We start from the raw sequence: 139,625 nt of genomic DNA on the forward strand, positions 1-139,625 counted from the left end.
TCAAGGGGGCAGAATTCCTCGTTGGGCTTAGACCAAAAATGCACCTGCATTCCCCAAGCTTCTCTCGCCCTAGAGCTAAGTATATTTGGGCTCCGTCCAGCAAAGAAAAAGGAGTGGCCGCTGACCAGCCAAGGGACAGGCTGGCCACAGGCAGGATGTGAAATAGTATATGTGACACTAAAAAAGAAGAAAAGAAGGCAGATGAAATTCCTTTGAAAGGTTCAGAGCATTTATCTTTGGATCATAGGTAAATGGATACTTTTGGTCTTTTTTTCATACTTTCTAAGTTTTGTAAAGTTAGTATGTAAAAATATAATAAAATAGTGATTATTATTATTAATAATATTATTAAAATAGAAATTCCTCTTTCTCAATTTAGGGCTAAGCACATACAGGACAAAATCTCATTTAAAAATACAATGAAAACGTTTAAGGATAGAGTCCGTATTTTGCCTGCATCTCCTGGCAGGTCACCAGAAGTGCCAACTTGACAGGAAACACAGAGTCCCCTTCAGCCCTTACTCAAATCATGCAGCAAATTGGAATCTGACCACTGACAGCAGGACTGAATTGTTTCCAGCTTTCAAAATTGCTTTCCAGCTGAAATGTGGCTATAAAAGCCTAAAAGGAGATTTTTAAAAAATTATAATTTTAGCAAGGCCAATTTGGACAGACTCTTCCTATGAACCAGTGTCACCCCCGCTGCACTTTGGTGACAGGAGCAGCACATCAGTGCCTGAGAAACATGCGTGACTCCAGGAGATATTTTCAGAAATGACAGAAGAACAAGATATAGCAATCAGTGTCGTTTTCTTAAGTTTACCAGTATAAATACAATAAACTAAAACTATCATTCTCTGTGGTCTACAAATCATGTCCATATTGTCTTTTTTTATTCTCACAGCAGGTGAGAAACTGAGCTGCAGAGAAATTAAGTGGACTTGCTAAGCTGATTCTCAAGTTTATTAGGCTCAGGGCCAGAAGAGCTAAGCCAGCCTTGAAGCAGACGGAGGCGGCGACTTGCTTTTCCACATGTGGACACTTGGGTGAAGCTGTATGGTCAGGCCTGAGAGTGCTGGCTGGGGAAGCAGACAGACCCAATAGCAGGGAGCATACGCGCATGCGGATACAGAGGTGGCAAGGCCGGCCACGAAGGAAAGGGCTCACTGTTTGATATGTTATTGGGACAATTGTTTATCCAAACGGGGAAAAATGAAATGGACATCAGTTTCACACCTCACAGGAAAATATGTGCAGGTGGATTAGACAAATGTGAAAGGCAGAACTATAAAGCTTTTAGATGTTTGGGTCTGGAAGATGCTTCAGTTGCCCCAAGGCTGTGGTTCAAAACAACCATTTTATTTTGCTGACAGTTTTGTGGGTCTTTCTTCAGCGAGGCTTACCAAACCTCAGCCCCTCTTTCCATCCGTCTATCATCTCATCTCTCTGTCCACACATTATATTTTTCCGAACCATTTGAGATTAAGATGCATACACCATCAGACCCCTTATCTCTGTTTTTCCAGCTTGATTGAGATATAATTGATTGATATACCATTGTGTAAGTTTGAGGTGTACAATGCGATGATTTGACACATGTGTAATGGCAGCCAAAGAACCCTGGGCCATCGATCTGATATTGGTCTTGGGATTCTTAGAGCCTCACTTTGGAAGCTGAGTAGGGGTTGCAAAGGTTTCAGAATCCTGGGAATGGGACCAAGAATTTTGTCTTGGGTATAGCTCTAGGGAGACCTGCTCTCAGAGAATTACTGTGAAACTCTCTGTTTTCCAATGTTAACTTCTGCTCATTCAGGTCCCGTTCACAGGATTTCATCAGGGACCCCACAGGCTGCTTCATACCCTGTTTTGGTGCATGACCACCTTCAGCTACACCCTCTGATGTTGCCAAAGTTTGCTCCTCTGGGGAGTTTCTCACACAGCTGTGTTCTGCCCAAAATAAGCGTGCTGTGTCCCTGTCACCACTGATGGTCCCTGTTAGTGCGCGCCCCACGTGCAAGGCTCCCCGATGATGCAAAGGGTTCAACAACCTTAGGACAGAAAGCACTGATCTCCCCAGTGTATTGTATTCTTTCCCAAATCTATTACCCGGCTGGTGAGAGCAGAATCACACCCACGACATCTGGGCCCAAGGAAAGGTGCGCAAAGCTGTTCTTACAGAAGCGCCCTCCAAGTTAAGGCTTCCACACAGATATCTGTCAAGGGACTTCCCTGGTAGCACAGTGGTTAAGAATCTGCCTGACAATGCACGGGACACGGATTCGAGCCCTGGTCCGGGAACATCCCACATGCCACGGAGCAACTAAGCCCGTGTGCCACACTACTGAAGCCTAGAGCCCGTGCTCCGCAACAAGAGAAGCCACCGCAGTTAGAAGCCTGCGCACCACAATGAAGAGTAGACCCCGCTTGTGGCAACTAGAGAAAGCCTGCGTGCAGCAAAGAAGACCCAACGCAGGCAAAAAAAAGGTATCTATCAAAAGGGAATGGTAGAGACCCATGGTTTCATTCTGACTTCTTTGGATCCTCCCCACTTAAAAATTCATCCAAGGCTGGCTGCCTTTTTGCCCTTTCCATCAAAATAAACGGATAAATAAATCAATCATCACCAATAACATGCTGGCGCCACCTGTTGGCAGGCATGTGGCTCTGCTCTGGCCTGACTTGCGGGTCAGACATCTAAAAGCACAGCTTGAACCCGTTTGTGTAGAGGAATTTGTTTTTCTACCCATCCTTCCAACCCACCCACTGAGTCACCGGTGGTGGTCGTCTCCCCTTTGAAATATCTACAGTCATGTAACTGTCTCGTTAGCCACCCTTTCTGTGGTTAAACTGCCCAGTTTATGATACTTTGTTATAGGAGCCCACACGGACTCAGACACAAAGGCCTCATCTTTTTTCAATTTATCATCATTTAAAATAAATAATTCCCGCTATTCCCTATGCCCAGTCCACCACCTTAATCTCTCTCTGCCGCTTACACTAGATCTCTCCTCTCCTTCCCCAGATTGTCTGTCCCTCAAGTTCAGGGCTGTTCTGGACGCAACTAGCCTTCGTTGATGAGGGCCTCATTGTTCAGGATATGCTCCTGGACTTCCCTTGATGGAGATGTGGCTTCGAGGCCCACGCTGTGTTCTTCCTGTCCACTGGTCCTGAAGCAACTTCAAAGTTAAAGGCAGAATCCATCACTAGGTGGCAGTGTTGGCCAGCTTTAAAGTTTGTCCAAATGGGCACTGGGTACTAGAAATTTGATTGTTTTGTTTTCTATCCCTCATCTTCCCATTCAATCAATCCACAATCAATCAATCAATCCAGATTCATTGGGCCCCTGCTCAATCCACACACAGCTTCTGGGATTCTCAGCTGGTGCCTTCAGGGCTGGGCTCTGTTTAATTTCTTTGGGACCCCCAGGGGCCAGCCCCAGAGGAAGCGGTGTCCACCCCAGGCGGTCAGCACATGTTTGCTGGCTGACCCTTCCCTGTCGTGGCCTTTGTCTCAAGGTCGTGCTCATATCATAAACCCTCACTTTTGGGTTGATTGAGCTGAGAGGCTGGGGAGCCCCAGAGACATTCCTGAGGCCCCAGGTAGGGACGGTGATGTGTTTTCAGCTGCCTCTGCTGTCTCAGGCAGAAAAAGAGACCGATCTCTCAGACCAGCCCAGAAGCGTCTCCCTGGTTTCACTCCGTACCTCTCATCCTCCTCTGATCCTGAGGAGCCCAGCATCCAGGGCGATCACCGCCAAACGAGCGTCTGAGCAGGGATTTCCACTGGCCTGAGACCATGAAGGGGACAGGGCAGCCACCACTGAGCATCGGGACCTCGGGTTCAGAGTGAGGGCACTGCACAGGCCTCTGCCGGACGATGGACCTGCAGGATGAACCGCGAGGACAAGTGGCCACGGGGGCTTTCTGGCGTGTGTGGGAAACCCACAGGCTGTTCAGGATGAGGTCTTGGTGTGGGAGCTGGCTCTTCTAAGCAGTGTTGCCCTTGGCCGTCCTGCCCCCTTGCCCTTGGCAGTAGACGCATCCTCCCCCTCTACCTGCCCGCTGCTCGCGGTTCGGTCTCAAAGGAAACTCCGAGACTCACCCAAGAGCACCTTCCCTAGCTGCCCAGCCCCTCAGTTTTTAATTTTATGCGTGTCAAAATACAAACGTTCCCAGCCAGAACTGCTGCCATTCCCAGAAGCTGTTGGACCAAAATCCGTTTATCCCTGGTTGCACTTGAGTCCAGGATACAGTTGGTTCTAGGGGGACCGGCTTCAACAGGAGACCGCAGGAAGTGAGCTGGGGTTCGGGGGTGAGGGGAGGGAGGCATGACTTCACTGCTGGAGCCCTGAAGTGGGAGGAGAAACAGCAGACTGAGGGGAACAGCAGCCCTCTAGCTGGGAGGGGGCAGTCTACTAGTTGGGAGCCAAAGAAAGACAAGGGAAGGGGCGGGGAGGGCATGAGATTTAAGCTCATTAGCCCTTAAATACGCCTGTGCGACCCCCATGCCTTAGAAGCTATGATTTTACGGAAACAGAAAAAGCCGGATACTCTGTCTGCCATATCCCCATCGGGATGAACACAGCACCTGGCGTTCACGAGCCGAAGGATTCAGGGTCTGACTCCCACTCGTTCATCTTGCACATGACAACACCAAGGCGCTTACTGCACGGTGGGCTGGGGGCAGTGCAAGGGCCTGGTGCACTTGTCCTGGCTCCCTGACAGCGCCCTCTGTCCACCCGGCTTCCTCGAGGTGGATGGAGGAGGAAGGCAGGGCTTGATCCACGGGTGACGGTGGCCACGGCTCACAGTTCCTAGAGCTCCGCCCTCAGAGGGACCTTCTGTGTCTGGTGATTGCCCCTGGCCTGCTGCCACAGCAAGTGTCCATGCAGAGAGGCGGGAGGGGCCGTGGCTGTGAGGTCCCTGTGGACCTGGGCAGCGAGAGAACCGGTTCCTGGAGGTACCAAAGACACATCACAGGAGATGCCACTGTCTTCTCTGATGGCGCTCTTGACCGCTGTGGACTGTGGGAGTGTCTGCTGGGGGCCACGGAGAACTCAAAAGCCAAAGTCCTTCTTGTGGTTTGTGGATGGATGACACCTCAGTCTTTCCTGCTCACAGAGGGCTAGAGGGAGTTAAGGGGTTCCAGGATCTGGTGTTGACAGCATTTAGGGAGCTTGTTGCAAGAGCTGCATGAGAACAGACCCACCCCGAGGTCTGCTGGCTCCACGTGGCCCCATCCTAAGCAGATGGGGGTCTCCAGCTCTGGGAGGACACCACTGCCAGCCCTGTGCCACCTGGAGTCTGTTCTGGTTTTCACATCTGGTCTCTCCCACTCGTTGGTGGTGAACCCTCCTGCCCTGGGGCTGCTGTGTGCATGCTCCCTCCCGGGGATCTGGTGTGCAGGGTTACAGGGTGCTGCGTGGGGGTCCTGGAGACCCAACTGCTGAAGCCACGGATACGAGTGTGCCCACACGTCATCGCTGCCACTGAGGTCATGGGGACATCGAGAAATGCGGGCCTGGGGGCAGGGAGCCTGATACCCCTGTGCAGCCCATCCCAGACCCCCAGCAGCTGCATCCTCTCCTTCCTCCTACCCACTTCAAGGCTCTTAGTGTGGATTTTCTGTATTGGTTTTGCTTTGCATTTCAGTCATTTGATTTGGTGCCTGTCTCCCTGTCTCCCCCTTTCCTTGGTCGTGCCCTTGGGCTCAGGGGCTGTGTCTAGTTCATTGCTGTTGAGCTGACAGCCTCCATGTTGGCCCAGGCACACGGGGTGGGTGGTGGTCCATCACTGAAGGGAGTTGTGGGAGTGAGGAGAACAGGGGCCAAGGAGCAGGGAGCTCTGGTGGCTCAGTGCTGGGTCTGCTGAGGGGGACAGGTGGGTCTCCCGAACCTGTATCTACAAAGCTGCTTCTCAGGAGGGTCCAGTGCTCCGAGCAATGTGGGAGGTAGGGCCTAAGAAGTCAAACACCCTAAAGCTGCTAAAGCTGTGAGCGCTGGGGGCCAAGGCCCCCAACTTGACAGCTGTGCCGCCTTAGGTGGGTGTGTCCCCTCTCTGTGTTTGTTTTTTCATGTGTAAAGTGGGGACCAGGGCAACCTTCTCTTAGGATTGTGAGGGTTGCTGTCTCCGAGTTGAACATCAGGCCTGAGACGTAAAGTGAGCCCAGCTCCCCTGAAAACCCTCCCAGGCCTCCCACATCGCACCTGCCAACTTGCAGCCTTCTGCAGCAGAGGGTCCTGCCTGTGTTAAGGGCAGGGGCTTCTGTGACCCACGCTGCCTAGACGACCGGCTGCTCTCAGAACTGCCGAGGCCCCATGGGAAGCTGCTCTGTGGATGTGGCCAGACGGGCGGTGGGGTATGGCTCTACCTGCCATAGTTCCCAGAGAGCCGCTTCCAGGAGGCAGCTGGTGGCCTTGGCCTCAGTGGCCTCATCCTGGGTAAACTGGGCGGCAGGAAGTGCAATCTGTACCACCCGATTGGCTCAGCAGTGTTTTCTGTACCCACAATCACTTCTCTTTACCCAGCCTGAAGGAAACACCAGCTTTGTACTTCTTTCTTTCTTTCTTTTTTTTTTTAGATGTTGGGGGTAGGAGTTTATTAATTTATTTATTTTTTGCTGTGTTCGGTCTTCGTTTCTGTGCGAGGGCCTTCTCTAGCTGTGGCAAGCGGGGGCCACTCTTCATCACAGTGCGCGGGCCTCTCACTATCGCGGCCTCTCTTGTTGTGGAGCACAGGCTCCAGACGCGCAGGCTCAGTAGTTGTGGCTCACGGGCCTAGTTGCTCCGCGGCATATGGGATCCTCCCAGACGAGGGCTCGAACCCGTGTCCCCTGCATTAGCAGGTAGATTCTCAACCACTGCGCCACCAGGGAAGCGCCTGTACTTCTTTCTTTAGAGTCAATTCCATGTACATTGCCCACTGTTCTTGTAATAGGGGTGGGGCAGTTGAGCCACCTTTATGTGGCTGTTACAGTCAGCTGGCGGGTGTCCTGGTGGCAGAGAGTGAATTGAGAAGTGGATTGCGGCCATCTGCCCTGGGGGGCCTGGGGACAGGCTGGGGGCTGTGTCCCACGGAGCTCCAGAGCCCTGGCCTCGGCTGCCCACTGGCCGGGCCCAGGCCTTGAAGCAGAACGTACCTCTCCCCCATCCCCACCTCCGCAACCTGATGGCGGCGGCGGTCTCCATTGGTCACAGTCTGAGGGACCTGGCCCCACTTTGGGTGACCTGAGGGCCAGCTGGGTCCTGGGCACCTGGCTCCCTCAGTGATGATGGCTGGGCAGGGTCTGGGGACTTGGCCGTGAGGGTGCCGCCAGCTGAGATCTCTCTCTTCAGTCGGGCCTGGGCACTGGCAGGAGGAGCCAGACTGGGTGCTGGACGAATGCTCCCAGGTAAGGTAACCGGCCAGCACATGCACCCCCTCCTTTTAGCCTTGGAGGGTGAAAGTCAAGCCTTGGGACCTTGAACAAGTAAAATGAAGGGTAATGATGTTGCTTTGCTTATGGGATTTGTTAAGTGTTAAAAGCCGCAAGGAGGCATGGAGACAGAACTAAATGCCTCCCCTTCCCTTTCTTGTCAGAACAGAGAATAACATTTGTTTTGGTGGAGGTTTTCTAGGAACATCGTCACCTGGCCATGACCTAACCTCAAGAACAAAGGATCTGACACCAAGAAGTCTGCAACAACTAACCACGCCCCTCCCTCACCTTTCCTATAAAAGGGCTTTGCTGAAATCTTCTGGGGAGTTCAGGGCTTTGAAGGCATGAGCCGCCTGTCTCCTTGCATGGCCCTGCAATGAATGTTTCTCTGCTCCAAACTCCGATGTTTTGATAATGTTTGGCCTTACAGTGCATCAGGCACACGGACTTGCATTTAGTAACATTCTCTCCATGGGGTCTCTTCCTCCAGAAGGCTAGAGCTTACAGTATGGCGCTGGGTTCCAGGACAGCAGGAGCTGCAGCTGTGGCCTTGCAGGGCCTGGACTGGGACAGTCAGAGCAGCACTGCTTGCCCACTTGAGGGGGAGCTTCTCACTTACACAAAGGGGTGAAGTTGATGGCCATCTTTGGGGCCCCCAGCCACAGTTATGGTCTTTCCCTATTTCAATTTTATTTATTCTATTAAAAAGGTGATTCAGGCCAAGTGGTGAAGCAGAAATTGAGGTGGGAGTAGGGTTCTGCCCACCATGTGCCTATTTCTTAGGGCTCAGTGCCCTCATTTGTTCCACTCAGGAGTTGAGAGTGGGCGGGACTTGATAGCATTAGGTAATTTTTAAATTAAGTGAAAAATGCAGGTCAAGCACTTGGCACAGAGCAGGGCCCATGTCTAGTGCTAGTTATCACTGGTTCCCCAGCCTAGAACTCAACCAACCAGTTTTCAAAACTACCCTTTTCCTTCTGTTTACCTTATTTATTATGTATTTAGTTTGTGGGTGCTGTAATATTTAAGAGTCTGGTTGAGACAAGTTTCTGTGGGTTCCCTTCTATCTTTCCTGGCTTGACAACAAGAACACCACCCCCACTACTGGGCTTCCTGGGTACAGCCCAGGGAGGGAGGTATCACTCCTGTTTCCCCCTCCTCAGGGCTGCATAAGAATAAAAGAGTTGGTGCCTGAAACATGCAACCTGGAAGGGGCACTCAGTGAGTTCAGTAGTGGAGGTGGGGTAGGCACAGAGACGTTAAGGAACTCGCCCGAGGTCACAGAGCTAGAAATGCCGGGTTTTGAACCCAGGCCACAGATGCTGGAGCACTGAGCGACAACTCCCCAGGGTTCCAAATCAGCTACGGTTAGGGGAGCGTTTACTTCTCTACCACATGAAAGCACCGGACCCCAGACCACCGCCCCAGGTCCCCACAGCCTCCTGCGCCCAGGGCCAGCCCATAGCCCACAGGGGCTGCTTATGTGTGTGGGCATCTTGGTGGGGGGCGGGGGACGGGTACAGGCCAACCAGGCCGCTAGAGGGTTCACTCGCAAGGGCGCCCAAAAGGATGAATACTTTGCCTTCAGCCTCTGAGATGTTGAATTGACCTAACTGGTGGTCCTCGGACCCACCTAAGCGCCTCGCTCCGTCGGTCTCCTGAGGCCGAGCCGGCTCCCTCCCATGCCAGACAGTTCCGGGCGCCCCGGAGAGCCTGCGTCCGCGGCGCGCGTATCTGCAGGTCCCCGCGCGGCGCAGCCGTCGGGGCTTGAGGACGCACCAACTGAAACCCCGGCAGCCCGCTCTGGGACCACTTCCCCAGCTGCTCCCTCTCGCTTCCCGGCTCCGCTCTAGGGTGGGAGAAGAGAGGCGAGGTGGGACGAGGTGGGACGAGGTGGGGCGGGTAGATTCTTCAGACTGGGACCGGTAGGGCCCGGGGTTGGCCGGAGGGCGGGGTCGGGGGTCGGGGCCTGGCCGGGGCGTTGACCGGAGGGTGGGGCCTGGGCTGGGCGTTGGCCGGAGGGCGGGGCGGGAGCGGGCGGGGCGGGCGGGGCGGGCGGGGCGGGCGGGGCGCGGGCACGCGAGGGCTCGGTTGCCACAGCCGCGCAGGGCTCTGAGGCGCGATGGCGGCGCGCTGCTTGGGCCGCGGTGTCGTACGGCTCCTGGGCGGCCTTCGCGGGGTGGGCGCGCGGGGCCTGGCGGCCCCCCGGCTCTGGGGCAGCGCCTCCGCCCTCGCCGCGCCGGCCGGCTCGTACCAGGAGCGGATCGCGCTGGCCGCCAGCGAGCCGGCAGCCTTCTGGGGGCCGCTGGCGCGGGATGTGCTCGTGTGGGACACCCCCTACCACACTGTGAGCGACTGCGACTTCCGCAGCGGCAGGATCGGCTGGTTCCTGGGAGGCCAGTTGAACGTGTCCGGTGAGTGGGCCTGGGGGCCGGGGCGCCCCAGCTCACGCGGCCCGAGGGGACCCCGAGCCCAGCCGGCGGCGGCCCCACATGCTCCCTCCTCAGCGTTCGGGACTCGACCCCGGCGAGCTGCGCAGTCACCCCGCCCCCAACCACTAGCCCCGGAGACTCCCGGCCCGGCCCGACTCCCCAGTCCCGGCTCGGGCACCCGGCGTCCCCCAAGTTTAACTGGGGCTCCCACCGTCCCGCACGGCGAGCGCGCCGGGCCGCGGTGGAGGCGGCGAGGGGCTCCAGGAGCAGGACTACCTGCTCTCGCCCCGGCGCCAGAGACAGAACCGAAAAGCTTCTGGCCGATGTCACCGCCGGGTGCCGGCCGGCGACCCGCCTGGGGAGCAGCCCTGCTCGTGTAAACAAATCGAGCCGTGGCGGGTGGCGGGGAGGAGGAAGCCCGGCCGGCAGCGGGAGTCAGCCCGCGGGCGGGAAGGAGGCAATGGTGGGGCCTCCCAGTGCTCAGTTTCCCCCTCGCCCCCAAGACCCACGGGGCTGGCTTTAGACCTCGTGCGACTGAGATCCCAGAAACCAGCTCCACCGCCAGTCAGTCCTCTGGTGTCTGCTGAGATTGGATCCACTACTGTTTTTGTCAAGATTGGGGTGGGGTGGGGAAGGGTGCACTGCACCCACCCCCTGCCCAGCAAGCGGAGAAGGCCCAGGAAATGAGGGAGGGCCCAGGCAGGCTAGGCCTCGGGTGGGGCGGCCAGAGGGGCTGCCTGTCAAGGAGGAAGTGGGTAACTGGGGATAGGTGAGATCTAGGGGGTGTTTAAGGAAAGGATCTGTAGGTCTTGGTGGCCAAGGCCTGAACTGGGCAGTGGGGTCTGAATCTCCCAGGCTCCACCATTTACTGGCCCACTTTTTCTGTTCCTCTGAGCCTCAGTCTCCTCCTGTGTAGACCGGAGGCAGTAATGCCCACCTGAGGGACTGGTTGTGAGGCCAAGGCACATAGAGCGATGGAACGGGCCTGGCACTTACTGGTGACCAATAAGTAGTAGTGATTTCAACTTGTGAAATTCAGAAATAGTCATAGAATTATAGGTAGTATCTTGCAGTTATTTTTCAAACAAAGAAACTTAAGGGAACTTCAGACCAGATTTTTTTTCATATGGTATATTGCTTTGCTGGTTTAATAAAAATGACTCAGTAGAGAAGTGTTTTCTCTAAACTTGAGTCAGCAGCGAGTGTCCTTGAACTATTGGGAAAAAACCAAACCCTTAGGTTTGCAGGGTTGGCGGAATGCGCCCTGGATGGGGGAGAGCTGAGTGCAGAGGGACGGCGCAGAAGGATGCAGCTCCTTTGGAAGCTGCCTTGGACTTGGGAGGCCTGAGGCTGCGGGACATTCAAGGTTGACTCTGAACATGTGCCACCTTTCAGTCTCAGATAAGACGGGGGTCGGGGGGTGGGGTGGGGTGGGGTGGGGGGGATGGGTAACGACAGACATAATGGGACAGGCAGCAAGGGCCTCCTGAGCCTCACTTGGTCAGGGTCAAGGTCAGGGTCAGGGTGCAGCAGCAAGCAACTCTTCTGCCCCCTTTTCTTCACTTATTTCTCCTTTATGGTTACCTTAGCCAGAAACTGAACTTCAGAAAACTGCCTTGTAGAAAAACAGCTTTTCAGCCGCATTCTCACCTCAAATGTGTATGCAACCCACTCATCTGTCAGGAATATCTCTGCTGTTCGCCAGTGTCTGCAAATCACAGAGGTGATGGTATGAAAAAGGACCAGGCCAAGCCATGGCTGCCCTGGGAGCCACTAGAAAGTTGTGGGCTGGGTGGGGTGTTTTGGCATGATCTGTCTGTGTGACGATTGTGTGATGATGGCTTGTTCCAAAGGAGCATCGCTTGAAACTCCCTTTACCCCTTCAGGAAGGTCTGTACATACAGTTCTCAAAGTGTGGTCCCTGGACCAGTGGCATCAGCACGACCTGCAAACTTTTTAGAAATACAAGTTCTCAGGTCCCATCCTAGGTGGCCAGAACCAGAAACCCAGGGGTGGGTCCTCCAGGTGCTCCTGATACATACTTGAGGCTGAGAACCACTGACCTATGTCCAACCTGCTAAAGTGGGCAGAATTGGGAATTGTTTAACAGAGAGAACTCTGTTAAACAAACAAAAAGAGTCTGTGGGTGGTTCTGTACTGTTGAGTCATTCCAGGTGTGTCTTTGGAGTCACACCTGGGTTTGAATCCTTGTTTTCCCCGACTGTTCTTTTTTTTTTAAAGTCTTGCCAAGTGCTTTTTTTTTAGTTAATTTTTTTATTGGAGTATAGTTGCTTTACAATGTTGTGTTAGCTTCTGCTGTACAGCAAAGTGAGTCAGTTATACATATACATATGTCCACTCTTTTTTAGATTCTATTCCCATATAGGTCATTACAGAGTGTTGAATAGAGTTCCCTGCACTATACAGTAGCTTCTTATTAGTTATCTATTTTATATATAGTAGCATGTATAAGTCAATCCCAATCTCCCAATTTATCTCTCCCTCTCTCCCCTAACTGTTCTTTCGTGCGTCTCCTCTTCTGTAACATGAGAATAGTGCGTAACTGAATTCTGTTCCAGTTCCTATTGTTGCCATTTTATTAGTCTCACGGATTCCGTGGGTCAGGACTTTGGACAGGGCTGGCAGTGGCTTGCCTCTGCTCTCCGTCATCGACTTGACTCTCTTCATCTACGTGCTGCTGACTCCCAAGTCTGGGGCCTGAACTGCAGGCTGGGCTCAGCTGGAGCTGTGGCCCAAAGCACCTACAAGGGGCTTCTCACAGGGTGGTGACTAGGCCCAGGGTCGTTGGTGGCCAGAGGTCCCAGAGACCAAGGCAGAGGCTGCTAGGCTTCTGACCAGCGCCGGGTGACCTGGGGACACCTGGGGCTGCTGTTACCATTGAATGAGAAAACACTTCGAAAGCACTCTGCGCTGTCTTTAGAACATTCCTTGCACCCAATCACTGGCCTTTGTTAATTATTAATGAATCCCGGAAGGGAGGCTGGGACCTTGAACCTGGTGTTCATCAGTGCTGCTGAGCCTGCTGTGCTTCCTCTGAACGGGACCATGCGGATTTCCACCTGATCAGCCTGTTCCAGGAAGCAGGCTGGGGAGGGCACACAGGTGGCTGACGTGGCTCTGAAAGCCCTTCTTGGATCCTGGGAGAGCCAGGCTGTTGTTGTAGGGGTGGGTAGGTCGTGGTGTCAGAGGCCCTGGGTTGGGGAGGTAAAGCCACACCCCCCTGCAGTGCCACGTTCTGGAAAGGATTCTTTCCAGCTTTTGAAGTTTGGCTCTTTCCCTTGTAGGGCTCAACAGATGTCTTTGCTCCTTGAGTATAAACTCCGAGATGTCAGGCAGTTGCAAGTGCAGAACTGGAGGGTAGTGACGCATTGCTTTCAAAACACAAAACTAAACTCTCCTTTGAGTCTGATTTTAAAAAACAAGTGTGTTTATTCTTACTTTCAAGCTCGGGTATAGAGACACTGTTGTTAACTAAGCATTGAACACAGAGATTCCTTGGACGCTTTTGAGAACGTTCCTTGCAGCAGTGGAAACTATTTCGCTGTAGCTCTCTCCTCTTCATGATGTGCCTCGAATAATTCAGATGGCAGACACACTGAGATGGCAAGAGCCTGCCCCCCGCGTTGCATTTCCTTCCAGCGACTGAAGTAGCTCTCTCAGGTCCTTCAAGGAACTCTAAGTGGACACATGACCTCAGGTCTCAGAAGGAGTGTCCCTCAGAAAAGTCTGAATCCTCCCCAGTTGTTAGAGACGCGACCTACTTTAAATAGCAGATGCTTCTGGAAGGTTGGCAAATACAATTTTTGTGACTGATGTAATACCTCAAATTGTACCAAGGAGGTTTTCTATTTAAAGAAAACCTATTGTGAGTTCTTTTGTGAATATTAACTCCCTTATCTCTTCGGATTAAAATTGAATTTCTGTAAAGTGGGGAGGGGCAGGGATGCATTTAAACAACAAGCAAGAGTTTGTTGAATGAAAATGTCTGCCTTTGTGTGTACATGTTTATGATGGAAATGATGACCCTCTCATCACCTTTTCTTAAAAACAAACCCAAACCCACCACACACACCAGCTTACCTGCTTGCAGAGCTGTGACAGGCCCGGGTGCAGACCTGTCCTTAGGTGAATGAGATGATGCTTCATCTCCCATCATACCTGTGACACCAACATGAAGTGTCTGGTGGCCCCCTTGTACAGATGGGGAAATAAAGGCTCCAACTCATGTTTGGTGGTGAACGGTGCAGAAAATGCACCAGTGCCTCGGAGCCTGCATTCTAATGAGATGGACCACAGATCAGTAAAGGAGCAGATCCACCCTGGGGAATGTTCTCAAGGTTTTTACAGCTGCTAAGGGGAGAATTAGGAAGTGTGTTCCACCATCCCCTGCCCCCCCTCCCGTGTTGAAGGAATCTTAGGGACATGGTCTCTGCCTGCAGGGACGTTCTGACCCGGATGGGGGAGGGTTTAGCGAGCTGGGAAGATGAGTGAGCGCTGAATGGTGTGGTGGGAGGGAGAGATCATTGTGTGCTGGGAAACTTGGAAAAGGCTTGAAATAAGAGGTCTGGTTTGAGCCAAGCCTTAAATTGCACTCTCTTCTTGCCCAGCGCTTCTTGGAAATACTTGGAAAGGAAATTCCCTTGTCCCACTGCCCAGTTCTTTGGGTGGAGACTTTTTTAAAAATGGGGGATGTAAGAGTTTCCTTCCCTTCCTCCTTCCTCTTCTGTTTTCCTCTCTGCTGTTGAGGCAATAGCGGGAGCCATGCATACGTGTTAAGAGCCAACATACACATGGCATCGTAGAGCCACGTCGCCCCACACCCTGCACTGTGCTTTTCTCTGGGCGCTGTGTCATCTGAGTGTTGTCCATGGCAGTTGTGAACTGTGTTTCCCTTGGGGACACAGCCACAACATCTGACCCCATGGCAGGAAAACTCCAGTGGCATCTAATTACTACCGTGACTCCTAGAGTCTGGAATCATTACCACCACCACGGATTAGGAGAGTGAGATTTAGCGGTGCTGTTTAGAGATAAACAAGTGAGTCTGCAGTTAGCGGTTAGCGAGTGGTTGGACAGCGGCCTGGCTCTAGAGCATGGTTTTAACCATTACCCCAGGCTGCCATCCAGTGGAGGCGTGGCCAGATGTCTTACAGAGCTCGCAAGAGTCTTTAATTACTCCTGTCCCCATTGGAAAAAGAAAGCCCCCCTGGAATTGGTAATATTCATACCAGGTAGACGTGAGTGCATGTGTGCGTATGTCCGCCTGTGTGAGCGTGGTCCTGGACCACAGCATCATGTCAGATCTTGGTAGAAGTGAAATGCTTAGGCCCATCCCGACCTGCTCAGTCAGAGACTTAGGGTGGGGCCTCGCTACATGCTCATGAGTCCTCTGGGGATCCTGGGGCATTTAGAAGCCCTAATTTAGACCAAAAAGAAAACTTCTTGAGGGACTAAGCCATGAAGATGAGGTCTCTTCCCTCCCCTGGGCATGGAGCCAACCTGGTGTCATTTGGACCCCACATTGCCCTCCAGCTCAGGGACTTGGGAGGTCCATCCGTCATCCATAGCTTAGGTGCTTCCTCTGCTCTGAGCCCCGGGTCAGGCTGCAGGTGTCCAAACAGGAACAGGGCATCTGGCCCCTGCCCACAGAGGGGCAGCAAGTTGGATACATCGCAGGAAGAGTTAAGAGTCTGGGAGGCATGAGGTCCAAGGGAAGAGAAGTGCTCCATAACAGAGTGAGGACGTGTAGGCTGGGACCTGTGGGAGGGTGGGCACCAGATGAAGGGCAGGAGTGGTGAGGGTGGGACGGTGTACCCCAGACAGGGTGAATCTGTGCAAAGGCCCCGAGGCAGGAAGGCCTTCAGCAGACTCGGCACGGCCAGTGAGGGGAGGGGACGGGATCTACCCCTGCTGAGAGTGGTCACCACCTCAGCTGCCAGGCGAGAGTATGGCCTCATCTGCTGCTTGTTCAAGAGAAGCCAGAAATCTGTGGTTTTAGTGTGAAAACTCTTGATTTCTAAACTTTGGACCAGACTGACACACACATTGATGTTGGGTTTATTGTGTAAATCCAGGTTTTGCCACCAAGCCCCTTCTCAGTTTGCCTTCTTGCTTTCCTCTCTTCTATTTTTTTGGCATTTTTTTCTCTTCTATTTTTCTAGTCATTCAAAGAACTTTCCTGTGTAAGTAGTAATTTTTCCCATGACATCTATCTTTATTTATTAAATTTTTTGAGGTATAATTTATATACTTGTTAGGAGCCAGAAAGTTGAAATGAAACTTTTTAATTTGTAAGAGTAAATGACAGATAAAATAACCTGAGAGGGAAAAATGTGATACACACACACACAGACACACAGACACACAGACACACACACACACACACACACACACACATACACACAAGCTAAAATTTGTAAATGTTTTCATGTGAGTTCACCCTGTTGAGGATTATGGGAATCACGTGGTTTGTTATGGGGAGGGCCTCCCATGACTTTTGTCAGAATGGTTTTCCATCAGGAATATTTGTAGTGACTCGCAGCAGGGTGATTATCAGGTGGTAGTTGACCTTGTGTTCCTGTGGTAGCACCTCAGTGTTGCCTTCCACCTGATTCTGACCCAGCCCTGTGAGTTAGATGCAGCAGTGGGTGCATCTCCCATTTATGTAGGAGGAGATTGATTTGGAGAAGATAGTAACTGCCCCAAAAAGAAAAAAAAAAGAAAAATTTATGTACCTGGACATGAGGGTGACCCTGAAGACCAGGTGAGCAGTGGCTGCTGCCCCCAGAGCTGTTTGTGGTATTTATTCCTCTGCTGATGGGGAAGTGCGTAATGAAAACAGGCCACGAGGGCCGGCTGGAAGGGGCTCTGGCACAAACCGGCCAGAGCCAAGCTCACCCTGCAGTCCAGCCAGTGGTGGTGAATAGGAGGTTAGCAATGAACATGATCCTACTAATCTTCAGGTTGACGGTAAACCAGCACAACTGACCTGTTTTTGCGGGCAGTCATGTGACCTGAGCTTGGGTAATGGAGGGGAAGGGAGCAGAGCCTCCCGGAAAACTAGCAAGGCATTTTGCCATCATTGCATCACTTCTTGGGGGAGGGTGCTGGCTGGACACCTGAGAAGGGATGTGGGCCCTTGTCCTGGATCGCACCTCCACCACACGAGAGCCCACCACACGAGAGCCCACCCCACGCACGCGCACTGATTTGGGGCACCCTGTTTGCATCGAGTCTTCTTTCCCACAGCCCAGCCTGCGGCACTCAGCCCTGGCCGTGCACGTTAGAACCGCCGGGGAGCCTTGAAAACCACGGGGCCAGTCGGGTCAGGGTCCCCTGGGTGGGGGCCGGGGTTGGGACTCCTGGTGTGAAGCACCTGCTTCAGAGCATTCCCAGGGGTCACCTGTACCTGCGAGGTCATCTTTGTGTAGTGACACCTCGTTTCTGCAGGGTCTATCACCATTCTCCTTGCAAGGAAGTAGAAACCCGCCTCTGATGAGGGAAGGGTCCACCCCAGTGAGAGCAGCGCAAACCACTGCAAACCTGACCCTCCCCTTTCCGACTCCAGTGGCACCAAGTGTAACGTCCATGAACCTGTTTTTGTGCAGTCAACTGCTTGGATCAGCATGTTCGGAAGTCCCCGGAGAGCGTCGCTTTGATCTGGGAGCAGGATGAGCCTGGAACTGAAGTGAGGATCACCTACAGGTACCATGTGTCCCCTGAGGGAGGGCACCTCTGTCGTGCTGGACGTCAGCACCAAACGCTGCTGCCGGGCTGTGACAGGAGGAGCCCCGGCCTCCTTGCCTACCTGGGCAATACTTGTTGTCTCTAGATTCCCCTGGAAGGAACTGGGTCCTCAGAAACAAATATGACAAACGTTCAAGGCACAGGGCAGACTCTTGGTGCGGTCCCGTGTGACTGTGACCTCTTCTGGGCGGGGGGTTATATGAGTATCAGGGGCCATGTTTCCTCTTGGGAAATGTTCTCTGGTCTCAGGAAAAGTAAACATGAACATGGACTGAATAAAGTACACACTGGGGTAACTAAAATCAGCCCCTCTTAGTGTGCTTACAACTGTGGCACAACAAATAAAATGGTCTTTAAAAAGGGGCTAAAATAAAACAAACAAAAAGGGGCTACACCTGATATTTGTATCTGTGACTCCTTAAATAAATTCTTCACGTATCGTGTACGCCAAGCCTGTGTGTTGGGGGGTTTGAGCGGACCCGGCGTCTGGGGGCAGGTGCTGGCCTTAAAGCCCTGCCCCCTCCCGGGACTGGCTTGCTCAGAGGTCTCTGGTCTGTCACCGCATCCCTGCGGGAAAAGCCCTTTGCTCAAGCTTCAGCTTACCTTTCCAGCGCTATCTCAGGAGGAGGGTTCAGAGGAGCAGGTCCTGACCGCGGGGACCCCTGGTTTCCTGCTTGTTTTTCAGACGCAGGTTTTATCACAGATCCAGGGCACCAAGCCTGGGGAAGCTGTGTTCAGCTGAACTTCTGGATGGAGCAAAGTGACATTCGTTAATCTGCTGTGGCTCCTAGTGCGTCCTGCCTTGCTTGTCCCTCCCCTGCTCCCAATACCCCTCGGCCGTCACAGTCCCTCCCAGCCTTTACTGCCAGTCACTGCACTGACCTGGGTCCCCTGGACAGACACCCTCCTGACTCCATGGGGTCCACGCATCAGCAGCACTGTGGCCTGGGACCCCCGGGCCCTGCACACTGGAGTTGGGGGCACTGCTCTAATAGACAAGCTGCTCCACTGTTCTTCACCCTTATTGGCCCGACTTGATCTCTCTGTGATTGTCCAGTAGATTAAGTCTCTATGGGTGGGGGTGGAGGAGGTCAGGGGAGTTCAGCTGTGGGCTAATTTTCTCCGGTCCTCCCGTGGACCAGGACCCGGAACTGGGGTTGGGCCGAGTCAGGCCCCTGAGAGCTGCTCGGCTGGACTGCTGAGTGTGTGTTTGTAACTGGGGGGGAGTCTCAGGACTGCAGCCATCTTGTTAAAACAAAGAACAACTTCATTTCCATAGCAGAGCAGCCCCGGGCAAGGTATAAACCTGTAAGTACAGGCAAAGAATTTATTATTCTCTCTCTAAAAATAAACAAGCTCAGCCTGAAGAAATGGTTTTACAAACTTCAGCTGGTCTTAGTGCCAGGTGACTGTTGTTATTTACTGTTTGAGGGAAAAGAGAAGTGTGTGAACGGGTTGTCTGTAATTGCAGCTAGTTTTTCTTTTCTTTTCTTTTTTTTTTTGTGGTACGCAGGCCTCTCACTGTTGTGGCCTCTCCCATTGTGGAGCACAGGCTCCGGATGCGCAGGCTCAGTGGCCGTGGCTCACGGGCCCAGCCGCTCCGCGGAATGTGGGGTCTTCCCGGACCGGGGCACGAACCCGTGTCCCCTGCATCGGCAGGTGGACTCTCAACCACTGCGCCACCAGGGAAGCCCCTGCAGCTAGTTTTTGAGGGACTTGGATTCATAATTTTCCTGGTCATGTTAGGTTTTTGACATGAGATTTTCTTCCTCCTGTCTCAGAGGAGAGCTGACTACACTTGGTGCTTGTCGTCCTGCCAGCATACAAACTGCCACTAAGATAAAGTGCATTCCTGCCAAGTGTCTCACATGGTGGCACCCAAGGTGCCCCAGGATGGTCACAGGCCTTGGCGACCTGAAGACCAAGTTCCAGACCCATGGTCTGAGCCCTTGAAGGAAACTGCGTGGGGATGTGGTTCTCACGGGCTGGGGTGCTGGAGGTGGATTCCTGGGGACCACGCCTGCCTGGTCTGTCCTAAGCTTGGGGGACCCATCTCAGTCCTCAGGTGCACAGAGCCTCTCCCTCCTGCGTCTGCTGAATTCTTCTGAAGAGGTGCACTTCTGAAGAATCATCAGAGAGCTTGTAACGTGAACCCACTCCTGTCCCAAGCCCAGTGATATGTGGGTCCACATGTGTTGCACACGCCCTCGCACACACGCCCTAAACGTGCACGTGTCTACAACCTGCTCTTGGTGTTCAAGGATCCTCCGGAACCGCTCTCCCGGGTTGCAGGCACCACCCTGCTCCTGTTCTGGAAGTTGGGCCATTGCCTGGGGGTGGCCTGTCTGCTGTCTTCAAGGTTCTGAGCACTGGGGTGTATGTGCAGCTGCACCTCCCTAGGGTGGGGGAGGCCTGGCAGGACCAGCTTTGGGAACCCCGGGGCAGCAGAGTGTCCTCAGCCCGGCCCCACCCCGCCTGCAATTGTTGCTTGGCTGGCGGCAATTCCCAGGCGCACCCTGGCAGACGGGCTGAGGCCTCGGCGGCCTGCTAGGCAGCGCGTGGGGCGCCTCATGCTGGCGCCGGCTGCGTGGCTCTGGGAGAAGGACAGCCTCGTGGGCTGGGGTTCTGTCCTTCAGGCGCGGTGCTCCCTCCCTGATGGGAGGCGAAGGGGCAGGACCTCCGCTGTCTGGGATCAGCCTGGGATGGCCTGCACGTGTCTCCCGGGGAAGAGGGCAGCCTGTGACCTGAGGCCGGAGCCAGGGCCAGAGGGCCGCCCATCCGATTTCCAGCCTTCTTCTCCCCAGAGGTGTGTTCAGAACTGACCTGAGGGAGCTGTTCTCCCCAGCGAGCCAGCAGGCCTGCAAACCTGGGCCCCCTGGCACCGCCTGAGGCCTCCGAGGCCAGGGCTGCAGAGGCCAGGCAGGCACATAATCTGGGTGGCTCCCCGAGGCTGTGCAGCCAGATAGCACTGGGAGCAGTTCTTTCCAGCCGTCCACGTGCTTATTTCGCAAGATGGTCCTTCACATTCAGTTTAAGCAGACAGATTCTAGAGGCCCTTGGCGATGGGGATGTGGACAAACACAAATCCCTGTCCTCTAGGCAGGTGGTGCGGGGGCTCAAGACCATTGCCTGCCTGGAGCCCGGGCTCTGGGCCAGGGGTTTCCAAGCTGGGGACGGGCAGAGGGCATGGAGCAGAGCAGACGCTGTGGCTGGTCCTGGTGTTCTGTGCTCAGGACCTCTCAGTGGAGGGTGCCTGCGCTCGGACAGAGACGAGAGCAGCCTGAGAGTATTCACCAGGCTCTGAACCAGGATCTCCCGTGTGAGGCTCTCTGAACAGGGGTCCAGACATGAGTCCTTTTAAAAAAAAAGTTTCTTAAAAATTTATTTTATTGAAGTGTAGTTGATTTACAATGTTGTGTTAATTTCTGCTGTACAGCAGGGTGATTCAGTTATACACATATATATTCTTTTTCATATTCTTTTCCGTTATGGTTTATCCCAGGATATTGAATATAGTTCCCTGAGCTCTACAGTAGGCCCTTGTTATTTATCTAAGATGTGACCTTCTAATTAATCTGTAGCATGTTTTAGCCCTGGCCTGGCCCTCCTCTGTGAACGCGGGTTGCCGTGAGGGCAGCACTGCTGTGGTCATGGCCAGGCTGTGCAGCTGAGCTGGGCGTCTGGGCTGCAGCGGGGAGAGCAGGCCTGGTACCCCCCATGTGCCCACACGTGAGCCGAGTGGAGTTTCCACTGTGGGTCCAGCCCTAGAGGCGATGATTTCTGTAGTTGTTCCAGCTGGGCCTTCTTATGGTGGGGCGTGCACAGTGGGGAGCCCCTGCCCAGAGGCACAGAGCGGACGGAAGGCCCCCTCCCCGCTGCCTGCCTTAGAGCCCCTTGGCCAGCGCGGAGGACGCCTCCTGCCTGGGCCAGCCGACCAGGCACTGGGCGTTACTGGTGCCTAGCGTGGGGGGCCCACTGAGAATACAGAATGGGGCCCAGCCCCTGGGGCGGCCCTCTGTCTGGGGCAGCCACACCAGCACCCCTGGGTAGAGGGTGCCGCGAGCTCTGAAGCCTGGAGGCACCTCCTGAGAAGCTGGCTTGTGCCCCGGGCCCCGGGTGTCTTTACGTGGCCACTTGTTAAGGTCACGGAAGGGCCCTGTGGGCTCTGGTGGGAGGAAGCAGGAAGTTGTTGTAACGCCGTTGGAGAAGACTTTGAGGAAGTGCTGGGGGGTTGGGTTTTGGGAGCCCGAGGAGGGGAGGCCCGAGCATGGAGGCTGAGGGCAGGGCCGGCCAGCGCACTGTGGGGTGAGGTGGCGGGGTGGGTGGAGGCCTGTGTTCCCGCCTGCTTTGTCCCCAGCTGTGTGTGACCTGGAGCAAATCTCCAGCTCTCTGACCCTGTTTTCTCCTCCACTGGGTGCTGGGTGTTGAGCAGCACAGGGGAATGAAAGCCCAGACCTGGGTCTGGGAGGATGTGGGTCTGATTTGGCTGTAGGTCGGGGCAGGTGAAGGGAGGTCAGTAGAGGATTTCAGATTTGACGAGGGGAAGGGCACGGGTGGCCCTGCGGCTGCTGCGGCCGGGAGGGCCGGGTGGGGTTTGCAGGGAGAGGTCCTCACCTCAGGAGAACAGTTTGGAGCCCGCTAAAAGGCAGCCCCCCGACCCTTGCACCTGGTGCTTCTCACCCCCAGATTAACTAGAGTTTGCAGTGAGCAAACTCCTTTATTAAAATATTAGGGCAACTGAAGGGGAAGATCATTAATGGACATAGTGAGGCTGAGGGTGGGGTGCTTTGGGGTGAGCCAGGGCCGGTGACCATGAGGCTCCAGGACAGGGGCCCCTGGCAGGCAGGGTGAGTGGGTTTGTCGGTGGGCTCTCCTCGGTGGAGGCACCGGAAGCTAGTGGCTGCCAGGCTTGTGTGCAGTGTCCCCTGCTGACCTCTGAGTAACTCTGATTGCAAAACTTGGTCAGGAATCCCCGTGCTGGCTCCCAGAATCCGGTAGGAGCTCTGGGTTACGTGGATGGAGCTGGTTTTAAACCAGCATTTAACTTTCCTTTAAGACTTGGCTCCAGATTTTGAAGCTGGCAAGTGCTTTGAATCTTTCTATACGTAACACTTAGTTTTCTTTCCCATTCTTTTGGGCAAGCTGAGGCTCTTGGAATTTCACATTTTACAATGGCCCTGTCTTGGGACTGCAGCAGGAATGACCTCCACAGAGAGTCGAACCTCCTTGATGGGGCCCTTTCTGGGAACCCTCTGGCGGACGTTTAGTTGGAGGACCACACATAACAGACGTCTCCCTTGGAGCTGGATGCCTGCTTTTTGTGAACTCCCCTCTGCTGTGCAGGGGATGCTGGAGGGGGCTGCATTGCGGGAGGTGGAGGGGCAGCAGCCTGCGGAGGGAAGGGGCGCTGGCCCCTTGGGGACCAGTCTTTAAGGAGGTGCTTCTGTTCCAGCTGTGTGGTTCGGCTTCCGGCAGCTGCAGACCTGGTGGTGGGAGGGGGGCCGACAGCCTTGCTGTGGCTGTGCTGGGCCCCCTCCGGGGCAGCACAGAGGCCTGCTCGGGTGCTTGTCACTCCAGGCCCCTCCCCCACCCTCCCCGCCTGCTCCTTGGCCTCTTCCTCTTCCGGCTGAGGTGGCAAATCGAGGCCCCTGGAAGGAGCAGCCCGGCAGGCAGCCCTGAGACCCTGCAGGGCCGCCCTGACGCTCGGCTGACATGTAGCCCCCCGTGCTGGACCCTCTGTCTGCTGCCCAAGACCCGCTTGCAGGAGGGTTCCCTGTAACCAGCCAGGGGCTGGCTGTCCTCCAGGTCCCCAGGCCCTAACCCTGGCCCTGACCCTAAGGCTGGGGCAGCCCCCGCTGTGTGGGCCCCTGGCACTTACGATCTTCGTTTGGATTCCCGGTCACCCTGGGTTGTAAAGTGAGGGACCTGATGCCCAGCGAGCTGAGGGGGCTCTCAGGCTCACCCTGCTGGAAATGCCAGAAACAGGGTTTGGACCCAGCAATGTCTGATCTGCGAGATGTGCTGTGGCATCTTGGAGGCGGTGAAGGTGTAAATGGCGGGCTGCCCTGTGGCGCTAACTTGGTGACAGGCCTGTAGGTCTGTGTGCAGACATCGCACCCCTTCACTGACCAGGGCTATGTGTTCCAGGACCTCCAAGACAAGGAGTCGCATGTTAACCGCGATTCCAGCTGGGGAGGAGAGGTCAGTGCCTGAGGGCTCCAGGTGGCATCTAGGAGGGACAAGGGATGGCTGCGGAACAAGGTGGGCCTAAAGACTGTGGAGTCCTGCTGTGACGGCGGGGCCGTGAGGAGCAGAAAGTGCACGTGCTGGAGGGGCTCTGGGGACCTCGGGGCCCTGGAGGCAGGAGGGGTCACTTTGGGTACGAGAGGAGGGGCAATGGGCCAGGTTAGGGGGCCTGCCTGGCCCTTCATTCTGTCTCCTGACCCCCTGTGTCTGTCTTGGACCTCATCCGAACCTGGGAACAGAGGGGATCTGGATGGGGGAGAGGCCTGGCAATTTTCCATCAACAGATCCAGTTAAACTTCCTCTGGGAAGCTGGAGCGAGGTTTCTGGGCCACTGGGAGGGTGGATTCCTTTGCTCCATCTGGGCCGACAGCCCCATTCTCCCTGCTGGTTGTCCTTGGTAGCTCAGGGCTACCAGCCTGCGGGAGCCTCTGGGGTTCTTCGTGTGTTGGCACTGCCTGCCTCGATGTGAGCAGGGCTCTGAGTCTGGAAAGGAAAGAACTTCTTTTCCGGAGACAAGACTCGGGCTGAAGGCCAGTGCCGAGGTCCAAGGGAGATCAGGCGTGAATCAGGGAAGAGGGCAGACCTTTTCTCAAGTCTGACCCGTCACTTCTGTTCCACCAGGGCTGCGTCAAGAGTGGGAGAGAAAGACTTAGGCTGAGGGGGAGCTGGACCCTGGGGCAGGTGGTTCTGAATGTGGAGCCAAACACTGAAGCGTGAAGAAAAGCACGCCCACCCCGCCCCAGTTCTGCTCTGTCCTGATTAGAGGAAGGCTCGATTCAACCACAGTGAGCAGCTTTGAACACTTCTCTTGCTCATTTCAATCCAAGGAAAAATGTTACATAAATAACGATGGAGTTGGCAGACGGCAAACATCCTCAGGTTTGGGAACCTTTGAAATAGGGTGTCAGCTATTCTGAAGCTGTGGGTTTTGAGAGCTGCCCTTGGAGCCAGGCTTGGGTTTGAATCCTGACCTGACCCTTGACCCTTTCAGCTGAATAGCCTTGAGAAGTCACTTAACTCCTCTGTGCCTCAGTTTCCTCATCTGGAAAATGGGGTCGTGATGGTAGCCCCCAGCCCACGGGCTGTTGTGAGTGCTCCACGGATGTGCCTAGGGTTCAGACCAGCGCTGTTCCTGCTGTCACTGAAGGAACTGTGCATGTGGTGGCAGTGGGCGGGCAGGAGGAGGCTTCCCTGGGCAGTAACACGAGCAGGTTGGGGAAGGCTGAGGAGGCAGGAGCCCGTGGGCCTGCAGGTGGCCGAGGCTGGCCCGGAGAGGAGGCTCCTTGTGGTCACAGTGGGTGGCAAGCGTGGCTGGAGAAGACGGGGCAGCTGGTGGAGGTGGTGGGGTGACACGGCAGGTGGCGGATGGGCGGGGTGCACAGGCATGGCGGTGGGCCTACCTTCCCTCCAGGCTCCCGGAACCCCAGGCCATTGCCAAGTGCCTGGAATCTGTAGCTGGCAGCAGCCCTGACTGTGGATGATGCATCCTCAGACCCACCTCCCACCCCAAACGAGGGCTTCCCATCAACAGCCACGGCAGGGCGCGTGGAGCAGGTGGGCCTTCAGGGGAGGGATTCTCGAACCGCATTCAAATACACTGGTGACTCTCATTCACCCTGAGCCAGTGACACGGCTGCCTAAGATTTACACAAAAGCAAACTGGCATTTTCACTCTCCTTCCTGCTGTTAAGGAACCACTGATTTTCACCAACTTTATTTTTCTGCCATTCTGCAATAATTATAGCTACTGTTTATAGGATCCCTTTATATGTGCCTAGGACTTCATATTTGGTCTTAAGTCTGTTTGGGCTGCTATGACAAAACACCACTGACTGGGCGGAGTGGGGGGGCTTATAAATAACAGAGACTTATTTCTCACAGTTGTGGAGGCTGGAAGTCCAAGATCAAGGTGCCAGCACGGTCACCTGCTGGTCAGGCCCTCCTCCTGGGTCACAGCCAGAGCCTTCCTTTTGTGTCCATACATGGTGGAAGGAAAAAGGGAGCTCTGTGGGGGTCTCACTTATAAGGGCACTAATCCCATCATGGGGCTCCACCCTCGTGCCCTAATTACCCCCCCCCCCCGAGGCCCCATCTCCTAATACTATCATCTTATCATCTTTGGGGGTTAGGATTCTGCAGACATTCAGACCACAGGAGTCCTCGAGACCACCTTAGTAGTGGTCCTATTATTAGGCCATTCTATGGTTGAGACAGTCTAGACCCTGGGTGTATGGGGAGCTGGGTGGGAGCCCCATCTCTGATCAGATGTCGTTCACTGAGGCATTCTCCTGAGAGGCAAATTCTCTGAGTCCAGAACTTTCTGCAGAGTGTAGCAAAACCTCAAGGAGAATACATTTATTTTTTGTAATAAATTTAGAAAACATGCAGCTTTAGTGATTGCAAGTCCACTGGCTGGCCTGGCGTCAGCTGTGGCAGTTCAGCTCTTGTTTCCTGTGAACGCCGAGTGTATGCGGGGCCTTCCTTGGCAACGGCAGCTTGGGCGTTTTTGTGTCGACATGTGGCAGCTGCTTTACAGTTCACTGCAGCTTACCTTCGCTCAAGGTCATGGTCACGTGATCAAATCATGACGTGAGAGGAATTTCATACTTGGGTTATGAGCCTGCCCAGCTGAATTTCCTGGGCTTCTGTTCTCTCGGTGGCAGTAAGTAGCAGAGTAAGCGCATGTCATTACGTTAGATTAGATTTAGTGGCTACAGTAATGTCTGGGCCAGAGGAGTCAGCCAGAGGGAAGGAGTTGGTCCCGAGGCCTGGTGAGCTTCTCCCTGTGAGAAGGGGACCCTCTTGCCGTGCTCCGCTTTCCGAAAGCCAGCCCTTGCTTCTCTCACCACCTCCATCTTCCAGAAATGGCTTGCTGAAGAGAATATCAAAGTCTAGAGAAGTGTACCGAAGAAAGATGTGTCCTGTCCAGTCCTGCATCTGGACCACGGCGTTGACCCCTCCCCTCAGCACCAGGCTTGGAGGAAAGAAGTGACTGTCACAGGCCTTCCACACACACATCGACACAGTTCCCCGGGTTCCTTCCCTTATCGGCAGAAGGAAACGCAGAGGACAGGAGCTGTGTGCTGGCCTATCAGTGGGGCGGCCCTGCCCATCGCCCTCTCTGAGGGGCAGGATGTCTCCTGCCAGGGTACAGGAGGTACAGGAGGCTGGGAGGCATTTGCGGGGTGGACCCGGCGCTCATGGTTAGAGCTCGGGCTCCAGTCGCCCTGCACCCGCCAGGGCTCTCGTCCTTTCTTGCTTACCTGCTCTTCCTTTCCAGTCCACAGATATCTGTTGCATACCTTCTCTGAGCTAGGCCCGGTTCCGGACGCTGGGAGGAAGGCAAAGAACAAATCCCTGCCCAAGTAAAGCTCATACTCAGTGGGGCAGGTGGACAAAGAAGGAGGTAGCCTCTTTTCCAGTGTTTAATGAGCACAAGAGCCAGAGTAATGGTAATGGTAACAAGTAAGCAAGGCATGCATTCCGGATGCGTTTCTTAAATACAACAGCACCACACACACACACACACACACACACACACACGCACACGCACACGCACACAAACACACCCGGCTTATCTTACTTCCCCTGGGGCTGTCCAGCTGTGTCCTGTTTTGGATTGAGCTGGGCCAGAGGTGCCTTTCTTCCGTCTGTGTCTGGGCAGATGTCGTGTTGGTTACGGATTAGCATTGGATGAATGCTCCTCCCACTTGAAGCTTAGAGTTGGCTGTAGAAGGTTTCCTTCCTTCCCCCAAGGCCAGGCAGCATTTTGCTGGTGTTCAGCACCCTGAATATGAGGCCAGTCTGTGTATTTGTGCCTGTCATTTGCATGCGTCCACGTGGAAGGCATGGCCCTGAGGAGTCTACTCACAGACGAACGTAGATATCTTATTCAGAACCTGCATGACGAATGCTATATTTCTCCTGGCACTTGAAAATAGAACTCTAACTCATTTTGTTGAGATCATTTCTCAGAAAGCTGCGTGTCACTGTCCCTTGGAAAGATCTCGCAGGCCAGGAGGAAGCCAGTGCATCCTGCAGTCAGCCCAGAGCACCCATCACTGAGTGGCTGCGTTCTCTGTTTGATAAGAAACAGCATTTCGGTTTGTGAAAGTCTGAGAAGTTATGAGTATCCAAGAACTGCTTTTGAATGATTTTTGAGTACCTCACGTAACAGGATCACTTGAATAGCACTTACTTTTTTGTGATTTGAAGACCTAGGTTTGCTGACCATATATTCCAGTGGTCTAAGTCTGGAGAAGATTGCTAATGAAAAGCAAAAGCTTAAAATGAAAAATCCAAGTTTAAAAATATAATGGATGAACTGGAAAGATGAGGAGAAATTGAGATGGAATTAAATAGGGACAAATGGACAGTCTGGAAAGTCCGATTTTAAAAATTAATTTACTGACTGTGACATGGAGGACCCCTGTTCAGAGTCCTGTTCTGTGTGTGGCGATGGTCAGTGGGTTAGTGACCTCATGTTGAATTTGGGCCACCTTTGTCAGGCATTAGAAAATAAATGTATTCTTCATTTACATGGTTAAATATAGAGTTGGGGTCAAGGGTCTGCGTTCCATATTCTGACCTGGGCAGATACCATGGGAATGCCGGGGTCCGTTTGGTAACCTGGGGGTTTCTAGAGAATGGGAGTGGCGTCACGGAGGGCTGGGCGAGAGAACCTGGGAGAGAAAAGGCTTTGCGAGGTAGTGGTGGGGGGTATTCAGAAATCTGAAGGGCTATCATTGAATGACAGATTTTCTCTGGACATCTTTAAAGGGCTGAACTGGGACCAAGGGTTGGAAGTGGAACAGCTACAAGTCTTGGCCTGATTCTAGGAAGACTGTTTAGTGCTGTGTGGGGTGATTCCCAGCAATGTGATGTTTAAGCAGAGGCTGGACCGCTGTGGCCAGGAACCTCAGGGAGGCTTCAAGGATCTCTTCGACCTTGAGTTTTATGGCCTTGGCAGAGAGGATGGGAAGGGGAGTGAACTCGAGAGATTTACCCCGATCAGATTCTTTACCAGAAACTTCTCTGGATGCAGCGGCAAGGGTGTGGGACCCAGCAGACTCAGTTCCAGGGCCCATGAGAAGGCCCCTCGATCCTCCAGGGAACACCTGGGCTACCTCAGCTTGGTCTCCAGACCTTCCCGGGGCTATAGGTCAGCTGCCCAGCTCTGACCGCCAGGCAACTTCTGCCCCTGAAGGGGAGTCCTTTCCCCTTTGCTGCCTTTCTCCTCCTCCCCACGGCCAACCTTTCCAGAAAGCTCTCCCTGCTGCCTCAGTAATTGTACCAGAAGCTGAGGTGATAAACGCCCATCACACTTTCATGTGCCTTCATTTCCCTAGTGGGAGCTGGATTGCAGGAGGACACTTCCCCTCTCATTTCTTTTGTCTGGTGCCCTACTCGCCCCCATGGTGCCTAGAATGGAATTTTTAACATCTTACAAATTCATCAAAATGAATTAGTTGATTTTAGTACTTCTAGAAAGTAATTTCAAACAAAGACGTCTGATGGTAAAGATAATCTCTACTGAATGTTTGGCCGAGTCCTGAGTGGGTGAAGCTTTTCATTAACACTCGTGACAGTTAAACAAGGTGGAAGGGGCCTGCTGTTTCTCAGGTGATCTTGTGGCAGCTGAGAAAGGTGAGCTCCCATGCCCGTGCAACTCCTACAGAAAGTAACCCAGGCCTCTCTGTCTGGGCGGCTCTGTGCCTTCCTCGACTTCAAAATGCTGCCTTCCGTCTGCAGAAAAAGGACTGGATGTCGTCACCACTGATCTCTGACGCACTTGAGCCTCCATCTCCCCAGCACCGACTCCTTAAGTCCTTAGCGCTGTTGAAAATGGCACCTGCGCTGGGCTGAAGTTATCCTTCTGTGGGACTGACCGTAGCTGCCTCTCGAGTGCTGTCACAGAGTGTCCTAGCCTCCTCCCCGCGCGCAGGAGGCGTGTTTCTGGGCCCTGCTCCGGGGAGTTTGCTGTTGGGGGCTGTCGGGGTGCTCTTTCTTTCATCACAAGCTCAGGTGCGGGGTGGATGGGGTCAGTGAATGGTGCTTTTGTCCTCCTAAAGCCTTAAGGAGAAAGGATAGGGTCCTACCAGAGAGGCAGTGTGCCAGCCTGGGCAGGAGTCGAGGGGGAGCGCAGGCTGCACTCGTGTTACCCGAACCAAACTTGGGTCCGTCCGCTTGCCCGTGCACAGTAAAGCCAATCTACTGACACCGGGTTGGAGTGAAGGAAAGTGCAGCGTTTACTGCAGACACCAAGCAAGGAGTCCAGGGCCGCTGGTGCTCAAAACACCCCACTCCCCGACGGGTTTCAGGAAAGCCTTTTTAGAGGCAAGGTGAGGGAGGGGAGTCCCAGGGTATGTGATCAGCTCACCACAGTTCTCTGGCTGATGGTGACTAACAGGGCTGTTAACATTATCAATCCTCAGGCTCCAGTAGGTCCAGAGGCTACAAGTAGTTAATTTCTTCCGTCTGGTGGGCGTTTTAGCATCTGTAAAACAACTCAGGAATGTGCATCAGATACTATTATCTAGGTACTTTAGAGAGGAGCTAAAGCAGAGGATATGGGGGCGGGGTCTGTCCCTGGAAGGCCCCATAAGGTCCTGCTTGGTTACACTAGTGATCTCTCGTCTGGTCTCCCCCAAGGCCTGTCACTGCCCACCCTTCATTTCCTGCTGGCCCTTGCTGGGCTGCCCCTTTCTGGGCCTCTGAGCACAGGGCAACCACAAACGCTCCTGGGTCTTGGCCAGGAGGGTAGAGCCACGTGGGTGGGGTGGACTTACTCTGCCCTTCCATGCCAGCTTTCTGTTAAATAACGAATACAGCAAGTCATTCACACTGACGTTATGAGCAACATTGGAGCTATGATTTTGAGTGTTTAAAATATTTCTGTTTAAATTGTTTTGATTTTGCTTAAAAATTATTTAAGAAACTAAGTTACAGATGTTGTATGTGCTTTAAAAGTCTACAGTGACCCTTAAATTTGTGTCCTCATATGCTGTATTGAAAAGAAACCATCAATGAATTTCAAATGCAATATAATTTTTTTCTTTGGAAGAAAAATAAAAAATATATATATATAAAAAACAAATACAATAAAACAAGAGCAGTGAAAATGGGAAATGTCCCTTCCTGTGGGAAGTGGGGTTCAGTGGGACCACGTCGGAAGCAGTGCTGAACCCAGCGTCCACCTGCTTCTGCTCTCCTGCACTTTCCTCCATTTCCTGCTCTGGTTTCTGGTAGGCTGTCATCCTCTCGGGGTTGTGTTGGGTCACGTGCTAACCCCAAGCATATCAGCTTGTTCAGCGGGATGCTGCTCTCTGACTGGCTGGCCAAGCCTAAGCCCCTGGAGTGGAGGCAGGGGCCATGTGGGCACAGGAGGCGGGGCACAGTGTCCTGGTCCCTCAACACCCAGCCCTGCCCCGGGCTGCGGGTCGCTTTCCTTCCCAAATCACTGAGGCTTCGCAGAGCTGGGGTCCCCTTCCCGGGGTCCCCTGCCCAGCAAGGCCTGTGCTGACCCAGAGAACAGGGGCCTCTCGGGGAGGATGTGTCAGCAGGCTCCGGGACCGGATGACCCAGGTCTCTGAGAAGCTCTGCTCTCAGTGGATGCAGGGACAGGCGATTTTTCTCAGCAGTGTGGCCGTGAATCTGTGTCAGGACAAGCCTACAAAGTTACAATGCTTTCTGAAAAGAGCCTTCCATGCATCAAGTGTTGGAGTGGCTGCCCTCCCCCTGGCTGGCCGGGGCTCCAGTGCCTGCAGTTTGCAGAATTATTCCAGCCAAATGACTATGCGTTCTGGCCCTCCCCCTTCTCTGACAGCCCTCCCTTCCTTGTGCCATAGGGAACTGCTGGAGACCACGTGCCGCCTGGCCAACACGCTCAAGAGGCATGGAGTCCACCGAGGGGACCGGGTAGCCATCTACATGCCTGTCTCCCCGCTGGCTGTGGCCGCAATGCTGGCTTGCGCCAGGATTGGAGCCATCCACACTGTTGTCTTTGCTGGCTTCAGTGCGGGGTCCTTGGCTGCGAGGATCAATGATGGTGAGTACGTGGGCAGTGGGAGGGAGGGAGGAACCTGGGTCGCCTAGCCTTCAGGGACTTAGCGTGGTGACAGACATCACTGAAAGTCACACATACAGATGATGGACACTACCAGGGACAGCGCATGGCTGAATGAACATTTGCTCTATCAGCTGAGATCTGAGTGCATTGGATTTAACCAGATGAAGGAAGGGAAGATTCCAGGTGGAGGGAGTGGCATATGTACCCACTGGAGGAGGCTGTGTGGCTGCAGTGCAGGAGGGAAGAAACGTAGGGTGAGATGAGGCTGGGGAGATATGGGGAAGATTCCACAGGTCAACAGCTGGAAGCCTTCTGTGATGAGGACTGATGGGGTGGGCCATCTCCTGAGGCTTGGAGTCAGGTGTGGGCCTCGTGGTGTGTCTTTAAGGCCTTCTGTCTGCAGGTAGGTCAGGGCCTCCCAGACAGGTGTGCAGAGCAATATTGTCTCCTTCCTTTTTCTGGTGTCGGAGGGCTGAGTGTCTGAATGGTGGCCTCATGTCTGTGCAGCCTGACCCCTGCTCCCTTGAGATCCTAGAGGGTTCCCTGAGCTGGCTCCCCTGGGGGCTGTTGGGAATTCTTTGTGTCTCATAGAAGACTTCCCTTTGGGTAATGGACAGAGCTGAAGGGCATAGTTCTCAGACCTCTGTTGACCACTCTCTTTAGGAAAGACTGGGGAGCCTTTCTGTTCCCTTTCAACATTTCCCCTCTAATTTCAAGCATTGGTGCTGCTACTCCTTTCTCTCTCTCTCTGAACTCTGTAGCACCTACTGTGTACCAGGTTTTGTTTTCAGCAGTTTGTGAAGGCCATCTCTCTTCATTTTAACTTAGTCTTCATAATATTATATGAGATAATACTCTTGCTATTTCTACCCTCTCTCTTTTTCTATTACCATTGAATCATTTTAAAGTGTACAGTTCAGAGACATTAAGCACATGCACAATGTTGTGCAACCGTCATCACTATTCCAGAACTTTCCCGTCATCCCAAATGGACATCTCATACCCATGAAGCAGGCATTCCTCATTTCCCCTCCATCCAGCCTCTGACAACCACTAATCTGCTTTCTCTCTCTCTATGATTTGCTTGTTCTGGAGGTTTTGTAAAAATGAACTCCTACAGTATGTGGCATTCTGTGTTCTACTTCTTTCACTAAGCATCATGTTTTCAAGGTGCATCTATGTTGTAGTGTGTATCAGTATTTCATTTCTTTTTGTAGATGAATGATATTTGACTGTATGGATAAACCACATTTTGTTTATCCATTTATCTGTTTATGGGTATTTTTACTTGTTTCTACTTTTTAGCTATTGTGAATAGAACTGCTGTGAACGTTTATGTATAAGAATACCTGCTTTCAATTATTTGGGTATATACCTAGGAATGGAATTGCTGGCACATATGGTAAATCTATGTTTAACTTACTGACAAACTGCAAAACTTTTCCAAAGGAGCTATTCTGTTTTACATTTCTACTAGCAATGTATGAGGGTTCCAACTTCTCCAAATCCACATCAACACTTGTTATTTTCCTTTTTAAAAAAATTATAGCCATCCCAATGGGTATGAAGTGGTATTTCATTGTAGTTTTGATTTGCATTTTTCTAATGACTAATATCATTGAATATCTTTTTATGTGCTTGTCCATTTGTGTCTTCTTTGGAGAAATATCTACTTAAGTCCTTTGCCCATTTTTTTAATTGGTCGTTCGTCTTTTTTATATTGTTGAGTTGTGAGTTCTCTAGATATTCTGGATACTGTACCTTTGTCAGATATATGATTTGCAATTATTTTATCCCATTCTGTGGGTTGTCTTTTTGCTTTCTCAGTATTGTCCTTTGAAGTACAAAAATTTTTAATTGTGATAAAGTCCAGTTCATCTGTTTCCTTTTGTTGTTTGTGTTTCTGGTATATTATTTAAGACTCCACTGCCAAGTACAACATTACAAAGATTTGCCTCTGTGTTTTCTTCTAAGAGTTTTTTATAGTTTTAGCTTTCTCATTTAGGTCTTTGATCCATTTTTTATTTTATTTTTATTTTTGTTTTTTTTGCGGTATGTGGGCCTCTCACTGTTGTGGCCTCTCCCGTTGTGGAGCACAGGCTCAGGACGCGCAGGCTCAGCGGCCATGGCTCACGGGCCCAGCCGCTCCGCGGCATGTGGGATCTTCCCAGAACGGGGCACAAACCCGTGTCCCCTGCATTGGCAGGTGGACTCTCAACCACTGTGCCACCAGGGAAGCCCCCTTTGATCCATTTTTAAAAAAAATATTTATTTATTTTGGTTGTGCCAGATCTTAGTAGTGGCAGGCGGGCTCCTTAGTTGCAGTTCCAGGGCTTGCCGGCTCCTTAGTTGTGGGATATGGGCTCCTTAGTTGCAGCAGGCAGGTTCCTTAGTTGTGGCATGCAAAGTCTTAGGACTCCTTAGTTGCAGCTCCAGGGTTCCTTAGTTGCAGCCCATGGGCTCCTTAGTTGTGGCATGCGGGTTTCTTAGTTGTGGCATGCGAACTCTCAGTCGCAGCATGCATATGGGATCTAGTTCCCTGACCAGGGATCAAACCTGGGCCCCCTGCATTGGGAGCGCGGAGTCTTATCCACTGCGCCACCAGGGAAGTCCCAGGTCTTTGATCCATTTTGAGTTAATTTTTGCATATGGTGTGAGGTAAGGACCCAGCTTCATTTTGTTTGGCCTGTGCATATCCAGTGATACCATTTATTGAAGAGACTATTGTTTCCTTTGTTGAATGGTCTTGGAACTCTTGTCAAAAATAACTTGACTGTATATGTGAGTGCTCATTTCTGAGTTCTCTATTCTGTTCCACTGATCTGTATATCTATCTTTGATTTTCGTATGCTGCACCATCCATGCATTCCAGGAATAAATCCCACTTGGTCATGATGTATAATCTTGTTAATATGCTGCTGGATACAGTTTATTAGCATTTGGTTGAGGATTTTTGCATCAGTGTTTATAAGGGATATTGGTCCATAGTTTTCTTTTCTTGTGATCTGTTTGTCTGGTTTTGGTATCAGGGTAAAGCTGGCCACACAGAATGAGTAAGAAAGTGTTTCCTCCTCTGCAATTTTTAGGAAGAGTTTGAGAAAGATTGCTGTTAATTTGTCTTTATCTATTTGGTAGAATTCACCAGTGAAGCCATCTGGTCTTGGAAACTAAGGCACAGAAAGGTTAAGTGACTTGCCTAAGGTCACACTGCTACTTAGTGACAGACCCAGGATTTGAACCCAGGCATTCTACCAATGCTTTTAACATTACATTAGCTGCTCCTTTCCTCTCTTGCTGATGTGGCCACAGTTACCAAGTGTTTCTGTTAAGATTCTTTGAAACAAGCAAAAGCAATTGACTCTGGAGAATTAGTAACTGGATGCCAGGCAACTCCCAGAACTCAGGAATCCTAAACAGCCAGGCCATGGGAAGGCAGGGGCCCAGTCAGCTCTGAGGGACTCAGCAGGGGAAAGTCCTATAACTTTTCTCTAGAACTTTGCCATTAAGTGGCTCTTCCCCAGCACCCTACAGCCTCCATGTCCAGCTATTCAGGTGTCAGTTTCCTGGGGGCAAGACCCTGTTGGGACAAGTGTCTGTGTTCTCTTGGCTCAGTGAGGGTGGTATTTTGGTTTATTGCTGTGTTACAAGCTACTCCAAAAGTAAGTACTTAGAACAGTATATTTTCTTATTATGTTTCATGATTCTGTGGGGCAGGAGTCAGGTGGGCGTAGTGGGAATGGCTTCCCTCTGCTTTGTGATATCTGGGATATTGGCTGGATTGGTTTGAATGTTTGGGGGTGGCCAGGGGTCTCTTTCTGTTCATGTAGCCTCTTCACATGACTAACTTGGGCTTCCCCATAGCAAGGCAGCCTCAGGTGGTCAGACTTGTTACATGGTGGCTTATGGCTCCACGAGGAAGCAAGGAGACTGCCACTCGCCCTACAGGCTGACCCTGGAATCAGTAGAGCATCATTCTGGCTCTACTCCATTGGTCAAACCAGTCTGTAGCCACCCCAAATTTAAGGGGAGGGGGCCTAGACCCTACTTGTCCATGAGAAGTGGCGTGAGACCAGGTCAGAGAATTCACAGCTGTCTTTTGTCCACCACGGGGAAGGAGAGTGTCAGTGTGGCGACCAGGTCTCACCGTGAGTAGGCAGCTTCTCCGGTTAGTATGTCCTATTCTACGGCCCCGGCCCCCTGGCCTGGCCTCTGGTCTCTGGCCACTCCTCTTCCTTTATCTTCCCTCCTGGTCTAGGCTGTGTGAGGAGTGGAGAGAGGGAGGCGTGGGGAGGGTGGAGAATGGCTCTGCGAGATGCTGTGAGGGCAGATTAGTGGCCCAAGCAGTTGTCCACGCCCGAATTCCCCAGTACCTGTGAATATGTACCTTACGTGGCGGAAGGCCTCTGCAGATGTGATGGGACCCCAAAGTGGGGGGATGATGCTGGTCCGCCCGGTGTAACCACCGATCCTTAAAAGCAGAGAACTTTCTCTGGCTGAAGCAGAAAACATGTGGCAGAGAGGGAGGTGAGAGAGATTCCAAGTGACAAGGACTTGACCTGCCTTTGCTGGCTTTGAGGATGAAGGAGGTTGTGTGCATGGGGTGTAGGTGGCTCTAAAAGCTGAGGACGACCCCTGACTGACAGCAAGGAAATGGGGGCCTCAGTCCTACAGCCACACGGACCTGACTTCTGCCAACACCCTGAGCAACCTGAAAGCAGATTCTCCCCAGAGCCTCCGGGTGAGATCTTCCCCCACCCCCACCGGCACCTTGATTTTGGCCGTGAGACTCTAAGCAGAGAACCCAGCTTAGAGTCTCACGGCCGAGCTCACCCAGACTATAGAACCGTGAGCTAAAAAAAAAATGGGGGTTCTGAGCCACTAAATTTGTGGTAATTGGCTATGGGAGCAATTAAAAACAAATACAGAAGCTGAGACCTGATCAAAAGCCAGGGTGAAAGTGAATCCTCCCCAGACCAAAGTGTCTGCTGATCCTGCCTGTGCTGATGCCGTGCACGTGCCACGGCCCCGCTGCCCGCCCTCGGGGACCGCAGAGAGAAGGTGCTCCTCAAGCACCTCCTGGGGACTGGGCGTGTCGGGCCCGGAGGTTCCTGCCCTGGAGAACCACTCGGGCAGGGAGGCCTCGCACAGATGGGCACCGGGAGTGAGGCCTGTGTCTCGGAGGCCGGGATTCCAGCACCCAGGTTGGGCCGGGGCCACTGTTTTCTCCAGAGGGTCCTGAGCTTGCTTTGTCTCTCATCCCCTTGAGCAGGGTCGCTTTCTACCTGCTTGGCCATCTCCCTTCCTGCCCCACAGGGAGCTTCCCTGGACAGCCCCAGCTCAGGGATGTAGGCCTGAGCGTCTCAGGTGGGCTCTGTCCACCTGACTTTGTCTCCCCACGGTGACCGATTGCCAAGGCTCGAGGAGCAAACAGTGTGTGTGGCCGGGGCCTGGCGTGCAGAGCTGATGACACTGTCCTAGGCGCCCCAAGCAGTCCAGAGCATCTCTCTGACCCAGGCAAAGGCCTGTGCTGGAGGGGTCACAGGTGGCCCGCGGGGCTGTGCCGCCTCTAGGGCTCTTGGGAGGAAGAGAGGCTGTGAGCATGTCTCTAGAAAGCACGTTTCAGACTGGAAAGCTGAGGGAGACTGGCGCCTCAGGTAGGGCCCCCAGGAGCCGCCCTGAGGCGAGAGTTCAAGTGCAGGCAGTTCACTGGGGAGGTGGTCCTGGAAGGTGCTGCGGGCTGCAGGGAGTGAGGCCGGGGAGCTCCCACTGTGGGTGCCCAGGGCTCAGACCGCGGGGAAACCCTGGAAGGCGATGGGGCCCGGGCGTCAGCATGAACCCCGAGGGGCTGCTTGAGGACTACTGGGTGGGGTGATTCCTCAACACTTCCGCCTGTGGCTCCAAATCAGGCCTCGGTGCCCACGTCACAGGTCTGAGGGCTGCGCTTGGCCATCAGCATGGCAGCTGGATGGTTGTTCCAGGCTCTTTCTCAGGGGCCAGTTGTACAATAGCCCACCTCAGCCGTGATCCCTCCGGGTCATCCCGGGTTGGGGCGTGGTGGGTGGAGGGTAGCCTGGGAAGGCCCTGGGGCAGGTGGGAGGGAGCGGGAGACTGGCAGAGTTGAGCTTCCAGTGGCTTAGCTCCAGTTACACCTGCTCCTCCCAGAGCTGGGAAGAGGCTGGCGCTTCTGCTCTGAGCACAAAGATCCCAAAGCAGGTGGAACTTCACTTTTTTGTGTTGACTCTCTTGCTCAAGGATGGACTTTATCCATCACACCCTTAGGCCTGGGGTGTGTGGCTGTCTGGGCTGTGAAGGTCGGAGTGGGGAGGAAACTGACCAGAAATACCTGCCTTTGACTCCGATAGCCAAGTGCAAGGTGGTTATCACCTTCAACCAAGGACTCCGGGGAGGGCGTGTGGTGGAGCTGAAGAAGATTGTGGACGAAGCCATAAAGCTCTGCCCAACCGTCCAGCATGTCCTCGTGGCTCACAGGACAGACAACAAGGTCCACATGGGGGATCTGGACATCCCCCTTGAGCAGGTGGGTTTATCTCCTTTTGTATAGTTTGAGGAGAAGAGGTTGTCATTGGATTAACTGAGTCTGAGTCTTGTCAGATTGTGGTTCTCAGTCTGGGTCCCCCAGAGGTGCCCAGAGTTCCCCTTTGCTATTTGATGGGCTTCCATCCGGGTAGGGAACATGGAACTCAAATTCCACAGACAGAGGGAAACATTTAACATAACAGAAATGACTGGATCCATCCTTTTATTTGGAATTAAACTGGGGCAGGCTAGAGAAGGTGAACTCTGAACCCTGTCTGCCGAGTCCTGAGGCCGAGGGGGAGAGGTGTTCTCGGGGATGCCGGGTGCAGGGGCGAGGTCACTGCCCTTGACGGGCTGTCTGGTCTTCTCCCTCACAGGAAATGGCCAAGGAGGAGCCAGTGTGCGCCCCAGAGAGCATGGGGAGTGAGGACACGCTCTTCCTGCTGTACACCTCGGGGAGCACTGGGACACCCAAGGGGCTTGTCCACACCCAGGCGGGCTACCTGCTGTACGCCGCTGTGACGCACCGGGTAGGGCGCTGCCCCGGGGGGCTCCAGGCGGGGGGCCAGAGCTCCTGCTAACGTCTTCTCCTCGCGTGTTCACGAGCAGGGCCGGGAGTCCTGGCATCAGCGTGGTGGAGGGGTGGGCTTGGGGAGCTGAGTTTCTGTCCTTGTCGGAAGGGCCTGGGTCCTTGGACCTGTGTCTTCTGCTGGTCTTTAGCCCGTCACACGTGTGCCAAGCCCTCCCTAGGCCTGACGTGCTGGCTGGCACGGCTGCTTTCAGCTGCTGGGAGTCCAGTGCTCTGGCCTTCCTGTGCCCTTCTCCTATACAACAAGGTTGGTGTAGATATGAGTACATTATTGTTATTTGTTAAGACGCGTTCTTCTACTTAAGATATCTTTTTCATCTGATTTTGAAAGAAAGTAAAACATTTTCATGGGCCCCTAAAAGTGCTGTGGCCTCTAGGCTCTGCTTACTGGGGCCACATTTTAAAAGGAAAATTTTTAAAAAGACTTGATTTTATGAGGAGGCTTAAATTTAGTGTATGGAAATTGTATTACAGGGGACCATCCTTTAAGGATTATAAAGCAAATGATCTGCCACAGTTTTATTATAGTAAATGCATTTAAAAATCAGCACTCATTTAAACATGGGTGGGTGGGGGGATTTTGGTTAACATGCATCCCTGGTTGCCCTGGGGAATAGCTGACGCTTCCCAGGTGGGATGGGGTCTCAGGATATCGTCTGTGGACTAGACTCTCTCTCTGGCTAAAGGCAGAACTCAGCCCCAGGCAATGCCAGCAGCAGGGGAGCCGACTGGCCATGTGACCGGGAAGCCCAGGCGCATCTAGGCAGGGCTTGGACGCTGAGAGCACCTACAGTCTGGCTGGGGACCAGGGCCCTGCCCACTCAGTCACTATGGTGGGGGTGGGAGTGGGGTATGCTGATCGGTCGTATCAGCATATATCCCAGGCCTGGTCATCCGGAGGTGGACCTTACGGATGAGCACGGACGACGAGCGGGTCCTGGGAGGGCAAAGATGAGGCCTGGGAGTGGCAGCCACTTGCGGGCAGCACTGAAGATGCGGAAGTGAGGCAGAAAGATAGACGTGTCACAGAACCAGGCCGGGAAGACGAGGTATTATGCTTGACACAGTCCATGCTAAAGCCGCTGTCTTCTGGCCGCTGGGTGACCGTGAGCATCACAGAGCTGTTCTCGTCTGAAAGCCCCTTGCTCAGCTCTGGGTGGGCATGTTGCAAAGAATGACACGTTGTGTAGGTCAGAACACTTTGGAAAATGTAGCTACTGAGACCGAACACCAAGAAGGTCACAGAATGGGTCAACGTGTTTCCATCAATTTATAACAAAATTAGCATTAGGGGAGCTGTAAATGTGGTGAAAGAGTCTTCATTTTTTGTTTTCAAGCGTTACCAGGACACTGCCTACATGAGCAAAAGAAGTGGGGATGTGAGGACGGGACCATCTTTTGAATTTCTCTTCAATACAGTGAGGGCATTTTAAAGCATTAGGAATAGAAACTTTCAGCCTTCTGTACATAAGCGTGTGTCTATGAGTGTACGTCTGTGTGCGTGTGTGTGTGTGTGTGTGTGTGTGTGTGTGTCCGTCCGCGTACCCGCTGACGGTATTAGGACTGTTGGTTTCTTCAGGGAAAAGGACAGTTGACTCTGCAGGGACGGTGGGGACGTGGGCAGGTTTCAGGGTGAGCAGTGGGGTCAGGGTGCCCTTTGGAGAGTGGCTGGTCCCGGGCACCTGTTCTCCTTCCAAGAACAGCAGGTAGAGAGGTCGCCAGCCCCTTGAAAGATGTGGCACTGTGGGTCCTCATATTAAAAATCCTCTCAGTTCCGGAATGCTGTGGGCCTTGGGGTGTGGGAGTCCTGCTTCACCAGTGCAGTGGGAGTGGTTTCCTTGAAAGACCCCTCTGCCTTGGGTCACGGCTCCACAGGACCCTGGCAGACTCGAGACCACTGTGCTGTCTGGAAACTCCTGGGGGACCTCAGTGTGTGTCTGTGGCAGCAAGAGACTGGGCCTCTCGCCCAAAGGTTAAGAAAACATCTTTATTGCAAAATAGGACACAGATATAGAAAACCACCGAAATCAAATGTGTGGCTTAATGAATTATTGTTGGACAAACTCACTTCAGTCAAAAACTGGAACATCGCCAGCCTCACACAGAAGCCCCTTCATGGCCCATAGTGTCCCTGCCCTTTCTAGTTTTGTCACCCAAATGTGCATCCCTAGGTACTGTAGCTTACTCTTGCCCACTGACTGTTTTGGGTAAGCCTTTTAAGGCAAGTTTAACCAATGGGTTTTCCTCCATCCCTTCATTTCCTTGAATGTTGTCGGTTATAGCGCCCGGCTGTGTGCCTCTCTGTCCTCAGCATCTCCTGCAAAAGGGCAAGTGGACCCGCAGACAGGGTCAGGTTCAGGTTTGACTTTTTGGCAAGAATAAGGAGATGCCCGTGTCTCTCAGACTCTTAGAAGCTGATGATGCTTGGTGCGTTTCTTGGCCTTTTTGGCTTTTGTTTTTTGCAGTTTTAAAAGGATTTAAAAAACGATGGTGTTAAAAAACGATGGTGTAAAAAAACAAAAAAACAAAAAAAACTATGGTGTAACTTAATGCAGAAAGGTGCCCTTATTTTAGACATAGGACTGGATGGAGTTTTACCTGTGGGTACACGTGTGGCCAGCTCCTTCAGGCCCTGACATCCGCCCGCTCCCCCAAAACCCCCATCCCCGCCCGCCTCAGGACTAGTACTAGGTGACCTCCAGCGTATGCATGGGCTTTGTGCTGGGGCTCAAAGAGTGTCCCCTCTAAAGTCTGGCTTCTTTTGCTGTCATCTGCGGGCCTGGCGCTGCTGTCACCAGTGATTCCCCTCTCATCACCGCTGTGGTGCTCTGCCCTCACTCCTGCTCTCGGGGGCCATGGGAGCAGCTGTGCCTCGGTGACAGAACACGCCCTGTGATGTGTGGGAACGGGTGACAGGCTCCTGACAGCCCCTCCTCCTGTTTCTGCAGTTTGTGTTTGACTACCGGCCAGGTGACGTCTTTGGCTGCGTGGCTGACATCGGCTGGATTACGGGACACAGCTATGTGGTGTACGGGCCTCTGTGCAATGGAGCGACCAGCGTCCTTTTTGAGAGCACCCCGGTTTACCCCGACGCTGGTGCGGACTGCAGCAGGGGCAGGAGGAAGGAGGAGAGGTTGGGGGTGCGGGCTGCGGGGTGGAGGCTTTGCTCGGGTCGGGCTCGTGGGTTCTTGTGACAAAGCTGCCGGGCGGCAGGGGCCGGGCCAGGTCTGCAGTGGGATCACACACGCAATGGGAGGGGCTCCAGTCGCTGGAGCCTTCGGGAGACCACCCACGCTAGTGTCCCCCTAACCTCTGCGGCCACCTGCCCGGATCCTGCCCTTCCTCGAGGCCGAGGCCAGTGGCCAGCCTCCCCGGGCGCCCTGCTGCCCGTGCCTTCAGGCCACTCGGGCCGAGCTTGTGGTGTGTGGCCTGGAGCCGCCACCATGGAGAGGGATCCCTTTGAGGACCCACGTCTTGCTCCCCTGGCATCTTCCTCCCTGTGGCACAGCGTCTTCAAGTGTTTGTTCAAACGTGACTGAAGGTTGGCGGCTCTGCGAGGCTCTTGCCCAGGCTCTTGCCCAGGCGGTCCACAGCGCTGACGGTTTGGTGCCTGGAACTTTGGTCCCCCGCTTCCAGGTCCTCTCCAGCCTCCTGCAGGGGCCAGATGTGCTCCTGGAGGGCGTGCAGGGGGCCCGGCTAGGGATGAGAGCCGAGTCTCAGGTGGCCTCAACCTCCTGTGTGCAGAGTGGTGGCGGCGAGCTGGGGGGTTGACGGGGCGCGTGCGTCCTGGGCGCCGCTGCTGCTCCAGGGGAAGCACGGGTCGCCACTAGAGACCATTTAAATGTGCCTGAATGCGGTTCTGCATTGGTGCTACTTCACGGTAATATCCCTTTGACCTGATTCCTCGCTGTGTCCCGTGGGTCAGGACATGGGCTGTCAGCGTGTGGGTCGGCACCCAGGGCCAGGCGGAGGCTGCAGCCTCTGACGCGGGGAGTGCAGGAGGCAGCCCCATGGGGAGCCCCTCCCGTCCCAGAGGTGGATGCAGAGTGCGTTTCGTGGACACCGTGGGTGTCTGCACACGTCCGGCGCCTGGTAACGTGGGCCGCCTCTAAGTAAGGCTCACGGAGGTGACGTGACCCGGGGCCTCTCGTAGGTCGGTACTGGGAGATGGTGCAGAGGTTGAAGATCAATCAGTTCTATGGAGCCCCGACGGCCTTCCGGCTGCTGCTGAAATTCGAGGATTCCTGGGTGAAGAAGTATGACCGCTCCTCCCTGCGGACCCTGGGCTCAGGTAAGCGGCTGCAGGATCCTCCCTGTGGGCCCCGGGCTCAGGTGAGCGGCTGCAGGCGGCATGTGTGTGCCAGAGCCAGAGCAGGTCTCTGGATGGCTTCATCACAAAGGCTGTGTCTGCGCTGAGTTCATATGATGCGGCTGCAGCCAGTAGAAAGCAAATGTCCCACGTGGAAGCCCCTTCTGGGAGCCCACAGCTGTTAAGGGTCTGGGGCTCAGCATTGTGATGTTGTCTGTGCTCCGTCTTCATTATGAAAACTCACCACCGTTGGAAGGTCAGGCCCGAGCCCTTTCCCTAGTGGCTGCCCAGGATCTCACCCCCTGCTGTTCCCAGCGCTGTCATCACTGCCATTCTGCCCTTGGGTGCGTGTTTCCAGGCAGGGAGGGAGTTGTGAGATCAAAGGTTATCTCCACTCGTCATCAGGATAGATGTCGCCAAGTCATGTGAGAACGTTTTGGAAAGGTGACCTGGGTTACCCTGAGTTGAGGTGGTCCTGGGAGGTGGAAGGCGCCAGGCCTGTTCTCCTGCAGGGGATTCGGTTACTAAGGAAGCAGGACGCAGGTGACAAGGCAGGTGCTCAGAGTGCTCTGCTGCGCGTCCCCTAGGCCAGGGGCAGGCTCCTATGGGCCTCACTCCCTAAGGGCTGTGACCAGAGCCACTCTCTGGTTGGACCAGGCAGGAGCGAGCGTGCAGGGACTCCCCCCAGGGAGTCCTCACCAGCTGGCTGGGCTCTGTGTCGCTTGGGGGCACCCCTGCTGCATAACGGGCTCCGACAGCAGAGCCCTGCGGGGGTTTCCTGAGACCAGGGTATTGTCGAGGAAAATAATCAGTAACCAATCTATAATAAGAATAGAAAAGAATTTTATTCAAACCAAGCTGAGGACTGTAAGCTCTAAGGGAAGTGCTCCAGAGAAGCATGGTTTTCAGCACTTTTATGTCTTATCAGGACAAAGAACGTCAAACCAGTCAGGGATAGTTCCTTCAAGGTTTCAAAAAAGCAGATCAGCACGTGCACAGAGAGTCAGTATAGCCTTGGCTCTGGGAAGGGAGTCTTATCATCAAAGGAGTCCCAGCATTGGCGTCCCAGGGAGGCATTTATCTCTATTTTCAGACATTCTTTACTTCTGGACAGCCTGCCCTTTTCTTTAATGATTAACGCAGATGTGCAGTGTATGTCTGACGGGCCACAGACAGGCTGTTCCAGTTAGCATAAGGTCTGAGTTAAAGGGTGTGTGAGCCAGAATGACTTTCCCGCACCTCCATGTGTGGACGTGTTTCTTCCATCAGGATCAGTGAGCCGTGCTGGCAGGTGGGTGAACAGCACGGCGGCTCCTGCACCTGGGCCAATTCATGCCTTGGCCGGTGGTGGTCCCTCACGAATGTGCCATGATTCACTTCGCCATTTTCCTCTCCACGGACAGTTTTTAGCTCTTGGCCATGGGAACATCCCCGTCCGTGTCTGCTTCTGGGGGTGGCTGCCTGGAGCGACCTTCTCCAGTCACAGGACGAGTGTGTCTGGCTTTAGTGGGTTCCGTCACCAGCAGGCATCCAAAGCAGTTGCCACGGGCGTGTGCACTTCTAAACGGGAAGAGAAACACCCGAATCGCTCTGCAAACCGCACTCCAGCAGTGTGTGTGGTGCTGTTTCCTCCACACTCTTGCCAACTTCTTGGCTTTTGACCCTCTAATGGTGAAAATATCTCATTGTCATTTGTGTTCTTCCATAGCCATAAACCTGATGATCTCACTGCTTTTTCAAGTCACCTTTTGTGTCTTTTGGGAAAATTATAGAGCTGTTTTCGTCGTGAAATCAGCTCCTTTTGGTTTCAGCCTTTTGGAGGTCTCTTAACACCTTCTCTCTCTCGTGTGGTTGCAGTGGGAGAGCCGATCAACCACGAGGCCTGGGAGTGGCTGCACAGAGTGGTGGGGGACAGCCGGTGCACGCTGGTGGACACCTGGTGGCAGACAGGTGAGCACGTCCCCGGGGGAGGGGCAGGGAGCACGGAGCGTCAGCTCAACGTGCACCTGGCGTGTGGGGAGAGGCAGCTTGGGGCAGCAGCTGCCGCTCTGCAGCTGTGAGACATGGGTGTGAAGGCTTCCCTGAGCCTTGGTTTCCTCGTCTGAAAGATGGGGCCCGGGAGGGGGCAGAGGGGCGACATAGGGCCCTGCAAAGGTTCCCTTCCTTGGCGGCCCACCTCCTGAACCCGGTACAGCCCAGTGATGGGTCCTGCCGTTTAAGCGACCTTGAGTCTAGATTTGGATCTAGAGGGAAAGGTTCTGCACCACTGTGTTTTGATTTGCCCCCCTCCTCTGGGGTGTCTGACTTATGAGGATTTTGGCGGCAAGAGACCACCACTGACGTAATAAACATGGCTGAGGTCTCGTCCTTCAAGAAGCCAGAAAGTGAGACGTTCCCAGTGGCGTGGGCCTCATGGTTCAGGAAGGCCCCAGGTGTTCCCTACAGCAGAGTCTTGGGGGGGCCCTTCCCATGCAGGCTGATGGAGGCCGGAGCCAGAGAAATGCCTGGGGGCAGGACCCGTGGGCGTTCTTTCCCTTTGCCCTCCTTTCCGACGTCCCCACGTCCCCACAACACGGGATGGGGGCCGTGGCTCCTGGGGCTGAACCTGGCCCCCGGCCCGCTCTCATTTCCACAGTGGAGGGGACCGGCACCCAAGCCTGGTTTCTCCTCAGAGGTCCTTTTGTCACTGGGGGCTGTTTTCTTGCCCCGGATGGGCAGGTCTACCCCCTCCCACTCTGGAGAGCAGCTGTGTGTGTGGACCCTGTGTCCATACGGTCTGGATACACGTGTCAGTAGCCCCAGGCCCACTGGTGTTTCTTTCTGTCCTCCCCGCAGAAACGGGGGGCATCTGCATCTCGCCGCGGCCCTCGGAGGAGGGGGCAGAAATCCTGCCCTGCATGGCAATGAGGCCCTTGTTTGGCATCGTCCCTGTTCTCATGGATGAGAAGGTGAGTCTCCCTGTCCACGTGCCCCGCCACCCCCTGGCCTCGGCTGCCCTCCCCCGTCGCGCGGCACCCACCGCAGGGTCTCCTCTCAGAGGAGAAAGCTCCGGGAGGCTCCCTCTGGGGCACTTGTCCTGTTCCTGTCTCAGGCCCGGCAGTTCGGAGAACGCGAGATGGTCACTCCTTCTGTCTCCCCATCTCCCGGGTCTGCAGGGAAATGTCCTGAAGGGTGGAGATGTGTCCGGGGCTCTGTGCCTGTCCCAGGCCTGGCCAGGCATGGCCCGGACCATCTTCGGAGATCACCAGCGATTCCTGGACGCCTACTTCAAGGCCTACCCGGGTGAGCCTTTCCTGCCGCCGCTGGACTCGGTCTCAGAACCGTTTCCGAGGGGCCAGGGGTTGCGTGAATGCTCCCTCCTTTCCTTACCTCTGAGCCAGGAGCGGTCCAGCTCGGGGTTCTCCCAGGGGCTCAGGCCATGGGCTCCCAGGAGAAGAGCAGGACGCCACCTTGGCGACAATCGTGGTGGCTCCAGGCCTCCCCCCCGGTCTCCATGTGGTTGTCTTCCCGGCTTGTGTCGTGTCGTTTGGTGGGAGTTCACGTACACGTGTGCCCCTGGGAACCGATGCTCTGCAGTTGCAAGCATGTCAGCAACACTTTTGGGGAAGCTCGAGTGGGCTCCTCGTATCTTCTGCTTCCAGACGTTCGCAGCCTCCTGCTGTCTGGCAGCCCCTCTGCCCTTTACTGGCACCAGCTTAGCAGCACCGGAGAGGTGTCTCCATGGGGGGTGGCGCGTCGGCAGGGGGGCTTCGGCGCTTCCTCCTGTCCAGGGAGTGTCCCTCATGGAAGGGTGGGAGCCCTGCTGGGTCCCAGTTCGGAGCTGGTGCTGAATCCCCCACTGTGGTGCAGGCTACTACTTCACAGGAGACGGGGCTTACCGAACTGAGGACGGCTACTACCAGATCACGGGGCGGATGGACGATGTCATCAACATCAGTGGCCACCGGCTGGGGACGGCGGAGATTGAGGATGCCATGGTGAGCTCAGCCGGCCTCTGTGCCCGCACCGCCACCGGCTGCCGCTGCCTGGGGTCTGGGGTGCTCGTCACTGGCTGAGTCGCTGCCTCACCTCTGCGTTCTCTGTCACGCCCAGGCTGACCACCCTGCAGTGCCCGAGACCGCCGTCATCGGCTACCCGCACGACATCAAGGGAGAAGGTGCGTGTCCCCCGAGGACCCTCCTGGCCCTGGGGCCACGGCTCCTGTATGAGAAGCAGACTCGGTGGGCGGGGGCCAGGGCTTTCTCGTGGGTCAGGCTGCTGGTTCACGTCTCTCTCAAGTGGAGATTTTGGGTGAGGAGGCTGAACAGGCACAAGTGTTAGAAAAAAGTCAGGACTCTGAAATGTCCTGGTTCTGCCGTCCTTTAAGGACACTCACCCACAAGCAGTCGTGACCTGTTTGGCCCAGCTGAGCTTGGGGAGCTTCCTCCCCGTCCACAGGGCCCTTGTGGCCCTGTCAGGGACAGCGTGTGCAAATGCCCTGTGCTGCCCACACGTCCCTCACACGTGCTCCGTCACAGCACCCCGTGCCTTGCAGCGGCTCCTTGACTGGCCTGAGACTCTTTGGAGGAGTCTGACCTGTGGTTCCCCCTGCACAGCGATGGGCCAGGGGAGCACAGAGCCAGTGATTGGACCGGTCCTTACTGGGGACACACTTTGTTCCAAAGTCCGTCAGTTCCTAAGGGGTGGGTCTGGGAAGGGGCCGGGTCACCTGAGTGTTGTAATGCCAGGCATGTAGCAGTCACGCTGGCCTGGCCTGGCCGGGCGCGACCCAGACACTCCCTGACCTTATGCTGCACTGCTGGGCACACTGACGTCTACTGCCTGGCTGAGTGGCCGGGGCACTCTCCCTCCTGCTGTCAGGATGCACCATGACCCAGTGTCACCTGCCTCCCAGCCACGTCTGTGTGCTCTTCTTCTGTTACATACTGTCCCTAAGCCAACCTGTTGGAAAATTGAACACTCATTTAAGTGTTTTAAACAAGCGTTTTCAGTTGCCACAGAAGGATGTGCCCGTGAGGATGTCGCCCATGATAACAGGGGCGGGGATGTGGGGGGCTGTTGGGGGTCGAGGGGATGAGACAGGACGGGCCCTCGAGTGTGCGTCTCAGGGGCCTCGGCCCACATCACGCTCCCACCAGCAGCCCTTCCCTGCATCCTAAGCGACTCCGGCGTTGCCTGCCAGGCTTTGGGGGAGAATTTGTGTATTGGGTGTGATGAGGATGTGCGTTTTCCTGATTTCTAACAAATCTGAGCATTTGTCCACTTGTAAAACATGAACAACAGCAAAAGCTGTGGGTGTGTATTTGTCCCCACTCTCTCTGCACTCGATCTGACAGAGGGGAGCCCCCAGGTCTCGTGTGATTAGGACGCAGACCTGGAGAGCGACCTAAGTCCCTGCCCCGGGGGCTCATGTGCTGGAGGGGCTGGGGGAGAGGGGAGAGGCAGACAGACAGGACCAGTGGGGGTTAGGTGGTGCGCAGGGAGTGTAGATCAGGATGGGGTGGGCTCGGTGCAGGGACGGACAGGCCAGTGGGCAAGAAGGAGACTGTGGAGAGAGCTTTGGCTTGGAGGCAGGACAGTGCGGGTCAGGGGGAAAGGACAGACCGTCCTAAGTGGCGCTGGGACAGCGATTGCTCACGTGGAGAGAAATGGAGTTGGAGTTGGGTCCGTGTGCGAGATCATCCCCGGTGGGTTAAGGAGAAACGTGCTGGACACCCGTGGGAGCCATTCTGATCCTCACTGGAGTACTGAAAACAAAACCTGGTGTTTGTGCTAAAATACTGGTTGACCAGCGCAGCCCAACAGAACTTCCTGCCTCGACAGAGCCATTCTTTGTCTGTGCTGTCCACACGGTGGGCCCCGGCTACGCGTGGCTCACGTGACTGGGGAGCTGCATTTTACATTTAACTTACCTTTAAATAGCCACGTGGCTGGTGCCCACAGGCTGGACACGTGCCCAGAGACTAGTGCCTGGGCGGTGTTTCCACACCTGTCACACGGGGTGGAGAGTGAATCTTCTACAGCCCACGTCACGGCTGTGTCACGGGTGTGCAGACAGACGTGAGTCACGGCTCCAGGGTCTCTCCAAACATGCCCGCCACCTGGGGCGCTCAGAGGAGCCAATGGAGTCACTTCCACCTTGAATGAAAATGGAAATGCACCTTTGGGGTTGCAGCTAAAGAGACCAGCTGCCACAGGGTCACCAGCGTATGATTTAAAGCCCCTTCGGATTTATGGCGATTTGTGTGAAACATGCTGCCCCGGGAGGTGGGTCGTGGTCTGATGCGCCTGAACCTCTGGTCTCCTTCCAGCTGCGTTTGCCTTCATCGTGTTGAAAGATGACGCGGGTGACGCAGACGTGGTGGTGAAGGAGCTCCGGTCAGTGGTGGCCTCCAAGATCGCCAAGTATGCGGTGCCCGACCAGGTCCTGGTGAGTGGACGCGCCTCAGGGGCCACAGCACTGCTCCTCCTCGCTTCCCACCATTGACGGGGGACGGTGGCAGGAGGTGGGCAAGGGCGGTGGGCTGCTGCGTCCTCGGACGGAGGGAGACACAGCCACCTGTGCAGGGGCCGGGCTGGGCCGTGGAGCATCGTGGATTGTAAACAGAGGCCTGGAGTGGGACCAGAGGTCCCCGGGACGGTGAGGAGACACCACCAGACCCTGTCTGGGAGCCTATGTTGGGGTCAGTTTTAAGGAGGAACTGGGCCACCTTCTAAGCCCTGCTGGCTTTTCACTCCTTCCTTGGCTGGAAGCTGGGCCTCGGTGGCAGGAGGGCCCAGCTTCACTCAGTGCCGTACAAAGTCAGACTGTCGGTCCGGTGACCAGAGCTTCACCTGAACTCCCCGTAAGCTAACTGGACTCTTTCAAAAGACAGGCCACTGTTACAGGTCCCAAACGCATCCCTTAACATATCGCCTTGACGTTGGATGCCCGTAGTTGGAAAATGTCAAAGGCTAAGTTTCAAACACTAAGCAAGACATTTTCCTCTTGAGCACCCCTTGCTTCTTATGTTAGAAAAAGCCAATTACGGCCCCGGCTGGGGGAGGAGACAAGGCGCCCCGAGAATGCCTGGTTCTGCTGCCACCTGGGAACCCCCCAGTGTAGCGGGCAGGAGAAACGCATGTCGGCAGTGAGGTCCACCTGGGTAGGGGAGAGCCTCCCGGTGGAGGCTCAGCTAAACCCCTGACCACAGCTGATTTCAGCTTTAGGTCCAGATGGAGGAGGATAAAACCAGAGGCCACGGCCCTGCTCTTCTCTGGGATGGGCTGTACATCACCCATTCCTGTTGGGTCCCCAGGGAGGGGCGTCCTCCCTTGAGTAGTACCCTCCTCATCTCAACGCCATCGGACATGGGCTGGGAGTCTGGGCACCACCCGAAGTCTAATGCTGCGCCTTCCCTGCCAGGTAGTGAAGCGTCTTCCAAAAACTCGGTCTGGAAAAGTCATGCGGAGGCTCCTGAGGAAGATCGTCACAGGCGGAGCTCAGGACCTGGGGGACATCACCACAATGGAGGACCCCACTGTCATCACGGAGATACTGAGTGCCTACCAGGAGTACAAAGACAAGTGGGGGGCCGCCCAGTGACGATGGCTCTGCCGAGACCCCAAGCCAGGCCCCAAACTTACGCTCCTAGAACACAGCTCCCGAGTCGGCTTGTTCCTAGACGCCCCAGCGGAACCCACGCTACCCTCCACGCGAAGCCCCAAGTCCCTGCCTTCCCTCTACGTGGGGACCCATGACAGGTCCTCACACAGGGTGAGCTTTCTCCCACTTGCCCTGAATTTGGTTTCCCGGTGAAAAGTCCATCACCTCCATTCCCGTGCCTTCCCGACAGCACAGGAAGGTGGAGCCCCTGTGCCTGCTCAGGTGACTGGCAACTACAAGCAGTCATGTTTTCTCCAGGTGTTTCTAGAAACGCAAGGTGGAAATTTTATTTTTATACTTTTATATTTTAGAAGAAAAATGGTGCAAACACATACGTGCAATGTGTGGTTTACTTGTACACACTCTTCTTAACACTTATGAAAAGCTCCTTCTTTGCTTCCGCTCTTGGGGAAATGTGGAGGGTTGGAGGGTGCACTTTTGGGTACCATTTGGCCTACTTGAAATCCGAATTGGAAATGTTTGTGCCTCTGTCTGAACACAGCCATCTTGAAATCTCTCAAGCCCACAGCATCTGTTTTTGGTGTATGTTTCCACTTCTCTTGGTTTGTGTGTGATGAAACCTAACTGCTAAAAGCACCTGTGGGGATGGGCTCCCTTTTCAGCTCTGAAGGGCTCCGGTCACATGTGGTTTCTGCAGCTTGCGGTCTGGAAACATTCCCCCCCCCCGGCCTTGGACACTCAGCAGCCAGTTGGCGCGCTCCATGCCTAGGGCTGTTCAGGGAAGCCAGGGACTCAGTAATGCAGCCGGAACTGGGTCCCTGAAAACTGCCCTACCTCCCTACTCTGAGCCATGTCTTTCCCTTTTCCAATGTGCCTTCGGTTCTCTGGACTTAGCAAGACAACGTCGACCATTAGGTTGCAAAGTGCCTATTGATAGCCAAGCACGAGAGGGACCACTTGTGGTGTGCTGGGCGGGTGGCCTGCTGAGCTGGGTCCTGGAGGACAGGGAGGGCTGCCTCAACCTGCACCCCACAGAGGGCGGTACCCTGCAGCTGTGCAGGTGTTCACGGGGACCTGGAGTGCTCAACACCCACCATACGTGGCTGTGCTGGCCTCTCGGTGACAAGGTGAGGACGGGTGGTCTCGGCTGTAGCACAGATTGGCAGCTCTCACCACCTGTACCGGCAGCAGTTTGCTGGACTTGGCAGATTATGGTTAGGGCGCTACTTATGAAATGACAGCTATAAGCTGGGACAGCGACCAGTGCTTCAAAATGATCTGCAGGGCTGTTCAAATAAAGCTTTATTTTGTTCATTCTCTTCTTTTTTGTGGTGATGTTTTTTGATCAAATAACACTATTCTTTGTTGTTGAATATAATCCTTGGCACAAAACTGGAAGAGACCTATTCACTCAAAAGAGAACACTTAAAAAATTCACTCTTACGGGGAGGAAATACACAACAAGCGCTCACCTATCTTAAACTGTTATTGGGTAAACTTAACCTGTCTCTAGACCACTGTGCTGGCCAATCACTAATCACAGGTGGCTAGTTAGATATAAGTAAAAAAAAACAATAAAATAAAATACTTAGTCCCTTGGTGGCAGTGGCCATAGTTAAATACTCAGGTGCCACATGGCCAGGAGCTACTACGCTGGACGACACGAGACCCCCCTCGTCACGTGGAGCCCTGACCGTGGGTGCTGGCCTAGAGCACAGAGAACGAGGATGCAAAACCACACCCAGCAAGCACCGCCCATGCAGACCCACAGGTGAGCAGCTCAGCCTGCCTGCGACCCACCCCCTGCCCAGGGGTGGGCAGGGTTTCTGTGTCCTTCAGTGGATGAGATGCAGGCTTTAGAGAAAAACGCACTGAACTGGTGCCCTGAGAGGTGGGACAAGAAATGTTCCTCCAGAGCAGGAGCTGGGCTGTCCCAGGGAGAGCGTCCATGCCGAGCCCCAGGTGTGGGGAGGGAGGCTGTGGAGGATGCTGAGTTTACAAAGGCGGCTCACCGGGGAACAACCCAGATCTGCACCTCTGGATGCCTGGGAAGTCACAGCAGGACTTTCCTCTTATCAGAATAGTCTGGCCCGGGGCAGGGCAGCAGGAGAGGGTTATAGCAGCTTTTAACAAGTCCAGTTGTGCAGCGCCCCCCCCCCCCCCCCCCCCGCCCCCGCCGCCTTCTGGTGAAGCCACCCTGGTTTCGTCTCCTGGCTGCTGGGGGCTTGTGAAGGTCATTCCCAGCATCACAGTCCCTGGCCATGTGATGCATCAGGCCACTGAGAGAGGACAGGACACGGAGGTGAGCCTCGAGCAGGGCCTGCCTGGGGCCCAGCCGGGGGATGCGCAGGGACATTTGAGCTGCCCCTGCCCATCCCGGCCCCAGGCTTCACTTCCTGCTTCGGATCTTCTGTCAAGGCTGAAATGTCCCGACAAAGACCCAACTCGGAGTGGCCAAGATGCAGAATGCAGAGCAGAGACGGATGTCGGATGGTGTGGAAGCAGCGAAGGGACCAGGCAGAACTCAGAGACCGTCGTGATGTGACCGCACATTTATCTAAGGGTAAATCTCGAGGTGATTCAGGCAAATGCCGGTCCCGGCTCACCCACAGCTGCTGAACTTGTAGTGCAGGAAAGGTAGTGTGAATTCTCACCCCACTGCCTCGGCCTGACTCGAGTGAAATTAACTCGAGTCCTCGCAGACTGACCTGCCCCCACCTCCAGCCCTCACAATACCCAATGTCGGAACAGAAATGCTTCTGCTGCTGAGCACAGTGGGCAAGGAGCACTGCCAGGTGCCCCACTCCTCAGCCCACTTCATCCCCATGGCGCCTCCTGAGCAGACACTTGTCCCCACTTGGTAGAGGAGGCGGGAAGGTGGCGGAGCTGGGTTTGGATGGAGCTGACTCCATCTTTGACCCCCATGCTCAGATCCCCTCCTGGAAGAGCTTAGGGGAACATCTACATTTTATTTTATAATTTTTAAGGCATCTTACTGTTGGCCTCTGTATTGGTATCTGGGCCGGGGACAGCAGCACCCAGGTGCAGGCCCAGAGAAAGCCTTCCCAGAGGCAGTGACTCTGGGGGGGTAGGAGGCAAGGTGGTGACCTCCAATCTGAGTTAGAGGCTTTTCCTTCATCATTGGGAACTTCTGCTGTGTAACACGGTGAAACCAAGCAAACAGATCCTTTCTGGTCTGTGAAAACCATTTGTCTTTGGTTCCACAGTATTATTTTTCAATGACTTGTTTTTATTTATCCTGCCTGGGCTCCATAGGGCTTCTTGGGTCTGTGGCTTGATGTCCACCTGAATCAATTTTGGAAATATCTCCATCATTCATTATATCTTTAAATATAGTTTTTGTCATTCTCGCTTCTTTTCTGAGGACGCAGACATCCCACATGTTGGAACTTCTCATGTTCTAGTCTCTCTTCCTGCCTTGGTCTCGACTGCCCTGAAAGCAGAGCCTGAGATAAAGGCTTGTATGCAGCCTTCCCTGTTCTTACTTAGGAATGTGATTCCAGGAACAAGTTTGAGGGATGGGTGTGAAACAGGGAAGGAGGGTAACTAACACCATGGCAACCGCTGCTGACCTGGCAGGACTCACAAGGAATCCTATACATGTGTCTCGGAACTGGCTGGCCTCTCAACTTCCTCCTCCGGACCTGCGAATGCACTCGGGGGGAAAAGTGGCTCCCGACCCTGGGCTCATCTTCCTGGGCCTCTCTCTGTCCTTTCTGTTACCTGATAACCATGCTGGGCTTGCCCGTGTCTTCACGCAGATGTTTCAAATATTTCGTTCATCATTGTCCTCACTGCCAGCGTGAGTCTCAGTTATCTAATCTGCCATCACACGAACAGAAAGTCATGCATAATGTTCCTTAAATGTGAAAGGTTCTGAATTCCAACATCCACTTCACCCAAGCATTTCCCGTAAGTTACTGAGGCCCTTTACATATTACTTTGTACTTGTTTGTTCCCTCCCAATATAATGCAGGTATCTCCTCATCTTATTCCTTGTATTGATTGCACATGGCAAACCACTGAATTTGAGCATTTATTTAACCATTATTAATGGACACCTGAGGTGATTCCAATTTGTCTACATTAGAAACAAGACTGAAATGGACATCCATGCCCATCTTTGCACCATGGGATCAAAAGGAATGCTCGACCCCTGCAATGGCCTGAATGTTGCCCCCCTCCCCTCCTATTCACATGTTGAAATCCTATCCTTCAAGGTGATGGTGTCAGGATGTGGTGTCTTTGGGAGGCTGGGGTCTGGGAATCTGGGCTTTCAACAATTCCCAGGTGTTTTGCACAGTTGGCAAGGCCCTGGTCCAGTTTCGGGGATCACTGATCAAGCCCAACACTAAATGCATTTCCATTTCAATTTAAGAAAGTGATCCGGACAAAGACAGCTTTCAAACTAGGCAACAGCTTGCTTTCAGACATTTTTGGAGATGAAATATAACAAACATATATAGAAAGGTATTCAAAACATAAACGTACAGCTTAACAAATTGACATAAACAAACACCCAGATAACTCCCGTCAAGGTCATGATAGGAAACTGCCTGCGTGTGGGAAGCCACCCAGCCCATTCCTCATCATAATCTGTGTTCCCACTGACAAGTCACAGCCCCTCCGGTCCCAAGCCCTCAGGGTCATGCCTGAGTCCCCCCAGCCCCTCACGGCGCAGAGCTGCCTCTCTCATGTTTCCTGCAGACAGTCTCTGAGGCTTCCAAAGCAAAGTGGTGGTGGGGTGATTCTCTTGGTCTCCAATCTTAGGGACACTGGACTCAGACCCCTGTCCCCCCCAAACTGGAATGCTGTATATGTGTCTCTATTTCTTATTTCTTCTCTAAGCAGTGATGCTCGACTTCGGCTTTTAAAAGTGTCTGGGGAGGGACTTCCCTGGTAGTAAAGAATCCGCCTTCTAATGCAGGGGAAGAAGGTTCAATGCCTGGTCAGGGAACTAAGATCCCACATGCCGCGGGGCAACTAAGCCCGCGCGCCTCAACTAGAGAGCCCATGCGCCTCAACTAGCAAGCCTGCATGCTCTGGAGTCCGTGCACCACAACTAGAGAAGCCCGCGCGCCTCAGTGAAAGATCTCACATGCCGCAATGAAGATCCTGAGTGCTGCAACTAAGACCCAACGCAGCCAAAAAAAAAAAAAGAAAAAAAGAAAAAGTGTCTGGGGACCCTTTAAAACTACCTATGCCCAAGCCACACCCCAGACCGATTACATTGGAATTTCTGGGATGGGACTGAGGCATCAGGATATTTCAAAGCTTCCTGGATGATTCTAATGTGCAGCTAAAGTTGAGAACCCCCGTCTTAAAGAGTGATAGCATCCTGGGGCAACACGGATCACAGTGACCAGCTGGGGCACTTGCCACTGCTGCCTGGCAGACGTGTTTATTTTCACCCTCACGTCATGCCTTTCAGTCCAGGTGCCGACACTGTGAAGGCCTCAAGACTCTGATTATGGCGTCTAACCCCGGGACGGTCCTCCTGGCACAGGTGACTTAAAAACAAGTGACTGGGAAGCAGCACCGCTGGCACAGGCTCAGGGTGAGGGGAATGGGTTCTGGTTGGTCTAACCCATGGGACACTTGGTAAGGTCTGGAGACATTACTGATTATCATGACTGGGTGGAATGCTGCTGGCATCTAGTGGGTGGAGGCCAGGGATGCTGCTAAACATCCTACAGTGCACAGGACAGCTCCCCACTCTCCCTTCCCTCCAAGGAATTATCTGGCCCAAACTGTCAACACCACTGAGGTTGAGGGACCTGATCTAACCAATCAGAGTGGTCCCACCCCCCTGCCAGGAACGGGGTGTTAGCTATGCTGGAGGGTGGGTGGGGGGACTGAGAAGGAAAGAAACCACAGCTAGCAAAGTGGGCCTGACCATGACACCCAAACAGAAAAACAGGACTAAACCATGCCGTGCAACACACGTGACTCAGCTCATGCAGAGTACGTGCTCCAAGACAAAACCACTGACCCCTCCAGTGGCTCTCCCGATTACAAATTCTGACCCATCCTTGCCAAGACCATCTACGGCCAACTACAGCCCCACACCCCTCGAGGACCCTTCCATAACACCCCTGTTTTGAGGAGACTCACGTGTCCTCTGGTTCCTTCCTTTGCTGCAGCAAGTTGAATAAACCTAACCTTTTATTATTTTCTTGTACAGCCATGTTCCTGGCTGTTTTCAGTTGGCATGGAACACAAATAACTACAGTGAAAGTGCCTTAAACACTAGGAAGATATCCTGCTTGCGAAATTAGGGGAGGGATTTTCAGCAAATGAAGTGGGTCCTGAGTGATAAAACCGGTCTGACCAAGTGGAGGTGAAGGAACAATAAGGACCAAGGCAGGGAGGCACAGAATTAGAAATAGCAAGCAATCCTGAGTGTGTGAAACACAGGATTCAGGATAGGGACACTCCAGACAGGCAGGAAAGGGCCGATCATGCAGCGCTGTTAAAACCATCCCTGGCAGAGCAGCTGTACTGGCTGCATCCCGCGGGGAATGAAGTAAGATGCTGCCAAGGCCTGAACTATAATCCGGGACCCTGCCGACCTGGATTCACACAAGGAATCTTCATTCCCCCACGCTGGGTTTTCCGAGCTTTTCTTGGGGACAGCTGGGTGGGAGTCCGGTGCCCTCGAGCACCCAGAAAGGCCGTGGCACACTGGCCTGGGGACCGCCTTGCCTACTAGCAAGAAAATCGATTCTCAGGGTTTCATTTTGAGTGGCCTTTTCTGGAGACGCTGCCGAGTAACAGGAGCCGGCTTCCTCTGCCGGGAAAACTTCCTCCCAGTGTCTTCCCCAATCCCATACAACTTCAGCTCCGTCATCTGCCGGACGCCCTCACGAGCCCGTTGGTCTCCTTCGGCAAAATTCCTCATTAAAACCCCAAAGTGTCTCACGACGACCGGCTAGAGTCGGCTCTTCCGGGAGGAGATCGCGCGGGTCAGTCGGCGGGCGCGGCCCTCGGCTTGTCCGCTGCTCCTGGCGACAGCTCCGTCCACACGCTTACAAACCGCCGAACGTCGCTGTGACCGACACAATGGCGAACACGGCCGGCTGCCCTTTTCCGGCGCGTTTTCCCCTCAACCCCATCGGTTAGGAAACGGCCACGGGATTCTTGGTGGGCCTCGCCTCGAGGTCAGAACGGACGTGAAAGGCTGGGACGGCGGGCTAGGACGCGGCGATGCAGACGCCGGAAGCCGCCTCCAGGACGGCGCGCGGGCTCGGACTAGCGGGTGAGCACCTTGTAGCAACTCCCGCCCCGGCGGCCGGAAGGGGCGGGGCCCAAGTCACTTCCGCGCACGGCCGAGGAGGGAGGCGGGGCCTGTTCGTCACTTCCGCGCGCCGGGCCGTAGGCAGGGGGGACGGGGCTCAGGCAGCAGGCGCACGGGCGCCATGAGCGAGGCAGATGGGCTGCGGCAGCGCCGGCCCGTGCGGCCGCAGGTTGTCACGGATGATGCCCGGGTCCCGGAGGCCAAGGGCGGCAGGTAGGCCGGGCCCGGACCCCGAGGCGGTGACAGCGGCGAGCGCCTCATTTAGTCCCCGGGGGCCTCGCTTCACGGGAGGAAGCGGGCTCTCGTCGCGCGGTGCACCTGCGTCCCTTCGGTCATTGCCCGGCTCCCAGGCCCCCCTTCCCCCGGCCCTGCCGCACTTCCCCGTGGGGACGTCTGCGGAGCAGCCCGGGGCGCGCGGAGAGGGCCTCCGCACCTGCCCATCTTGCCGCGCCTTCAGGAAGAACGGGGAGCCGAAGGGACGTTTTTGGGCAGTTTTTGTGAGGGTCCAGGCTTGCACATTTTCCTGGTAGGGACGGAGATGCATAGGGACCTTCCGGAATTTAAATATACTTTGCTTTGTTAGCTAAAAACAAGCATAAGCCTATAAAATTCTCCTCTTAACTTTATGCCCTGAGTGTCCTAACTTTGGATTTTTAGGAAGAACCAAGAGGCCCCACACAGACCAAGTTCAAAGTGTGGAACTGATTGACTTATATGTTGATAGAAATATTGGGAATATTTCTTGGAGTGCCAGCGGGTATGGTACATACTGAATGCGGGACAGCTTTTGCCGAGAGAGACCGAATTTATTCCCTGATGATAATGAGAGGAACACATTTGAAGGAGAGACATAGCAGAGAGGAGCGTTTGGGCTCTAGAAAGGAGATTCATGGAGAGTTTTCAATAATATGTCTCGGGGCCAGTGGAAATGTTGGATATATGTTTCGTATATAGTTCTCACTGTAGGGTGATCAGCTATCCTGGTTTGTCCTGGACGTGGGACTCTAAGTGCTGACCCTGGGCAAACCAGGACAGGTTGGACACCTTTTTGACTGTGGGTGTTGTGAAATCATCTGGTGATGACTCAGGAGCCTTTAGAGCACACATGATCGGACTGGCAGTGCTGTGCTCCAGAAACTGTGCCAACACCACACCGAGTCTCTACACACTCATGCCCAGAAGACCAGGAAGCAGCTGGCCTGGGTCTATCTGAAGGTGCAGGGCATAGAGTGCCCGAGGGCACTCGTGCCATGGGCCCAACTCTCAGCTGGGCTCCCCCAGGCACTCCAGGCCCCAGGGCAGGGGGCGGAGTTAATTCAACTGTTTTTCAGTTTCTCTGGGGGTTTTTTCCTTAATGGTAGGGGTAATTGAATGTTCCAAAGTCCTCACCTGTTGCTGGTCTTTCCCTGGGTGCCTTTTGCACTGTGTTGATTTAAGACATTTTCTTGGCTTTCCTGTGTTTCCCTCTTTCTCTTCTTTGCTCTTCTTCTGTATCTTTGTAACTTTGTATCTGTATCTTTCCTGTCACCCACCTTCTTTCGTATGTGTATATTGTAATTCTTTAGTTTTTTCTTATTTTTACCATGCAGTTCTTCTCTATTTTTCACTTCTTTTGTGGTGGTTTCTAGTAGTTCATCTGATTGTCATCTTGGATTACCTTAAAAGTTGAGGGTTCACCCTAAGACGGGAAAACGTTGTGTATAATGGGTGAAGTAAAGGAATCTGAAGGAAGTAGAAACGTGATGATGATAGAGTAAACTTTAGACATGCTGAACAGAATAAAGGAAGCCTTGAAGGACATACTGTTCAGTTAACAGAAGCAAGACAATAGATTTCGGTGGACAGGACACTGAACGATACCTTGCTCAATCTCCTGACTCTTGGCATGAAAGGTGGCATTAGCTCTGTTTTCCTGGTGAGGTCATTGAGGTCTCTGTGAGTGACGTGGTTTATGTAAAGTTACAGAGGAATGAAGTCACAAGTGACATGAAAATGAATGAAGGACAGAATTGGCTGCTGGACAGTGAGAAGCATTGAGAAGAGTTGTGTGTGACTCTCAGGTTCCAGGTATACTTGGCACCTTGGGTTCCAGTCTCCCCTGGATTTGGGCCTAACAGGTTTTCCATAAAAATCACAGGTCTTTTTTGATCTCACTGAATCTGTTGGTCAGGACTTCTGTCTGCGACTCGAGGCCCTGATGTCCTGTGTGCAGAAGTGGTTAGAGAATGCCCTCTGCCGCATTTGGCTGGTGCCGCAACAGGATTTTGTAAGTCGTGGCTGAGCCCATGGTAGTTGTCAAATCCTGTTGCGTCACTGTGATTGCTCTCTTGCCTTAGAGACTGTAGGAAATTTCAGGGTGCAGGTGTAGAGGTTGGGGCAAACAAGTTGATTTCCCAGATGGCACCTGGGAGGGAAGTTGCTGACCTTCTGGGATGTGTCAGCCCAGATTGGGAAGGAGAGTAGGATGGGCACGTGCAGCACTTTGTCGGTGAAAACAGTACGGATGAATGGAGGGTCCTTTATTCGAGTGGACGCAGGGCAGGTGTGTGGTGGGGGCAGCCGTGCAGGAGAGGCAGAACTGTGGCTGACTGAGTTCACAGGAGCTGGCAGTGAGATGGGCCTGTCAAAGAGTTAATGAACCTTGGGCTAAAATAACCATGTGCCCAGAGCCTGGGTGGGAAGCCCTCCGACCTCACCCCCAGGACCTGTGCACCCAGCAGTTACAGGCTCAGTGCCCAGGGGAGTGCAGCTCTTGCCTGTGCCGAGAGCTCGTTGAGTCCTGTGTTTCCTCGGCTGCATGGCTCTGCTCAGTGGTTTCTCCTGAAGTTTCTGGGCAGAGCTCATGGGTTTCGAGCCCTCCCCACCCTCTGCCCGACCTGCTGTACTGTTCCCCTGTGTGCTTGTCACTCCCCGGCGGGCCGTGTTTACACCAGGATGCACGGAGGGCGGGAACTTGATGGGGCCTGGCATGCCTGCCGTGTGTGGAGGTGGTCATTAAATGCTCGTGGGCTCCCAGGTGGTGCTGTCTGATGTGGCAGCCACTTGGCCACATGTAGCTACTTAAGTCTAAATTAATTAAAATGAACCAAAATTAAAAATTCAGTCCCTTTTTGGTGTTATGTAGTGGGTTTGAGGGATGCTGGTGCTGATGAAGGAAAGTGATGTGACTGTGGGATGGCAGCAGCCACGTGAGCTTCGTGGGTGACACTGACGGGTTTGCGTGTGGGGGAATCTCACGGGGGAGGGGATGAGAGAGGCTCCCGGGTCAAGGCAGGTGGTCAGAGAGCTCCAAGGGCAGGAGTGGGGTGGGAGTGGCGAGGCTGTTTTATCGGTGGGTAATAGCTGTCTGGTGAGGTTTCGCAGAGAATGCAAAGCAGGCAGGCTCTAAATGGCTAAAAATTTGTGTTTGGGCTATTTTTAAAGTAATTGGATATGTAAAGTTGGAGTTTGGCGCTGATGGGTCTTTTGAGCTAATGTGTCTCAGCCTGCAGTGAGGAAGTAAACAGCCTGGGGCCGAGCTGCTGTTTCTAAAACTTGACCCTGTGCAGAACTTTCCAAAGGGGCTGGCTGGCGGTCAGCCAGGGTGTTGATGGACTTCTTTCACTGGGGAGGGGTTTGGATCAGGTCAGCGGTGTCCGGCCGCACATCAGGCACAACTGGGGGGCTTGAACCTGCCAGACAGAATCTTGGGCCTTGTTTACAGCTGCCCCAGGGGAGGTGCCCCCTTCAGGAGCACTGGGCTGGGTGGCCTCCAAGTTCTTCTCCAGTTCTTTATACTCTGATTGTAAGAGGGGGCTGGCTGGGTCCCCGGCAAGGATGGGCCGTGTGGACACAGGCCTTTGTCTGAGTTCCAGCCGCCTTTCTAGCTGTATGCAGTTGCCTTCTGTCCTGGCTGGACTCCTCGTTTTCCCCGTCGTAGGAAGGGGCAACCAGGTCTTCAAGCACGCTGCCACAAGCTCTAAATCACATTCCTAAATTAAGATTTTCAAATGTACACAACAGTGTAGAAAAGGAGAGTTAACAACACAGAGTCCGAGCTAGATGGGACAGATCTGTCTTATGTGGAATCGTGTTCAGCAAGGAAAAGGGAAAGGGGCTCTTTGGCCAATGTCACCATTTTCGTTGGTGAGTTTGCACAAGGCAGCTTCCCCTGAGGAGCAGGGGCCGGGGGTAGGGGGATTACATCAGCCCCCTTTGCAGGACGGCCCGTCCTTCTTTGTGGGGGCCCTGCGGAAGGAAGGGTTTGTGCAGTGCCGTGTGGCCCGCTCTTTGGGACTCCACTTTTAAAGGAACCACAGGACCAGTCATTCCTTCCCTGCGCCCTTGCAGATGCCCTCTTGCTGTGCAGACACTGGCTGTGGCCATCACGCTGACAGACTGGGCACCGAGTGAGTGATGCATGTCCCAGCCTGTGGACGGGCGGTTTGCAGAGTTGGTCACTGACTTTGTTTACTTTCTTGACATCTTTGTTGAGATGTAATTCACATACCATCATTCTCCAGTTTAGAATGTCCAATTCAGGGGTTTTTAGTTTATTCAGAGAGATTTGCAACAGTCATCACAGTCTAAGTTAAGAATATTTTCATCACCGTTAACTTTTTTGGAGGTGAAATTCACATAAAATAAAGGGAACCACCTCAGAGTGTACAGTTCAGTGATGTTTAGCGTTGGGCAACCACCACCGTGGTTTCAAAACTTTTCGTCATCCTATGAAACTCCTTGTTCCCATTAAGTAATCACTCCCCATCTCCCCTCCCACCAAGTGTCCGTTAGCAGACGAGCGGATAAACGTTGGTGGTGTTGAGCTGCGGAAGGCAGGAGGTGCTGACACGTGCTGCAGCTTGGATGAAGCCGGACACGTCGTGTTGAGCGCAGGGAGCGGCTCACAGAGGCCACACCGGTAGCTCCATTTACCTGCAACGCCCAGAAGGGCAGACGCAGTCAGCTTGTGCAGAGTGTTTCAAACGCTGCTCCAGGCTCCAGGTCCAGGTGTCTCCTCTGGTCCTTGGCAGTGGTGTTGCTAGCAGTGACTGTGGGCTTGGGGTCAGACCTGGCCCTCGGTCTCGTCCTTCTGGCAGTGGGCTGTGCGCCGGCCACCGTGCCCCATCCACTTGCCTCGTCCTGGAGCAGACGGTCCGGTTCTGCCTGGTCACCCTCCTGAGCACGTTGCATGGCACCTCTTGTTTTCACCATCTTTGTCATCACCCTTTTCGGGGCCCTTGCTCCTTGCCCCTCGCAGGCCTCTCAGGTCGTGCCCGCCTGCTGTTGTGTCTGGTGGTCAGTGCTCATCTGTGCCACGTGTGCACTGCATGCTCTCTGTTCTTGTACCCTTGACCACGTGAGTCAGTCACGATAGAAGAAGGCTAATGGGGTTTGGAGACCGGCCTGGGAGGGAGGGGTTGCCTGATTTTCCCTTCCTGGTCACCTGTCTTCTGCCAGGAGCCTGGCAACTCGGCGTTTCATCTACTGGGGGTGCGTCCTCAACGCCATGTGAAAAGGGGGCTAGGAACAAAACTCGCTTTTTGGAGGTTATTAGAGGGAAAATAGGTGCAGTTTGGGATACTCATTAGCAGAAGGGAAGTGTCAAAGGTCAGCGCTGTCCCCTGTGCATGAAGGTACAGGTGCACCTCAGTTCTGCTTGGAGGTGTCCTGGCTCATCAGGTACAGGCGTGCTGTCCCCCTCACTGTGGGATACAGTCAGCCCGGCTCTCTGCTGCTTTCCTCCAGGTCTGGTCCTTGTCCTGGCATCCTCCTGAGGTCTCACCAGCAGTGCCTTCCGTGTCCGTGTTTCAGCTCACAGTCTGTTGTCACTTCGTACTGAGCCTTTGCCAGCAGAGTCTTTACGGTCCGTGTTTCTAACAACAGTCAGTTCGAGGAAATCTAGACCTTTTCTTTCCTGATCCTCACGATTCTTTCCTCCTCCACCTACAGCTCGATTCCAGAGCTACTTCCTCATTTTTAGGTATTCGTTATAGCAGCACCCCATTTCCAGGTAACAGATTTAGTTTAATCAGAAAACTGTATTAGGACTTCCATGGTGGCTCAGTGGTTAAGAATCCGCCTGCCAATGCAGGGGACACGGGTTCGAGCCATGGTCCGGGAGGATCCCATATGCCACGGAGCGACTAAGCCGTGTGCCACAACTACTGAGCCTGCGCTCTAGAGGTGGCGAGCCGCAGCTGCTGAGCCTACATGCTACAACTACTGAAGCCCGCATGCCTAGAGTCTGTGCTCCGTAACAAAGACAAGCCACAGCAACGAGAAGCCCGTGCACCACAATGAAGAGTAGCACCCGCTCTCCGCAACTAGAGAAAGCCCACGTGCAGCAACAAAGACCCAACGCAACCAAAAATAAATAATAAAATAAAATAAATAAATTAAAAAAAAACTGTATTAGTTTTCTGTGGCCGCCATGACAAGCAACCACACACTTAATGTAAACAACACAAATTGATTCTCTCACAGTTTCGGGCTCAGGAGTCATGCACAGTCTCACTTTGCTGAAACCAAGGTATCAGCAGGGCCACCGCGTTCCTCCTGGCAGCTCTAAGGACAGTCTGTTCCTCCTGTTTAGACTGAGGGCAGGATTCAAGCACTTCAGCATGCTGTCCATGTGTCTGCAGGGGGCACTCTGTCATTCTTTCATTTCCACCTACCCCCAGTAGAAGCAGAACGATTTGTTTTCTGCTTTATTTGCTTATTAAAATCATGAATGTTCAGAACTGGGTAGGACTTTGAGGTTACTCTGCCACAAACCCTGAGTCACAGTAGGGAACCGTGGGCTTCGGGGTGCAACAGCTCACCTGAAGTGGCGTGGCTGTAGTTGGGACAGTTGGGGCTGGCACCCAGGCCCCCACATTTCTGCATTCTTCATTGAAACCATCTTGTCAAAAGTCAAGTGAAACATTGCCCTCACGTCAAGTTGCTTTGTTAAGTGTGAGTCCTGATTTTTTTCAAGTCAACTTTTTTTGTTAGAAAAAGATTTTCCACTTTAGGAACTCATGATTTTAATTTGCTTTAAGTTACTCTTGATTTCAGGTGTTCAGTGAATTTGAATACGCTGATGCAAGGAAACAGTGATCCTGGGCAGTTTATTTCTTAGCAGGAGGCTTCACGTGCTCCCTGGTCCATGGGTGAGTGAGGATGTGTGTGAAGATTGTTGGAGAGGAGTTTCAGTCCCCCATGGTCATTTGTCCACACGCTTCGCTAGAGGTCCCAGGGCACTGTCAGGTCTCCGCACGGCTTTCGCAGTGACGGCCTGGAGGTGTGATCTTGTAGGTTCTCTAACTGTCTGTATCTATCCAGCTTCTCCCAGGCAGAAGAGCTGGGGTCACCTCTTGAGCTCTTAGAGGTGCGATGCCCAAAATGGTTGGGGTTGGATGCTCAGGACGTTCTGCTTCTGTTTCCTTCTTCTTCTTTTTTTTAAAATTAATTTTATGTATTTATTTACTTATTTTTGGCTGTGTTGGGTCTTCGTTGCTGCACACGGGCTTTCTCTAATTGTGGCGAGGGAGGGCTGTTGCAGTGTGTGGACTTCTCATTGCAGTGGCTTCTCTTGTTGCAGAGCACGGGCTCTAGGCATGTGGGCTTTAGTAGTTGTAGCACGTGGGCTCAGTCGTTGTGGCGCGTGGGCTCTAGAGCACAGGCTCAGTAGTTGTGGCGCACGGGCTTAGTTGCTCTGTGGCATGTGGGATCTTCCCAGACCGGGGCACGAACCTGCGTCCCCTGCATCGGCAGGCGGACTCTGAACCACTGCGCCACCAGGGAAGCCCAGGCAGATTCTTAGCCACTGCACCACCAGGGAAGCCCTATTTCCTTCTTGAGTTTGTCTCTGAGCGTTGCTTCTTTGAGTCCAGGCGGCTAGAGGTGGTGGCTGAGGGATGCTGTCTTCCCCGTGGATGAGGGTGGCTCCTTGCCTCAGCGCCACTCTCTCCTCTGTCACTTTGTGCCCATCAGTTCTTTGGGTTGCCCACTTTTAACCTCTGCTAGAGGATCCAAGATACAGCTTAGCAGACTACCTTGGAAATAACTGAGAGGAGTGTCCCACACGCTGAAAGGTTAACAAAAGAGCAAGGGCATGGAGTGCACAGTGCTGACCTTTAGTCACTGACGTGGAGGTGGTGGCGGGCAGGCCAGGCGGGAGGGCTGCCCCTGCCCAGAGGGCCGAGACTGCGGCCACTCCGCCTGAGCCCTGCCCAGTGCCTTCCTGTGCTTTGTCTCCGGCAGCTCCTTCAGTGGCAGAGTGTTCCGAGCCACCTTCCTGATGCTGGCTGTGTTCCTCACCGTCCCCCTGCTTGGTGCCATGATGCTGCTGGACTCTCCCATAGACCCACAGCCTCTCAGGTGAGCTGTTGCACAACTTGGGGGGCTGGGGGTGCTGCTTGACAAAATATAGTAAACGGGCTGAAATGACTTCTCGACTGATAAACCAACCTGCTCTGAAAGGTAGGTTATTATGGGAAGTAGAGATCTGTGATTTCTTTAGTGTCTTTGTTTCATGTTAAGTTAGATGTTGTACAGTATTATCCATGTTACTGTTTCAAAAACAAAACTGTACAAAGCAAAATTAAAAACCAGAAAAATCCCAAACAAGAGAAGCTTAAGTATTAGAGATGATTAACCTGAATTCATTTGAAGTGTCAAAAGCACACATAAACGAAGGTTAAGTTCAAGTTGCCTTCTTTAAATTTTTTAAGTAACTGATTTTTTTTAAAATTGATAAGTGCTATTTGTTCAGCAGTCACAAATATGTTTACTGGAATAAGGATTTATAAGTAGCTGATTTTTAGTAAACCTTGTAATTACTGTTCTGTTTTTCCTAAGTTACCCTTTATCAGTGGGGATCTGTGGGTAATGCAGTCCGTTATAACTTGAAAAAATAGTGTACACCTCAGGGTCTTGTGAATGTATTCACATTTGTAATTACAGTCACGCAGAGCCAGGCTCCTCTTGGTGTGATTATTTATGACATCAAGGGCTGTGCAGTCTGGTTCAGTAAGTTCCTGTTTCCCCTCAGAACCGCCCAGGGTGATGAGGCTGTCTGAAGTTTACTATGAGTGAGTTCATGTAAAACTTTAAAACTTTAGATAAGAACCCTGTCTCAGTATAGAGAGAATCTAACAGGTACAACTGAATAACACGTTGGTGATTTGTGAGTGAGAGTTGAGGCTTCATGGTGGTGTGTTGGGCGTCCTGTCGAAGGGGCTCCCTCCTGCCGACCCCCTCACTGGGTAGAAGGATGCGGCTAAGCCTGCCCCAAATGCAAACTGCCTGGGCCTTTCTGGATAATCCAGTTGGCCAGGCAGGAGCATGAATTGTGTCCACAGCTGGGGATCAAAACCTGGGCTGGGGAGCCGGCCTTGGAGAGAGGAGGCAGTGAGGAGCAGGTGAGCATCCGGCATCTGAGGGGCAGGGAGGGTTAGAGCTTCCATGACCGAAGACCTGTGATCTCAGTAGAGGTCATTTATTGTGCAGAGTGGTGAAGAAATTCGGGGAAAGAAGGTGTGAAGCCCTGACAGCCTGGAGGGGAGCGAGGTCAGGAAGGCTTTGAGGTTGTGCAGAATGAGCCCTGTCTGTGGAGTAGATGTGCCGGGTGAGGAGAAACCCAGAGAAACCGGTGTGGCTGACGGGCCTCTCCTGGGCTCAGAGTTAGGGAATGACTGGGCCCACATTGGGGCTGTGGGCCCCCAAAGCCAGAACGAAGGCAGAAGGCTGGCAGATGGTGAGAACGGGAACGATCTGGGGTTTGGGGAAAAGTGCTGATAACAGCAGCAAACAGGACTTTTGTAAAACTCCCTTCAGAGCAAAATGAACAAGGAAGGGGGAGACTCACCGACTAGGGTGAGCAGTGCAGTCTCAGTGCTGGTGGGGCTCAGCTGGGGGAGGTGTCCTGGGGGCTCTGTCTGCAGGGGATTCAGGAAAACAGAGGACAGACAGACCCAGAGGGCGCAAGACTAGGGGAGACCCTTCCAGGGTGGCTTGTTATGCAGTTGGTGGCAGTCCTTAGGGAGCAGAGTCAGCGGGAAGGCTGCCAGACTTGGCCAGATCCTGCTGTGCAGAGCAGCCTTCTTTTCTTTGTTAGGAAGATTGGGGACTAGTGGACACGACATAAGTGACATCCCGATTCCTGGAGGGTGTTGCTCAGTGTACGTCAGGATACATTTTGCATGTGGAGAGATGGGAGCCCAGTGGTGTGGTCACCTGTGGTTGGCACTTGCATCAGCTTAGTGGTCCTCACTGCACAGGAGCGTCCGCTCGTGGAACCAGAGGGGTTGGGTGGCTCAAAGATTTCCTGAGCATCTCTGAGGACCCCAGTGTGTATCCCTCCTGAAGGGGTCAGGGGGCATGGGACACTGTCTCTCTCCTTCCCCTGCAGGTCTCCCGTGGGCCTTGCCTGAGTTTTATTTTTTGTGTTTCTATTTGCTCCTCACATCCCTGACCACCTGTAGCATTTTATTGCTACTATTTATTTATTACCTTTGAGTTTTACAGTTTCACTCTGCTAATAAAATGCATACTTTTGACAGTAATGGTAATAGCTTTCAGTTGCTAGAAGAATTATTATTCCTGTTGGTTTTTTAAATCATAGCCACAAAAATCTCTTCTTTAAAACACTGTGTTTTTTGTGTTAAATTTTACAGTAACTGAAAAATATGGTTTAAATATGGCAGAAACAGTCCTATCCTTTTATGAAAAATAATGTTTCTGTTCTTTTCTGGATGGAAGCTGAGTCCTTTCCACAAAGTGGTGGGTGGAGGCTGCGGTGACCACTGCTGAGTTGGGGCCCATGGGCCGTGTCCTGGCCACATGCTTGTGAGACACATTCACAGCTCACAGTCGGGGGGGCATTTCCTCAGTTCCACCTCAGAAGGAAGACTAAAGAGTGATCCTGATCAAATGGAACCATGGGGAGAAACAGGATAAAACTGGAAACTGAGCATAAGTGGTGACTGAAGTTAGGGGGAGTAGCACGAGTGAATAGGAGTTAACAATTAATGAGTTAATGCGAGTCCATGGACCTGGGCCGGCCCAAGGTGCTGGGCTGGGCCTCCTGGGCTGCTGTTCCCTGATGCTTCTGCACCCAGCGGCGGGCCTGGGGGCCCTTTTTGTGTGTCCTTTGCATTTTCTCCTATGTTTCCTTGTTTCCCCGTGGAGATTACTCAGACTCCTTGGGGGCAGGGACAGCACGTGATACACTGACTAGTTTGATGCTGCAGCCGTTCCCTGAGGACTTCCTGAGTGTAGGGAAACCGGCAGCGTCCACGTGGGCAGAGGGAGGTTGAGTCTCAGGGGAGGCTCCTCTGCCCCTGCTCTGTGTGCTCGTCTGTTGTTCCGTTTACACGTGTACCTGCACCTGGGAGGTGTGACCTTCCCGGGCAGAGTTTGAACCCAGGTGTGTTGCAGGTCATGGTCCTGCTCTCCCCCTTTGGAAATAAAACTCCTTAGTTAACCCAAGAGTGTGTTTTTGAAAAGCAGGTAGAAAGCCATAATTGGGAGGCAGCAGATGGTGAAGCGGGGGGATTTAATTTGGGGGGAGTTGGGCTGTGTCTTGAGTAGGGGGCGGAAGGGAGTGAAGAGTTCTGCCTGGAGGGGGATGGGGGTGGAGCGTTCCCACATCACCCCCGCCCCCCGCCTTGGTTGTCCCACTCTGGTGGGCGAAGTGGGGGGGAAGTGGGAGCTCTCCTCCCTTCCTCCCTCCCTCCCACGGTACTCCCCGGGAGCCTCCTGGGTGCCAGGTGTTCAGGATACAACAGGGAAAAAACAACAAATCCCTGATCTCGTGTGTTCTTGTGGGGACAGACAGTTGACATAGAGAAGTGAGAGCTGAAAAGTGCTGCCAACAAAGTCGAGTGGGGTGGGGTCTGTGCTTCTGGGGGCCATGTTGGACGCTAAATTGGGTGGTGGGAGCAGGCTTCACTGAGAAGGTGATGGAGAGGAGGCAGCAGACTTAGGATGGGAGATGCCTGGTGCCCTCAGGGACCAGCAGGGAGGCAGAGTGAGGGGAGGAGAGTAGGCTGTGGCCGGACTTCAGGGCGAGGAGCTCATGGAAGACCTTGGCTCCGGGGGAGAGGGCCCGTTGCAGGGGTTTGAGGGGCGGTTGCCGTGATCTGTGTTTCCTAAAGTGCAGGTGGGCTGCTGGGTTGCGAGCAGACTGTGGGGGACAAGGGAGGAGGTGGGGAGGGAAGATGGTGGCGTGGACCAGGCTGGCAGCAGAGGACCTGACTTGTACAGGTGACATCAGCAAGAGTTGCTGACGGGTTGGGAGAAATGGCGTATTTGCCTGTGTGTGGAGAGGGGAGAGCTCCTGGGGCGGCTTCTTCGTGCGGGGAGGGGTCCAGGCCAGAGGGAGCTGGGGGGCCCCCGAGAGTGACAGGCGGGAGACAGGTGCGCGTGTGCGGACGCTGGGGCTGTGGCGCCAGGCCCAGCCGTCTTCTGTCCCCTCCGGAGTGGGAGGTGAGGCTGTCACTGTGAAATGTCCACTCCGCTCCCTCCGTCTCAGCTGGACCCGGATGGCCTGGCAGCCCCGGGGGAGAATAAAGGCCTGGGTGTGTGAACCGCAGGGTGGAGCAGGTTGGATGGGTGGGCGGAGGCCCGGTGGCTTCGGGTAGCTGCTCCTGCGGAGTTCTTGCATCAGCCTTGCTTACGTTCTCAGTTCTCTTTTGTGCTGTGACCTTTCCTGATATCCCAGGAAGTTCTTTTCCTTAACTTGTGCTTCTGGCAACTAAGGATGTTATTGGAACATGTGCTCTTTGTCAAAGAATGGGGAGTTATGCGTGTAGGTCCTTGTAGGCCCTCCGTAAATACTTTCTTCATGTACTTTTATAGACAAATCCCTATAATTGCGTTATTTTACAGCTTCAAAGAACCCCCGCTCTTGCTTGGTGTCCTGCAACCAAATACGAAGTTGCGACAGGCGGAAAGGCTTTTTGAAAATCAGCTTGTTGGGCCAGAGTCCATAGCACATATCGGGGGTAAGTAGACCCCTGGGACTTGGCGCTGTCTGTTGCCTGAGTGGGGTCCTGTGGGGGCAGCTCCGTGGGGAGCCCTGGGCAGCCTTCTTGGCTGCGGTCGTGCACGTGTTTGTCTACCAGATGCCCTGCGGGAGCCTCTCACCTCTCTGAGTTGCAGGCCATTTTAGTGCTGGGTGATTTTGAGTTCATGTCTGTGAAGCATTTTATTCTGCTCAAACTGTTGGACCCTTTAAAGTGAAAGGAGGAAGGAAAAAATGTGGACAAACATTGGTGTTCAGTTCATTTATCACATTGGGTAGGTGTTACTTGATAGGACGTTCCTAGCACAGATTGTCTTTGTGTAGATTTCATTTTTGAAAAGAACAGGAACCATTCTCAATATTTCCACTTTTTTTTAAAGCTCACTTTGGTGGGTACATTTAAGGGTAACAATCTGCTTCAAACTTGCCCAAACCTAAGAACTGGAATAGGGTCTGGTTCTAATTCTTGAGTCTGTAGCAACCTGGAACAGGTCTTTTCTGTCTGTTAGAATGAGAGTTAAGCTCAGGAATCAAAAAATATAGTTAATGAAAAGTTTGCCGAGGGTTGAGATGTGAGGATTTCCCAGCCACTTCTCACCTCTGCTCACTGGCCGTCTTTCCAAAGCACGGTGGAACGGCTGTGGGCATGGGTGGCCAGCGTGCTTCTGTTTCCTTCCGAAGGCCTGTCAGGCCCACACCTCCACTTCTGTTGCTGTGGACCAGCCCCTCTTTCCCAGCCCAACTGTTTGGCTGGCCCAAGGACTGAGTGTTTCTGCCAGTTGGTGGCAAAGTCAGAATTGTTCAGGAGGGATGGGCACTTCGTGATAGAGCTTCATGTTTCTCTTAAAAAGATTTTGATGTTTATTAATTTCACAGATTTTGTGTTTTTGGTTAAAAAAACCCGGTATTGACATTTAAAACTGGAACTTTGAGGAGTTATAGTGATTTTTTAAAAAATCTCTCAGAGAATGCTTTTCTTGTCTTTTCTACTTGGCCTGATGCCTCATCTTGCTCTCTCATCACGCCTCCCTTTTCTCTCTTAAAGGAGCTGCTTGTCCTTTGGTGATATTTCTGGTTACCCCCTGCAGGTGTGAACCGCACAAAGGCCCTGGGGACCCACTGCTGCTGACAGTGGAGGGAGGCACTAGCCTCCGGAGTTGCCGATGAACATCCTTTAAGTTTTTAAATAGACTATGTTTTAGAGCAGTTTTGGAGTCACAGCAAAATTGAGGGGAAGGTACAGATATTTACCATATATCCCATACCCCCTACTTTCCCCATTATTATTATTTTTTAAAATTTATTTTATTTGTTTATTTTTGGCTGCATCGGGTCTTCGGTTGCTGTGCGCGGGCTTTTCTCTAGTTGTGTTGAGCGGGGGCTACTCTTCGTGCGGTATATGGGCTTCTCATCCCAGTGGCTTCTCCTGTTGTGGAGCACGGGCTCTAGGCGTGGGGGCTTCAGTAGTTGTAGCATGCGGGCTCAGTAGTTGTGCCTCGCGGGCTCTAGAGCGCAGGCTCAAGTTGTGGTGCACGGGCTTAGTTGCTCTGCGGCATGTGGGATCTTCCTGGACCAGGGCTTGAACCTGTGTCCTGTGGATTGGCAGGCGGATTCTTAACCACTGTGCCACCAGGGAAGTCCCTTGCCCCGTTATTAACATCTCCCATAAGATGGTACATTTGTTATAATTGATGACCCTCCATTGACACATCATCATCACCAGATTCCACAGTTTACATTAGGGTTCACTCTTGGTGTGTACGTTCTATGGGTTTGGACAAATGTTTAATGACATGCATCCATCATTATAGTATCATACAGAAAATTTTTACTGCCTCTCCAGAAATCCTCTGTGCTCCACCTCTTCATCCCTCTCTGCCCCCAGCCTCTGGCAACCACTGATCTGTTTCCTGTCTCCTTAGTTTTGCCTTTTCCAAATGTCTTAGAGTTAGAATTATACAGCATATAGTTTTCTCACATTGACTTCTTTCACTTACTGATATGCATTTAAGGTTCCTCCATGTCTTTTCATGGCTTTATAGCTCATTCCTTTTTATTGCTGAATAATATTCTGTTGTCTGGATGTAGCGTAGTTTATTTTTCCATTCACCTACTGGAGGACATTTTGGTTGCTTCCAAGGTTTGGAAATTATAAATAAACCTGCTGTAAAGATCTGTGTGCAAATTATTTTGTGGACTTAAGTTTTCAGTTCATTTGGGCAAATACCAAAGTAATTGCTGGATCATATAATAAGAGTATGTTTAGTTTCATAAGAAACTGCCAAACTGTCTTTCAAAGTGGCTGCACCATTTTCCATTCCCCCTGAGCAGTGAATGAGAGTTCCTGTTGCTCCACATCCTCGCCAGCATTTGGTGTTGTCAGTGTTCTGGATTTTGGCCATTTTAATAGGTGTGAAGTGGTATCTCATGGCTGTTTTAATTTGCAATGTCCTGCTGGCATATGATGTGGAGCATCTTTTCATATGCTTATTTGCCATCTGTATATCTTCTGTGGTGAGGTGTCTGTTTAAGTCTTTGGGATATTTTTTAAATTGGATTATTCATTTTCTTATTGTTGAGTTTTAAGAGTTCTTCATATATTTTGAATACAAGTTCTTTATCAGATGCATCATTTGCAGATATTTTCTCCCAGTCTGTGGCTTGTCTTCTTATTCTCTAGATGGTGTCCTTCTCAGAGCAGAAGTTTTTAGTTTTAATGAAGTTCAGCTTATCAATTCTTTCTTTCATGGATCATGTCTTTGGTGTTATATTTAAAATGTCATCACCACACCCAAAGTCAACTAAGTTTTCTCCTTTTTTATCTTCTAGGAGTTTTGTAGTTTTGTGTTTTACTTGATCTAGGTCTGTGATCTATTTTGAGTTAATTTTTGTGAAGGGTGTAAGGTCTGTGTCTAGGTTCATCTTTTTGCAGGTGAATGTCCAGTTGTTCCAGCAACATTTGTTGAAGAGACCATCTGTACCTCATTATATTGCCTTTGCTTCTTTGTTAGAGATGAGTTGTGGATCTATTTCTGGGCTCTGTATTCTGTTACTTTGATCTATTGGTCTCTTCTTTTGCTATTACCGCACTGCCTTCATTATTGTAGCTTTATAGTAAGTCTTGAAGTCAGGTAGTGTCAGTCCTCCAGCTTTTTGTGTTGGCTATTCTGGATCTTTTGCTTCTCCATATAAGCATTAGAATCATTTGGTGGATATCTACAAAATAGCTGCTTGGGATTGCTTTGAATCTATAGATCAAGATGGGAAGAACCTCTTGACAATGTTGAATCTTCCAATCCATGAACATGGAATATCTCTCCTTTTATTTAGTTCTTTGATTTCTGTTATCAGAGTTCCATGGTTTTCCTCATCTAGATCTTGTACATATTTTGTTATATTTAAACCAAATACTTCATTCTTTTGGAAGCTAGTGTAAATGGTATTCTGATTTTAATTTCAAATTTCACTTGTTCATTGCTGGTATGTAGGAAACTGATTGACTTTTGTATATTATCTTTGTATCCTGCAGCCTTGCTATAATTGCTTATTAGTTCCAGGAGTTTTTTTTGTTATTGTTGATCCTTTGGGATTTTCGACGTAGACAATCATGTCATCTACAAGTGAAGATAGTTTTATTTCCTCCTTCCCCATAAGTATACCTTTTATGTCCTTTTCTGGTCTTATTGCTTTAGCTAGAACTTTCAGTCCAGTATTGTAAAGGAGTTATGAGAGCAGACATCCTTGCTTTGTTCCTGATTTTAGTGGGAAAGCGTCTAGTTTTCACCATTAAGTATGATGTTAACTGTAGGTTTTTTGTAGATATTCTTTATCAAGTTGAGGAAGTTCCCCTCAACTCCTAATTTGCTAAAAGTTTTTATCATGAAATGATTGTTGGGTTTTTGTCAATGCTTTTTCTGCATCTATTGATATGTTCATGTAGTTTTTCTTTACTCTGTTGATACTGTGGATTACTTAACCGATTTTCAAATGCTAAACTAGCCTCGCGTACTTGGGATAAATCCCACTTTGTTGGGGTGTATAATTCTTTTTATACATTGTTGGATTTGATTTGCTAATATTTTCTTGAGGATTTTGCATCTTTGTACATGAGAGATGTTGGTCTATAGTTTTCTTTTTTTTTTTTAATTTATTTTAATTTATTTTTGGCTGCGTTGGGTCTTCGTTGCTGCGCGAGGGCTTTCTCTAGTTGCGGTGAGTGGGGGCTATTCTTCATTGCAGTGCGCGGGCTTCTCATTGCGGGGGCTTCTCTTGTTGCGGAGCACGGGCTCTAGGTGTGCAGGCTTCAGTAGTTGTGGCACGTGGGCTCAGTAGTTGTGGCTCATGAGCTCTAGAGCACAGGCTCAGTAGTTGTGGCACATGGGCTTAGTTGCTCCACGGCATGTGGGATCTTCCTGGACCAGGGCTCGAACCCGTGTCCCCTGCATTGGCAGGCAGATTCTTAACCACTGCGCCACCAGGGAAGTCCGGTCTGTAGTTTTCTTGAAGTGACTTTGTCTGGTTTTGGTATTAGGGTGATGCTGGCTTCATAGAATGAGTTAAGAAGTATTTCCTCTGCTTCTATTTTCTGGAAGAGATTATAGAAAATTGGTATCATTTCTTCCTTAAATGTTTAATAGAATTCATCAGTGAACCCATCTCAGTCTGGTACTCTTTTGGAAGGTTATTAATTATTGATTCATTTCCTCAATAGATACAGACCTATTCAGATTGTCTCTTTTCTTCTTGTGTGAGTTTTGGCAGATTGTGTCTTTCAAGGAATTGGACCATTTCATCTACATTATCAAATTTGTGGACATAGAGTTGTTCATAGTGTTCCTTTATTATCCTTTTAATGTCCATGGGGTCTATAGTGATGTTCCCGCCTTCATTTCTGATATTGGTAATTTCTATCTTTTCTCTTTTGTTAGCCTGGCTAGAGGATTATTTATTGGGTTGGCCAAAAAGTGTATTTGGGTTTTCCGTAGCATCTTACGGAAAAACCCAAACGAACTTTTGGGCCAACCCAGTATTTTATTGATCTTTTCAAAGAACCAGCTTTTGTTTTGGTGATTTTTCTCTATTGATTTCCTGTTTTCAATTTCATTGATATCTGCTCTAATTTTTATTATTTCTTTCTTCTGCTTACCTGGGGTTTCATTTGCTCTTCTTTTTCTAGTTTCCTGAGATGGAAACTTAGATGATTGATTTTAGGTCTTTTTTCTTTTCTAATATATGCCTTTGATGCTACAACTTTCTTTCTAAGCCCTGATTTCTCTGCAGCCAGAAAATTTTTATAAGTTGTATTTTCATTTTAATTTAGTTCAAAATGTTTTCTAATTTCTCTTGAGGTTTCTTCTTTGAATTATGTGTTATTTAGAAGTGCACGTTGTTTAATCTCCAAGTATTTTGTGATTTTCCAGCTCTCTTTCTGTTACTGATTTCTAGTTTAATTTCATTTTGGTCTGAGAGCAGACGTTGTATGATTTTTATTCTTTTAAATTTGTTAAGGTGTGTGTTGTGGCCCAGAATATGGTCTGTCTTGGTGAATGTTCCATGTGAACTTGAGAAAAATATATATTCTGCTGTTGTTTGGTTGAGGTAGTTGATATCCAGTTAGTCAGTGATGCTGTTGAGTTCAGCTGTGTCTTTACTAATTTTCTGTCTGCAGGATCTTTCCATTTCTTTTTTATTTTTTTTATATCGAAGTATAGTTGATTTTCAATGTTGTGTTAATTTCTGCTGTACAGCAAAGTGACTCAGTTACACATATGTATACGTTCTTTTTCATATTCTTTTTCATTATGGGTTATCCCAGGACATTGAATATAGTTCCCTGTGCTGTACAGTCAGACCTTGTTGTCCATCAGTATCTGTCCATTTCTGAGAGAGGTATGCTGAGGTCTCCTCCCCTAATCATGGATTCATCTGCTTCCTTGCAGTTCTGTCAGTTTTGCCTCATGTGTTTTGATGATTGTTTTTAGGCACATACATATTAAGGACTGTTATGTCTTCTCTACAGTTGACCCTTTGTCATTACGTGGAGGCCTTCTTTATCCCTGATTGTGTTCCTAGGTCTGCAGCTGCTCTGAGATTAATAGAACTACTCCAGCTTTCTTTTGATTAGTGTTAGTGTAGTATATCTTTCTCTGTCCCTTCATTTTTAATCTATATGTGTCTGTATATCTAAAGAGGGTTTCTTGTAGACTGCATATAGTTGGGTCTTGTTTTTTGATACACTCTGACAGTCTCTGTTTTTTAATTGGGGTTTTTATACCATTGATGTTGAAAATGATAATTGATATACAGTTGACCCTTGAACAAGTCGGGTTTGAACTGCGTGGGTCCACTTACACGTGGATTTTTTTTCCAGTAAATACATTCTGCAGCACTACTCGATCCGCAGTTGCTTAAATCCACGGGTGCAGAACCTTGCGATGCAGAACCTCTTGAATGCAGAACCTGGAGGATGTGAGGGCTGACCATAAAGTTATACACAGGCTTTCGACAGTGCACAGGGTGACAGTTGACACCCTTAACTCCCAGGTTGTTCAAGGGTTAACTGTAGTTGGATTTCTATTTCCCATATTTGTTACTGTTTTCTGTTCATTGCCTTTGTTTTTTTATTTCTTATTTTCTCTTCCACTCTCCTTCTGACTTTCTAGTTTCAGCTGAACATTTATGATTCTGTTTTCTCTCCTTTCTTCGCATATGAGTTATACTTATTTTAAAAACTTTTTTTAGTGGTTGCCCTAGAGTTTGCAATATACATTTAAAAATATGGAGCATTTCATGAATTTGCACATCATCTTTGTGGTTCCAGTTCTCGTGTATGTGCTGCTGAAGTGAGCACTTAATTTTACACCGAGGACCTTCCTAGCAGTTCTTCCCCTTTGGTTGGGTGTAATCGGCTTCAGCAGCAGACACTGACATGAAGCAGACGTGAACAGCCCGAGGGTCCCCGCTTCTTTGAGGGTAGAAAATCCTGCTTTTATCCCTGACTGGTGTCTGCTGTGCCCTGGATCCAGCCTCGGGGTCACGACCATGCTGTCTGAGGCCCCCGTGGGGTTTATCGCTGCACGTCTTAAGACTTTTGTCCCCAGACACCACTTGCCTTCATCTTCAAAACTGCCGTTTCCTCTCTGGAGATAAAAAGCACAGACTGGCCGCCTCTGTTGTAGAAGGTTGTGAGAGCACAGTTTTTAGGCTAACCCAGTAATACCCTTATTCCCTCCTGTCTTTAAACAGATGTAATGTTCACTGGTACAGCAGATGGCCGAGTCGTAAAACTTGAAAACGGTGAAGTAGAGACCATCGCCCGGTTTGGCTCAGGCCCATGCAGTAAGTCAGTGACCCCTGACGTGTGTCTCTTCCAGGCACCCAGGAGGGTGCCAGGAGGAGCTGTCTTCCCCAGAAGTCGGGTCCTTGGAGGAGGAGAGCCTGACGGCCCAGCTAGAGGCTGCCTGGGCTCCTCATTTACCACCCGTGCTTGCAGTTTCCCATCCAGCTGTGGCCGTGGCCCTGCCGGGCCCCCACACCCCAGAGCTGCTGCAGGAGGTGCTGGGCTTTGTTCCTCACGTGCTGGAGCGCATTCCTGTACTAGCCCCTCAGGAACCTCAGCCCTGCATCCAGAGTGAAATACCCTTAGGTCACTCAGCTGTTAGAAACTCACTGTTTAAAAACTGGTAGCTCCCAGACTTATTTTTTTAAGAGCTAGAATGTTTTTCTAAAAATGATGCATTTTTATGGTGAAATGCAAACAACGCAGAGAAGAAAGTAAAAATCACCTCAGAGTCTTCTCAGATGTAAGTGTTAACAATTTAATGAATAACTTTTCAGATTTCTTTCTGTTCATGGATACTCACACCCACACATGGTTTTATGTGATGGAATCATACTCTACATTTGGGTATTTAACCTGCTTTTTCCCACTCTGTATTTTGCCTGTAAGTGCCTCTGCAGTAAGTGCCCTGCAGTATACACCCTGAGGAGCACACCCTGCAGTAAGCACCCTGCGGTGAGCACCCTGTAGTAAGCACTCTGCCGTAAGTGCCCTGCAGTGAGTGCCCAGCAATAAATATGCTCCGCCACGGGTTTAAAAAGAGTATAGGTAGCAGAGCAGGAGAGTGGGTCTCAGCAGGAACATAGGAGCTTTCCCTCTATGACGGGAGGAGGGACCCTGCCATGTCCCTGGATGGGCACAGCATTCAGGTCCAGCTGTTGGCCTAAATCCCACTCCTGAGGTTCTGGGGGATTTGGGAGTGGGGCCTGTGTCTGCTGACGTCCCTGAGTTAACTGTTTGAGTCTCAGGATGCTGATGTGAACTTGATTCTTGGGTATCAGTTGCTGTGCTTATGTCCACATCCAGATTCTCGCGTGGTCCCTCTAGACATGCTGGACAATTGTCCTAAGCTCTAGGGGGGCTGGAACATGGGGGGCCGAGTCTGTCTCTGAAGCCATGGTCTGTTTTGTTCTCTACAGCATGATGCAGGTTTAGGACGGGGTGGAGGAAGTGTTTGGACACTGAGGGGCCACAAATCTTGGACCAGCCACTGATTCCTGTCTGTTTGTTTCCCTAGAAACCCGAGATGATGAGCCTGCTTGTGGGAGACCCCTGGGCATCCGGGCCGGGCCCAACGGGACCCTTTTTGTGGCTGATGCATACAAAGGGCTATTTGAAGTAAACCCCTGGAAACGTAAGTGACAGTAACTTGTTTCCTTCTATGATGATTGCTGATCTTTTAAACAGTATGTGCATTTATTTATAAATGGATTTAGTAGAATTTGTTCAGTACAGTCTACTGGAGACCCTGATGTTTTTCTTATTCACTGAATGGAACTGAAAATATTACCTGCAGATACCAGCCAGTATTCACACCGTGTGGCTCCTCACTTATGCCTGCTTCTGGCCCATTCCCTCCTTTCCCCTGGCCTTTGTGTTTGAGCCACAGAATCTCAGAAGGACTCATGTTGAGGATGTTAGGCTCCTCTTCCTATCTTTACTTCTCTGTATTTCTCTGCATCTGGTCTTGCTGTTTGTTTTCTGCCTCTCTGTCTTTTCCTTCCTCCAGTTCCTTCTCCTCTTTCTCTCCCCTGACTGAGCACGATGTCACCTCGATCAGTGCCACAGTATTGCTGTGTGTGCTTCAGCGGGAGGTTCATGCTGAGGGAGGAGTTGCCATCGTGGGTGGTGCACCGGGCCCCTGGGCGGCCCCCGCTCTGCTGGGTGCTGGCTGTGTGAGAGTTACTCAGCCTCTCTGTGCCTGCTTTCCTCACCCACGGGGCAGGGTTGACGGGAGTGCCTGCCTTGCGCGATAGTGGTGGGGGGTTTAAATGGGATTATATGTGGGAAGCGCTGAGCGCTCCTTGAACGTTTGTGCTACAATCTAAAAAGATTTACTATGATTCCTGCCTTTTAAATTTAAAAGCAGATGAGGTGAACATTCTATATTTCTCTCAAGCAGACAAATAGAAAATTGCCTTTTTAACCTAAGATTCTTACCAGATTTTTAAGTCAGTTGGTCTTGATAAAAGGAGTTCCTCATCCTTAGAGGGGGGATTCTGCCTTTAGTGGAGCTGGTCTAAAAAAATTCATCACCTAATAGAAAGAAAGGAAAACACTGATTTTTACTGTAAGAAGGAATAAATCTTCTGTCAGGACACGGAGAAGCTCATTTAGTTTTTCCTTGTAAATCAGTTAGGCCGATTGATATTTTGAAATTATTGAGTTACACGTTCTTAGAATACAAGCAAGTCTCTCCCCTTCTTTCTTCTTTCTTTCTTCCCTTCTTTCCTTTTCTTCCTCCCCCTGCCTTCCCTCAGGTGAAGTAAAGCTGCTGCTGTCCTCCGAGACACCCATTGAGGGGAGGAAGATGTCCTTCGTGAATGATCTTACAGTAACTCGGGACGGGAGGAAGATTTATTTTACGGATTCTAGCAGCAAATGGCAAAGACGAGATTATCTGCTGCTGGTGATGGAGGGGACAGATGATGGTCGGTGAGTGTTCCTTCTGGATCTTCTCCTCAGGGAGGCCGTAGACAGGCAGGGTGACTTCGCAGAGCTTACTACATCCAGGAATTGTTGGGGTGTTTCTGAGCATAGTACTCAGCTTTTAAGGGAGGATCTTACTGTCTCCTGGAAACAGGTGGCGGACACAATGAAACAGCGAGATGTTCTCACTTTCTTCTTTGGAGAAATGAAGGTAGAATGGCCAGGCTGTCTGAGGGTGTGGTCTCGCAGCGGGGGGAGACCTCACAGGCGACCTCTGAAGGGGACTCCTGTGAGGCTGCAGCCACGGTGGCCCTCCCTGGTGCTGAACCAGTGCTCAGGTCCGCGAGAGAGCTGACCGTGGGCTTGTCTGGAGGAGGGTGCCTGAGGGCCCAGACCGGGAGCAGGGCTCTAACCCAGCAGGGGCCCCCAGACACCCCATGTGACCTCCGCTGTTGGCGCCCGCAGCCTGCTGGAGTACGACACCGAGACCAAGGAGGTAAAGGTTTTGCTGGACCACTTGCGGTTTCCCAACGGGGTACAGCTCTCGCCTGCGGAGGACTTTGTCCTGGTGGCGGAATTGACCATGGCGAGGATCAGGAGGTGCGTGAGCTGATGTCAAGTCCACCGAGCTGTGGGCCGGGCAGCTGTGAGGTGTCAGCTGCAGAGCCTGGGACGCAGTGGGTGCCTGTCCTGTGTGATGAGAGAGTCATCTTCCCTCTCCCTTCCTCAGCCTTCTTGCGCGTCATGGGCTGGGAGAGTCTTGATGGAATGCTGGCTGCGATCCCGGCCCTTTTCCCTGCTGGTGGGCCTGGTCCGGCCCTGCTTCCCGCACCTGCTTCTTGTTGGGTGGGCCCAGGGCTCTGAGGGCTTCTTGGAGCAGCCGTGCCATCGTTCGTGATGGACGGGTTTACAGTTGTATCCATTTGGTTATTGGGACCAAGACCAATTTGGTGCTTGGCTAAAATTTTTCCTTCAGTTGGGGGGCTGCCACTCATTGCCTGCTTGGGCGAATTTTTCAGGTTCTACGTGTCTGGCCTGATGAAGGGAGGGGCCGACCTGTTTGTGGAGAACTTGCCTGGATTCCCAGACAACATCCGAGCCAGCAGCTCCGGGGGTTACTGGGTCGGCATGTCGACCATTCGCTCCAATCCTGGGTTTTCCATGTTGGATTTCTTATCTGAGAGACCGTATCTTAAAAGAATGATTTTTAAGGTAACTATGAGAACTATTGATTTCAAAAAACAAAATGAAAATGCATCTAATTATGGGTTTTTTGACCTTTATGGAAGCTCTGAAAATTCTAGTTCTGCTTATAGTATTTGGTGCTTTTAATGACTTCTTTAAAACATATTTTATTCTTTGCCTTGTAACGTAAATGTAAACATCTGAGCCCTCTGAGTTTTTTCTCTTGGTTTCCTTGTCTGGGTATTTTTATCATCACCCTCCCCGTTGTGACCTGTTGGGGCCTCTAGCCCTGCCTCTTGCTCTCCGCTCTCCCCGAGACCCCGTCCTCAGCAAGCTCAGCTCTTCCTTGAGTGGTTGCAGGTGCCCCTTCCTCCTGCCCTGCTTCCTCCTGCCTCCTCGGAGCCTCATCACGCCCTTCATGGGATTTCGCCCATGTCCTTAGTTGCAAATACTAAACTATTTGAGCCTGAAGGTCCTGGAAGGTGCTGGGCAGCAGTTGCTGAGTCTGTGTGGCACGTAGCCCTGTGTCTGGGCCCTGCCAAGGGCTGTGGGCACCTTCTCAGTGAGGCTGGCCCATGGCCTTCAGTGTTGTTCCAAGTTCGGCAGGTCACTGTTCAGAAATGATGCATCGTCGGCTGCAGAGTTACATCTGTTCGCTGGGGCCTGGAGGGCGCAGAATGGCAGTGTGCAAGGAGAAGGGTCTTGAGGAAGGCCTGACTAGCTGTGGGGCCCTGGGCAGGGGGTGTGGGCTCTCTGCCTCAGTTTCTCCATCTGTCAAGTGGGAAGAATAATAGCACTTCATTAGGTGATGGAAAAATTTAATGAGAATATGCAGATGATGCCCTTAGCTGAGTATAGTGAGTGCTTGAAGCTGGTACCCATCAGAGGATGTGCTCTGTCCGTGGTGATCGCATCTCCCCCCTGGTTGATAGACTGCATCTCTGCACCATCAGAGCAGAGGTGCTTCTTCTGTTGAGTGCTTCTTCTGTTGAGTTCTCTCCATTATCCTCAGCGCCTAGAACAGTGTCTGCATCAGGAGCCAAGACCGTGTGTGAGAAAGGGCCAGCGGGGTGGGCGTGTTCCCGGACATGGGCGTCCTGGGTAGGAGTGGCCCGGCGTCGTCATGTGGCTGGGAGATAGATGGTGGGTCTGGGGCAGGTGGGAGGTGGGAGGTGGGAGAGGACCACAGGCCTTGGAGACTTGAAAAGGAGGTTAGATTTTCTTCAGAATGTTGTTGAAGTCTTTGAGGATTTTCTTTTTTTAGTTTTGAGGCAACATCAGACCTAAAAAGCAGCAGGAAGGGAACAGAGGATGTCTTTCCCTCAGCTGTTTGCAGGCAGGTGGCTGACCTGTCGCCCCCGGATGCTCCAAGCGCTGTTCCTATAGCAGGGATGACTCCCTTGGGACAGGATGTCCCGCTGATACGGGTGACCCTCCGGTGCACAGACCCAGCTCAGGCTCGTCAGTGGCCCAGGGGTGTCCTTTGTAATGGGACTGGGCCCAGGATCGGGCTGGCTTAGTCGCCACCTGTCCTTGTCCCCTTCAGCCTGGAGCGGCTCCCAGACCTGACCGTCAGGATCCCAAGTCAGCTCTGCTGCAGAATGTCCCTGCCTCGGGCTGCCTGGTGTTTCTCACGGTCAGGTTCAGGCTGTGCCTCTCCAGTGCCCTCAGTGTGACCTGTCGGGAGGTGCGTGGTGTCCACTTGTCCCTGCAGTGCCCGTCACCTCATCCAGTGGTGGGTGCCGGGTTTCTGCTGTGAAGTTACTCTTTATCATTTGTAATTAATAAGTATTTTGTGGGGATAGTTAGTAAGTGTCATTATGATCTCGGGGTTGATGGTTTCATCAGTGATTATGATCTGTTAACCATCGTTGCTTACTTTGACGCTCACACTGTCCGGCTGTGGCCAGTGGGAGCCCCTTCCGTATGGCCCCTTGACCTTTGCATGTGTCCCAGTCGTTCTTGGAGTAGTTCCTGCTTCCTGGCCCCGCACATTGTTCAGGCTCCTCTTGTTCTTTCCCTGCCCGGCTCTGGGATCAGCCGTTTGTCAGGGGGCCCGGCTTCTCCTAGAGTGGACAGGTGCTAAGTGTGCTTACTGACGGGGGGTCACTGCTCCCAGGCCCTCGTGAGAGAGCTGGGTATGTATGCACACGTGTTCGTGCACAGACCCTCACACCTACATTTATGTGTCTTCATCTGTTTCTTTAAATTGAAAACCGTAAGTAAGGCTGTATCTCTGCTTCCGGTCCCATACCACAGGATTTATGCCAGTTTTCTTACTGTCTGTGTTTGTACTTCCCTTCTCTAAGGTGAGAAACCCGGGTCTCATGCTCCTTCATACCTATGCGATCAGATTCCCCAGTTGTCCCTGTCTGTAGCCATTGTCCCCTGTCACGTGGCCTCAGCTGTCATGTGGCTCGGCTGTCCTGTGGCCCCAGCATCACATGGCCCCGGCTAGGGCTCTAGCACCCATGCCAGCCCTTTTCCCTCCTCCCAGCCGTGTGCAGGGGCCTTACCTCTTAAGGGCTCATGGCCTGTGCCAGGTCACCCTGCTGCAGGACACCATCTCCCCTGCTTGGGCCCTGACACCCTGCTTGGAGCCACGGCCCTCTCTCTTCTCCAGCGTGGACTCTCCCTGCTCAGACTGACTCTCTGGTCTGGGCCACCCCTGCACGCATCTACCCTGCTTGGCTCCACAAGCTACTTCTTGACTGAATTGTTCAGGTGTGGGGTGTGCCGGTATTTTAAAAAGGCAGCTGCAGTGCCGTGTGGAAGCGAGCCGGTGGGGAGGTGGGGGGCAGGGTGGGTGGGACGTGCCCAGCAGGTGACAAGAGCCACAGTGCCCGGCCTGCAGGACTCCACGTGGCCCGTGTCACGCTCTCCTCTCACTGTGCTTCCCTTTCAGCTGTTCAGCCAGGAGACGGTGATGAAGTTCGTGCCGCGGTACAGCCTCGTCCTGGAGCTCAGTGACAGCGGGGCCTTCCGGAGGAGCCTGCACGACCCCGATGGGCAGGTGGCTGCTTACGTGAGCGAGGTGCACGAGCACGACGGGCACCTGTACCTGGGCTCCTTTAGGTCCCCTTTCCTCTGCAGACTACGCCTGCAGTCTGCTTAGGCCCGTCGTTGCCCTGTGCGCCACCCCTGGGCCAGGAGGTGCGTGGACACACCCTTCCCACCTGCACCTGCCGGTCCGCAGAGGTGTGGTGCAGCCTCTCGGGGCACTGTTACCTGGACACCTGGACTTGGCCTTGCATCTGCCCTGGGGAAGATGAGTCCCTTGTCTCTTAAAAACCTTCCCAAGTGCAGTGATTCTTTAGGCCCCGGGGACTTGGTGCACTTAACAGGCTTCAGGTGTGGGGATGGAGCTGTGGGTGAGTCGGCTGGCGTCTCGCTTTTGCTGCTGGCTGTGTCCCGCCAGCCTCGATGTCTTTGTTGTTAAATGGGTGATACCTGTCTTCGTGAGAGGGGCTCCGGGAGGGCGCAGAGAGCTCAGAGGAAACTTGTGTGAAGCCTCGGATGGGCTGTGCAGGTGAAGAGGGCACGGCTACGTTCCCCAGAATCAAGTGAGACCCGAGCCTCGGCCCTGGGCGTCCCTCCCGTGGCTCCCACCCTCCTGCTGCACCTGGCCCCTCCCTACCCGGGTACCTGCCAGCGCTCTGCAGGCAAGGACCCGGGTGTGTGTGGAGGAAGAGCACGTTGATTCCAGCAGCTCAGAGGACTCACCGGCTTCTCCATGGACAGCGTGCCGTGTGGATCAGAGGATGGGGAGTGAAGGTGGGCACTGGGCACCAGGAGTCCTGTTCACACACCTGGTTCCTCACTCCAGACCCAGGTGTGAATAGTGCACGTGCTGGGGTTGCGTCTGCTCTAGTGTTACAAGCCTGACGCTGCTCTGTATCCTGACGGGTGTGTCCACACATGGTCCCGGTTGTGGGGTGATCCATGTGATTATGGTAATTAAATGGACTTTTCTGCTGATTAACCTCTTGATGGTGTTGCCTGGGAAGTTCTTCTGTGCTTTAATCTACTTTAACAGCGAGTAAGGTCTTGTCCTCCGCCTGTCGTAGGGGCCGTTCTGCTGGGGTCATGCTTAGATTTGCTCGGGGCCTCCCCTGTGGCCGCCTGCCTCCCACGCTGACTCAGTCCACGTGACACTCCTCTCCTGTTTCCATTCTGCAAGGTGGGGCTGATGTCTGCTCCTTCCTTTCCTGCGTATTTGTGAGAACACATCAGGGATTGTGTCTCTGGAATTGTCTTTGTAACTTGAAAAGGCAATATTTTGAGTAGGGGATGACATTGAACGTCAAGGATGGCCGACATCGTGGTGAGACTTGAACCGTTTGTGTCTTGTGCTGGTTCATAGCTCCTTTCCCCTCCCTGCTCTGCGCCATTTTAGGGGAGAGAGTCAGTGTCTGATGGGGGCTCATTCCGAGTTGCCTGCTTGGGGCCAGCTTTACGCATAGCTGTGTACAGCAGAGTCAGACTGGCTGCATGGCCCGTGATGTGACCCGTGTCCTGTCAGGTGTTGTAACTTCATAGGAAATGCTTTTTAACAGGCAGCAGTGCACGTGTGTATCGAGTCTGCAGGAATAGTAAGGTGAAACCTGACCATTCTGCCTCGAAAACACAGAACCCAAGCGTGCTGACCCTGAACATTTCTTCTTGGTTGGGAACTGAGGGCTGTGCTCTCAGTGCAGAGAAGCTGGTAGCTTTTCACAGTTTTCAGCAAAGGTGTCTTTTTTTTGCTTTGACTCAGATGTTGATTTTCTGTCTCAAAGTGTCATTTCCTGTATTTTATCTGGTAATTTGCCATGATGAGGTGCAAAATAAACCTCGTTAGGCTTAAATATATGATAGGTTTTTGTTGTAAACATGAAACGGATTTACTCTAATGGGAATTACTGACATGATCTTAAAATTAAATTAAGTGATTCATTCACTGTGTGCTGCTTTGTCATCATTACAAAAACTCCATCAGGACTCAGTTGCTGCCTTTTATAGGACAGAGGCCCTGCGTTGAGGTTTTTGTCATCAGCCTTCTCTCTGCCATGTTGAGTTGTCATGTGCACTGACCTCTTTGTGATATAAAGAGACGTGGCCGCGTCTCATGGGGGAACCAAGGCTGGGGAGGGACCTGCCTAGGGGCACAGGCGGCTGGGGGCGAGGAGGCAGGGTGGCTGCCCAGTCCAGGGGTCAGGCCTGTGGGTGGCTATGTCCCGGGCACCGAGGTGGGACAGCAGCGGGGCTAAGCCTTGCAGGTGGTCCTCTGGGTGGCTGCGTTCCTCAGGGCCTGGCCTGTCTGCAACCCGGGGAGGGCTGGGCTGCATCTGGAGTGGAGGCCCTGAAGCTGGATCCCAGAGTCTGCATGGCTGGTGAGCAGGGGTGGAGGGCCTGGCGGGGAGGCTCTGGAACACAGAGCAGGGCAGGCCTGTCTGTCGGGAGTTTGACTGGTTTTGGTCAGTTTGAGCCCTCAAGTGTTTCTTCTTCTTGGTCATAATTCTGGTACCGTATGTCTTAGAATCCTGTGTCCTTAACTTTACATTTTCCCAGTGACAGTGAATGAGATGAAGGTGCAGCTTCCCACTGTCAGAATCATTCCCTCTTAGAGCAAAGCTGGTAAGTTTTAAGAAACAGGTAGAATTGGGTGGCAGCATGGGACTTCAGGCCACCACTGGTTGACATCCACTCCCTGTGGTAAGTGACGCTGTCACGGGCACGGGGGAGTTGGGGGCAGGGGTGCCATGAGGCTGCTCCCCGTCACACCTCCCTTTCTCACACCATGTGAGGCCTGTGGGGCAGCGTCCGGTTGGTCTCACAGTTGTCAAGAGACACTTGGCCTTGTGCTCTGGTGCGTGTTTGAAAGTGAGGACGGAGGGGACCTTAGAGCTTGTGTCCCCTGCATCAGTCACGGGGGCCCCACAGGTGTGTCCTGAAGCGTCTGGCCCTGGTGCTGGACCCCGGTGTGCCTGCCGTCCTGCTGACGGACGGGGTCAAGCAGGGGCTGAACTTGCTTGTGTTCACGAGAGGGCTGCCTTCAGGGGCCTTCAGAGTCTCGAATGAGTCCAGCCTCGCGTGGCACAGTGGCCGCCACTGCCCCTGAATTAGTGGCCGCAGAAATGGAGGCGGCTGTGGAATTATCGTGACTTTAATCGCCGCAGGAGTCAGAGGAACTTCACTTGGGGGTTCGTGTTTGTCACGTTTATGACAGCGAGCTAAGTCGCCGAATTTAATGCACATTTTCTGTTTCCTGTGAATTACCGAGTCGTTCTTTTAAAGGTGACAGCACGTTTGGCGCTGATCCGTAGTTGGACGAGGACGCCCGGGCTCACGGTGCAGGCGTCTGGGTCCCCTGCTCCCGCTTGGCCCAGCCTTGTGCCGCCTCCACTGCGAAGGCCTTCCCGCCTTCCCACCCACGGCGGTGCCCCCGCCCAGCAGGTCCCCCGCCCTGCCTCCCTGTCCGGGCCGAGCCGTGGGATCTGCTCCGTCCCTGCCCACCTACCTGCCCAGGCGCAGCTGCCGAGCCTCAGGCAGCAGAGAACGTGGGGGTGGGATGCGCAGAGGACAGCGCAGCTGGAGGTGGGGGGCCTTGGGGCTTTGGTCTTCAGTACGGTTCAGTGGCGAGGCCCCCCAGGGCTTTGTGGAGGGAAGGGGGCCTCCTGACTTCCCCGTTCTCCCCTTAGCAGGTCAAGCAGCAGGCATTGCTTCAAGGTGATCAGTTCTTTATTCAGGTTTATTCCTAACTATTCACACAAGACATCACTGATGCCTGGTCCCTGCCCAGTGCAGGGACAGTTATTCAGATGGAAAGATGGCCCTCTGGGCTTTCCTCGAGGGCCTGGGATCTCAGGGCAGTGAGGTGGGAGGGCCCCTCGGGGTCGAGAACCCGTGTAATCCCCACTGGAGGACTCGCCCTGTCTGTGCAGACCCTGAATCTAGGTGCACAGCGTCGGGGAGACTAGTTAAGTTTGGAGGAGGCTTGATGTGTTCAATGCAGCCGTCTGCCATTCTGCTCTCAGGAGATGGTTTCCCAGGGCCCGCGACAGCAGGGATGGAGCTGGGAGGCGGGAGTCAGTGACAGCGGAGGACGGGCACCTTGAAGCTCTGGAGCCAGGGGATGACCCAGACTTCAGAGTAGCAGCTCAGAGTCTGAAACGAGGGTGACCTGAGAGTCCCCCCTTCACGGAGGCTTCCCACCCCGCCAGGGTAACCTCACCCGCCGCAGAGGTGGGTTCCCAGTGCCACTGCCTCAGGCGGGTGTGTGTGTGTGTGTGTGTGTGTGTGTGTGTGTGTGTGTGTGTGTGTTTGTACACGTGTGTGCTTGTGTGCTCACGTGTCTGTGTGTGCGCCCACGCATGTGCATGTGTGTTTTCTTTACTGAAGAATTCACTCCCTGCCCTGACTTTATTTTGAAAAACTTCAAACCTACAGAAAAGTTGAAAGAATAATTCAAAAATATATACTCAACACATGTATTTACAAATTACCAGATTTTGCCACATCTGCTCTCCCCGTGTGTGTATATAAAATTTCTCAATTATGTACAAGTTTTCTTTTGCTCTCCTCCCACCCCCAAACCTGCAGTGTTTACTCCCTGGAGGTGTGCCTGTGGGAGCGAGGAGGGGTGTCGTTTGGGAAGTCCTGGGGGGCTGCCTCTCGCTCTCCCGTGTCGGGGGTGGACGTGGGCGCTGCTCAGGGGTGGGGTCAGAACCTCGCAGGTAGAGCAGTGCCGAGGGTGATTTCCGAGGCTGCGGAGCTGGCTGGGGGGTGGCGAGCGGTGGGGAGGCCAGAGCCCTCTTACCTGCTTCAGGGTGCGGTTGGTCTGGAAGCTGCAGTCGTCCAGGCTCGGGTGCCTGGTCTTCTTGCAGCTGGTTCTGCTGATGTCCAGGTCCAGCATGAACTTCAGGCCCTTCACTATCTGAGGGGATAGAGGGCGGGCCTGGGTCACTGGGTCTAGGACATGGTGAGAGATGGGGTGAGCTGGGGGCCCACTTCCCTCCCCCCAGGCTTGGGCATGCACTCCTGCAGACGGTGGAGGCTGAAGACCCCAGTCCCCGGGTCTGGGCCCCTGGAGTCCTGACATTGGCTACTTATACCCATGCAGACCACCCTCCATGATAGGGACAGCATCCCGCCCTGAGAGTTTGCGGTTACCAAAGAGAAGAGACATAATAGAGTCACCCCCCCCCCAGTCCTGTACCCAGGGGTGACCATTATCGTGAGTCAGCCTGTGGGGTGGTGTCGGGCAGCACACATCCTCGGGGCTGTGGGTCTCTCTCCCCAAGGCCAGCTCCCCGGTCAGTGACTGCGAAGCTTGCTGACCGGCTGCACCGAGCCCCTGCTTTTCGAGAGTGGCTGCGTCCTGTCACTGACTGTGTCCTGTACCCTCATTGACCTGTGTTCTCGGGACCCAGGACAAGCCAGGCCTGGCTGCCTCGTGGTGTCCCCGTGGGAGGGGGAGCACTAGGCTGCTCGTATGGGGCCGCTGAGAAGCGTGGGGACCTCGCAGGGTGTGACACTTCTGCAGGGACGGGGCAGTGGTTGGGGGACGTGGCCGCAAGTGCTTTGGGGTCGTGGAGCAGTGGCCTGCGGGCAGCCCGGCAGGCAGGCAGCCCTGAAGGTGGGCGGTGGGGCAGCTTGTGGCCCGTGGTAGCCGCCCTCGCCCGCCCTCCTCCCTGTGTGCTGTCCGGGAGGAGCCTGGTGCAGTGAGAGGCGGCGCCGGCCTCGGTGCCTGATTCTGGTGGCCCCGGTCCGGTTCTGGCCGCCTTGGGCAGTCCTGAGCCCAGACCCCACCTGGACGAGGGCTCTGCTGATGTGTGACTCCCGGAACAGGAAGGCGTCGTTGCTGCAGTTGTTGAAGCTCTCAGCGCTGTGTCTGGCTGCCTTGAGGACGTCCGGGTCGTTGGTCTTGATAGTCTTGGGAAATCCTGGCTTCACACCTGAGTTAAGGATCTTGGAACAAAAATCTGGATGAGAAGCAGAACCAGACAAGAACGTTAACTGGGGCGGGGGGGGTCCTTGGTCCAGGGATCATGCCTCCCGCCTCTGCTCCCAGTGTGGTGCCCGGTCCACCCGGCCTGTTCTCCCCTCACACGGCCGTGTACCCTGCCGGCCCGTCCATGTCTCGCCCCCCGGTGCGTCTGCCCTCCATCCCCGTGGTCGCCCCATCCTCAGCCAAGGGCCAGTGCGGTGGGCGGCGCAGAGGTGGGTAAGATGTGGTCCCGTCCTGTCCCTGCCCGCATGTGTCCCTGGGTTCTGTCCTTTCAGAACCCAGGTTGTTTCCAACAGTTACGGGAGCCCGGACACCCCTGCCCACCCTCAGGCCTGGAGCCTCTGTCAGGATGAGCCCTGGTGTTCCGAGAAGTCGGCCGTGGCCTATGAGGCCGCCCTCTGGCTTCGACCCCTCCGCTTGTCCCCAGCAAGTGGCCGAGGGGAAGTGCTCGAAGGCCGTCCTCCGCCCCCAGGACTCTCGACCGAATCCGCCCAGCTGCCAGGTCCCCGCGGCACCCGTGTGTTGCCTCCTTTGGGGTGTTTGGGCAGCAGGTGGGTGGTGGCTTTTCTAGTTGGTGGCTCAGGGGTGACCTGATTTCAAATTTATGTTTCTCAGTTTTGCTGCAGTGGTCATGGACTACTTTTATATTAAAATCTAAACTGAGGGGAGGGAGAATGGGAAGAGGGTTTAGGGTTGTAGATTACTTCTCTTTTCTAAGAATTCCCCAGATTTTCCTGAAATCATCTTGTGCCAGAAGTGACTCGGAGCTGACCCACCCCCTGGGGCCAGCTCAGCTGTTTTCTTTCACTGAGTCACGTGGAGAGTGGGGTCCGCGCCTCGTGCACGGCCTGCATCGGGGATCAGCTGCGTCCTGGCCGGTGTGGAGGGTCCACTGCCTTGCACTGCCCTGGAAGGTCACTCTGCCTCCCTTGGCCGTGACCTTGGGGAGCACCTGTGGTGCATTCAGTGGGGGTGGGGTCAGCACGTGGTGGACCCGCTGGAGCCACAGGAAGTAGAGACTCGTGGACGAGCTTCTGGGTGTTGCATGTAGAAAGGAGGGGTCAGTGCTGCCCGGGTCCCCTCCTCACGGGGTACTCGCTGGGACTGCAGACCCAGGGTGCTGGGTGTGGACCCCGCTGTATTGAGGACACACGGTTCCCTGGTTGTGAAGAAGTCTCGACTCATGGGAGGAAAACAGTGGTGTGAGGTCGGCAGTGCTTGGGGGTTTTGTTCCTCAGGGGCTGGACGGGGGTGTCCCACTGGAGACAGGGCCCCCCAGCTGAGGACCTTCACCTCAGCTGGGGGTTGGGGTCAGGGTCAGTGACCTTGCTGGGCCGGGACCCAGGCACCTGGCAGGACGGCCCGTGTGCAGCTATGTGTCCAGGAGCCTCGGCCAGGGTCAGTCCAGAACGCTGGGACCTCTTCTGGGGGCCGGCCTGTACGTGGGTCACAGCAGAGGGTGAGACATGGTGGATGCCAGCTCAGCTCAACTCAGTGGGGAGGTCTTGCCAGGGTGTCAGTGAGCCCTTTAGCCCAGAGCGAGGTTTTCGGAGGAGGCTGTTTCCACCGTCCGCCGCCTGAGGTCTGCACAGAGCCCTCCTTAGAACTGGACATCTTCTGTGGCAGTGGGCACACGAGACCCCCACCGGGTGCGAGAACCAGGACGGCCAGAGCCGGCCCTATGCGGCCTCGCTGAGGGGTCTCCTCTCCAGTTGGGTGGAGCGGTGGAGGGGGCTCTGGCAGTGGGCAGAGGAGGCGTGGGTCTGGTCTGGGTAGAATCTGCAGAGGGCCCATGATCCTGGGGGTGAGCCGCTGGCGCTCATGACAGCCTGTTTGTAAGGGGGGCTGGCACTGCCCACCCAAGCGGGACCCCTCCTGGCAGGTGGGCCCCAGCTGGGTCCCTGGGTCGAGATGGAGCTCTGGATGGCTCTGTGAGGCCCCCTCAGCTGGGAGGCCTGCTCCACCCCCATGAGAGCTTCCCAGCAGGTGAGGTTGTCGCTCTTCCCCCACAAAGCTTTGTCCCCAACGTCTCTGAGAGTCTCCTTTGCCATAATCCGGCCCTCACATGACGTCCCCAAAGACTGGGCTGGGCCGTGGCTGAGGTCTCTGGACGCGGCAGCTGGGTTGGTCGGCTGGCTGGGCCCTGAGCCCGTGGCTCTGACTCTGGTGCTTTGAGGGCTGCTGGCCTGCTGTTGACGACAGGAAGTCCAGTGTGTTTTTCTGTTTTGAAAACCGTTTGATTTCTGCTTGTCAGCATAGTCTGAACAGCAGACGGGAAGGACCACCTGGTGGACGGTCCAGTCGCCCATGTGTTTGTGGGTCTATATCCACGGCTATTTTTTCTTTGTACAAATTACATATATTGCTTTTTCTGATTATAAGCTTACTTGTTTGGTAGGAAACTTGAAAAACACAGAAAAGTACAACAGAAACATTAGAGCTCACTCTCAGTGTTGCAAAGGTAACCACTGCTACCTGTTTTTTAAATAAAGTATACTACATTTGATTTCGCTTGAACTTAACATGATTATAAATAATGAAGTGAAACTAGGTGAGGCCAAACCTCTGATGATGTCTCTGCCAAACGTGTGATGTCAGTTCCTAAGCAATTTTGGTAAAGTTACAAAGAGGTTGTAGGAAACTTGAAGTTGGCTTATTTTTAACTACATTTCCTGAAATATAGGCTTCAGTTAAGTGAGGTTTCATCAGCAGAGTTATCTAAACAAACAGTAAAACCCCATTTTTAATTTTAAAAAGTTGAAAAGTCAAACCTATTTTCAGAGCGATTCTTCAGAACGTCCACAGGGCAAGGTTGGTGCAGAATAAGCCCAAAGAGGGGCTCTCCTTCTGGAAGAAGACAGGCAGCCGGGGGCCCTGGGCCCCAGCCAGCTAGCCCCCTCCCACCACCGCCAAGGGGTCCCCCCCCCCACCCCGGGCTGGCCGTGGTCCCATCTACAGGGAGGAAACAGGCCTCGAAGGAGTGCAGGGCGGGTTAAACCTAGGTGTGAAAGCTGTGCTCTTTTTCTCTCAAGAAGTATTTCTCAGTAGGTGCTGTGGGCAACTCCAGGTTGGGGGCAGGACAGTGATCTGGCAGAAGGGGCTCAAAGAGGGAGCTGGGGGTGGGGACCAGTTAGGAGGCGTGGAGATGGGCCAGGGGAGCAGAGAGCAGAGCACGAGGCAGACCTGACTGCCCTTAGCTTCAGGCTGGGTGCGGGGGCCACAGGGGGGGATCGTGAGTCACTCTGGTGGCAGGTGGTGGCCTGGTGACGTGGACTGAAAGGACAACCAGAAGGAGAGGTTGTGAGGAGGAACAAACACTCTTCATCACACACGCCGGGGTGGGGGAGGGCCGGGCGGTGCAGAGAAGTGAGGTTTCCAAATAAGCCGGACTCCCTCCCCCATCCCCTGCCAGGCAGGGCATGGAGGCTTAGGCCCAGAAAGGCACTGGGAAGAGGGAGGTGGGCAGACCCCTTGGTGAGGGGCGGGCTGAGTCAGGAAGGAGAGAAGAGGGCCCCTTACTGCTCTTGGGAGAGAAGTAGCTCTTCAGCTGGTCTTGAAAAAAATGACTCAAGACGGCAAGAGATTGGGCAAGAGATGGAGGGCCGGAGACTTGGGAAGATTAGGGTGACAAAAGCGCTGTGCTGGGTACTGACCGGGGGCTCCAGCCGCCCCCGGATGCACCATTGTAAGAGCACCGGGTGAGCGCAGTGTGCGAGGCTTGGAGGGAGGACGGCAGAGGCCCAGCTTTCCTGGGGCCAGAGCAGACTCCCAGGGCAGAAATGCGAGCGCCTGTCGTCTCAGACCTGGGCGGTGGAGCTGGCCCTGGAACTGAGAGCGTGGGCAGGAACCAGTGCGGGACCTGCCCCTGGCAGATCCTTCCCACCTGCCCTGGCACAGCTGGGACCTGCTCCAGGAGCCAGCACGGCTGGGGATCCTGCAGGCCCCTGGGCTGCTCAGGCTGCACCAGTGGACTCCCGGCCACCTGTTTCTGTGAAGTCACCCCAGGCCCCTTCGACACCCCCTTATTCAACCTGATACAAGGGAGTCAAGGAGTCTCTCCTCATGTGATCAGAATGGGAAGCAAAACGTCAAGGAAACATTCTGATGTTTCTTGCTGAAAAGTAACTTTCCACCTAAATCACAAGTGATTCCTACTCCAGCTCCTGTCCTGTCCTGTCCCTACACCCCCTTCTTCAGAACTAACACTGGCCCCAAAGATTTCGGTGGCCAGGCTCTGCGCTTGCCCTTACCAGTTGGGGCACTCAGTTCCCTCCACCAGTGTGTGGGCACTTCACAAACATCGAGGGGCTCAAGGCAGATCCACAGTTGAGCAGGTGGGGCTGGAGCTTGGGGGACATGGTCAGCAGCCCTTTGGGTTGCGGCAACAGTTAACTGTTTCTGTGCAGGTTAAAGAGGATGGAGTCTGCCCTCCAATTACCACCAAACATGCAGCAAATGTCCCAGGAGAGGACAGTAACTTCCTGACAAAGAACAGCTGGTAAAATGAGTCAGCAGCAAATGTTTTTGGTAAACATCCCTCAACTTGCTTTTCTGAAAAATGAAGCCGTGGGATGATGTCCTGGGAGGCGCTGGAGCCTGGGACGCTGGCTGTGATTCCAGGGGTGCTGGGCCCTTTGGAGAGTCCAGTGCCTCAGGCCGCGCAGCCCCTCCCTCCCTGGTGTGGAAGGGAGAGGGGGCTGCTCAGGCAGCTGAGGCTCCCCACCCCTTCCTGTTTCAGGAGTGTCCTGTGTGTGGCTGGGAGGTGGGGAGACCCTAGAAGGGAGCCAGGGTGCCCAGGAGCCAAACACTGAGGCCCCCACTGGAGGCTGCCCCACCGTGTCCCTGCTGGTCTCCTCGTGGTGGCTGCTTCCCTGCCAGCATCACGGGGCCCTTGTCATGTCACGGGCAGGGTCCTGGAGGGCTGTGCCCAGAGAGCGGGGTGCTGGTGTCCACTGCCCACCTGGAGGTTCACTCCGAGCCTCGCCCCCTCACGTGACACCAGAACTCAGTGTGCTGGTGGTTGCCCTTAATTCCGTGGGGCCACACCCACCCGGCTGTGCTCTGGGGGCTCTGACTAATGAGTAGCCCCGTTGTTTTGAGAGCATAGGTGTCCCCCGGCACAAACAAGATGCTGGTTAGCCCCCGCCTTAATCCACTGGGACATGCCCAGAGTGAGTCCCAAGTCTGCCTCAAAGGCTGCTCGGCCTTCCTGAGCCTCCGTGTCCCCATCTGTATAATGGGGTGATGATGGCGCCAACCCCACAGGGTTGTGGTGGGGATACAGGAGACCATCCGCAGGAAGATCTTGTCGATAAAGGACATGCCATGGTGTCATGATTATCAAATATGGGAAATGGCTGCAGTGGCGCTCTGAGGGCAAATGGGTGTCCCCACTGGAAAAAAGAAACCTCAAAACGCAGAGGGTGGGTCACTGGCCCTCATGCCGAGATGCAGCAGTTCCCCCCCACCCCCCACCCTGGGATGCAGGCCGGCGTGGGCCTCCCTTGTGGTGGGTGGTCTCCGGGTCCTGCCACTGGTGACGATGGCTGCTGGACCCCAGACCCTGCCAGGCGGCCTGTGATGGGAAGATGGGCCCCTGTGAGCCCGACTGGGAGGGCTTCCCAGGAGAGATGAGAGTCAGGTTGAAAAAGGGCTTCCATTTTCAACTGAAGGAATAGTGGCTGAAGAAATCGATGTAGCAATTTCCTAGGTTCTGAAGGGCTTGGGGAGGGAGGCTGCCGGGGTCAGGTCAGCGTAGTTGAGCACCAGGGGCGGGGAGAAGCCAGGTACCCAGGTGGCGACACTTGGGGCCCCTGTCCTCCCACCACGGAAGGCTCTAGGATCTGTTCTTAGAGGAAGGCCGTGGGACTGAGGGGCGGACTCGGGTCTGGGGCCGAGCTGTCTCTTCTCGACCCCCAGACAGGGGCCTCCAAGCCACTCACTCGAGCCCGAGGCCCTCGCTGGGGCCGTCACCTGTCACCTGGAGGCAGCAGAAAGGATCTGTGTGGCGTAGGGGCTGCGGCCAGCAGAGGCTCAGGAGCAGGGGTGCGGGTGGGCAGCTGCCCCCCACCCCAGGCCCGGGGCATTGCCTTCCGTGGGCCACCGCAGCCAGGCGCCTCCAGGGCCTGAGGGGTGCAGTGGTTTACCCATTTCATGGACAGTGAGACTGAGGTTCAGAGAGGCTCCAGGTCCCAAGGCCTCTGCATGTGGCTTGGACTCTGGACCCTCCTCCATCTGGGCTGTGGGGCTGAGAGCAGGCCTGATGGGGGAGGGCCAGGCCAGCCAGAGGGCTGTGTCAAGGGCAGGCAGTCTTCCACCTCCCGAGGGGGCAGGTGCGGGACTGGGTTGGGGAGGGTTTGGTCCAGCACCAAACCCCAGCAGAGGGGAGGCAGTCCTGCCAAGGGAAGGCGGCCAGCGTCCAGCACCTCCTGGGCCAGGATTCCCCACACAATCCTGCTCTGCCCCGCTTGTTAGGGGAGGGAGTGAGGCCGGCAGAAGCAGCTTAGGAAAGCGGGACAGAGGGCACGAACGTTACATCCCAGTGCGGTGGAGATGGCAGGCCCCTCACTCAGGCTTTCTGAGGGAGTCACTTCCCTGGCCTGAACGTCCAGCCACTTCCCTGGCGTGGCCTCCTCGGTTGGGCACTAAGGGGGCCCAGGAGGACAGACAGCTCCCGGAGGAGAGGACCTGTGAGGCTTCATGGTGTGAGCTAAGACCGCGGCTGGGGGAGGGGACAGAGGCAGGATATCCCGTCCTCATGGTGCGTGAGATGGTCCTGAGGTTTCACCCACTTCTGAGGCTGTGACTTCCAGGGACTGAGAGGCTCAGGCTGTCCCCTGGGCACCTGCCTGGGCACCCCAGACCTGGTCACCCGTGGCCAGGCTCCAGACCTCTTCAAAGAGGGAGGAGGGCAAAGACCAGTCGCTACCTGGGGGCTGTATCCTCCACCTCCCGCTGGTCACTTCAGCCCCGGCTACCAGCTTCCTCGTGCGCATGGGGCAGGTGCTCACGGGCTGTGTTACTGGGCAAGTCGCCTAACCTCTCTGTGCCTCATTTCCTGGCCTACAGGTGGCGGCTCCCCTCGCCCTCCCCCCAGCTCTGGCCTGGCTGGAAGGATGAAGACTTAGGTTCCCCCGAGCCAAGTCACAGGGCAGCAGCAGAGGCAGGAAGCATGCACCATCAAATAGAAACGGCCTGACTGCTGCCCTGTGCGCTGTCTCCGTGGAGGGGCCGTGGCGGGCCTCCCTTGGCTACTTGCAGACCCCTGGAGCAGTGGGGGACAGAAGGCACGTCCCCGGTCCCCAGACCCCCCCAGTCCCCCTCTGCCGAAGCTTGCTCCCCACAAAGGCAGCTGCTGTGAGGTCCCCTGGAACGTGCCTTGGGAACGGGGTTGGGGGTCAAGCTCACGGCGCCTGGATGGTGGGGAGGTCCCCTCTTACCTTGCGAAGGGTCCCCCGTGGCACCCAGGACGAGGCCACAGACGACCAGCAGTACTCCGGCAGGATGCATGGCTGCACGCAGGGCTGTGCTGAGCAGGGGCGCCGGCAGCGAGGTGCTGGGGGAGCCCCGCCCCGCGAACCGCCTGCCTGCGGTGCGGGTGGTGGTTTCTTGCTATTCATCTCCACATCTAGCAGCTACAAGCTCAACCGCTTCCTTTCTAAAAGTTTCCAAACAGCGATTATTTGCAGGGGAGGGAAGAGGTGATAGCTGTGAGCAAAACTTTTGCGATTTTCTACCCTTGAAACACACAGAAGAGACGTTGCAGCAGAAAAATGAGCAGGGATTTTCAGAAGCACACGCACTTGGGGTTCCTTCTCCAAAGGGTACGCTCCTCAGGCCTAGATTCTGGGGTCTGACTGGCCCCCTGCAGGAGACTGTCCTCCTGCTGGCATGAATTAGGTGACTTTCCCTGGGAAGTAGCAGGAAAACAGGGTGCAGGCTGCAGTTCAGAGGATGAACTTCGCCAGGACTGGAACCGGGTGAGGAACAGCGTTTGCTGAAGAGTGATGGATTCTTGAACCTTTTTGGCTCAGAGCTGGCAAAGGAGAGGAACAGTGTCTGGGCTAGAGGTCCCGGCGCTCTGCTCAACCTCTAGACCAGGCCCACGGTTAGGAGTGGGAGCTCTGGAGCCAAGAGGCTTGAGGCTCTACCTCTGAACACCTGGCTCACCTTGGGCGGGGGTCTCCAAGCCTCAGTTCCTCAGGTTATGCTGAGGGTTTGGGGATGTCGTGAATGTAAACGGCCACTGTGCCTGCGCCCTCCACCAGGCATGGCAAGGAGTTGGGCTTCCCCTGTGCTCACGGCTTGACCCTGCAGTACCTCGGGAGCCGGTGGTCACTCCTGCATGTCCTCAGTGCGGTGGCTCATTCCCACTTTCAGAAGTTCCGGGGGTTGGGGAGCTCAGAGCGGTTACGGGACCTGCCTGTCACTGCACTGTCTCTGGCCCTCGGCCCTGTTGTCCGTGAATGTGGGTGATGGTGCACCTCACCGCCCAGGCCTGGGGGCGAGCAGAGGCCCAGAGAGGAGGAAGGAACTGGGGTTAGAGCAGCGTTACGGGCCCCCGGGGAAGTGTGCATGTGTGCGCTGTGTACATGTGTCATGTGTATGCGTGTGCATCCAGTCTTTACATGTGTCTGAATGTGAACATGTGGAAGTGTTTTTCTGAGTGTGAATGAAAGGTGTGTATGTGCTTACACGCAGATGTGTATAAGTCTGTGTGTGTTTTGTATATATGTTGTGATGTTGATTTTATGTGTCCACTGGGCCACTGAGGGCCCGGACACTTGGTCAAACATGATCCCATGTGTGTCCACGAGGAGTGTTTCTGGAGGAGATCAGTGCTAGAGCCAGTAAACTTACTAAGGCACCCGGCCCTCCTGCGTGGTGGGCCTTGTCCATTCAGTCGAAGGCCTGAATAGAACTAAGCCCAGGAACTAAGAATCCTCTCTGCCTGCCTATCTTCCAGCTGGGACATCGGTCTTCTCCAGCCTTCAGACTCAGACTCAGACTGTCCTAGGTCTGGACTTCTCAGCCTCCTTAATCCCATGAGCCAATTCCTTGTGATAAATGTCTTCACACATACACACACCCTACTGCCTTTGTTTTTCTGGAGACCACTGACCCATACATTTGTGCAGGTGTCTGTGCCTGTATGTATCTGTGTGTGAGAGTGTACATTGCTTTCGAGTCTGTGTGTTCATATGTGTCTGTGTCTCTGTGTCTCTGTGCATGTGTGTGACTGTAGGTGTGTACGTGCACTATTTCTGCCTCATCCTCGGCCTGCTGAGGGTTGTGGGCTCTGCACTGAGCCCCACTCATTCATTGGCGGGTCTGTTCATCACTCACCCTTCCTGCCACCCCTTCCTGCTTGAAATGTGGTCCCCTGCCCAGTGCCCAGTCAGCACTTCCTGGGCCCTTGATGGAAATGCAGCTTCTCAGGCTCTGCCTGTGATCAGGCTCTATGAGTGGGGCCCAGGAATCTGTTTTCACAACCACCCCCCCCAGACTTTTTCTTTTGGCCTCCACGCTGTGCCCCCTGCTGGTTGGCTGGAGCAGTCCAGTTCTCAGGCTGTCCTCCCCCCACCCCCGCCCGCCCCCCGAGGAGCAAACCGGACACCTGAGCCGTCCTGCTGCTTCCAGGTCCCGAGCTTCCTGCCTCGTGCAGCCCGTCTTGGCCACAGCCGGGCTCAGGGAGCCTGGGGCTCCGCCAGAAGTGTTGCTGCATTCGTTCTGATGACAGCCGCGGTGTTGGTGAGAGGGCATGTTCCAGCACTTGCTGTGTGCCGGGCACTTTTCTCAAATCCCCACACCATTTGACAGTTGAGGAAACTGAGGCACAAGGGGGTGAGAAGTTGCGGGAAGTTCTGCAGAGTTGGGGCCCAGGCCCAGCGCTGTGGTCCCGGCCGCTGCCCTGCACTCCTTGCCCCCCGTCCCCCCTGCCCCCGGCCTGGGGCCCCAAGCCTGGGGCTGTCCGTGCCAGCCACGCTGGCACCGGCCAGCCTGCAGATGCCAGCTTGGCCATGGGGGTCCCCGATGGTGGCCCGAGTGAGCCGACATCCTGTCCAGCACGACTGTTGGCAAAAGCATCAGCGAGCCCTGCAGAGCAGGAGTGTGGGAGGCCTTGGAAGGAGCCTAGGGTTGTGTGTGTGTGTGTGTGACTTTTGTGCACCCAAACAATGTACAGAAGAAGCACAAAAAAACTGGTTGTCCCAGGAGAGGATTGCCCGATGGGCTTCTGAGACCTTAACGTCCTGCGTGTACTTTATTTTCTAAAGTCCACGGTGGTTGTCTGAGTGGAGGGGTAGGAATGTGCTTTTTTGGTCTGCGAAGAGCTGCTGGGTGGCGAGCAGACTTTGTCCACACGGTGGCGCCGTGATCCAAGAAACGAGCAGGTCTCGCCCGGCGTTTCCCACGCTGGGGGCTGGGGGCTTCCTCCTCTGCTCTGGGAACCCCCCTGCTTCTGTCGCTACATCTGCTGTACTGGTGATGGATTTCAGCAGTCCTGGGCCCTCTCTGGGGAAATACAGTTCTCAGTGGGGTGGGAGGGACCCTGCAAATCTTCGGCCTGGGGGCTCTTCACTCTCCCCAGGCTGGGCCTCCTCCTGGGGGATCTTGGTGCTTGTGCGGGTGGGGTTCCTGCACCCAGTGCCGCCTGCAACCATCCGTCATGATCACACATTCTGCACGTGGGGGGCTGCATGTGTCGGCATGTCCATCTCCATGGGGTCTGGGGCATCCCTGGGAAGAGCCACAGGCTGGGCCTGGAATCACCCTAAGATGCTGGTGCCGCGTCTGGACTTGGTCTCAGCGGGGCTGTTGGTGTAGTGGCCCCTGGAGTGGCAGGTGACAAACCCCTGGATCAAACCTACCCTGAAGCTCATGTGCTGCTAGATTTTCCAGTTATGAGTTCCCATCCAGTCTCTTGCTGCTTAAGACCATTCTAGTTGGATTTTCTAGGTTTGTTTTCCTTTCCCTCAGCATAAAAGGCCCCAACTGACAGATGGGAAACAAGTTTGTGGCTGGGTCGGTATCAGGGGTATGTGCTTGCCAGTTGGGAGGCTGAAGAAGTTGGTAATGCTATTGACCAGGAGAACTGAGAACCTTTCCGGTGGTGACGGGAGCCTGGATCCACAGGTGGAGCTGAAGTCACGTGCCGCAGGCACAGTGGGGCTTGGTTCCTAGATACTGCACACAACCTGCCTTACCTGTCTCAGTGCTGTGGCTTCTGCCCGGAGGTCACGTAAAGGCCTGGCCTGGCTTCTGACACCCGTTACCTAAGGTTGCCAGTTAAAATACAGGGCACCCTGTTAACTTGAATTTCAGAGAAACAACAAATAAATTTTTAGTATAAGTATATCCTAAATATCGCATGGGATGTACTTATACTGAAATCATTCATTCTATAAAGTCCAAATTTTGTGTATTTTTATGTGCTAAACCTGGCAGCCCAACCCTTGCTTGGTCTGGTGACCTGGCTGGAAGGACAGAGTTGCCAGCTCTTTACACGTGATTCTTCTGTGTGGATCCGGGGGCTCTCAGCTCAGGGCCCTGGTGGGTCAGCCTGACCGCACCGGCCAGCCCTGGGTCCTGGTTTGGAGCAGCACCTGGTGTGACGGGACGGGACGAGATTCCGCTGCTCCTCTTGCCCTTACGCTTTGCGGGTAAGAAGCGTCCTCAGGGGCCCTGATACTTGCTCGCCTGGGTGGGCTGGATGCTGCCCCTCACCTGGGGACTCCACGAGGGCGGGGCTGCTTGGCCTCCCGCTGTGTCACCCAGACAGCGACTCTGCTTTCTACTTTTGTAATTGAGATGTACATAGACTCTCTGAGCTGGGATTGTAAGTTTAGTTTTTTGAATTAGAAAATTTCATTATTCCCTGAAATATGACACAAATGAATCTATCTATGAAACAGAAACAGAATCATGGACATAGAGAACAGACTGGTGGTTGCCAAGGGAGAGGGGGTTGGGGGAGGGATGGAGTGGGAGGTTGGGGTCAGCAGATGTAAGCTTTTATATATAGAATGGATAAACAACAAGGTCCTACTGTATAGCACAGGGAACTATATTCAATATCCTGTGATAAACCATAATGGAAAAGAATATAAAAAATAATGTATATATATGCATAACTGAATCACTTTGCTGTACAGCAGTGATTAACACAACATTGTAAATCAACTATACTTCAATTAAAAAAAAAGTAAAAAATTTCATTATTCCCATGATACATCCCCTGCTCACCCCAAGGTAACTGGCGTTGGCAGCCTCACCTGTATCCTCCTTCACCTTTCTCCACGCTGCAAACACACCCACGTGAGATTGCCCTTTTTTTTTTTTCACTTAGATGGGCCTGGACTCCACACTCAGGGACTGGCCTTCTCACGTCACAGCACAGTGGTTCATCCACGGAGGCAACACAGATGGAGATCTGACACCTTCTTTTTCGTTGCTGCTTAATATTCCAGAGAATGGCTGTGCCATGGTTTATTTAACTCCTCTTTTTAAAGAATTTTATCGTTTTATTTTGCTGGGAATTCAGGTTGTTTCCAGTTTCTTGCTGCCTCAAACAATGCTGGGATCTGAGCACACAGCTCTCACACCACCTCACCATGTCACAGGCCTTGGAAGCTGCTGCCTTTTTCCTGTGGGATAAATTCCCAGTGTGAGACCTTTGGGTCATTGAGTGTGTGGTTTTGAGACCTTGACAGGTCTGGCAGATTCTTCCCCCAAAGACTGTGGGAATTCACAGCAGTGGGTGAGGTTCTGTGTCCCGTTCACAAGCACTGGCTGTTGTCACTTAACGTATACGTCAGTCTGATGGGCGATGACACTCGTACTCATCCCCCTGCAGCCCAGTTGTGCTTTTCTATGAACTCATCTTAAAAACTGACTTGCACAGATTATCTACAGATTTCTTTGCTGTTCAGAAATGTTCTTTTTCTCTCTTTCTCCCCATTTTGTCTTCAACACTCTCCCTTGCTCTTCACCTTGTCCTTCTCAAATGACGTGTTTCAAACCAATTCTTAGGAGATCTTTGGTTCTCATTCAGTGATTTCCCATCTTTTGAAATGGATGTGACTCTCCCCACGTGTTTTCCTCCAGCCTCAGGCCCTGCCGACAGGCCTTGTGGCCGCTTGAGCTCCCTGGGAATCCAGTGCGCAGCTTCTGGGTAAGACTTTGATCACGGCTGGCTTTATAGGGACCGTCTCAGTTTTGTAATTGCGCCCTAGTGTCCTGGACGTGGTTTCTTTTTAGAGGACTGATCCTACCCGCGCCGGGATCAGATTCATCTTGGCTGAATCTGAACCTCCCTCCATGGTGACTGAGCTTGTTTCTGAGCCTTTCTTCCCGAGAGTGGGTTTCGTGGCTGGAGAACCAGCTCCTGGCCACTGTGGAACTGGCACCGCCGGCCTCGGTGTGGCGTGGTTCCATCCCAACCACCAGCAGGGCGTCTGCACCCCGGGAAGGAGGGTGCCCTTAGAGCCCAGGAAGCGGTGTGCATGCAGGGCCACAGCCTTGTCCAGAGCATGAGGAACACGCCCAGCCGCTCTCTCCTCCTCCACTCTGGGGCGCTTTGTGGGGACTGGGGCCAGGCAACCAAAGCACGGAAATGCTTTTCAAAGCGTCAAAACCTATTTGACTAGAGGTTGAGCCTTTCAGCATTTCAACTGTCCATACGTGTCCACGTGTCAAGTGACATGTCAAGTGAAGGGGCCTCCATGAAATTAATTTCTTTCTCTCTCTCTCTTTTTTCTTTTAAATATTACCTAGAGTACAGGGCCTGCACAAGTACAGCACTTTATTATTTTTAAAAATATTTATTTATTTATTTTGGCTGTGCCGGGTCTTAGTTGTGGCACACAGGATCTTTAGTTGCGGCATGTGGGATCTAGTTCCCCGACCAGGGATGGAACCCGGGCCCCCTGCATTGGGAGCTCAGAGTCTTACCCAGTGGACCACCAAGGAAGTCCCTCTTTCTTCTTTCTTTCTCTCTCCCTCCCTCCTCCTTCCTTCCTTCCTTCCTTCCTTCCTTCCTTCCTTCCTTCCTTCCTTCCTTCCTTCCTCTCTCTCTTCTTTCTTTTCCTCCTCCTTCCCTCCCTCCCTTCCTCTCTCCATCTAATAATGCTCTATGTAGAACATTTGAATGATTATACCACAGAGTATAATGAATAAAAGAAAGCTTGCAGACTTCCCTGGTGGTCCAGTGGTTAAGACTCTGTGCTTCCACTGCAGGGGGCACAAGTTTGATCCCTGGTCGGGGAACTAAGATCCTGCATGTCATGTGGTGCGGCCAAAGGAATAAAAAAAGAAAAAGAAAAAAAGTTTGCAAACTTGCACATAATCTCACTATCCTCAGGTAATCTCCCACACTAGCTTTGTGGATTTCTTTCAGTGATACACATACATTTATACACATATAATATATATATTAAATGTTGTGTGTATTTAAAATTTGACTCCTATTATGTATACAGTTCTCTCTTACTTAATATTATATTATCTGCATGTAACGATGTCATTAAGTATTCTTTTTTTTTTTTTTTGGGCGGTGCGTGGGCCTCTCACTGTTGTGGCCTCTCCCGTTGCGGAGCACAGGCTCCGGACGCGCAGGCTCAGCAGCCATGGCTCACGGGCCCAGCCGCTCCGAGGCATGTGGGATCCTCCTGGACCGGGGCATGAACCCGTGTCCCCTGCATCGGCAGGCGGACTCTCAACCACTGCGCCACCAGGGAAGCCCAAGTATTCTTTAAAAGTGTAATTTTTGGGTAAGCTTTTTATTGAAGTATAATATACACAAAAGAGTGCACGCGCCATAAATGTTTAGCTCAACTGGTTTTTCACATGCAAATGTGATTTTTACACAAAGTAATCTTTGCATGTAACTTATCCGAGCAGCCTGTTGTTTGTAATTTTGCATGATGGTAAATAACTCTGTAACAGACCTCCTTGTGCACAAATCTGTGGGTGCATCCTGAGTGACTGATTTTTCATTAAACATACACGATTGTAGGAATCACCCTCCCAGACTTCAGACTATGCTACTCAGCTACAGTCATCAAAACCACATGGTCCTGGCACAAAAACAGATACATGGGTCAATGAAACAGAATAGCGAGCCCAGAAATAAACTCACACATGTATGGTCAATTAATCTACGACACAGGAGGCAAGAATATACAATGGAGAGAAGACAGTCTCTTTAGCAAGTGGTGCTGGGAAAGCTGGACAGCCGCATGTAAAACAACGAAATTAGAACATTCTCTAACACCGTGTACAAAAATAAACTTACAATGGATTAAAGACCTAAATGTAAGACCTGAAACCGTAAAACTCCTAGAAGAAAACATAGGCAGAACACTCTTTGACATAAATCATAGCAATATTTTTTGGATCTGTCTCTGAAGGCAAAAGAAATAAAAGCAAAAATAAACAAATGGGACCTCATTAAATTTAAAAGCTTTTACACAGCAGAGGAAACCATCAACAAAACAAAAGGAAACCTATGGAATAGGAGAATATATTTACAAATGATGATCAACAAGGGGTTAATATTCAAAATACATAAACAGCTCATACAACTCGACCTCAAAAAAAAAAAACAAAAAAACAACCCAAACAAATATGGGCAGAAAACCTGAATAGAATTTTTTTTCCCCAAAGAAGACATAGAGATGGCCAGCAGGCACAAGAAAAAATGCTCATCATTGCTAATTATTAGAACAATGCAAATCAAAACCACAGTGAGGTATCACTTCACACCTGTCAGAATGGCTATCATGCTTCGTATGTGAGAAGATTTTAACTTCTTATTTAATTTCTTTAATTGTTATGAGAAAATTTGGGCCATCATTCTTAGAAAGGTTTTCAAATTGAGTGTAACTTACATTTGGAAACGTGCCCAGTTTGTGTTACAACTTGATGGGTCTTCCATGTCACCATCACCCAGGTCAGCCCCACTATAGTCCCTTGTGTCCCCACCTGTGTGTGGCTGTTTGCCCAAATACTTATCTGCACCTACTGATAATGGCCTTGTACTTTCCCATTATTCTTTTAATGTGGTGAAACACAGTAAGTGATTTTCAATGACAGGTTAACCTTGCATTTCTGGAATAAACCCAACTTGGACATGCTATTACCGTTTGCATATATTGCTGGATTGGATTTGCTAATGTTTTCTTTAAGATATTTGTGTCTATGCTTATGAAAAAGATTGACCTCTAATTTTCCGTTCTCAAAATCTCCCTTTGATGCAAAACCGATTTTGTCAGACAGAAGGTAGAAGGTTTAGCCCTCTGGAAGGCAGCTGGTGGGGAGGGGAGGGAGTTGGTGGTGGCTCAAGAGCTACAGATTCTGGTAATTTTCACTGAGATTTAGCAGGTTTTCTTGCACAAATATCTTTTCAGTTGCTCTATGCCCTTAGGGCGGTTTCCAGAGACTTCAAAACGGTTATGATTATTTAAAAATACTTTTCACCAGTTGTGGCTGTCTCACTGCAGAACGTGGACTGTTTCGTTATCTTTGTTGGTAGGATTTCCACTCTTAGTGCTTTTCTTTCTTTTGCATTTCTTTTCTCTCAGGTGAGACTTCCGTGTCATTTTGTCAGCTCTGCTCTGCAATGGACTATTTCTCTCTCCAGCTAAATCTATTCTGCTCTTCAACCCATGGAGTTTTCAATTTCAATTATTATATTTTTCATTTTCAGAAATTCCACTTTGTACTTTATTAAAACTATATGGTTAATTTTGAGAGTCTCTTGTTCCTTTGGTTTTTATCCATTTCAGCATATTAAGCATCTTTATATTTTTGAATTTGTTAATTCCCTTTCATTTTCTCAGTGAATCCTCTCTCCTCACTTTTTGTTGTTGTCGTTGATTCTAGATTGAAATGGTTTGTTTCCTCATACATATCATGATTAAAAAAATTCAAGTTTATCTGTGGGGATTCTTTGTGGCCTGAATTTAAAATACCTCCAGAAAGGATATACGTTTGCTTCTGTCAGGAGCCTGGAGATTGTGAATCTAGGTCTGTTGTAACCTGGATTTTCAGCTCTTATTTTCCACACAGAGGCAGCGTGACTCCCATCCCCAAAGCCCTGGGCGTGTTGTCTTCTTGGGGGAGATTCCTTCCCTTTTCAAAGCTCCCAAGTCTCTGTCCAGTGTCAGGGATGCTCGGTGACCCCTTGTGGGAAGGCAGACCTCCGGCCTTGTTCTCTGGCAGGTTCTGCATTGGACAGGCCAACTCCTCTGCCTGCCGGGTGCCTGTGGGTGACCCTCCACCTCAGCAGACCCGGGGTCCAGTCTGCTTCCCCCCCTCTGCCGATGCACAGGCTTGCATCCTGGCATCAAAGCTCAGCAGCTCTGTGACCTTGGGTTGGTTTTTAAAAAACGTCTCTGAACCTCAGTTTCCGCATCTGTAACGTGGCCACATAGCAATACTCTAATGGCAGTTAAATTATTTCTTTTCTTCCCTTTCTTTCTTCTTTTATACCCATTTTCCCTCACTTAGAGTAACTATTAAGCCCAGACCACCAGAAAACCTGAACTGTGTATTAAATTAGATTGAAGCTCTCCTTGCAATATAATAGCGGTTCTTTGAAAGTATTTCACCTCTTAATCTGTTCCGCTGGCGTCTTCTTGCCTCTCTGATTTGCCAGGAGGGCAGAAAACCCCAAAAAAAGCTTCGACATAAGAAGTCTCTTGGTAGCTGGTGTAATAAATCTTCAACCGGAATTCAGGTAACTCTCACCTTTGAGCCACGATGAGGAAGAGGGGAAGAGCTGGGCAGAGGGACATCCCACGCGGCTGCCGCCCTTGGAAGGCGTTCTCAGACATGGCATTTAAGGTCTGCTGGGGTGTCTTCAGGTAGCTGGAGCTCCCAAGACTGGGGTGTCATGTCCTTTGAATATTTCTCGAAAGATAAAATACTCTGACTGCCCGTGTATTTCAAGTCTTGTGCATGTAATGAGAACCTTTGCTTCCAGTGCCAGATGCTCTGAAAGGGGGTAAGATGTTAATTCACAGTCAGTAAAGTTCCCTCCTGCTTTCACTGTGAAGGATCTGGGATCCCGCCCAGCTGAACTGTCGGGGCTGCGTGGCAGTCACAGCTGTGAAGGGTTCAGGAGGTTTGTTTGTCACCTCTTCTGGGTGGCAGGCCCCTTGCTCCCTTTTCCATCAAGGCCTTGTGTTCCTGTAAGAGATGACACACATGACGACTCCTCTCTCGTCCTGGGTTCACTTGCCCGTCCGGAAAGGCCCCCTTCTCCTCTGGCAGGTGGTGCCTCAGCTCCAGAAGCAGCCCCTCCGGAGGCTGTGTTGCTGTGCCCAGAGGCTTCTGTGCTTCACGAGTCTTACTGGAAACCCTCCCCAAGGCACGCTCGCACACTGGGGGGCCGTGGGCTGGCCTTGGAAGGACAGTCCTGCTGCTGTAAATGGCACCCGAGAAGATGCCTGGGGAAGATTTCGCTGGTGTAGGCAGGAGGGGGAGATGCAATATGCAAAGGGATGGAGGTGGGGTGGGACCCATCTATCCATCCGTCCATCCATCCATGCACTTAGGTATGGATTTATTAATTTCTTTTCTTTTTTTCAGCAGGTATTTGAAGGCTCTAAGCCTAGTGCTGGAGTTACAAACACAGGACACTCTCGTGTCCTGCTCTCTCATGGCCAAGAGTGACATGTAAACAGAGATTCATTCCACAGTGTGAAAATCACCAAGGTGAAGTGCATGCGGGTGGAGAGGAGGGCAGAGATTTGGGAGCAGGGCTGGGTGACCAGGGGACGCTCCAGAGTTCACCTTCAGGCCAGCTCTTGAACTAGGGGGGCTGAAAGGGCTGAGTTACTGTCCGCATGAGAGTCCGGCATGGACGAAAGTGTGGCCCGTGGCAGGACGTCCTCCAGGTGGACGAGATGACAGGTGCAGGTTCTGATCACCCGGGGCCCCGGGGACCTGGCTACGGGATTTTCACTTTATTCTACAGGAGCTGGGGCCTTAGGCAGGGATGTGATAACAGTCAGAAGTGCATTTTGTAAAATCGTTCTGCAGGGCTCTTTGGTGGACGAGGAAAAGAGGCCAGATGGGAAGCAGGTGTCCAGGCAGGAGGTGCCGATGCTGAGCTGAGGGGAGCAGTGTGGAGGTCAGTGGCAGCTGCTTCCCAGGAAGAGGCTTTGGCAGGAGGTGAGGGAGAGACATGGACGGAGGTGAGACAAGGCTCAGGGGCTGATGCCGGGACCACCAGGAGATCCGGAAAACAGGCCGCAGGTGTGACGGGTGTGCTGGGTGGGTAATGGATGTTGGTGAGTATTGTTCAGGTTTAGGGGTCTGTGCACATTCAGGTGGGGAGGTCTCACAGACAGTTGTAAACACGTCTGAGCTCAGGAGGGAGGAGGGAGAGACACGGGGGTGATGGGCAGCACAGGCATGGGGGTGATGGGCAGTAGCCATAGAAATTATCTGGAAGCCCTCTGACGAGGTCCTAGCTTATTAATTGGCATCTCTACAGCACATCACAGTGTTGGTTCATATTAAGCTTATGATGAGCTCAAAATGTAGGACTTTTCCATCAGAACTGCCGACAGTTTAAGTCTCTGCCATCGCATTCCTGGACGACTGATCCTTTGAGTTCAAATGCACGACCTCACGTCTGGTTATCTCTAGTCTGACTCTGGCCTACGGGGCCCGGCTGATGTGCGGCCCTCTGAGTCCTGTGGCCCCTGCCTCCATGGTGCGGTCCCACTGGCGGGGCTGTTGACCAAGCAGGTCCCTGCGGCTCCTCCGGGTGTGGCCCTGACCCTGGGAGCTCCTGCCTGCAGCTCAGCGCCCCCCAGTTCTGTGCGTGGGGCACAAAGACGCCACCTGCTCGAGGGGCAGTGGTCGTTGTCATGAGGTCCCTGAATGAGTGTGTGGGCAGAGGTCACAGGTCATGTGCCTTGGCCGTCCTGGACGTACCCACCTGACTGTGGTTTTGGGCCCCCTTTCCTGTCCCTGGAAGAGTTTTAAACTGGAAGGACGCTTAGACGGCCCGCTGTGTTGAAGGGAAAACAGGAGTCAGAAAAAGCCCCGCTCTCTGCCAGGGACTGTCCCAACCCAAATCACAAGACAATTTCTTTGTTATTTGTGGAAAGATGGTGAGGAATGGTATAAGTGGTTAAAATCTTTTACTTCGTCTTTCTTAAACATCACATTTTCAGAGATTGGCAGGCAAATTAGAAGGGAAGAGCAGGCGTGTGGGTGGCGTGTGGGAGCCCAGTTTGAAGCTGTGATGTCTGTTCCCCAGCAGCACATGGGTTCCAGGTTTAGATGCTCCCCAAGATTCGCCCCAGTTTGGGGCGTTCGACCTCGCCAGTCCTGGCCTAGTTGTTGGGGGCAGGGTGTGCGGCCAGGATGGCCCGGAACCAAGAAGGCCGTGGAAATCCAACCACCTCTGCACTTAGCAGCTAACTTCTTTTACATTAGCCAGGGGCAAGGAAAAGTTTGTTTTTTTTTAAATTGGGGTAGAGTTGTTTTACAATGTTGCGTTCGTTTCTACTGTACAGTGAAGTGGAGTTCCCCGAGCTGTACAGCAGGTTCTTATTACTTATCCATTTTATACCTGTTAGTGTACACATGTCAATCTCAATCTCCCAATTCATCCCACCTCCCTCCCCGCTTCCCCACTTTCCCCCCTTGGTGTCCATATGTTTGTTCTCTACATCTGTGTCTCTATTTCTGCCTTGCAAACCAGTTCATCTGTACCATTTTTCTAGATTCCACATATATGCGTTAGCATACGGTATTTGTTTTTCTCTTTCTGACTTACTTCACTCTGTATGACAGTCTCTAGGTCCATCCATGTCTCTACAAATGACCCAGCAAGGAAACGTTTTGTCGACAAGGAATATCTCCTGTGGTTGGTTAGCAGGTTAAAAAGTTGTGAGTCAGGCATAAACAATTTCTCCTTCAGTTTGCGTGTCACGCAGACCATGAGATGGGCAGACGAGGCCAAAATCGATTAGAAGTGAGGAGCAGCTGCCCCTGTGTGGATCCTCAGCGTGTCCTTCCCGGGACTTACACCCCCTCCCCCCGGCCCTGTCCCCCCACCCCCACCCCATCCCATCGCCTCTGGCTGCTGGTCCACTCACCTTGTCTTGCTCTGTCCACCGGGATCCGGGCAGCAGTGCAGCGTCAGTGCCCTGGCCCTGGGGGGGTGGGAGCGCACACCCCTCCTCCCCCTCCTGCAGGTGAGGGTGGTCATGATGGCCCCCTCCCCCAACAAAGCTATCGATGCCCCTCGCCGAGCCGTGGTCCCCTGTGGTCAGAGGGCCGCTCAGCCTCGGGCTGCCTTTTTGAAGGGACCTGAGCTCCCTATGGACACTCCGGCCCAGTGCAGGCAGGGAGGGGCTTCGGGAGGGCCTTGGAGAGAGGTGCTGCCTGGGAGCGGGGTGGGTGGGTGGGGAAGGTTCCAGGAGGTGCTCCTGTGGTCAGAGGGGAGGCATGCGGCGTGGGCCCCGATGCACCCGCGTCTCCTCCGTCGTGCCAGCCGGGTTGGTTCTGTGTGGCCTCCACCCCATCACTCGGTGCAGGTCCTTCCTGAGGGGTTGGCTCAAAACAATAAACACTGAGTCAATGTGCTCCGGGCATTTTCACCTTTCTTGGTCTCCAGCTTTGTGAGACAGAAAGACGGCCTTGGCTCTTCCACAGCTCAGGCTTTCCCTGGGAACAGGAAGCCGTCTGGGTTTCGGCGCTGGAGGGGTGCTGGGCGAGGTCCCACGCCAGTGCACACTGTCTTTATTTCTGTAGCTCTACAGTAATGCTTATCATTGAAAATAACTGTATTGTAAAGATAAAGTGCATTTTGTGTGTGTGTGTGTGGTACGCGGGCCTCTCACCGTTGTGGCCTCTCCCGTTGCGGAGCACAGGCTCCGGATGCGCAGGCTCAGCGGCCACGGCTCACAGGCCCAGGCGCTCCGCAGCGTGTGGGATCTTCCCGGACTGGGGCACGAACCCGTGTTCCCTGCGTCGGCAGGCAGACTCTCGACCACTGCGCCACCAGGGGAGCCCCTTGCTGTGGTTAACTTGCGCTTCCTGGTCATGATGACGCCTGGCTTCTCTACTATGCTGCTGCCATTTTTCACATGATCTCCTGTCAACTCTCTGCTCAAGTCCTTTGCTCTCCCTTCCTTAACGTCCCCGTTCAACCCCTCGTCCTGCTCTTCACTGGATGAGGTAGGTGGACGCAGAAATCAGTGGTGAATTGGTACTGACGGCAAGAAAAATTTGGAGAAATATGTTAATTCCAGAAGCTGGGGAAGTTCTAGTCCAATGCTGTCTTTACCTTCTCTTTGGTCGTTTCTGGTTTTTCGAGGCCTCTCTCAGTCGGGAGTTATTCTGTCCTCTTCATGCTTTTACAATACACCTGTGGGACCTCTGTCTGTCCACCCACACATCTGTCCACTCGGTGGCCTGCTCGGGGAGAGGCAGTGCCTGGGCTCTCTCCCTGTCCCTGCTGGTCTTGGGATGGGACCCTACTGGGCACCCCTTTGGTCTTCCCGGCCCCTGTCCTACTGCAGGCTGCGACCAGCCTCATACAGCCCTACATGGCCTGGCTCTGTCCTCTCGTTCCAGTGGTCCCCAACTCCCGGGCTGTGGACGGGTACCGGTCCACGGCCCGTTAGGAACCGGGCTGCATAGAAAGAGGTGAGTGGTGGGCGAGTGAGTGAAGCTTCATCTGCCGCCCCCCATTGCTCCCCATCGCTCACATTACCGCCTGAACCATGCCCACACCCTGTCCATGGAAAAATTATCTTCCACGAACCCGGTCCCTGGTGCCAAAAAGGTTGGGGACCGCTGTCCTGCTCGGTCCTTCTCTGATACCTCAGTGAGGGACATCCTGGACCCATGTGGCCCCCACACATCCCTCCTGGACATCTGGGGCAGGACAGCCTTCTGGGGAGCCGAGGGGTAGACGAGGGGGGTCGTGAGGCTTCTCACCCAGTGCCCCCCCGATTGAGTGTCTGGGGGCCTGAGCTGCGGCCAGGCAGCAAGGTGGACGTTCCCTTCCCTCTCTCACCCCCGCCCCTCACCCCTGCTCCTGGGATCACAGCCCCACATGCCCTTGACTCAGACTCTGCTTTTGGAGGCTGCAGGCTGAGGGAGTCCAGAATGTGGCGCCTGATCCTGCTTCCATGTGGAAAGCCCCGCAGTGGCTGACCTTTAGAACAAGATGCCATGTTACAGTGCGGCTGCGGGGCTCCCCCGGGGCCAGCCCCTGCCTCCCTCCACCACCCCTACTTCTCTAACAGAACCCAGACTCCCCTCAAAAGGGATGCACAGTGAATTCCGCTTGGGCTGCGGGTGGCAGGGAGCTCAGGGAAGTCTTCCCGGGAGAAGGATGCTTGAGCAGCCTCTTGAATTGTGTCTGTGGAGTTGTAGGGGTCATAGTGTAGAGGTCATGTTATAGGGGTCATAGTGTAGCGGTTAGGGTGTAGGGGTCATGTTTTAGGGGTTAAGGTGTAGGGGTTATAGTGTAGAGGTCACAGTGTAGGGGGTCACGGTATAGGGGTCAGAGTATAGGGGTTATAGTGTAGAGGTCATAGTGTAGTGGTCACGGTGTAGGGGCCAGAGTGTAGAGGTCATGGTGTAGAGGTCATGGTGTAGTGGGTTAAGGTGTAGAGGCCATGTAGAGGGGTAGGGTCTAGAGGTCATTGAGTAGGAGTCAGAGTATAATGGTTAGTGTGTAGGGGTTATGAGTACAAGTTTGGAAGTCAGACTGTTGATTTCAGCTCCAATTCTGCCCCCCTCCTAGCTGTGTCAAATTACTTACCTCTCTGAGACACAGTTCCTTCATCTGTGAAAACAGGTTGTCGCCCACATCTACGGTGTAGGATTGCTATGGGGTTTAAGGGGTGGCTGGTGTACGCTGCCTGGCACTTGGTGACTGGTCAGTCAGTGCTCTTTGTATGTGCTAAGTGTGTTTTCTGAGTGGGTCCCCCCAGGGCCTGAGTGTTGAGGCCATTCACTCACTCAGTAGAGTATGTCCTCCTAAGGATGGAGACCTGTGTTAAACACCCAGGAATTACTGCTCTGCTCAGGAAGCCTGAGGATTGAGCAGATAATGAGTCATGTGCTGCGATGAACGGTACTCCAGGTGGGGTCTACAAGAGTGTCTGGTGCAGCCCAGAGGTTCTCAAAGTAGCGTCCCCAGAACAGCATCAGCACCATCTGGATATTTGTTAGAAATGCAGATTCTTGGAGCCCGTCCCAGACTTGCTAGATCAGAGGCTCTGGGCTGAGGTCTCCCAATCTGTGTTTTAACCCGCCCTCTGGGTGTTCTGGTGACCTAGAAAACCCCTGGGGGGCAGGACAATGCAGCATCCTGCCCTAAGGACCCAAATAAGACGAGGCTTACTTCCCCAGTAAACCAAGTGTTCCTGCCCTGCGCCCATCCTGATTTCCACCCTTACTCTTGGGATGGCCATTGACTAGTCACATCTCTCAGGCTGACCTGGATACTCTCTCCACTCTCTGCCTCTGTCCTGTGTCTGCCCTGTCACCCTCGCTGGAGGGAATGCACTGGAATTTCCAGGGGCTGATAAAGATGACAAGACAGCTGCCGCTACTCTTTGGACAGAAAAGCTTGTCCCCATGACCAGCAGGGCCAGACTAAGAGAGAGGATTTAGATCTGTGTCTGTCCATGGGTGCAACGCCCCTAACGCAGATACAGTTTCTGGAAGTCTCCATAAGCTTCGTCAGCCCAGGCTGACCCCCAGTGGCTGAGGAGAGAGGAGGCCCCAGAACCAGACCCTAAGATGGTTCATGGGCAGGTGATTTCTAAGGAAGTGCTCCCAGGTGAAGCTGGCAGGGAGTGGGGGAGGCGGGTGGGAGGGGAGAGGCTGCCAATGTGGGCTGACCCCACGGGGAGATCTCTGTCTTGCCTGGGTTCCACCTGTCTTTGGCCACGGGAGCACAGTAAAGAGGGGACCCTGGTCTTCTCTAGGGAGACGCTGGTCATCTCTTATCTAATTGTTGCCCATCCACCTCCCCTGCCACAGTGACACAGGCTAGTGGAAAACTGTGAGGATGATCCCCAAGGCGGAGGTGATTGATGCTCATACTTGATCCTTGGGGAAGATAAACCAATAGCAGGTACGAAGATTCAGTCGGATGATGTCTTAATAATAGCAATAAAGAGCAGGGGTACTTCGTTCCCCTGCAAAGCACCCCAAACGGACACACTTACCTGCTCTTTACAAACAAAGCACCAGTGGGTGTTTGTCCAGTAGAAGGACCTTATCGCATGTTGGTCACGACCCAGAGCACGTGTCTCTGGAAGGCCCCATAGCCAGGTGGCATTAGCAGATGGTTGGAATCGTTTCTGAGTTGGGAGGCGGCCAGCCCTGGGCTCCTGTGGCTGCACCATGTGTGATTTCAAAAGGAAAACCCAACAAGGATCTCTGCAGTCACTGGAGCCGGGGCTCGTGGCCGTTCAAGCAGCATGTTTTCCGGAGAGGTTTTACCATTAACCTTTGATTTTGCGCATACGTTCAGGCCGTCTCGTTCAAACAAGGGCAGTAAAAGACATATTTCCAAAGAAATCAACGACTGTGTCTGGGGGAGAGGACAGACTGGCAGATGGGAAAACTGCTGGTTGGGGTCACATATGCCCAGATTTTCTGCAGCAGGAAAGCACCCCAGAGGGTCATCTCACTCGGGCATTTCGGATGTGTTCCCGGGTCCTGGGAGGGCGACACCGAAGGGGCCGGGCTAGGGTGGGTGGAAGAAAGCTCTCACTGTATCAGAGGTGCCCATTTACAATTTCTACATGTGTGCCTGCCGTGGACAAGCCGTTTTGACTTCAGTGCGTGCAGGGCTTTGCTTGAAAACATAGTTCTGCTATGAAAACGTTAGAAAAGCACCGAGCCCATTTCCTCCTCTCCCTTTGCACTGACGAACCAGAGGCACAAGAGGCTCAGCAAAGCACATCGCTGGTTGCCCTGCGAGACGGTGACAGACACCAGCCTTATCAACGCCAGTCTGGCTTTTACTCCACCAAATGATTATCTGATTAAAAACTTGGCAGGTTCACTTGAAATGGGACATCGGACCTCCAGAAACATACTGTCCTGAGGGGGGGCAACCATGGGCTGGCGTGGAGCCTGGCTCTTCCTGAATACAGGGTCTGGTCTTTCCCCTGAATCTTCCCTACATCGAAATCTGTCCTGTCTCTGTCTTTTTTGGACTTAAGCCTTTATTTGTTTGAAATCGGCTTGAAACACCTGCTGTGCCTTTTCCATCATCGTCACCAGCTCATTTGCACAACGTGTTAGGGTTTACGACAGCTTTTCCAGGGATGGTCCACACTAGGTTAACAGTAGTGCCGTGAAGCAGGTTGTTATGTCCCTAATGGATCCGAGGTGACTTGTCTAACTTTTCTCCACCCGTAGGTACTGGTGGCAGCGGACGTGCGCCCCAGAATTGTCTCCTACTCATTCCACGGCAGGCAGAAGGCTCGCTCCTGTAGGGTCGGCTGCTTCTGTTGGCTCCTTATTCAGCAAATACCTCTGGCATGTCTGCTCTGTTGCAGGCACTGTTCCAGACACTGGGGGACAGCAGAGGACAGAGTCCCTGAACCCAAGGGTCTGGACGCCAGCGGGGCTGGTCTTCAGAATCCCTGGGCCGCCTGCGTTGATACCCACCTGTGTTTAACCACCAAGTTCTAGGCTCCAGGGGTGTCCTGCAGTCTTCTCTCCTCCACTTACCTGGCACAGGAAGGTCCCTAGGGCCAGATGTCCAGACCATCCTTCGCTCCCCACCTTCCTGGTTTATCTCTGCCGGCTCTTCTCTCAGGAAGGGAATCCACAATTTCTTATGCCTTTGGGCTCATTGCCCGTTTGTTTTACTTGAATTTTAGAAACCAGGGAGGGTAGAATAGTCCTCACTTTCTTCACCAGCTCCCCCATTGCAGACCCTGAGTACGTCCTGTCTGTCTCTGGAAGACAGTCCCCCGGCTGGACCCCTGTCAGTGGCTGAGCCCCCATCTGTGGGCCTGCGGTGCCGTGGGGACGCCTCGCTGATGCAGGACATGTGGCCAGCGGCTCCCAGGCCAGGGGCTCCGGAGCCCAGCGTGGAGGGGACACGTGGGGCTGGGCGGAGGAGGGGCACCAGTTTCTCCCGGGAGGATGAGGCAGCTGAGCGGGGACCAGGACAGCGGCTGGGGGATACAAGGTCCCGTAATATTGCATTGACTCAGCCTTCAGTCTGATGGGTAAGGCCCTCTTGGTAAAATGTGTGTGGCTTAAAACCGAGACTGTAAACCAAATAGGAATTTGGTTTGCTTCACGAGTCAAGATAATTGTACTTTGAAAAATGTTTTCAACATAACATTAATTTTGACCTTTATGTGAAGTGTGACGTGTGTTTTTAAAATGGGTATTCATGCGTGACACATTTTCCATTATCACCTTATCAGATTTTCTGAGTTGCTGCCGCAGTAGATTGGTCAGGTGTTTAACATAAGCAATCAGTTATTTTTATGCTCCTGCAAGGACAGGTTATAGTGGGGATTGAACGGAATTTTATTTTTTTTTCCTTCCAGGAGTCTCAGGAGCAAAGGCCACGGGAGGGTGGTGGGTCCTGACCCAGGACCCGCTGGCTGGGATGGAGGGATGGAAAGTGAGGGAGGGGACAGCAAGGCATCGGCCCGTCAGTGTACTCCTCACTCCTGCCCCTGGAGGGACTTTTGACGGGACCTGGCAGTGCTTTCCTGTACCCTTTGATCTAAGATCTCCTTGTGAAATACCTGAAACGCAGGTTGAAGATTTTTGTGGATTCCCGCTGGAGCCACTGGCTTCCTGAGCTGACTTTCCCTTCTGCCAGAGCTGTCCCAGCCCAGGGACTGAGGGGCCCAGAAGCTGGGCTCTCTCCCTCCAATCCCCATTTCTAGTCGGCTAAGGGCTCCTTCTGGGGATCCACCCTCTGTCCCTTCCCGCCGGACCCCACGATAGGAAAGCCCTCAGGCAGGGTCTCCAGGGCCCGCAGGGGAAGCTACGGATGTGCCAGGAGCCAGGAGAGCTGGGGTTTGTGGCCAGGGTACCCTAGGCGCCATCGTTTTTATGGGACAATTTGGGAACATGGTGACCGGTGTAAAACCTTTGGGAATTAGTATGGAGCAGAGTCTATTTAGATGGGAAAAAAGTATATTGTCTGTGCTTCCAGTTAACTGGGGGACTCAGGGACTAGAGGATTGGGATAAAGCCATGTGACCTGGATTCCCATTTAACAGAACAAGCACACGCACTGCATTGTTCTAGCCGTCCACACTCAGTTTTCAAAATCACTTGGCAGCAATAGTGGCCTTAGCTGCTGAATACATATGGTTACTGAAAATCTAAAATAATACATTATAAACTATTTAAAGCAGTAAGAGAATTCACACTATTAGGAGCTTGGAGGAAATTAGCCATCTTTAAATACCTCAGTAAACAAAGACTGCATTACACTTCGTAAGCACAAAGATTGCAGGGACTGCTTTGTTCATTTCAGAGGAGAGACACCAAGCACTGTTTGGTATTCGGGTATTTGCCCGCAAGTGTTTAGGTGCTTCTTTGGGGAAGAGAACCCGAGATCTTTCCACTGAGAGGCGGTCTGGGCCCGGCGCGTGGGAGGTGGTGGTGTGTCTGGGGGGGTGTGGGGTGGGAAGAACGGAGCTGGAATCCAGCGGGAATTCTTTCCGTCTCACCTCACTGTGTGCACTTGCATCCCTTTCCCGTCCTTTCACAGCCTGGTTTCCTTTTCGGGAATTACACTTTCTCCAAGGGGCCAGCGTAGGGGCCAGTTCAGGCCAAGCCGCCAGGTATTCCCTCCGCAGTGTTTGCATCTTGAGTCAACGGTGGCTGCTATATCCACCCCAGTGATGGCAGCCGGGAGAGATCACCCACTGCAGTGAGTATCCTTTTTTCTCCTTGTCCCCGGGGCGCCTGTCCCCAGCCTCGCCCCTGGACCTATGGGCTTCTGATAACTTCCAGTGAATTCTCTGGGTCGGAGCAGTTCTTACGAGCACTGAATTCTGGCTGATATACTTCCCCACCACCAGCTGCTCTATAACCCACGGCTGTGACGGTCCTTCCATCCTTCTCACGTCTCGTCGATGTGATGCACGCGGTCTGTGATTTAGGTTTGAGGACTCACATCATAGCAGATGTTGCCAGGGGCCTTCCCTTACCTCTGTAGCTCATGCCAGCCAGACTCCACTGCCAGCACCTATGTCTCTCGGCCCCCTGCGCTCAGGAGCCCCAGACATTGTAGGGCAGACACAACTGTCCCTGCTGTGCCCTTTCTGAAGTCCAGTTGCCAATGCAGCGCAGCAGCCATACTGAAATTAATGGTGCAAAGCGTGATGAAGCAGCGCTGAAATTAATGGTGTGAAGCGTGATGAAGCAGTGCTGAAATTAATGGTGTGAAGCGTGATGAAGCAGCGCTGAAATTAATGGTGTGAAGCGTGATGAAGCAGTGCTGAAATTAATGGTGTGAAGCGTGATGAAGCAGTGCTGAAATTAATGGTGTGAAGCGTGATGAAGCAGTGCTGAAATTAATGGTGCGAAGCGTGATGAAGCAGTGCTGAAATTAATGGTGCAAAGCGTGATGAAGCAGCGCTGAAATTAATGGTGCAAAGCGTGATGAAGCAGTGCTGAAATTAATGGTGCAAAGCGTGATGAAGCAGTGCTGAAATTAATGGTGTGAAGCGTGATGAAGCAGTGCTGAAATTAATGGTGCGAAGCGTGATGAAGCAGCGCTGAAATTAATGGTGTGAAGCGTGATGAAGCAGCGCTGAAATTAATGGTGCGAAGCGTGATGAAGCAGTGCTGAAATTAATGGTGCAAAGCGTGATGAAGCAGTGCTGAAATTAATGGTGCGAAGCGTGATGAAGCAGTGCTGAAATTAATGGTGCGAAGCGTGATGAAGCAGTGCTGAAATTAATGGTGTGAAGCGTGATGAAGCAGTGCTGAAATTAATGGTGTGAAGCGTGATGAAGCAGTGCTGAAATTAATGGTGTGAAGCGTGATGAAGCAGTGCTGAAATTAATGGTGTGAAGCGTGATGAAGCAGTGCTGAAATTAATGGTGTGAAGCGTGATGAAGCAGTGCTGAAATTAATGGTGTGAAGCGTGATGAAGCAGCGCTGAAATTAATGGTGCAAAGCGTGATGAAGCAGTGCTGAAATTAATGGTGTGAAGCGTGATGAAGCAGCGCTTCCCACCATTAACTTCTGGATGGCTGTTGCGCTGCATTGGCAACTGGAACGGGCTGGGGTGGGGCGAGAGCTGGGAGCAGGGAGGGCACCCCCGGTCATCCCAGGATGAGCAAGGCCAAAGGTACATGGGACAGAGCAGAGGCCCCTGGGTGGGAAGTGGCCAGGCTGGGCTGGGGCTCAGAAGCCACCCTAGGGCCTCTGGACGTTTCTGTCTTTTCTGCAGTGGGGAGGGGGGAGGCAGGTGGAAGCCAGCCTGTGGCGAAGCTCCATGGTTTGTTGCAAAAGTGCCGACGTAAACAACTGCACCCGAGGAGCCTATGTTTGGCGTAAACCCTGGAGCAACTGAATTCCTGAAGTTCAGAGATGCACATGTTACTCCCCACATCTGTCCCTTCACTGGGATGGAAGCTGCATGGCTGCCCTGGTCTCTGTCACATCTCAAAGGGGGGAATTGTCCACCTGGAGAAACCATGATCTGAGGGCATGTGCCTGGATGCCCTTCAGGTGTCGTGCTCAGCCCTGGGTGGGTGCACCAGCTCTCACACGGGGAGAGGTGCGGGAGCGGGGGGCGTCCATGCCCCCAGCAGGGATCGCAGACGCTGTGGCCCGTCCGAGGCAGGGTGGGAACAGACCCCAGAGCAGAGTCCCTGGTAAGGCCAGTGCCGTGCTGGACTCCAGGCCCCATGGGCCAGTCAGGGGCCCAGCGGGACATGGAGGGTCCTGACGGTCACAGGCGTCGGCCCTGGGGTCCAACAGGAGTGGATGCAAGGCCAGCTCTCCTTGCGTTTGGGATGTAGAGTAAGACTCTTGAGACCTTATTCTCACGAGCAAATGGGGTGATAATTGTCCCCAAACCACAGAGTTGTTGTGGGGCTACAGGGGATCTGTGACGTGCCCTCAGGTGCACAGCATGTGATGGGTGCAGCCATCCTCTCTAGTGGTTCTTTTCCTGCTCCTTCGGTGATGACCGGGGCTTGAGGGCAGGATGTCTGGACACTCCCTGCAGAGGAGCTCCATAGACCCCGGGGCTCCTGGAAGCAGTTTGGAGAAGAAGGCTTTGCCTGACTCCCTTGTGGACAAGGGTGGTGGCTAGAGCCCAGAGGTGAGGGACTGTCCCCACCGCTGGGCTAGGGACCAAGGCTGTGTGTGTTTCTGAGGCAAGGGCTTGTTCATACTGCACTGCGCGTGGAGAGACCCTCAGAGGCTGGGACGCGACCTGCCTTTGCTGGGCTGCGGCTGGTGTGGAAACGCATCCCTATGGTTTCCTCCTTTGGGCTAAAGAGTTGGCCTTTGATAGTGTGCACATTCAGCTGCCTTCTTTTGTTTGGATCTAGTTCATGCATTCATTCAAATATATGTTGGGTAGCTCCTGTGTGCCAGGAAATTTTCTGGGTGCTGGGGGAGAAAGTGGTGAGATAAATGGGCAAAAATCCTTGTCTATGAAGAGTTTCATCCCAGTGGGAAAGGAGGAAGACTGTAGACAAGACAAATAAGAACAGGGCACAGGTTGTTGGGAACCGGTGAGTTCTAGGAAGAAGAATAAGGAAGGAGATAAGAATTGATGATGGAGGGAGGGAGGATGGGGGAGGGACAAGGGCAGCGTCCAGGCAGAGCAACAGCAAATGCAGACGCCTCCCCAGCTCCGTGTTCCGTGGTCCTGGTATGGGCAGACGTGTGGGGGGGAAACAGCGACTGAGAGTTCAGGGCAGTGGACGGTGGTGCTCTGGGCGGCGGGTCTGGACGGGGTCCTGCCATGGCCGTGGTGAGCGCGGTGGGAATGGCTGCTTTGCCCAGGAGAGTGACTGCTATGTTGTCCAACCTCCCCTGCAGAACAGGGCCAGGAAGCATGAGGCCACCCACGTCCCCTCCCTGACCACTCAGTGCCACAGCCTGGTGGGCTGGTGTCCTCCCCGTCCCGCCTCCCATCTGCTCCGGCTGCGTCTCTGGTGTGTCTTCCCAGACAAGCCTCTTGCCCTCACGTCCTGCCTCAGGGTCTGGTTCTGGGGAGACCCAGCCCGGATGCTGTGAGCATCACCCTCATGGCTCCGTACACGCACACAATGTGCTGACTGTGGCCTCGGGTTGAGGGCCCCTCTGCCACGCAGGTGGGCGCTGGGGGACTGGGAACACAGCCCGTCCTCACTGAGTGAGAAGCCCTCTGTGCTCCTCGCCGGCATCACACGTGGGAGTGTGAACTGGGCCAGTGTGAACTGTGAGCCCTTAGCACCCCCGTCTCTGCGCTGAGCTGCGGTCTGCTGGGGGCGGGTGGTGGCTCTCGTGCGCTGTCCCCAGGCATGGGGACTTGGTTCAGTACATACACTCGGTCACCTCACTGTGCAAACAGGTACTCCTGAGGGAAATACCTTAGGGAATTTTGCTTTAGGCCACAGAGAGCGACCCGGTTTAAGTGGCGTGAGCAGAGGGTTGTTTAGAACTAGAACCTTGCGAAACGGGCTCTTTGGTGGGACCCTCGCCCCTCACTTGGGACGTTTCCGTCCAGGAAAGGAACACCTCTGGCCTCTCATTTCCCCCTTGCTCCTTCCTCCCCCGGTGATGAGGGGCACTTTATTGGGTTGGACAGTGTAGGGAGAAGGAATCCGGCTCCTTCTTGGACAGTGTAGGGAGAAGGAATCCGGCTCCTTGCCTGGTTTTAGGGCTGTACTTCCCTGCAGGGAGTGGCTGGTAAGCACAGGGCACCCTGCCCAGGCCGAGGGCTGTGCGCTCAGCGCTCCTGTCACTGGTGGTGAAGGGCCTCTTCCAAGGCTCAGGACGCGGAAGCTTGTCTGCGCACCTTGCATCTTGGCTGCGTCTCCAGGATGGGTGGTGCTGGTTTCTGACGACTAGATTGGCAGTTGATGTGTCTCAGTTGGTTTTGAAATTGGTAATTAGTGTGACTCTGTTGGTTCTGAACTTGAGTGGGAAACAGAGGCACACGATCCATGGACCCCTCTGAACGTGAGCACGTGAGCTTTTCTTGTGGCTGCTGCGCACGGTGGCAGCCTGGCTGGCTTCTTGTGACAGGAGGACACTGGTGGGCGACCTTCATTTCCCCGGTGATGTGCACTGTGGCGGGAACATGGCAGCGGGTCCTGCCAGCCCTGCCGAGGCCGGGCCACCTCCGGGTGACCAGGTGGCCCCCCCCATCAGCCTCGGAAAGTCGCTCCTGTTCCACAGCTGCAGGGGTGCTGGGCGTTACTGTCAGCCCCAACGTGTGAACAACCAGAATTTTGGGAAACTTTTCCAAGGAACTCCTCCAGGGTATGGACAGTTTCTCCCATTCATGGGGTGGAGCTGCCCCAGGAAGCCAGGAGACGGGCCCCAAGTCATCCATGGCATCCTCCCCTCACCCAGCCTGGAGGAGATAAACTGTAACAGCTAAGACAGAAACTCAACAAAAGCAAGCAAAATTTTGATGTAAATGCCATTTTGGAGAACTGATTAATATGTCAAAATATTCAGCTCCCAAGGTGTGTCATAAAAATAACCAGAGTTCTCTGCAATTTCGTGATTTAACATTCAAATGAATGATCTAAATTCCATTTCATCAACTCCTTTTCAAACCTGTCTCCTCTTTCCTGGGGCTTTGGGCAGCTTCTTTGCTGGACCCTGAACTGGTGCGGGCCGGAATTCTGGGAGGTGGGGGGAACAATGGGTTCTGGAGAAACCCCGGTGTGGCGGGGGGCAGGCCGTATGTTATCCTAAAAGGAGAGATGTGCCTTCGTACAGTCCTGTCCTTTGTTTCCAGCACAGAGAGGAGGCCAGGGACAGGGTTACCAGGCAGTCACAGCCCCTGCTCCTGGCGGGAGCGGGATGGTGACCCGTGTGAGGTCATCTTCTGGTTCATGCATCCTGGCTGAGTCCCCCAGAAGGCAGTGCCTGAGACATACAGAGCCTGCTCTCACCTTTTATGGGGGCTGGAGGTGTGATCCCGGGGATACGAGGCAGTGGGGGTGGGGAGGGAAAGGGGAGCAAAGGTGAAGGCCTGAGCACTGGGTGTGTCTGCCCCTCAGAGACGCTTTAGGACCCACGGTGGAGGGGCAGGGGCCCCACCTCCCATTGCCCGTGGCTCCAGTTACCGTCCTGCCTCTGTGTCTTCAAAGAGCTGTGAGTCTGGGCATCAGACGCCCCTAACCCTAACTCCCCATCCCCTCGCACGGCCGTGCCTTCCAGCCCGGCAGCTGCAGGGAACCTGGGGAGGGCAGGGCGGCAACGGACAGAAGCCCCCCCGGCAGCCGAGACCCAGCTCCACGGTCAGGAGCCCCGTCGGAGGGCATCTGGCACCGCGCTGCTTACACGTGGCTCTAGAAGGACGCCGACGGCGGACTGGTTGGGAAGCAGTCAACCCGCAGGACAGAAGGAACCCTTGAGAATCAGCGGCTCGCGGGCGCCGCTCAGGGATGGAGTTGACACGGTTACCGTGACCCTGGCGTCCCTGCTCGTGGAGTCCGGGGTTGGGGTGAAGGGCAGGGGCCTCGTGGTCCCTTCATCTCGGGGAAGCAAGGGGCGCTTTCGCTGCATTCGAGCCGAGGGGGAGTCCCGGGGGCGGGAGCGCCCTCCGCCCACAGCGCTCTCACACCCGCACCCACGCAAGGCAGAGTCAGCTCGGATTCCTTATTTGATCAGCCAAGGGCACGACATTTCCCCAGGAGCGTGGGGGCCGAGGGGTGGGAGGGGTAAGGTGCTCCATGTAGACCAGCACCCACCCCGCCCCCCACCCCCCCACCCCGGCTCGCACGAGGTGGGGGGCGGCTGCAGGATCCCCGAGGGGTCCTCAGAGAGTCCAGGGGTGGCAGCTGAAAAGACCAGCGGAGGTCGCACTGGGAGAAGAAGTCTGGGGCTGAGCTAGGGGCTCTGATGCCAGGCCAGAGCCTACTGATGTTGCCCTGAGGACCCCGGACCCCGGCTGGTGGATGGACACCCCCATCCCCACCTCACCAGACCGCCAGGCCCCAGCCCGGGGAGGGGGCGTTTGCTAATTTTTCACGCTATTTTCTTGCCGCACGGGCGACCTCAGAACCCTTCCCCTCAGCACTCCAGGTGGCTGGTGTTGGTGTGGCCATCACGAGCTGCCCTGCTGTCGCTCAGGGGAGCTCTTGTTGTCTCCCAGCAGAGGAAAAAAACAGAAAAAGCATCCGTGAGCTAGAAATAGAAATTGAGGCCACTAAGCAAATGTCCAATTATCTTTCGAGATGGTGCCCAAGTGCCGTCTGCCTGCTGATCTGCAGCCTTTTGGAGCGGCCAGCTGCCTGGCTGGGCAGTGACTGTCTGGGGACGGCAGCCGAGGGCTAGCCAGGCTTAGTGTCCTGGCCGGCGTACATTTCAGTGCATTAATGTGAATAAAGCACGCTTGCTTCCACGTGCAGCCAGACACATTTTATCAGTATCTCTCTTTTCCGGGACAGGAATATTCCTGTACTTGTCTCACCCCAGTGCCCCAGCCTGCACATTGCAACGTGAATGGCGGAATCTGTACAAAGCCCTGGGACCTGCCTGCATCTGGCCGTGACGCTGCTTCTCTCCTTTAGACACAGCCGTTAAATTGCCATTTTGTGGCGGGGAAGCACTCTCCCAGGAAAATTAGCAGAGAAAATAGGCAGCGCCGTCCTCACTATACTCGCGAGATGACGATGGGGTTGCACAGCGGGGCCACTACTGGGGAACCAGCGCGGTTGCTTTGTGTTCACTGAGAACGGGAGCTTTCGAGCTGTGTCTCATCCGCTGGCCTTGCAGCATTAGGATTTGGGCTCAGAGCCCTCGCAGTCAGGGACCCGGGGCTGGGCTCCTTCCTCACCTGCTCAGAGAGGCTGTTGCACTCACCAAGCGACTTCCCAAATATCTGCTGGTGGTCAGCTGCGGTGGCTGCCCTAAGGAACGTGACTCTCTTGCTGGGGTCCTGACCCCAGCCCTGGAACATGTCTTAGAAAGGGTTTTGTGGGGTTCCCCAGTTCAAAGGCCTGTCTGAAGGATGCTTGGGTTAAAATTTCTGGGACAGCTAAATGGAAGATTTGACATGGGGCCTGTTTTTAAAAGTCTGAGCTGATTGCTGCTACGGACACATGATCCCTGTCATCATTGCTACAGGTAACTGGTAAAGTGAACAGCCAATATTTGTTAAGTACACATGGGCCAGCCTGGGTCACAGAACTGGCGGAGGTGGCCCCACCAGACAGCTCTCTAAACAAGGCGTTAACTGTGTAGATGATGAAGCTGAGGCGTGGATGTTAAGTCACGATTCAAATTCAAACATATACGAGAGGAAGACTCGGAATATAACCCAAGTGTCTGGCTCTAAACCCAGATTCTCAATCACCCCATTACATGCCCCCCTTCCCTTCCAAGAGTTGAAGATTAAAGGAATCAATACACACAACACCTAGGTTGCTGCCCAGCATACCCTGACCACTGAATAGATGTCAGCTCTTTCAGCATCACTGCCACCATTGTTGTCCCTGGAGTAGCTAAGGGGGCAGAGAGTTAAACCTGGTCATTTGGCCATACATGGGGAGAGCCTGGCTGCAAAAATGCCAACACAGAGGGAATCATAACCCTCCCCCATCCAAAAAGGGGAGAACACAAGAAGAGCTTCCCAGTGACAATGAGTTCCTGGAGGCAGCCATGCCTGATATCCACTCCTGGAGTTTTCAGTGCTATGTGCCAATTGCACCTTTGATTTCTTTGTTTAAGCCAACTCGAATTGGGGAGCCCTCGCTTGCAATCAAAAGAGTTCTAACATGTTCAAGCAGAGACATCCTCACCTTCCCTGCAACTCCCACAGCCTGTGTCTATCATTTATCCCCTTAAGAGCCATATTTTCTAAGTCCAAAATCATGATTAATGCCTTGACAAAGAGTTTCTTTTCCTGACCTGAAAATTTCATTACAGGAATTTAGTGGTTTATTAAAGGGTCACCTTGGTAAAAGAGCCACCATCCCCTGATTACAGGCACCGTGAATCTGGAGCAGCTCAGCCCCTTGGCCACGGCCATTGTCTCTCTCTACTTCCTACTGCAGGGACCCACGTGCTGGCTGATTTAACCTTCCTGGCTGCAGGCATAAAGTCGGGTCTGCATCTGACTCATTTTTGTGTCCCCAAAGGTGGCTTACATGTAGTCCCATAAAAGGCAGGTTTTTCAGTAAGTGTTGATACACAACGTTGGTGTGGTTTTCCGGGAACTTCTCTTAAACTATCAAATCCCAAGACATCAGTAGATTTTTTAATCTGCTTTTCCAGACCCCAGAAACACTGCAAAATTAATTAAAGGGACACAGTTCATGCTTTCCCAACACACAACTTAAGCATCTGATTTGGAGCCCCAAAACATTAATCTCTAATTAACTATATGCTCCTGACACCCATAATGTTGCAATGATGCTAATGCATGAGGTTATTAATTATATCTAATTATTCAATTAACGAATAGCAAATACCAGTGGAGATGAAAGTCTGTGAGTGATTAATGAGAAGACTCCAGTTTGACAGGCTTGGAGCTGCTTAGCGGCAAGAGAGAGGATTTCTGGGGCACTGAGTGGCCTTCGCGGAGGGGGAGGGTACTCACCTGGCCTCCCCAGAGATGGAGACTCGAGGCCTGGAGATCCAGGCTGTTTGTGGGCTCAGAGCTTGCCCTGCCAGGTGGGGGTGTGCCCACCTCTCTTTCCCAAAGCTGGGGGGCCCTGGGCCCCAAGCCCAGACCTGCCCATGGTGGACGGGGCTGTCCTGGCCTCTTAGCAGGTGGGGGCTTAATACGCAGTGACTCAGGAGTTCCTGGATGCTTCCTGGGCCTTGAGTAAGATACAGAGAAAGTCATGGGTCCGAGGGAAATGTGGACTCAATGTTAACTTGGGGATAAGCAGCAGATGTGAATTCTCACCTGGGCGCTTGCACCCTGGGGTACACAGACCAAGGGGACAGATTTCCAGATCTTCAGCGTCCACATGCTGGCCTCCTTAGTCAATCAGGGGACACGCAGGACCCGTGTCCCTTTCCCCCCTAACGGTGCCCACTGGCCCCTCATCTCTCCTATTCTGGAAAGCAGGGCCGCCGGAAGATGGCAGGTGAGCGCGGGGACCCTTCCCACATGAAACTTTCTCGGTCTGGAGAAGTGCTGGGAGGGTCTGCATCCAGAGATGTGGGCAGTGGAGCGCGGAGCTGGTGCAGACTACAGCCAAAGGCAGCATTGCTCTTGGGGGACAGTCCCGTGGGCGTGAAGCAGAGAGAACGTGAGTAAGAAACATTGAAATTAATTGTTTTCATGAATTTAAAAGTATCAGCTTTCTCCCTGATTTTGGCAATGCTTATCATCTGGGTATGTCATTTGGCCAGAAAGAAAAGTATCTTTGAACAGCCAGAGCAGTGATGCTTACAGCTTAGTAAGATTATGTTTTTCAATGTATTTTGAATTTGGGGTGGGGAATAACCATTTTTTTCAATATAAACACAAGCTAAAACTTGCTGATTACAATTAAAAAATTTATTTTATTTTATTTATTTTTTATACAGCAGGTTCTTATTAGTTATCTATTTTATACATATTCGTGTATATACGTCAATCCCAATCTCCCAGTTCATCCCACCATCCACCTCCCCCCTCCCCCCCCCTTGGTGTCCATACATTTGTTCTCTACATCTGTGGCTGATTACAGTTTTGTGTGCATTATTCTAAAGGAAGCTGAAACCCAATTTTCAAATCATAGAGTGAAATATTTATTCAAATTATAGTCAATCCTTATTTTATCAAAACAAATATTTACTAAATTTACTGATTCCTATTCTCATTAACAAAAAATAAAATTGTAAGCAACCACCAAAAACCTAACCCCCAAACCCTTAGGTTTTTAGCATTTTCACCTTCTGTTTTTCTTAAATATAAAAAGAAACTATGGTCATTATGTCTCAAAGTAGATAAGGCTGTTTATGATTTTAATAGATTATTCTTAATTATTCTCGAGGCTTCTATCACATGTACTATTTCATAAGTAATGTTTCCTACATAGGGCATTATGACACTGCATAATGACAAATCCAATAATGAGAAACAGGCTTTAGGCTTATTTTCACAATCTATTATAAAATAAATATGAATTGATTATATTAGTTTTTACAATGTTTTAAAATATACTTTCAAAATATTATAAATTATACCTAAAATACACATTATTATTATTTTTTAAATAAACTTATTTATTTATTTTTTTGGCTGCATTGGGTCTTTGTTGCTGTGCGCGGCTTTCTCTAGTTGTGGAGAGCGGGGGCTACTCTTCCTTGCGGTGTGTGAGCTTCTCATTGTGTTGGCTTCTCTCGTTGTGGAGCTCGGGCTCTAGGCGTGTGGGCTTCAGTAGTGGTGGCTCGCGGGCTTCAGTGGTTGTGGCTCGCGGGTTCTAGAGCGCAGGCTCAGTAGTTGTGGCGCATGGGCTTAGTTGCTCCGCGGCATGTCGGATCTTCCTGGACCAGGGCTCGAACCCGTGTCTCCTACATTGGCAGGCGGATTCTTAACCACTGCGCCACCAGGGAAGCCTTCCAACTTCTTATTTTACAGAGGAGGAAGCTGAGCCCAGAGAAGTAACATGATGGTCAAGGTTACAGGTCTCTTGAAGATACCTTGTCAAGGAGTAGAACGAGCGATTGTTTGTGGTTCGTGGGTAGAAGGGAAAGTAAGGATTCTCCTCCCGTTAATCCAGTGGGGAAGGCGGGTTTGTAAATGGACCAGACTTTCCAATTAAAAGGCAGAGAATGGAAGAACAGGACAAACACCATGATCCACTGATAGGATGACTAAAAAAGACATATTTGAGATTTCAAGACGCAAATCGATTGAAAGGGAAAGGATGAAAAAAGATATTGCCTGCAAATAGCCACCCAAAGAGAGTTGGAGTAGCTGTACTAACAGCAGACAAGATAGAATTTAAGGCAAAAATTGTTGCTAGGGAAAATTGTACATTTTATAATGAAATAGAAAATCCATCAAAACGATGTAACAGTGATAACAACAGAATCCCAAATATATGAAGCAAAACAGGCAGATTTAAAGAGAGACTTCAATACCTCATTTTCAATAATGTATAGAACAGCTAGACAGACATCAGCAAATAGACTTCCAATACCATGAAACAATGTTACCTCAACACGGCACCCAACAACAGCAGAAGACACATCCTTCCCAAGCGCATGGAACATTCCACAGAGTAGACAATATATAAGGCCACAAAAGAAGTCTTAGTGCAGTTAAAAGGGTTTAAACCATACAAAGTATGTTCTCTGGCCACAATAGAATGAAATTAGGAAGCGATACCAGAAGGAAATTTGAAAATTTCACAAAAGTGTGGGAAATAAACAATACACTCCTAAATGACCAATAGGTCAAAAACAACCAAAAGGAACTGAGAAATACTTTGAGATGAATGAAAATGAAAACACAACATACCAGAATTTATGGACACAGTGAAAGCAGTGTCAGAGGGAAAATTATACCCATAAATGCCTACATTAAAAAAGAAGAAATATCTGAAGTCAATAACCTAGCCATTCATCTCAAGAAACTAGAAAAGGCAGAGCAGCAGCAGGAAGTAAATAATAAAGATAGATGGAAATACATGAAATAGAGGACAGAAAGACAGCAGAGAAAATGAGGCACGAAACCCAAAATCGGTTCTTTGAAAAGAGGAACAGAATTGACAAACCTGTAACTAGAATGATCAAGAAAGGATGAGAGAGACACAAATTACTAAATCAGGAATGAAAAGGGGACATTATTGTGGGCCACCCAGAATAAAAAGGGCTGTAAGGGGACACTGTGAGTGTGTGACAACACGTTAGATGATCTATATGAAATGGACACATTCCTAGAAAGACACTAACTGCCCAAACTGACTCAAGAAGAAATAGAAAATCAATAAATTTACATAACAAGAGATTGAATTGGTAATACAAAAGCTTCCCACAAAGAAAAACCCAGAACGAGAAGGCTTTCCTGGTGAATTGTTGACAAGTATGAAGAAAAATAAAGTGAGCATTCAGTTTGGGCAAAGAGGAAAAAACAACAAAGTTGTCCTTAGAAAAGGCAAGACAGGAAATTAAGGACAATAAAAGCAGGACCTGGTGAATTTGAAAACAGAAAATGAGAAGTAAAAAATAATCTCAAGTTGACTTGAAGACACACGTGTGTGGATACTCACAAACTCCCGTGTGTGCGTTGCCACACACACACACGTATGTACACGCACAGTCGTACAGTAAACTCAGCCTCATAAGAGGACAATTCAAAATGAGAAAGTGGAGAAACCACAGATGCAGAAAAAACATTCAGATTCAAATTGAAAAGGATACTTTGCTTAGCTCTATGTAAATAAACTTGAAAACTCATGGGGACTGGATGATTGATTCCAGAAGACCCAGGAAACTAACAGGTCGGTGGCCATGTCCAAAGCTGAGCAGTCGTTCAAATGACCCTCAAGAAGCATCGGCTGTGACAGGGGCAATGGCGCACTGGAGCACGCCTGCATTTAGTGTGTGGAGCTGCTGCCGTAAGCTGTGTACATATGCACACAAGACACCATTGTTTTCTGGGCACTTGGGCATGCAGGTAGGAAGAAGCTGAGTTTCCACTGCACATCCTTTTGATCCATCTGGCTGATTTTACCATGCTCTTGTCATTTTTTTTTTTTTTGCGGTACACGGGCCTCTCACTGTTGTGGCCTCTCCCGCCGCGGAGCACAGGCCGCGGACGTGCAGGCCCAGCGGCCATGGCCCATGGGCCCAGCCGCTCCGCGGCATGTGGGATCCTCCAGGACCGGGGCATGAACCCGCGTCCCCTGCATCGGCAGGCGGACTCTCAACCACTGCGCCACCAGGGAAGCCCTCTTGTCATTTTTTAATGAAAAAAAATGGGGAAAAATAGTTTCACAAATGCCAAAGAGGTCTCCCCATGCCTATTATTAAAAACACCCCCAGATACAAGGCTGAGGAAAACTTGGGATGTCATCCGAGTGTGCTGAGTGTCCTGACTGGTGTGTAGATGTTGGTCTCCTGTAATGACCCCACGTGTCCCACTGGCCAAGTACTCTGTTGGCAGTGATAATACCCCGGGCTTGTGGCCCAAAGTCTCTTTTTGCCAGTGGCGGTCCTAACCCGTTCTTTTTTTTTTTTTTTTGCGGTACGTGGGCCTCTCACTGTTGTGGCCTCTCCCGTTGCGGAGCACAGGCTCCGGACGCACAGGCTCAGTGGCCATGGCTCACGGGCCCAGCCGCTCCGCAGCATGTGGGATCCTCCCGGACCGGGGCACGAACCCGTGTCCCCTGCATCGGCAGGCGGACTCTCAACCACTGCGCCACCAGGGAAGCCCCTGACCCATTCTTTTACCACGAAATAATAAAGTTGGCTTGGCAGAATGGCTTCTGAAAGGAGAACAGTGATGCATGCCCATAGCTGTCAGTCTTTAGCAGAAATTTGTCATATTTCTGCTAAGAATTAAATTCATTCTCCATTAAAAAATACGACTAAAAGAATTAATTAATTTTCAATGTAATGACTGAAGCAAGCAAATCTTGCATAACAGTGAGGGTGTCTGAACTTCTAATGAACTGTTTAAAGTGTTTGAGTGTAGTTGAATTCAATTCTCTGATGATAATTGCAAAGATCCGAGACTCCCCTAAAGTAGCCGTTTGGTGAGATACTCTCCAAGGGAACTGATCTTGAGACTAATGAACAGGGGCGTCAGAGTCAGAGGCCATAGCAGACTGTTGTCTCTGTGGCCCCCATGGTGACCTCACGCTCCATTAACCTGGGGCTTGGCCAGGCGGTTGTTTAGGGTGGGGCATTAGCAAGTGTGAGCTTGGTAAGTGCTTGCACGTTGGGGTTTGTCTTCCTGGGACGCTGCGTCGTGGAAGCCAGCTGCCATGTACAAAGGACAATGGTTCAAGGCCGCCTGTCATCAGGAAGCCCAAGTTGCCCAGTAGAAGGTCAGATGGAGAGAGCTCTGTGCCATCCACTCCCAGCCATGTCAGCTGTCCTGGCTGAAGCCCCGCGGCCCAAGTGCGCACTAATTGGAAGGAAGAAGTGTCCAGCTGAGCCCCGGCTCAAATCCTTTCTTGTTGCGTAAGCCGCTAAGTTTTGAAGTGTCCTGTGCAGCTTAGACAAGGGCCAGAGGTCCAAGCTGAGACGCACCTTGAGGAAAGGGAGAAGAGGCAGGAAATAAATACACCGAGAGCGATGATGCTGTCGTTGTAATGCAGTCAGAGCTCCGACTGCTTCACAAGGACTCTGAAGTACAGTGTAGCAAAGATCCTTATGATTCAAGTGTGGTCCCCATGCCAGCAGCACTGACATGCCGGGGTGGCTTGTTCATTTCTTAAAAACCCCAAACCTCGGGCCCTGCCCCAGCCCTGCCGAATCAGAACCTGCCTCTCCACGCGATTTCCAGGTGCTCCATGAGCACGTTCACATCTCGGGTTCTGGGTCGTGAGCCCCGGGGATGCCATGCTCTGGGCTGCGAGCAGGTCGTGACCGTCTGCACACAAATGTATTTCGAGGTGTTGGTCTCCCTGGAGACTTTTGCAAGGGAGTGATTCATCCACTGAAGGTCTCACTGCCCCCACGCACGGAATAATCAGCACTCATGTTCCCAGCTACCAGCGTACGTTTCCAGGCCATGTGGCAGTCATCAGAAAAAAGTCAGTAAAAGAGGTCTTTTTTCACTGTCAATGCAGAGGCACTGTATTCACCAGGAAAGTGACTGCCTGAGAGGAGGCTTGGGGAGGGGGGACAATGGCAAGGGCGCAATGTCCCTGAGCCGCTGGATCAAGCAACTGAAAGGCTGGCCCAGTGCCTCCTTGAAGACTGCACAGAACTGACCCCCATCGTGGGTCAGAACACAAAGGCCAGGCCTGCCCTTCAGACCCTGAGCCAGGGACAGGGGTGTACCAGAGAATCTGCACATCTCAGGACACTACAGCGTCTGCAGTCTTGGCAAGTGGTTCCAGGACCACCCTTCCTACTTTAATCTGAGAAGTAAAGACTTGATGGTACCAAGCAGCGGTGTGCTGTGAACCAGCAACGTGGAACGGAAATAACCCAGAAAACCCCCTGATTTGCAGCGTCTCCTCATTTCTGCAGTGTAGACACTCTGACCACCGCAGACTCGAAACCACTAACAGTTTAACACCCAGCTCCCTAAACTGAACCTGTCCGAGCCCTAGAAGCCCGGTCGGGGAGCAGGTTTCTTGTGCGGTGCCTCTGCGGAAGGGGATGCTGCCGCCCCTCCAGGCAGGTGCCTGCTCACGGGGCGACTGGCACACACCCCCTCCCCTCCTGATTACAGCCCCCTGGGAAGGTGGGATGAAGGAATTCAGGGCTAAACTCCCGCCCAGGGCCAGGACGGGTTCTATGTCACGGATGGCGCCCAGGGTCTCTGTGGGGCGGCTGGCCCTAGGGAAGATCCCTGGCGCCAGCATCTTTTCACAGAGCGAAGAGCCTGGGTCTCTCCCTGGAGCTCTATCGCCACCTGGCGGCAGGGTCCCCCTGTGTGGGTGCAGGCGAGGGCGCAGTTGCTTCTGGGATTCAGATGGTGCGACCTGGGCACGTGGTGGGTGAGCTTTGATCCACAGAAGATGGAAGCCACATGGTCCCAAAGAAGTCCCAGGAGGCCTGTGCCCTGTGCCCAGCCACCGGCCCCTGGCCTGGTCTCTGGCTCCCCTGCCTCACGGCTGCGTCCTTGAGGTGCATTTGTGTCAGAGCGATGCAGTTGTCCCAGGCTGTGCTTTTTTTTTTTTACATCTTTTTTGGAGTATAATTGCTTTACAATGGTGTGTTAGTTTCTGCTTTATAACAAAGTGAATCAGTTATACATATACATATGTTCCCATATCTCTTCCCTCTTGCGTCTCCCTCCCTCCCACCCTCCCTATCCCACCCCTCCAGGCGGTCACACATCACCTAGCTGATCTCCCTGTGCTATGCAGCTGCTTCCCACTAGCTATCTACCTTACGTTTGGTAGTGTATATATGTCCATGCCACTCTCTCACTTTGTCACAGCTCACCCTTCCCCCTCCCCATATCCTCAAGTCCGTTCTCCAGTAGGTCTGTGTCTTTATTCCTGTCTTACCCCTAGGTTCTTCATGACATTTTTTTTCTTAAATTCCATATATATGTGTTAGCATACGGTATTTGTCTTTCTCTTTCTGACTTACTTCACTCTGTATGACAGACTCTAGGTCCATCCACCTCATTACAAATAGCTCAATTTTGTTTCTTTTTATGGCTGAGTAATATTCCATTGTATATATGTGCCACATCTTCTTTATCCATTCATCTGATGATGGACTTAAAAAATAAATAGAACTACCATATGACCCAGCAATCCCACTACTGGGCATATACCCTGAGAAAACCATAATTCAAAAAGAGTCATGTACCACAATGTTCATTGCAGCTCTATTTACAATAGCCAGGAGATGGAAACAGGCTGTGCTTCATAGGGACCAAACTGAGACCAGTCCCAGCTCCCGCTTGTGCCACTGTGCTGCCTTCCTCTCTCTGGTGGTGATGTGGGAGGTCACAGGGTCAAGTGTTCCTGCCCTGGCCAGGCGTCCGGGCTGGATGGCCTGAGTGCCCTGTCTAGCAGCCTGACCTGCCTTGGGCAGGATGAACTCCAGGAGCCGGACAATAACAGTTCTGCCCCTCCTGAGATTCCGGGGTTGGAAAAGGGAGCAAAACAGGGGAGTCTTTCTTTCTAAAAGCCTTTTAATACCTTCTCAAAACCCCAGCTTTCCAAATAAATATAGAATACACAATATTATAACATTAATATATTATATAAAGTAATATGTAATATACAGTCCCAGCTTTCCAAATATATAAATAATAAACTCTAGTATACTATGTTATATTATTTGATATATTTATATATTGCACATATTATTATTTATATATATTTGGGAAGCTGGGATTTTGAGAATATTTTAAAGGCTTTTAGAAAGGCAGACTCTCCTGCTTAGGGAGAAATTTCCTAAGTTATAAGAAGAATGTTCTCTGTAATTTTGCCCAGAAAGGATCACATTAGCAGTTTGGTACCTACTTCTCTACAGCTGTTCTCTCCTTAATGACTCATGTGTGCCTGTGTCCTATAAAATGGCAGGACTTTTGCAGCCTCGGGTGCCCTTGGCCATGAGTCTCAGACCGCTTCCCAGAGGCGTTTGGGCTCGGACACCTCCAGGCTTTGACGGGCCGGCGGCCCTATCGGATGGATACTCTGCAATGTGTTTACAGCTGTCTGATGAATCCCTGCTGGGAGACCTTCTGCATCTCATTTCTCACTCACACGTGCCTTGCTACTTGCCGAGCTCACCCCCAAATGCAGAGGGCCTTATGGTGGGTCGGCGGGAGGTGCCGGGTCACAGGCTGGCTCCAGGGGTTCCCTGGGGGGCACACCCACCTGGAGGAGATCAGGGGACAGTGCTCTGTACCCCATCACCTGCCACCACAGGGACGCTCTGTCCTGCCCTTTGTTCAGTGTTGCACGTTTGCTGTTCTGCTGTAGTTGACCACCGGGGACCCTAAAGCCACCCCAGAAAAGCCCCAGTTACGTTTGGACCAAGAGATGTGATGTAAGGGGGACCAGCAGAGCCTGGGATGAGCTGCACCCCCGCGCCCCCCACCTGTAATCACATCCTCATCCAGTGCGTCCCCAAAGGCCCCAAGCCCAAGCAGAGCCGTCCTTGGAGACACACCTGTTGTTTCAGTTACCATGGCTTCACAACAAACCAGACCAGACCTTAGCAGCTTTACACACCGCTGTTTATTGACCGTGCGTGTGTGGGTCAGGAATTTGGATGAGCACAGCCCTCTCCATGCGGTCTCCAGCTCCTTAGTGGCAGGCGGCCGGCCCCCTGTGGAGGCCACGCCCCAGGAGAGAGAGGCGGCTTAGCCTCCGTCGTCAGCATCGCATCCTGGGAAGGGCGCGCGGGACAGACGCATCTCAGTGCTGCCACGTTTAGAAATTCATCGTCCAGGCCACCGTTTTACAGAGGTGACCTCAGCGGTTGTACAAGCTGGACACTCAGGGACAATGTTGCTGGGCCGGGACTGAACAGGCTGGGGCTGCAGACTGTCCCAGGGAGGACTCGGGGTGTCCTGGACGATCCTTGGCCCACCCGGGCCCTGGTGATACCCCGGGTGGAGGGGGACGGCTGGAGGCTCCAGGCAGGGGAGGAAGTGGATTTGGCAACGAAGGGCCCCCTGTTGCTCGTGGGCCATCAGTTCCTTCTGACCAGGAGCCCAGCCAGTGGCAGAGGATGAAGAAAGCAGGGGGTGGGGTACGGGGGAGCCACGCAGCCAGGATTGCAGCCAGGGCTCTGGTGTCAGGCTCCATCGTGCAGCTGGAACCAGGCAAGGGGCAAGGTTCCCTTCAACCCCGTCCCTTAGCCAAGGGGGCCTCCTTGTACCAAGGGCCTTCCAACAGCGAGCCTGAGGCCTTTCTGCTGGGAGGACAGGCCGGGGCCTCTAGCAGCCCTGCTGGGTGGGGAAGGCTGAGGCCCGCCTCTTCTTCCTGCGTCCAAGGAGCCCGTCATGTCTCAGATGAAACTCGGGGGTGGAGGAGGGGCTTCTGTGACTGCAACTCCCCAGTGCCTCGCTCGATGTGGCTCCCAAAGCCAGGGTTCAGTGGTATGCCCTGAGCCAGGCTGTAAAACGCCCCAAGTCTTCCTCCGATTTCCCCTTCCTTCAGGAAGCCCTCCGTGACTTCCTGCAAACAGGGTTCCGGCATCTGCCCTGAGCACCCACTGTTCCAAGGTGAACGTGAGGCCAAGTCCTCCAGGCACAAAGTGCCGTCTGGTCCACAGTAGAGGCCAGACCATGTCGCAGGCCTTACCGGGCGGAGGGCACAGGACCGTGGTTCTGATGGGTGTGGGGACTGTGCGTGAAGGGTGTTGTGCCCTGCAGTCCCCAAGGGAATGGGAAACAGCCGTGTCGGGA

At 52.9% G+C, this 139,625-nt stretch overlaps 3 protein-coding genes across 6 annotated transcripts; 2 read left to right on the forward strand and 1 right to left on the reverse strand.

Annotated features, from left to right (window-relative positions):
* The first annotated feature begins 9,529 nt into the window (after positions 1-9,529).
* ACSS1 (acyl-CoA synthetase short chain family member 1) lies at positions 9,530-52,289 on the forward strand. Its single transcript, XM_079945400.1, has 14 exons — positions 9,530-9,830; positions 17,477-17,573; positions 31,709-31,908; positions 38,292-38,467; positions 38,844-38,996; positions 42,004-42,151; positions 43,209-43,346; positions 45,222-45,314; positions 46,200-46,312; positions 46,520-46,646; positions 47,214-47,341; positions 47,457-47,520; positions 49,676-49,794; positions 50,770-52,289. Exons 1-14 carry the CDS (start codon positions 9,539-9,541, stop codon positions 50,947-50,949), a joined length of 2,028 nt encoding a protein of 675 aa, XP_079801526.1. The 5' UTR covers positions 9,530-9,538; the 3' UTR covers positions 50,950-52,289.
* Positions 52,290-58,380: 6,091 nt separating this feature from the next.
* APMAP (adipocyte plasma membrane associated protein) lies at positions 58,381-87,677 on the forward strand. 3 transcript variants are annotated; one of them, XM_079944314.1, is made up of 9 exons: positions 58,381-58,501; positions 66,515-66,631; positions 71,144-71,259; positions 78,525-78,617; positions 79,856-79,972; positions 81,099-81,273; positions 81,733-81,867; positions 82,287-82,479; positions 85,358-87,672. In XM_079944314.1, exons 1-9 carry the CDS (start codon positions 58,410-58,412, stop codon positions 85,565-85,567), a joined length of 1,248 nt encoding a protein of 415 aa, XP_079800440.1. In that variant the 5' UTR covers positions 58,381-58,409; the 3' UTR covers positions 85,568-87,672. The 3 variants fall into 3 exon arrangements, with proteins under 3 accessions (XP_079800440.1, XP_079800441.1, XP_079800442.1); XM_079944315.1 differs by lacking the exon at positions 81,733-81,867 and having other exon boundaries at positions 85,358-87,677; XM_079944316.1 differs by lacking the exons at positions 58,381-58,501; positions 71,144-71,259 and having other exon boundaries at positions 66,509-66,631; positions 85,358-87,671.
* Positions 87,678-88,466: 789 nt separating this feature from the next.
* On the reverse strand, positions 88,467-99,963 carry CST7 (cystatin F). Of its 2 annotated transcripts, none has more exons than XM_079945595.1 (4): positions 98,881-99,963; positions 91,243-91,415; positions 90,251-90,367; positions 88,467-89,553 (listed from the first exon to the last, which is right to left on the reverse strand). In XM_079945595.1, exons 1-4 carry the CDS (start codon positions 98,948-98,950, stop codon positions 89,521-89,523), a joined length of 393 nt encoding a protein of 130 aa, XP_079801721.1. In that variant the 5' UTR covers positions 98,951-99,963; the 3' UTR covers positions 88,467-89,520. The 2 variants fall into 2 exon arrangements, with proteins under 2 accessions (XP_079801721.1, XP_079801720.1); XM_079945594.1 differs by having other exon boundaries at positions 88,467-89,598.
* Positions 99,964-139,625: the final 39,662 nt, after the last annotated feature.

This window comes from Stenella coeruleoalba (assembly GCF_951394435.1).
Source record: "Stenella coeruleoalba genome assembly, chromosome: 15".
NCBI classification, from domain to species: Eukaryota; Metazoa; Chordata; class Mammalia; order Artiodactyla; family Delphinidae; genus Stenella; species Stenella coeruleoalba.

Bases quoted from the DNA above. Each gene is read 5' to 3' on its own strand.
- ACSS1 (XM_079945400.1), top strand. From the start codon at position 9,539: ATGGCGGCGCGCTGCTTGGGCCGCGGTGTCGTACGGCTCCTGGGCGGC. The intron at 42,152-43,208 runs GTGCGGACTGCA...GGCCTCTCGTAG, and splicing joins CCCGGTTTACCCCGACGCTG to GTCGGTACTGGGAGATGGTG. The intron at 46,647-47,213 runs GTGAGCCTTTCC...ACTGTGGTGCAG, and splicing joins CTACTTCAAGGCCTACCCGG to GCTACTACTTCACAGGAGAC.
- APMAP (XM_079944314.1), top strand. From the start codon at position 58,410: ATGAGCGAGGCAGATGGGCTGCGGCAGCGCCGGCCCGTGCGGCCGCAG. The intron at 81,274-81,732 runs GTGAGTGTTCCT...TGGCGCCCGCAG, and splicing joins GAGGGGACAGATGATGGTCG to CCTGCTGGAGTACGACACCG. The intron at 81,868-82,286 runs GTGCGTGAGCTG...CGAATTTTTCAG, and splicing joins ACCATGGCGAGGATCAGGAG to GTTCTACGTGTCTGGCCTGA.
- CST7 (XM_079945594.1), bottom strand. From the start codon at position 98,950: ATGCATCCTGCCGGAGTACTGCTGGTCGTCTGTGGCCTCGTCCTGGGT. The intron at 91,416-98,880 runs GTAAGAGGGGAC...CTTCTCATCCAG, and splicing joins CACGGGGGACCCTTCGCAAG to ATTTTTGTTCCAAGATCCTT. The intron at 90,368-91,242 runs GTGGGGTCTGGG...CTATCCCCTCAG, and splicing joins TCAGCAGAGCCCTCGTCCAG to ATAGTGAAGGGCCTGAAGTT.